At 37.6% G+C, this 144,179-nt stretch overlaps 3 protein-coding genes, 1 long non-coding RNA gene and 1 other non-coding gene across 8 annotated transcripts in view; 1 reads left to right on the top strand and 4 right to left on the bottom strand.

Annotated features, from left to right (window-relative positions):
• LOC115928739 (uncharacterized protein K02A2.6-like) overlaps nucleotides 1–1,485 on the top strand; it is a 2,712-nt gene extending 1,227 nt beyond the window's left edge. Inside the window, exon 1 of the mRNA XM_030996589.1 lies at nucleotides 1–1,485. This exon is cut by the window's left edge and continues 1,227 nt beyond it. Coding sequence (XP_030852449.1) covers nucleotides 1–1,485 — 1,485 coding nt within the window.
• Nucleotides 1,486–16,520: 15,035 nt separating this feature from the next.
• LOC100893178 lies at nucleotides 16,521–33,029 on the bottom strand. Its single transcript, XM_030996615.1, has 13 exons — nucleotides 32,921–33,029; nucleotides 27,476–27,561; nucleotides 26,335–26,613; nucleotides 25,018–25,296; nucleotides 23,973–24,122; nucleotides 23,481–23,524; nucleotides 23,112–23,174; nucleotides 21,859–21,969; nucleotides 20,357–20,557; nucleotides 19,098–19,304; nucleotides 18,412–18,630; nucleotides 17,675–17,830; nucleotides 16,521–17,222 (listed from the first exon to the last, which is right to left on the bottom strand). The coding sequence occupies exons 2-13, from the start codon at nucleotides 27,543–27,545 to the stop codon at nucleotides 17,106–17,108; spliced, it is 1,896 nt and encodes a 631-aa protein (XP_030852475.1). The 5' UTR covers nucleotides 27,546–27,561; nucleotides 32,921–33,029; the 3' UTR covers nucleotides 16,521–17,105.
• Nucleotides 33,030–62,946: 29,917 nt separating this feature from the next.
• LOC105442491 (receptor-type tyrosine-protein phosphatase eta-like) lies at nucleotides 62,947–104,680 on the bottom strand. 4 transcript variants are annotated; one of them, XM_030996142.1, is made up of 9 exons: nucleotides 104,474–104,680; nucleotides 76,347–76,614; nucleotides 75,555–75,803; nucleotides 74,056–74,361; nucleotides 69,118–69,369; nucleotides 68,466–68,714; nucleotides 67,227–67,532; nucleotides 65,285–65,605; nucleotides 62,947–64,719 (listed from the first exon to the last, which is right to left on the bottom strand). In XM_030996142.1, exons 1-9 carry the CDS (start codon nucleotides 104,546–104,548, stop codon nucleotides 64,634–64,636), a joined length of 2,112 nt encoding a protein of 703 aa, XP_030852002.1. In that variant the 5' UTR covers nucleotides 104,549–104,680; the 3' UTR covers nucleotides 62,947–64,633. The 4 variants fall into 4 exon arrangements, with proteins under 4 accessions (XP_030852002.1, XP_030852000.1, XP_030852001.1 ...); XM_030996140.1 differs by lacking the exon at nucleotides 104,474–104,680 and adding an exon at nucleotides 85,468–85,642; XM_030996141.1 differs by lacking the exon at nucleotides 104,474–104,680 and adding an exon at nucleotides 85,468–85,641 and having other exon boundaries at nucleotides 65,294–65,605.
• A 17,838-nt stretch (nucleotides 104,681–122,518) lies between these two features.
• On the bottom strand, nucleotides 122,519–125,906 carry LOC115928474. Its single transcript, XR_004066074.1, has 3 exons — nucleotides 125,813–125,906; nucleotides 124,207–124,298; nucleotides 122,519–123,063 (listed from the first exon to the last, which is right to left on the bottom strand). It is a non-coding gene; the product is annotated as an uncharacterized LOC115928474 (long non-coding RNA).
• A 1,498-nt stretch (nucleotides 125,907–127,404) lies between these two features.
• TRNAV-CAC lies at nucleotides 127,405–127,477 on the bottom strand. The gene has a single exon. It is a non-coding gene; the product is annotated as a tRNA-Val (tRNA).
• Nucleotides 127,478–144,179: the final 16,702 nt, after the last annotated feature.

The raw sequence follows: 144,179 nt of genomic DNA, 5'->3' as shown, positions 1-144,179 counted from the left end.
CTGAGTCAGTATGATGTTAAAATCAAGTACATACCAGGTACCGAGATGTACCTTGCTGATACACTATCGCGAGCGTTCCTGGAGAACAGTGACAGATCAGGCATTGAAGAAGAGGTCGAGCGTATTCACCTTATTGATGCAATTCCCGTATCTCAGAAATCGCAACAAGAGATCCGCGAATCTACCGCGCGCGATACAGCCCTGAAAGCAGTGATGGACTATATTGCGTCAGGATGGCCGAGCACTAGCCAGGCTTGTACGCCGGAGGCAAGACCGTTCTTCAGCGTTCGTCACGAACTAACAAGCGATAACGGTATCGTGTTCAAAGGACTGAGATGTGTCATCCCCGCCGACATGAGAGTCGAAATTCGCAAGAAACTACACGCTAGTCACACAGGCCTCGAGAGCACACTACAAAGAGCAAGGGAGTGTGTCTATTGGCCGAATATGACATCTGACATGAAAGACTACTTATCGCGGTGTGAAGCATGCAACATATATGCTTCATCACAAAGGAAGGAAACCCTCATACACCATGAATTACCAACGCGTCCTTGGCAGAAAATCGGATGTGACATTTTCTCGCTAGATGGCCGTGACTATCTTTGTACAGTGGACTATTTTTCGGATTACTGGGAGATAGACAACTTGACCGGAAAAAAGGATGCGCCAGCTGTAATAAGTCGATTGAAGAGACATTTCGCGAATCACGGCATCCCGGAAACTGTCCAATCCGACAATGGACCCCCGTTCAACTCGCATGATTTCGATCAATTCGCGAGTGTGTACGGTTTCGAGCACACTACAAGTTCGCCAGAATATCCGCAAAGTAACGGAAAGGTGGAAAATGCAGTAAAAATCGCAAAGCAGCTTCTGAAAAAGACTAAGAAAGGAGAGGAAGACTTCTACATGAGCCTACTTGTGTGGAGAAACACACCAACTGTTGGCTTGAACAGTTCACCTGCTCAACGTTTATTCGGTCGCAGACTTCGAAACAATCTACCGATAGCTAGCGTTCTACTTAAACCGAAGCTACAAACAGACACTAATCAACGAAAAGAAAAGAATCGCAAAAAGCAGGCACATTACTACAATCGCGGTGCCAAAGATCTGCCAGAACTTAAAGTCGGAGATACTGTAAGGGTAAAGCCAAAAAAGCATGCCAGGGCTTGGGAAAGTGCCATCGTTCTCGAGAAAGTTGGTATTCGCTCATACTCCATCCGAACTGAGCGCGGAGCAGAGATTCGAAGAAACCGCCGACATCTTCGAAAATCAAATGAACAATTCGATGATAACACTGACTTGGCTGTGGATCAAGAATCCTCAGCAACGGACGATCCTCAAAACACACCTCCAACCCCTACCGAGTCACCACCAAACATGACATCGAGTAGTGACAACTCCGGGCAGAGCTCAGAACAATTCCGCAGAAGTCAGCGGCAGACTAAACAGCCAGTATACCTAAAAGATTACAAACTCAACTGAACTCATGAATAATAAAAACAATAAACAGTTAGTAAGTAAGAATCAAGCAAGTATAATTGCGGTGTTACTGTTTATACTAAGTTTTAAATATATGCTTGTTGAAGTTAGAAGTTTACACCTCAGTGATAATTGGATCACTTATTGTTATGTATACCTCAGTGATAATTGGATCACTTATTATCATTATGTCTAAAATGTGTGAGCTGATTATTATGAAGACACACATGCATATTTACAATACAAAGGTCAGGGTTTGAAAGTTGATGTAACATTCTCAAACGCTTTTAGTACGGTTTAATTCGGAACAACATGGTTTGCGTTATTGTAGTTTACATATAAGGGCATGCTTCTGTAAAGAAGGAAAGGTGTAATGAGATGAGTCAATGTATACTGAAGTCAACAGTGAAATAGCGCCACCTTGTGGTAGACTTGTAACAGTGAAAATACATGTAGTAAATGAAGAGCTTTGATAGCTCTCTCTTATAGCACATAACCATGTTGTAACTATTGTCATTTTATGCCTCCTAACTATAACTAGTATGTAACTCCTGTATTAAGGATATGATACTTACAGATAGCATAATAATTCCGTCGAAATATATATGTATTTACTGATTAGTTCGCCAAATGCTGCAAATCCTGCCTCAGTTTCGATATTTGAAGCCTCAGATTGGCATGCTCCGTTTCGGATCTTGATGGGACGGCAAGCGGCGGGTGTGGTGATGCGACACGTGGCCGCCACGTTGCCCGTCGGGTCCCCGTGCGAAGCTGGGGGCTTGCTCGCTGTAGTCACTCTCGCTCAGTGCGTATTATACACAGAGTACAGCTGTACTAACCGGATTCGCTCTCTAGCGCCATCTAGCGGTCATTCTTAATATTTACATGATCGTATTCTCCAGTAAATTCTCTTTCTTCTCGTATCAAAATTGAATTAAAAGTATGTTTTTCTGATATAGAAAAATTGTTTCAAACTTTTCACTCTGATTTTTCACAATCTTTTTGAAACATACCCCCATCAGTTTTTATATGAAAATAAAGCTTAAGATGTGCTCTTTCCAACCAGTGTATTTTTAAAACTCAAAGACGAATGGCGTTCAAGCGAATTGAGCTAAAACTAGGGATACAAATCGGCCGTCAAAAAAAAATGGCGACAAACGAAGTGAGACCGTACGAATTAGAGGGTAAATCTCAAGCAACTATGTCGTAAGTAATTAATGGATTTTGATGAAAATGACATGACGTGAAAGACAGAATCCTGAGCTTTCGAGAGACATATAATTTTATAATATTTATTTTTTCCATGATATGAAAATCTTCCTTCACAAAGAGAGAATTTACGTGGTTGAGCTCTGTGTGTCCCCACTCAGCTCTTCTGTGATACCTACTGTTATGTTTAGTAAATATTAATATTGTTATGCTTGAGATTTGTTATGTACATATGTGTATTGTGTCAGAACGATTTCAGTAATTATTTTGATGTATCATGTGGGTTGATATGATTATATTGGAAACGAGGATTTAATGTCAAACTGTGTGATGTTTAGCGCTTTGATTTGTTATATGCATTTACATTGTAGTACATGGTTATGTACACTAATAAGTTGAACGCGCGGTACCAAAATTGGGTGTAGTGCGTGCGCGCTAATGTTGTGCCTGGTCCCAGGGCCAGGGCCAGGACCAGGACCAGGACCAGGGTACGCTCTAATTGATGTGATGAGTATAAGTCTTGGTTCAGGAATGAGGTCAGTAAGAACGGTAGGGAGCATAGAAAAGAAGTGCTTATAATAGAAGTTGAGTGTTTAAAAGTATTGCATGTTGTTTGTATTTTGGTTGCTAAGCTAGGGGATATTAATTATGGCACTCCAAACAGTGATGATCGAACTTTGTCTGACTATTTTTGTTTTAAATGATATTTTATTTCCTTCCTCATAATTTCACATAACAAGAAATTCACATAGCAAGAAATTATCAAATTAAGCAATATAAAACAAGATCTTTGATACAAGACACTTCATGAGTTACATCAATCAATGAACATAGAAAAAAAAAGGGGAAAAAATTCTTGCATGTAACAGTGTAGGCCTATAATCAAAATAACAGTAGAGGAAGGTTTAAAGTTACATATTACCATCCTATCACAACACTCTCACACCCCCCCCCCCTCTAGCCCACCCACACCACACCCCCTTACACACATAAACAACCATACAAACACAAACACACACTGCATGGAACCTGTTCCCTCAACTCACACCACACAAACTCTTCACCCCCCCCCCCCCCCCTAGCCCACCCATCTCACACCCCCTTCACGCCGACACACACGCTGCATGCAACCTGTTCCGGTTTGTCCACCTGTACACGAGAGAGAATTAATAATACTAATAATAATAATAATAATACCCACATAATACCCACATCCATTAAGGTAAAAATGCATCGATTTGTTCCCATTTCTGTAAGTGCATCCCCAGTTTCCCCTTTTTGAAGGCTATTTTGTATTCCTCGTCTCTGTAATGTTTAAGCATATGTACTGTTTTCTGTACAGATGGCAAAGTTCCTTCTTTTCTAGAAATAAAAATAATATACTTTACTAAAAATATGATACAACTTATTACAAATATTCTAGTAGTATTGCCGGATATTCCCATAAATATGGGTTTCCAATCATCAATGTCAATTTCGATTAAATGTAACTTTTGAATTACCTCCTGCCATAATCTTTTAACTTTAAGACAATCTAAAAATAAATGTTGGTATGTCTCTACTTCTAGTCTACAGAAGGAACAAAAATGGTCTGACTCAAAACCAAATTTAAAGAGCTCTCTTTTCGTATATACAGCCCCTTGTAATTGTTTGTATTGAAACTCTCTGGCCCGAATTCACAAAGGAGGTTTGTCGACAAACCTTGGTTTTCGTACGTCATATGACGCGTTTTACGCGTTTTTTACAAACCTGGTTTGTAAAGTACAAAAGGAGGTTTGGCGAAACAAAAGGAGGTTTGAGCTCAAACCTTGGTCTGAGCTCAAACCTTGCTTTGTGAATTCGGGCCTCTATGTTTATTACAAAGCATTGCACCTTTCATCCTTGTGAATGTTTCTTTCAACTCCGTCATTCCAAGATCAAATTGACAGTTGCCATCTGTAACATTTAATGTATACTCTTTTTGAAGGTCTTCAATTAAGTAATCAGATAACCGCCTAGATTTTATATCACATAGTTTCTGTAAACGTCCAAATATCATCAATTCTATTTCAAATTTTTTTAGTGTCCACTTCCATAAAATCACTTTGTATCCATTCGTTTCTGATTGCTGAAAAGATCTTTTGAACTTTAAGCAAGCTTTTAGTTGCAAAACCCAACTTTTGAAAAAATGTCTGCATTTATCTAATTCTTGCCATGCCTTCAACATGTCTTTATAAAAAGATGGTATAGGCCTACCCTTCAAGTCCATTTTATTTATATCATAATTACAAAGAAATATAATTCGACCCCCCAGTGATCTGAAAAAGTGGTCAAAGGTTACTTTCCAACCTGAATACTTTTCTCCATAGAGCAACCGTTTGATCCACATTATTCTCTGAGTCTTGATAGATATTTTAAAATTCGTTACTCTGAGTCCCCAGCGCAGTAATCTTGATATAATATTTTCCGTTTTATTCTGTCTCTCCCTCCCCCCAAAAAATTAAAAGAAATCTTTTCGATTTCTTCAAAAATGTTTTGTGGGACTGTCATAAGAGACGAAACATAATTTAGTTTTGAAAATACATATATCTTCAACAATTTAATTTTGCCAAACATCGTTAAATCTCGTTGCTTCCACCAACCGATTAGTCTTTTGATTTTGCTCAAAATTTCCTTATAGTTCAAATCATCTTTTATTTTGGAATGACGTGCGAAATATACCCCTAGGATCTTTATATGTTGTACCCTATGTCCAAAAAAAGGTAAACCCGGCCTATCACTTTCCTCTCCTAACCACATAAAATTTGTCTTATCCATATTTATCTTCAATCCACTTATTTTTTCGAAGTTTTTGAAAACTTTCTTCACTTTATTAATTGAATCCATATCTTTTAAAAACAATGTAATATCATCTGCATACAAAACTTGCTTTGTTTCTTTATTCCCGAATCCTACCCCTTTAATGCTCTCATCTTTCCTAATATAACGAGCTAGTAATTCGATAACTATTACAAATAAATATGGAGATAGGGGGTCGCCTTGTCTTACCCCTCTATTAATTCCAAAATATCCTGTTGAGTGTCCCCCGTTCATCACGCAACTGCTAACATTAGTGTAGAGGGTTTTAACCCAAGAACACAAAACTTTACCAAACCCAAACTGTTCCAAAGCTTTAAATAAAAGTTTATGGGAAATGCAATCGAAAGCCTTTTCAAAATCTACGGCAATTAAAAAGCCTACAGGCTGATACAAGGACTGAAAGCATGTATCATCAATTAACCGAACCGCTTCCCCAATATTCCGATCTTTAACATAGCCCACCTGATCGTAATGAATAATATCCTCCAATACCTCCTTTACCCTTGTAGCTAATACTTTCGACAATATTTTATAATCTACATTTAAGAGAGTAATTGGCCTATAGTTTTTCATGTACAAAGGGTCTTTGCCTTCTTTCTCAATTACTGTAATTACCCCCTGTCTCTGTGAGTTTGATAACATTTTTGTTTCAAAACCTTCATTAAAAGCCTCCACTATTGTTTTCCCTAAAATTGGCCAGAACGTGAAATAAAACTCAGTCGAGAAGCCGTCATTGCCTGGTGATTTGTTCCATTTCATTTCCTTTACTGCCTGATAGCATTCTGCCAGTGTTATTGTGCCTTCACAATACTATTTTCTTTACTTAATTTGGGTAATTCATTTAAGAACATATTTTCAATATCCTCTGTAATTTCACCATTTTTACATGCATATAAATTCTCGTAAAACTCCCTGATAATCTTCAAAATCCCTTTGCCAACCCTCACAGTTTCCTTATTTTCATTATATATCTCCTTAATCACACCTTTCCTTTTATTTGACTTTAGTAGTTGTTTAAAAAACTTTGATTTTTTTTCTCCTTCTTCAGACCATTCTGTCCTTGAACGGACTTTTAACCCTTGACGTGAATAGTCGAAAAGCTTCTCTAATTCCATTTTTTCATGTCAATTTCATCCTGAATACTTTTACGACAATTAATATTGATCGTCAATCGATATTCCAGGTCTTTAATTTCTTTTTCCAATTTTTCCATGTGGACTCTTCTGAGTTTTGCTCTTTCACGGGAGAATTTCATTATATATTCTCTTAATTTCAATTTCATAAAATCCCAAAATTTAATTTTGCTCGTTATTTGATTCCGCCAAGTTTCCTCTTTTTCAGAAATCTTCTTTTTTTACCCCATCTACAAAATCTTTTTCATTACATAGACTACTATTAAACTTCCAATACGATTTCCCATAAACAAAACTATCGACTAAATTGTTAAATTCTATTCTAACTCCAGCATGGTCAGGTGTAATAGAAGGCAAAATTTCAGACTTTCTTATCAACTTGTCTACTTTCGAAGAAATGAAGATATAATCCAATCTACTCTGAACTAATGGCTGCTTCTGTCTGAAAGTGAATTCTTTCTTATTAGGATGACGCTTACGCCACACATCAATTAAATCAAGCTCATCTAGAAAGTCTAATAATGAGTCCCTATAATTATTTGCTTTTCGAAATATTACTTGCACCCATGTAATCCAAATTATGATTCATAATAACATTGAAGTCTCCTCCAATTATCAAGGAATATTCTTGACTAAATACAGAACAAATTATTTCATTTAGATCAGACAGAAAATCACATTGGGCGTTTTCTTTATTCCTTGTGGGAAAGTACACGCTTCCTAATATTAGCTTTTCGCCTTGACATTTGCCTTTAATGATGACGTATCTTCCCCCTTCGTTAATTAAGGTTTTTTCCACCACAAAAGTAATACCTGGTTTAAACATTACAATAACCCCCTACTGTGGTTACTCCCGTGGCTAAAAAAACATTGAGCCTTCCCAATCACCCTTCCAACTGTATTCAATGTCTTCTGTGCTAAAGGTTTCCTGCAAGAATATCATATTTGCCGACATTTTGCACCACTGAAAAATCTTCTTTCTTTTGACTCTATCTCTCAGTCCTCTGACATTAACTGAGAGTAATTTTAAATTAACCGACATCGAGAACTATGAATCTATACCAGTAACAAAGAACCTTTAGAAATGTACATAGTGGTGACAGTTTCACAGTAGATGGGAAGCTTGATGCATTTCCAACTCTAGGAAAAACAAACACTTTCAAGTTAGATTGCAAATTAAACAAGTACAGGCAGACATCGGAACCGGAAAACATACCACACATACCATCACCCAACCCTTCAACACTCTCAACCACATTCATACACATAAGCATAATATATGCTGTCATGTTCGAAACCCCTCCCATCACTTATTCTAAATCATGGCGTGGCAGCCTTTTACACAAAGTATTAATACAGTCTTCTTACTGTGACAAAAAAAAAACCAACACCGAAAATAAAACAGAGCAATTTATCATAACTCCAGACGATATAACTTGACCTCATAATTAACGGATTCAGATAATGTGTAACTAATGACTCTTTCGCCCCAGGCTCAAACGGCTATAATAATATTTTAAAAGAAAAAACGTAATAAACTAACGTAATAAATAAACCCCGTGCATACTTTAAGCTTCAACAGCTTGTACCCCACCAAATGGCTTTTGATATCATTATAAACTTTACAGTATATAAGGAGTTTCTTCCCCTCCCATCTTTTTATTTTATTTTTATTTTAAGAAAACGAATTAATTAACTTCTGAACTATTCCTCTTCTTTTTTTCTTTTTTTTTTACTGTTAACGACCGGCTTAAGGTAATCGTAAAAGAGCATTATTTATTTTCCCCTTTTAATTTCTCTCAAAACAGAGTCTAGATATAAAATGTATAGTTAATTTAAAGACCTCGCTGGTGTCTAAGACCGGCTGGGGACGAGACTTTTCTAAATAAAAGAACAACGTCCCACCCACCTGCCGTCATAGAGTGGCCACAAGCAGCCGGTGACGAGATCTAAAGAGCCACTCTCGTCCTCCAGCTCTCGCAGGTCAATCATAGATGAAAAAGTATCTCACGTGTCCAAATCATTTATGCTTTCCAAAAATATTTCTATTCATCAGCTGTGCTTCACCAGGCATTAACGTTAATCCTCCTGCTAGGATCGTAAGATTACATGGATATTTACTATTAAAGGGGGGGGGGAGAGCAGAAACAAATCGACGATTATGTTGTATATTTCAGGTGCCATTTGTCTCGATCAACTGAAGTGTCTAGGACCAGCTGGGGACGAGACTTGTCTCAAAACACGTCCCGTCCTTCTGCCGTCGCAAAGACCATTCAGCCAATCAGCATGTCCGGCGTTGGTGACCACGAGAAGCCGGTGACGAAAAGAACAAAAGAAACACTTTCGCCCTCCAGCTCTCGCTGACTAATCATAGCTGAGGAAGCCTCTCACGTGTTCATGGCTATTGATTAGTTGGATTACTTTGCTTACCAAATGGAAAAGGAAAGAGAAATGCGATGTACATGTATGTATGTAAGTTATACACACACATGCACACCAAACCACTCCCCCTCTCCATTTGTAAATATCTTTAAAAGGAACCTGTTCTATAATTTGCGTTCTACAGTGTTCACATTCCTCTAATAACACATTTTAAAGATTAAGTAACAAGCTAGACATCTCATGGAATGCAATAAGGCAAACCTATGCCTATATTAGTACAAATTGGCGGGTACTATTTTCTCTTTACATTCATGAGTTTTGACTGGTGCTTTAAATTGCATGGTACTTCCAACCAGATTACATCTCATGGAATGTCGCAAGGCTTACATTCTTGAGTCTTAAAATCTATACCTCCAAGTACGATATGGCGGGGAATTTTTTTTCTTCACTTTACATTCCTGAACTTTCGACGTTTGGAGAATTCGTTAATGCAAAAACAAAAGTTCTCACAACAGTTCTTTTCCAAAATACACATATCCAGGGATGGAACTTTAATATAATATAATTACAGTTTTTGTAAGTATATTTCCAGCTGGAGTAAAATACATCTCTAAACCCACCAAGGTTGCATAGATTTCCACTCAATGATGGAGACTAAGGGGGAGTAATAACCTCTTCCTTCCGTTAACCCTGACTACATTCTCAGATCCATACCTCAATTGTTGATGAGGCATTCCTACTCCCCCTTAGCTTTAAAATGCATACGCAGTTCAAAAAAAGACATTTTCATCTTAGGTTCACAGGTGTGTTCAGATCTTCTTTTCATTATCTGTTACACAACCATTATAATTACCATTTTCTTTCAACGTTCAATGAACACACTTCTCACAACATCAAGGGAATGTTAACGCCCCTTTCTCAATATCAAAGTGAATTTTCCTTCCCAAACGTAGCCCCAGTATTAAAGTTAAAGGCACCACAATATTTTCAACTATGTCAAATATGAATGCGTATTTTTATATATCAAGAAATAAGGAGTACAATCCATCTTCGTAAGGAGTTGATAATCCCTCAAATTGCATGAACTGTTAGACACGGCCTTTTGTCCCTCAAAATGCTGCCCCTGACGTCACTATATGTTATTCATTTATGTGACTGGTGCTTTAAATTACGGTACATGTACTTTCAACCAGATTAAATCTCATGGAATGTCACAATGAAGGCTTGAATTCTTGATTCGTAAAATCTATACATACAAATACGATATGGCGGGAAATGTTTTCACTTTACATTCCTGAATTTTTTACCGTTTGGAAAATGTATTTATGCAAAACAAAAGTTCTCACAACAGCTCTTTTCCAAAATAAACAGGTGTGTTCAAATTCTCATTTTCATTATCTGTTACATAATCCATTATAATTACCATTTTCTTTCAACGTTCAATAAACACACTTCTCACAACATCAAGGGAATGTCAACGCCCCTTTCTCAATAGCAAAGTGAATTTTCCTTCCCAATGGTAGCCCCAGTAAATAATGGTACCACAATATTTTCAACGTTTTCAAATGTGAATGCGTATTTTTATATGAAAAGAAATATGGAATATAATAGATTTTTATGAGAAGTTGACATTCCCTCAAATTGAAGTTACCAAACAAACTATATACCGGCAGATGTAAAAAAAAAAAAATTAAAAAACAAAACAAACAAAAAAAACTTGCTTTTCATTTCCTCCTTTTACCCCATGACACAAGAATTTCCAAGATAAAAAAAAAAAAAAAAAAGAAAGACTCAGAAACATGCTAGTATCAGTTTACCCAGTAAAAACATACTGAGTGCAGAGGAAGGGTCAATACCTTACATGTAAACAAAATAGCATATTTGGCAAAAAAAGGAAAGAAGGATTTCCTCTCCCTCTTTTCTTTCATTTTCCTTCACTCGGCTCCTATGTTTGCAAATTCCACCCTACTGTATAAGCTTCACCTTATGATTTCCCATGAAATTAAAGCAGAGCTAATTGAATAGCTCATTTTTCCTTGTGATTTCCCATGAAATTAAAGCATAGCTTGAATAAACAAAAAACACTTCCTTTAAACATGTTAAACTCATGGCAATACCTCATCGTGTTTTCTCTGTCACTTGTCTCTTTAAAGTTTTATTTTCTTACAGTTCTTTATCATGCTTATTCTTATTTTATTTTTATTTTTTTCTGGTATACATTTACCTCCATCGTTTCTCATCCAGCGGTGTTACTCTTATCGTTTGTAGTATCTGTTCCCTTCTCCTCCTCTTGGTTATTGACGAACCATACAGTCCTCAACAGCTGGAGTTATGTCCCTTCTTTAAAGATTACCGCTCATGATGTTTGCCTCACCTTGTCCCAATCACAGGACTGGATGAAAATCATACACATGGCTCCTATGTTTGCAAATTCAAGCACACTTTATAGAGCTTCACCTTATGATTTCCCACGAAATTAAAGCAGTACTCTCTTTGTCATATCTTCGGATATATACATGGTTGTTCCTTTTAAGTTTTTAGCATGTTGCTGCACTAACACTCTATCCGCGTACCTCACGAAACGGGCTTTGATGGCTCTTGGTCTCCCTCTCGCCCCAGCATTCCCGAAAAGGCGATGTACCCGCTGGTATTCTATCTTGTCGGCAAGTTCGACGGGAATCTGAAGCTGTTCAACATGCAGATCCCGAAGGACCTGCTTAACATTCTCATTCTGCACCTCTGGGATTCCAGTATAAATCAAGTTCTCCCTGGCTACTTAAGCACTTAACTTGTCAATCTCATCTTCAAGTAGTTTTTCCTTTAAACTTAGCTCCTTCTCTACGCGGTCCACTTTTCCCTTCGATTCCTGTACTTCTTTGCTTTGAAATTCAGCAGCTTCCTTTAATCCATTTATCGTTACTTCTAAATTTTTCATCCTCTGTCCAAAAGTTTCTTCCAGAAGGTCCCATCTGCTCTCTATTCTATCCCACTGATCATTAAGAAGTATACGTATGGATGGTATCACGTCGGGGCTGGGCGGCGTTGTCGCCCTAGCCCGTTTCGATGTGGCCTTTCCTCTTTGAGAAGTCATGATGGGAGAGGCCCGAGAAAGCACGTCTTACTTCCTCACGAACATAATCATGGTCAAGTTCTGACTATGTAGCCATTCGAGGGTTTCTAGCGCCCTTTATCATTGTAAACCTTATTTCTCTTTTTGCAGATTGCTATAAAAGAATATTGTTACATGTTAAATTGAGATGGAATAATAGGAGTAAAAGCAATGTTTAGGGTTAGACCAGGATATTATTGGAGTTTGTTTGGAAGTAAGAAAAGTATGGAAGATAAATATTTGAATTGGATTGGTTGATGAAACTTGTATTTGATGCAGATATAAGGAGATTTATAGTTTCCAGGATTTATCAATGTTTCAGGTCTTGAGATATTCTGGTATTTAAAAGCAGAGATATTTTTTCTTTGTTCCATTATTATGATATATTGTTAGTTTCATTATTCATTCTATAATATGTGCTTACTGTGAAAAGGGGGGAACCAGGATAGCCCTATTTAAGTTTATGTTATTAGGATATTTGCATTGTCTTAATATTTAAAGGTATAGTTTATTGAACAAGAATTAAGTAGTGATATTGAGGTCACATGATAAGGTTATTAAACCTAGCTTGATGTGTTGGTTTATCCAAATATGTGAATGTATTGCTTTATATGAGGTTTATATTGACTGTTACTTCTAGTTGTTTAAGTATTTGGGTCAGTTATTTACCTGTGTTAATGTTGAGAGTTTCAGCTACATTGTACTGTGGCAATTGGTTTTTAAAGGGCAAATTTACTCGTTTAATATTTGATAACATGACATGTTTTGGGGAATGCATGATCTCCATGATTATCGGCATTAGTGATATGTAATGTGTCTGTTACTGGTTACTACTAATAAAGACTCTTTGCTTGGCCCTCTCACAGGATCTGTCTGTCATTGATTTCGAGTTCTCGACCACCTCACAATAACATGAAAGGAATGGGTTTGTTTTGAGAAAAAGATACATTTTCTGTTTTATTAAAAATTAGTTCTACGTTGTTGGTACTTGCACTGCCGATTAAGCTGTGTCTTTCACAAACTGATATTCATGAGGAAATCCATAATACGAAAGTTTAAATCCCTTTTGAATCAGTAGTTATTTTAACAAAACAAAAATTCAACTATATGGTTTAGCAAATTGCAATAAGCTTCATATAGGGGAATTAAAATTGAATCACAAACGTAGCTGTGTGATCATGCGATAATGTTGTAGGGCTGTATATTGTACTCCAAATTAACCTTTGAAGTTTACTTTGTTTTCCTAAAAGTTGTAAGTTCAATGGTGGCTATAATTAGCCTCTTTGATTTCTATAGACTCTGTGTCCCTATTCATCACCAAGAATGTTCTTCTTTTCATGTTCACATCCCACCGCTGCCGCACTCAGACATTTACTTTCTTTGTCCACTCTAAAGCAGGGCTCCCACGAGTTGGAACCTCGAGTTGTGGCGAGCTTGCGCGATCTTATGGAAAGCCGTTTTATTATTAATTGATATCAAGAAATCAATTCTTGTTATCAAGAAATAATGTTATGTTTAAAAGCAATGGTAATTCTTGATATCAAGAATTCGATTTCGTGATATCAGGAATTCCATTTCGTGATATCAAGAATTCAATTCTTAATATCACGAAATCGAATTCTTGATATCACGAATTCAATTATTGATATCAGGAATTACCAATGCTTTGAAACGTAAAATTATTTCTTGATATCAAGAAATATTTTTTTAATGATAAAACGGCTTGCCATAAGCTTGCTCCAGCTCGCCACAACTCGAGGCTCCAACTCGGCTAAGTGGGAGCCCTGCTCAACACTCATTTACAAGAAACCCCTCTCCCTCCTCTCCTGTCACCTCACCACTCTTCCAGCCATAACGGTCACATGACACACCACTGTGCACCCTCTCTTTTGCTTGGCCCACTTCCTTTGAATATGTAGTATGTAGTCACATGACTGACTTCCTTTTTAAATATTAATGAGGATGTTACTGCTATACTTAGTTGCTTAGTTCAAACATATGCATGCATGTTGGAAAGAACAGGGAATAAACTTAGAGCTTCTGAGCAAAGAGGCATTCTGAACCAGAGGTACCAAACAGTAAACATCGCCTCCTCGCTTCTTCCTTTCTGTTGTGGAAAAGAACACATGCAGTCGCACACAAAACTGAGCCCCGCAATACTATCAAATTCACCACGATCCCACAACAGATCGAAATTGCTATAAAGTTGTGCAGCCAGGTTAAAGTTACAAAAACATAATTTAATTGTAACACACAAAATTGTAATCATAAAATACAACTCCAATTACACAAGTCATGTGCATTATAATGGTGATTATATGACGATCCCATCACAGACGCTAATATCATATAACACATGTGACATTTTCGAATGTGAAACGCATATGACCTAATTACAAACACCAAGTATGATGGGGAGCCCTATGTCCGCGTGAGCACCGAACATTAGACTTGAAATCGAGAAGAAGAAAAAATCTTCTATATTCCCCTATAGTGCATACTCCCATGCATATTAATACTCTTTTCTTAAGAGTAAGAGTGCCAATAAAATTGAGAAAATTCAAGCATAAACAATGTTATTTTCACAAAAAAGGCGGATGTGTCATTATATGCCCCCTCATTCATTTTACACTGAGGTTTGGGATTTTTGACGTGAAAGATAGCATGTCGATGCTTGTGAATAAAATTACTGAAATAAGACTTTCTAGTTTTTACTCGTTTTTGCACGAATAGGTAAAAACAAAAGGATGTCAAATTTACGTTGCTTGCCTATTTTATGCTATATTAAAAAAAGGCGCAGACATGGACACTCTAACCATATATATTACATAAACTATAATGATCATCATATCTTTCCATATCTAGAAATTACACTGACAGTTGTGCAAAAATAGCCACGGAGGTTGCAAACTAAAGTATTTTTCAATATAGGGTACTAAGGAAGTAAGGTTTTTACTAAATATGCATATCACACGAATATATAAATCGTCTACGAATTCTACAAGACATAATCTATGATAAACAACGAAAAGAAGGGCATGTTTATGTACATCTCACGAGTAGCCTCTATGTCATATCACACCTATACATACATGCAAATAATACTAATTACCAACCCACCCTTATTCCCAAGATATGCATTATAATCCATGCCCCATTATAATAACAACAGACTATATAACATCGTGTTTGGAAGACAGTGTAAATGCCCCTATTTACACTGTCTTCCAAACACGCCAAAAAAATGCCAAACCGGAGCATGACCGCGATGTTACCAAGGGCAACTACGCTTTACCGGCAGAAATGCCAAGCCCGAAACATTCCAAAACAAAGTGTGATCTTTTGGCGTGTTTTTGCGTGTTTGGTAAGTATGAACGCTCGCAGTTGTAACATCGCGATGTTAGGTCACGTGACTTTAGGAGCGGAGCTAGCTGTCGTCCTTGAAGAAGATGATAGAACGATGTAAACAAAGAATATTAAAGAGAAGGTGAAAGAAGGAAGAAACAAAGAATACCATAAGGAAAGACAGAAAGAGAAAGTGATAGAATGATAAAAAACAAAGATTAACATAAGAGAAGGTGATAGAAGGAAGAAAGAAAGAATAACATAAGGAAACACAGAAAGAGGAAGTGATAGAATGATTAAAAGAAAACTAAGAATAACATAAGAGAAGCTGATAGAAGAAATAAATAAAGAATAACAAAAGGAAACACAGAAAGAGGAAGTGATAGAATGATTAAAGGAAAACTAAGAACAACATAAGAGAAGGTGATAGAAGGAATAAATAAAGAATAACATAAGGAAACACAAAAGAGGAAGCGATAGAAGGAAGACACAAAGAATAACATAAGTAAACACAGAAAGAGAAAGTGATAGAAGGAAGTGATAAGGAAAACATAGGAGAAGATGATAGAAGGATAAACAAAGAATAACATAAGGAAAGACAGAAAGAGGACAGTTTTTACATCGGAGTGCCGCGCATGCGCATTACCAAATAAAACACGCCAAAACATCACTGAGCTTTTCAGTCAGTGATGTTTCCGCACAAGTGTAAACGGGTGCGCGAAACATCGCGACTTTTCAAAATGAGGTATTTGACAGTATAAATGCGCCTTAAAGGCGCATTTATACTGTCAAATACCTAGTTCAATACATTTTAGAAAAAGTTTTACATGTATGACCGCGCGAAAATAACAGCATTGTCAATAGAACTTTTTTTTATGTGGTGGTGGTTATTTTACATGACTGCTAAGAAAGCATATATGCTTGTAGTAAGCAACCAGACGGCCTACGGCTTTAGGTCCTCTCCGAGGGACCTGGTAGTGAGGATTAATGCCTTACCAAAGGGCACTAGCGCATCGACTTGGTTTCGAACCCGGGTCACCGGAATACGAGACCACTGCTCTACCAAATTTGCCTTCGCGCCTCCATATCAATTGTGACCTCAGGTTATTTCAAAATCGCAACATTCCTACGTGACGTTTTATTATTTTACTAAAAATGTCTCCTATTCATTTCTGCAGAATTATATAGAGACAAATTTGCGTTCTGATAGATAACAAATAGTAATTATTAAACTTTTTACATTCTACATAAATCAAAGTATAACATTCCAAAAGATTGCTCTTCAAATGCTCTCACATTTAAGATATGACGAGAAACAGCTGAGTTTGGACCAAACTTTCTTGTCAATAATTACCATTCGAGTTTATGTATATACAAAATATGAAAAAAAGCAAACTCCTCAAAATTCAATAGTTATCACTTCATTAATCCTTACCTGTATTCATTAATAATTGATTGCGACTTCAACAATTAATAACTTCCATGTTTATCAGGTTTTGCTCAAACATTGCCCGAACTGTTTCTCGACTTTTTGTGCTTTTATTGAATTTACCAAGATTTTAGGTGGACTTCCCCTTTAATAGTTTGACATGAAATCAGGTGCTAGACTAGTAGTTATTAGAATATCCGCTGTCTCCGCATTTCTCTTCAAGAAGCTTTGCTGTCGGTGGAGTGTCTGGAATCTCGTCCTCTTCTTGCCGAGTTTGTAGAACTGAATCTGAACTCTGTGAAAAGAACAGAAGGAGCCATTATAAAGTTAAAATAGTATTTTAAATGTAATGTTAGTGGGACGGATGCAAATGATGGAATCAAGGATAACATAAAGTACCAAGACAGTACAGTCCTTTCATATTTTAGTAGAAAGTGCTCGAATGTAGGATAAAAGGATTGTTAAATATTTGGTTATATAAATATGTAAAATTGAAATTGAAAGGTGTAATCAATTAAAGAATGATATATATACATATAAATAATGAAGACAAGGCAACCTTAAACAAAGTTTTTAAACGAACATCCTTAATTTTAGAGTGACAATTATCTTGAAGCTATAATTTTTTTTAAACAATTGATGTGATTCAATATTTGATTGAGAATTCCATAACGTGCTTTGTATCTGAAAGTGAAAGAAAACAAATATGGTCATGTTTTTAAAATAAAATAGTATTGGTATGCTTGCCTTGTTGATATTTCTTGGTTTGAGAGGGAATAAATACTTCTTGATGCGATTGTTAACTCTATTGTCTAGCTTGACAGTCTTACTGGTCCAGAAAGCAACAAGTCGGGAAACCTCGTCGTCTACGACGTCATGTGCATACGATGAAACATTAGTACCCTAAGTAAAGATATGAAAACAGAGAAAATAAATCAACCAAATGAATAAGCGAAAAATTTATAAAATGCCTATTTAGATTATGGACAATATTTACTAACATTAGTGCAAGCGTGTTTTCTAAAACTGTCCAATCACTTTATCATGAAAAAAACTATTTCACGTAATCAAAAAATAATAATTAAGTAAAGCTAACCCACTTTCAACCCTAAATTTTCAGATTACGGATTACAGCGACCGGTGAAGTGCTAAAATTTATGCTGTGAAAGTTCCCCTCAAATATCATGATAATCAAAATCATGCCTGGTTTTTAGAATTAAGGTTAGGCAAGATGGAGGGGTGACCTTGTTTTCCTCAAATCCAATAATTACTGTGTATCCGTATGGCACCTTCACTATGCAAAGGGAATCGGGTGTCATACACCCCCCCCCCCCCCCCCCTCTCCCTTCTCACCTTCTACCGAAGCCCCTGTATTCCTTGCCCTAGGCGATGTACGATAAATAAAATGTAGCTTATTTCCGAACTATTTTCACAGACAATATTTAATAAAGTATGTTGCGTTTACAGATTTCATCTCTCCTTACCAGCAGCATAGCAGTACTGCAGTTCAAATTATTGTTGACCTTTGGTCCAGAGTGTCCTGCCTTCAGAAAATCCAGAATGATTTGTGAAATAGCGTTGCGTATCGCAGCTCTCTCGGATGGCTTCTTCACTAGTTCCTTACGTAAGACAGTAGACAAAGGGTTACCTGCCACCATACTGCTGGTCATTGATGACGTCATGTTTGATTGCATGAGAAGAGACTGAGTAAAAGAAACATGAATGTTAAAGAGGGTATATTCCATTTTATCTCGTGATTGGGAAGGTGGGAACAGACGTTTGCTTGCAAAAGAGAATAAAACAACAACAACGGAATTTTTGCAATTGACATCAACAATCAAGTATTACTTGGTCAATTTACCACTGCAACCATATCAAAAATTGTATTTATAAGAAGGAAAAGTCCAAGATCTTTTGTCCTATGTTACCGACCACATGTCATCACTCAAGATTTCAGTATGTGATGACTGCATCGGGGTGATAGCCCTAATTGAGTTTGAATCAGGCAAACAGTACACAATTCCATAATGCGATGTAATAATACGTTGTAATGTGTGGGACCTACAATGAACTTACTGGTACAGATGATAGGTGTATGGTTTACTTTTTACGTTATAGCTTGCTTGTTACTGCGTTGATACCAATATGAACATGATGAAAATATCCTCACCGACTGGATAACTCTATTTCCTTGATAGGCTGGTATTTGAGATTCATCTGTCACTTCCTGGAAGGCAGGCATGGTGATCAGGATCTCACACTCGTCTCTGTCTCTTTCATCAAGAATCCCATTAAGGTCTTGAAGAACCATATATACGAATGGAGCATCGGGATCGCTTAAGCCTTCAGTCGTCATGCTCTTCTGAAAAGTCCCGTTCTAAATACAGATATGAGTAATTATAATGCATGTTATTTTTTGTAAATTGTGCAAGTAGTGTGAACTCCACTTTGCATATTATAACTCAATGTCCTTGTGCCCTCTTGACTATTCACATTAAGAAAATATGGTGCAAGTATGCACATTTAGGGGTACAAACCGATGCAACACTAGCAGCACCTTTAGGGGTTAAATCCTGCACCCTTTAAAGGTGCAATCCTGCACCCTTTAAAAGGATGCCAGATTGAACCTTTTAGGGGACATGTTAGTACCCTTTATGGTTCAATGCTGCTCCATTAGGGGTGCAAACCGATGCAAAGAACAGCACATTTAGGGTTTCAATCCTGGACACTTTAAAAGGTGCAATCCTGCACCAATACTCGAGGAATACTTGTAAAATTTGCTCGTACAATCGTATAATCAATATATATATTGCTAAAACGTGAATGTATGTAACATGATCAGACAAAATATTATATTGGTTAATGATTGCCGAAGGAAAAATACAAATCACAAAATTGATGTGCATTGTCATAATTTGCACGTGTAAAGTATTCATGAATATGCATGCAATATGTAAACTTTTATTTTGCACCCTGTTTTGGTCAATAGGGTTCATTTTTGTTGGAAGGGTGCAAAATCTTATGTTGCACCCTGTTTTGAACCCCTTTTCCTTCAATAGGGTTAATTTTTATGTAAAGGGTGCAAACTCTTATTTTGCACCATTTTTTGCACCTTTTTTCTTAGAGTGTTGAGTGCATGGAAAATCCTTTCATTTCTCAATAAAAACTATTGTATGGTATTAAGAACTTTATGTCTATCATGGTTATATTTGTTCTCGAACTTCTCGTATTTATGTTATCAAATTGTTTATTTTAAGCATGATATTATTCATCTCTTCACTGCAGTCTTGAACCCAATTTTGATATGCAAAAAAGAAGAAGAAATAAATGATTGATTGAATGAATGTATAAATGAATGAATGAATATATAAAAAAAATTAATGAATTGATAAATAGAACAACCCCTTTATGAGCATAATTTCAACTGACCATGTCTATGAATGAAGATTGGATGGTAACATTGGGATCCACGGGTGACTGGTGATTCTTGTAAGGTTCGACACGTTTATCTACCAATGCTACGACGGCAGCCTTAATGGATTCCTTGATTTCTTCTGGCGCGGAGCGTAGATCATCAAGAAGGACTTGTCCTACTCCAATCAATGGAAACTGTTGCTCATCGCCCAGCACCTGAGAAACAAAGCCGGAAAGAAAAACCAGATTAAAACAAGAAATAACTGTACTTTCACGTGAAAAAGATGGATATGATACTCGCATGTCTTATGTACATAAAGGGGTTGTTCTATTTGTCAAATTATTAATTTGTTCATATATTCATTCATTCATTTATACATTCATTCAATCAATAATTTTTTTTTTTTTTTTTGGCATATCAAAAGTGGGTTCAAGACTGCAGTCCGGAGATGAATAATGTCATGCTTAAAATAAACAATTTGTAAGAGTGTCGTAGTCGAGTGGTTTATGCACTTGACTTGAAATTCAAAGGTCCTGGTTCGATCCCCGACACGGCACTAAAGACCTTTGGCAAGGCATTAATCTTCATTTGCCATACTCGACCCAGGTGAGGTAAACGGGTATCTGGCAGGAAACAATTCCTTGAAATGCTAGAGCGCTGTAATGGCAGCTAGGCTAAAGCCGGGGTAATAATTAGTGCGCCTCGGAATAGAATTTCTAGATAGACGGCGCTATAGAAATGCCCATTTTACTAAAGGCGTCTTTAGAGGGACATTTGGAGTGAAAAGAAGGACAAATTTGGTGTCTTCTTAACGTTTTTTACGTTTTATTTCTCATAGAAGGCCCAATTAAAAAAAAAATATATCTCTCTCTCTATATATGTAATGTTACTAAAAGGCGTCGTTAGAGGGACATTTGGAGTGAAAAATGAGTCATTAAGTAGACATTGGGGTTAGGGTTAGGGTTAGGATTTTTATGATGTCCACTTAATGTACCATGTAGGGTTATATATATATATATTATTATTGTTGTTGTTATTATCCCGCACAATTCTGCCAGTGCAAATCACATGACCGTTTCTAGTTTTGTTAGGTGATAACAAGGTAATGTTATTGTGCCCATGCGATTGATAAATGTGAAAGTGTTCAGAATATTTTCTTGGGAGGATGAAAGAGGCTAATTTTAATTCTATGATTCAATAACGACTGGTGTTTGGTGGTGTGGCAACTGACAACTGACAGAGAGTGACTGCTAAAACAAAGTGTTTCAGCAGGACCTCATGCATACTGTAATTTTATTAAGCACATAATACTTAATGACGAGTAAAAAGTAAGTTTATGTTAATAAAATTAGGAGAGTTCTCATTACTTTATTAGATATTATTCGACATCAAATTTATTTCAATAAAATATTTTTTGCTGTTTTGATATAATTGAACTCTTTTCCTTTTACACGGAACTCTTACAAGGGAAAAACAAACACAAAAAAATCGTAGAAAACATTTTGGAAAAACTTACAATGTCTTGATTGCAGGGCTTTGGGGAAACGTCATTATCATCAATTCCACCATCGGTGGATTCAATCACTGGTCGTGATGTATCCAGCCCTCCTACACTGCTTCCTGTGGACTGAAAAAAGATGTACATTATTTTACTACACTGTTACCCGTTAAGTTGGAATATTTGTTCACTTACCTCTTTTCATGAAATGATTGTGTATTTTTTTTATTTTTTATAATTTGAATATTAATATTATTTAATCTTGAAAGACAGAGTTTGTATCTACTCAGAACTTGATCAACCTCTATGACTCTTTAGATTGATTAATAAATTTCTGTGAACATATACACTTTATCTATCAAATATAAATCATATTGTCACAATCATTTCATGAAAATAGGTTTGACAAAATATTCCAACTTAATGTACATGTTTACTCGTGTCCACAATAATGTCATGACCGAGTTAACGAGTTTTGACGGAGTAGAGAGATAGATTTTTCATTCGAGGGATGCCAACTAGAAATATGGAGTTCATATTTTGTATAAAGATTGTTATAAAGTTTGATATTTTTTTTCAAACGCCCCTCACAATGAACACAATGACATCTTTGAGCGAGACTACACACTGCCCAATGGTTATTGTCCTATAAGGAGCTTGTTGACCTTGAGCGAGGCATTTTCTCTCCATTGTTTCTATCAACACAGGTGTTGGATACCAGGTAGGATGTAAATGCCATTGTACTTTGATTAGCATGGGTGTGCTTTCAAACGAGTGACTTGCTGGAATGGAGTGGAGAATGTACACTGTAATGTGTATATTCGTAATTGAATCCAGTGACTGGGGTTACCGTTATACTAATGTAAGTGCTTTGGACGATTTCGTTGTAACTGGTAGGCACTGAACAAAACTTTAGTAGTAGCTGTCGTTTTGGAATGTAGTTTCAGGCGCTATTGTCCTAGGGGCAGTTTTTTGTGTGGGTAGTTTCCGTTCGACATGGGCAATAGTCAAGTGATACATATCCTAGAGTATTTTTGTTATTGTCCATTTTCCCTCGGCATGCTTGGAGAGATGTTTATATTCACAATAAACTAATCATTATATGATTGAATAATGACATTGCGATATTAAACTGTCAATATTGTTAAGCAGTATTTTCAAAAACATATCAGAAATAAAAGTACTTGAATGACTATGAAAAACCATCTGATGTTTTCCCATCTTTAGATAATTGAAAAAATGTATGTATAATGCTAATATGTTCTACTTACATTTTTCCAGCTATCCTTCGAAACAACGACTTTTCCTGCATTATATCCACAGCTGTTCATTACCTATAGGGGCGATTTACACAAGATATTCGGTTTTCGAGTTGCTTTTGGCTACAGTTTAAAATAGTGTAATAAGTGATTATTGATATGCACGTGTTTCATGGCGAATTAATATTATGAATTAACAAAGAGCAATACATTTTTAAGCCTAATCATGGCGTAATTTTAAATGCAAGTACACACTTTATGGCATATTTTCGATCCTTGAATTTCCATTTGTTTAGGTAACTGCGTGTTTTTTATTGTTTGTTCAATATATAACATTGAACATACGGCTATGACGTTATGTATATGGATCAGGATTATTACCGTTGACTTCCACGTGAGATTTGGTGCTAAACAGAAACCTTTCCCTAGGAAACAGGAAAAAACAAAGAGAAAATAGCATTGTTGGTTATAAAAAGAAATTCAGTGCTGATCGTGTAAATGGCTTCTTAATTTTATTTTTTTTTTATGTTATGTAATTTGGTATGATACAAAAATATCATATTTACGGGAGAATCTAATCTCTCCTTTAATAGTATAATTTGAAGAGTAAGATCAAACTTATTTGTTAATGCTTATCATCGGCATGATCAATGATCACTGGTATTGTTACACTAACTTTTCGACGTAGTCACCTCATTCGTTGAGACATTCGCAGGGGAAAGGAAATTTCAAAAAAAAATAGGCGCATATTAAGGCAACACGGTATATCAGATAACTGATACAGGTACAAAAAAAAACATTAAAAAAACTTTATATTCTTGCATGCTCATCAAAATTTATGAATTACTATCAACACAGGTAATATATACTAACTTTTTTTGCGTCTATACGCAGCTACTAAGCAAACTGCTATTAACACGAGGATCAGAATGATGGATAATACTATAATAGCTGCAAAACGTGCTCGATCATTTACAGATGCTGTAGTTGTTTCTACTGGGGGTCTACCAGTCGACGTTGCTTCTGAAAGTAGACAGTAACCATACAAGAATATTCATTTTATTATTAGTAAGGTCTGTAATATGGTAAATATATGTTCAGTTAATTTCTTCTGAATGAAATGAATCACCCTAAACTCTAAAGAAACTGTTATCAGTGGCGGATCCAGGTGGGCCCCAAAGCACCCATAACGGTTTGCGCACATGTTGGCTTCGCCCCCCCCCCCCCCCCTCCCTCCCTTATGAAAAATCCTGGATCCGCCGCTGGTTAGGCAGGTTTTCGTCATGATCGTTAATAGTCAGCTATTATTGCATTTTTTTTCAATGCGGATCATATGGTGTAACTTATGAATAATAAATACGTGTAAAAATAACAAAAATGAAAAATAATTATAGATTCATAATTTAGGAATTTGCTTTTCCCGAATGGGAGAAAAAGAAACGGATAGAAAGAGTAACAAAGGCAGAGAAAGGGAGGGAGAGAGGGAGGGAGGGAGGGAGAGAGAATTACAACGTAGAAAGAAATCATATTTTTAACAGGGAGAAGAAGATTATATAAATGCATACATGTTGCACCATAGGTATAGACTGTTGAAGAGAAGTAGATACAAATTAGAAACAAAACGTATTTGTTTTTCTAATTATCAAAAGGTATGCCATGGAAAATCTAGATGCTCGGTCTAATAATTGATTTAAAAGGTGTGATACGACATACGTTTATGTACTTTTACATTTTATTTCATATTTTCTAATACCTTTCTTGAACCATTTACATGTTATATACCATTCATGATCAAAACAATTAAATAGTTTAAGGCACATGGTTTAAATTAACAAATCTCAAACCTACAAGAGTTGTGCATTTGTATGCATATGTACGAAAGAGAAATACAATAATCAGTTGTAAAAGTTCAACATACCACGCGTATAGTAGACGCATACGGCTTTATTTTCCACGGCACCCTTCAGATTCGTATCCCTTGCCTTGCAGGTGAGAGTGATGTTTTCACTAAACCTTGACAAGTCAACAGATGAGGAGTGGTAGATGACTATATCCTCCTGGACCTCCTCCCAGGTGATAACTGGATGAGGAAAACCTGACGCAGAACACTGCAATGATGTAATGTTTGAACCATTGATGGAACAGCTACAACCATCCACCTCCTGCCCAGTGTCTTTGCAGTGGCTCACAGATACGCCTAAAACAAATTTCAAAGAAGAAAGATAAGAAGACGAAAAATGGGAGGAGAGAATTATGATGGAGAGCACAACACATGTGACTAGGTCTTCGTAGAATATCAGTCTCACACATGACATTTGAAAATGTAATTCAATTCACAAGTCACTTGATCGACACTTTTCCCTTCCCTACATCTGAATTCCAGGGATAATCAGTAGTTCCCGATACGTTTGAGGACTTCCAATAGCAATCTCTCTCAAATTATATTTGTAGTAGAGTGTAAACATACTGTAGGCCTAATGCTTATGTAATAAGTTTAAGTGTACAATAAGAAACGAATAATCAGTCTCACAGTGCAACGAGGAGGCAATAGTCAGCCATAAATTCAGTGTAATGTTCGTTTCACATGAGGCGTGATTATGACTGAAAATGAACAGCTAATGCATGTATGATCGTTGCATTCATCGAACCAGTCGCCTTCACAGAATTCATTAGCACAGGCGATTAAAGTATTGAAATGATAATGACAGTATGACACACCGTGTTATTCGGGTATAATGTTGGAAAGTGATGTTGATGACGTGACGTATAAAGTTTTTTTTCAGGAAGCTGTCGAACCATAATTTGAAGTCCGTGTTAAATGTAGGGTGAGCGCATGAGAATAGATCACCATTAGGACCACATACCCAGACAGTGGCGGATCCAGGGGGGGGGGGGGGCCGGGGGGCCCGGGCCCCCCCCCCCCCCCCCCCTTGAGAAAAAAAATCATGTAAAATCACGTGATTTTTACCTTTTTGGGGGGTTGGGCCCCCCCCCCCCCCCTGGCACCAATATCCTTTGGCAAGATATTAACCTGCACTTGCTACTCTTCACCCAGGTGCCCACCCAGTAGGATTCGACCGTCATTGAGCGTCATGTAACGCCTGGCTGGAATGCTCCCCAGGGAGTCTGTGCGGGCAATGATCGGGATAATAATATATCTGTAAAGCGCTTAGAGACATCAAGCGCCATATACAAGCGGAATTATTATTAATATTATAATTATTGTCCTTTATACCTATCACGTAAAGCTGCATGACATCACTCTCGTCAGTTGCAAAGGACTGCTGAAAAACCACTTTACAGGAATAGTTTCCAGCGTCGCTCTCCGTGACATTAGGTATGACGAGAGACGCAGTGTCAACGACCAGGTACTTCCCATTAGAATTCTCCCCATTGCTTGTTCGGGAATAGATTGTTGTCCCATCTCTCCTCCAGTAAAGAGACTGCAGATCAGAGTCCAGGTTTTCAATCTGACATTGTAGAGTTGCAGTCTTCCCAAAAGACGTCGTTATAACTGGATCAAAATAAACCAGAATATGCATAATGTGCAACACTAAAATAACAGTATATTCAAACATAAACCAGTCGGGATTAAAGATGGTGTTTGGAACGTCAATATTGTTTCTTCTGAGTAATCACATCTAAATTCATCAGACAAATCATTATGGAACATGTTTCAAGAGTATCAGATCCCTTTTCATGTGTACACCTGTTACTGGAATAACCCATTGGTCCATATGTGGTTTAACTTTAAAGACTGGAGTTTACATTCAACACGAATTCAGAAGACAGGACTATCTTCTTCATTAATATTTCAGTTAAAGTGGAAGACATCCTTCTTTCATTCTAAAGACTTACAAAAGTGTGATACTAAACACAGTGATTTAATTAATGTAGGGTTCATGTCAAGGATATTCTTCAAATAAGCATGCACGTAATTTATTTTGTAAATGTTACTAGAAACTATCATTTCCAGATGTATATATGATAAGTGATGAGCAATAAATGGAAACAAATAAAACTGGTTACAAAACAAGCAATGACCGAAACTAATACACCCCCCAAAACAGGAGATGTTGGCCATGGTTGCTCCCAAATCTAACGGTCATTAACTCTTTTTGAATTAGATCATAATACTATGGAATATTCTGTTTCATTAATCTGTATCATTAATATGTATTGCGCCTAGAAGCAAAGTATTAGGCGCATTATATTAATGTGAGCTATTATTAGTATTAATCGTTCATGATGTAATAAAAACAATCATCACGTTAAATTGATGAAAATATTTTAATTTTTTCGTTGCTGTTGACACACTGCATCTTAAATTGTACAGCTTTTGTTAGTCTCTGGTGGTTCAGAGTTTGGCAGATTACCTTGTGATCCGAAAGAGCTAGAAACACTGGCCAAGACAGAGACGATGATCAATATAGAACGATAATCCATCTTAGGAAACAGACACCTGTAAAACAACAAGAAAGGATTGATGTGATTATAAACTTTGATGATACGAAACTCCTTCAAGATAATACCTTATATATAACCCTTCATTTTGTACTAACCGGACATCTACCCCTAACCCTAAATTCAAAACAATATAATCAATTAAACTTTTGACTATAAATGTTTAAACCTTTTGTTTCTTGGGAGGCGTTTAGGTTTCCTCTGCCTGCAAACGTACGTAGAGGGCAGTTAACAGGACACGAACATGTCCTGCCAATGACCATTTCTACTTAATGACTCATTTTTTTAAAACTACATATGTCCTTCTAATGACGTTGTAAGATGTATTGTTTTTATTTTAGAAGGTGAAGGATGAAGTGAAGTATACAGTAATGATGAAGTATAGGACGAATATTCATGAGAGCGCTATTGAAAGTAGCAGTAGAGGTAGTAGGAGAGTAGTAGTCGTAGTAGTAGCAGCAGCAGTAATAGTAGTAGTAGTAGTAGCAGTAGTAGAAGTAGAGGTGTATTAGGAGTAGTAGTAGTAGTAGAGATAGTAGTAGTAACACTAGTAGTAGTAGTAGAAGTAGTAGCAGCAGTAGTTAGTGGTAGTACTATTAGTAATACTAGTGCCAGTAGTACTACTAGTAGTAGTTGTAGTAGTAGTAGTAGTAGTAGTAGTAGTAGTAGTAGTAGTAGTAGTAGTAGTAGTACTAGTAGTAGTACTATCAGTAATATGAGGAGAAGGAGGTATGACAGACACTGATAAATGAATGTAAATGAGATAGATGAATATAGATATACTCAATAGTGAATAATTAAATAAAACATGACATTAGTAGAGTCAAAGTGTGTAGACCCCGCTGATATTTTTCGGGGACAAAGGTTTTTAAGTGTTTTTGAGTTGTTTGGAGGTCAATGATTAAAATTAGCTTGGGTAGTCCCCTCCTAACCCCCGGCAACTCTCGTAGGGGTCAAAATAAGGTCAAAATGGGGTCAATAGGGGGTCAATTTTTTTAAATGCCCTGATTATATTAAAAGACTTGTCAAATTGTTAGTCTCGTCATACTGAACAAAAAAGTGTACATGATCATATACCCCTGACCTCCCGTTAAGAAGTTATGGCCGGAAAAGTCAAAAGGTCAACGAACTTTCATTTGAGGGCAAAATGCACTAAAAGTGTTAGGATCGATCAATTTTCATGTTTTTTGTGTCTATTTATATGTATTTTGATTTAGAAATTTGAATGAGACAATTTCTACTTAAGAAGACCCTGTTCAAAAGATATAAAGGGTCAAAATAAAGTCATTTGGGGTCAAATGAGCTCCTTTGAGATCAAAATACACTAACAGACTTTTGTGTCAAATTATGTGTAAATTGATGAATAATAGTGAATGAATTTTTTTTTTTTTTAAATTTAGAAAACCATATTCAATTGATGTAAGGAGTCATTATAAGGCCAAAATGGGGTCATTTGGGGTCAAAAATGTTTAATTGACCTAAATTGTGCTGTAATGCACTCTCACACTGAATGAGAAAGAGCAGTTTCATTCTAGGGTTAAAATACGATAGGAGTGACAACAAAGCCATGTTCATTTTTTTTAAGTGTCACAATGTAATTTAACTGGTGGCCACAATGTCAAATTAGCTTGATTGTTTTTATCTGCCCATCAGTTACATACACAACCCTGCGCTCTCTTACTAGGTATGGTTAATGTCTTAATTTGTTGCAACATACCTTTAAGGACGGATAGATGTGACAAATCAGAGGTTCTACGCATAGTCGGAATCTTCAGAGACAGAGTCTTGATCATTATCGATATCCGAATCGGAGTGATTTGCAATAAATCTTACCACTTCAAACTGAAGTTGACAGCACTGTATGGTGATACCAGTGATACATCTTAAAAAATAACATGCAATGTGTATTTTCGAAATCGTGGGGCGATTATGCAAACAAGATTTACAACATAGTTGCAGGTCGTCACAGAAAGGCGACCACAATTTTCTTTGTGAATGATCCCAATGACCTAGATGAGAGTATCAAGGATAGTGAACATCAGAGGCGTACAGGCGTTACTTATGTAGGAGGTAGCCGAAATGTATTTATGAGAAGAGATGATCCACTGCCAACATCCAGGCTGTTCAATGATATGTTCAAAAATCCAGGCAACAAAGTTCGGCTCCAACAGTTTCTGAATGCAGAGTTCAAGATCATGTCATTAGAACACCCAGAGACGACTTATATATACTCAGTGAGAGATCGTTGCTCAGATCTGCAGAAGGGCACAGAATTAGAGCAATTCAAATGCCAACACACAGAAGCGGACACCATCCTTCTCTATGTGTATTACCAACTAAGACAGTCAGGTGTGGAAGACACTGTTGTTATCGATGCAGAAGACACAGATGTTATGGTTCTAGCAGCATATGCAGCCCATCAGATTGAAGGACCATTAGGCATCAAGAGGAAGGGCTTCGTCTATGACTGTAAGAAGCTTTGCAGTCCTGAAGTGGTAGATGTCATTGTCCCCTTTCATGTTCATACTGGTGCAGACGCTGTCTCTGGCTTCTATGGCCATGGCAAACCATCCATCTTTGAATCGGCAATGAAGTCAGAGGAAGGAAGGAGTTTGCTCCAAGGACTTGGGAAACAGCTGCCTGTTTCAGAAGACACCCAAATCGACATGGAGCAATTCACAATTAAGTTCATCTACAAAGACAAAACTAGTACAAGTTTAGCAGAGGCAAGAGCAAAGAAGTGGGAGAGTATGAAGAAAAAAGCAACACAGAGAATGCCACCTGATTGCGACTCACATCAGATGAAGGTCAGACGAGCCAACTATCAGGCATACATCTTCCTAAACTTCAGGAGTCCAGATGCTCCTCCATCACCTCTCCACCATGGATGGCACATGAAAGATGGCAACCGCATCCCACTTCGATACACCAAGCCTGCATTGCCTACACGTTTGACCAACCTAATACCAGCAGATGACCAATCTCCACAGTCTGACTCCGATTCGGATATCGATAATGATCAAGACTCTGTCTCTGAAGATTCCAACTATGCGTAGAACCTCTGATTTGTCACATCTATCCGTCCTTAAAGGTATGTTGCAACAAATTAAGACATTTACCATACCTAGTAAGAGAGCGCAGGGTTGTGTATGTAACTGATGGGCAGATAAAAACAATCAAGCTAATTTGACATTGTGGCCACCAGTTAAATTACATGTAAACTGCATTGTGACACTTAAAAAAAATGAACATGGCTTTGTTGTCACTCCTATCGTATTTTAACCCTAGAATGAAACTGCTCTTTCTCATTCAGTGTGAGAGTGCATTACAGCACAATTTAGGTCAATTAAACATTTTTGACCCCAAATGACCCCAATTTGGCCTTATAATGACTCCTTACATCAATTGAATATGGTTTTCTAAATTAAAAACAAAAAAAAAATCATTCACTATTATTCATCAATTTACACATAATTTGACACAAATAACTCCTAAGTCTGTTAGTGTATTTTGATCCCAAAGGAGCTCATTTGACCCCAAATGACCTTATTTTGACCCCTTATATCTTTTGAATACGGTCTTCTCAAGTAGAAATTGTCTCATTCAAAATTCTAAATAAAAATACATATAAACAGACACAAAAAACATGAAAATTGATCGATCCTAACACTTTTAGTGCATTTTGCCCTCAAATGAAAGTTTGTTGACCTTTTGACTTTTCCGGCCATAACTTCTTAACGGGAGGTCAGGGGTATATGATCATGTACACTTTTTTGTTCAGTATGACGAGACAAACAATTTGACATGTCTTTTAACATAATCAGGGCATTTAAAAAAATTGACCCCCTATTGACCCCATTTTGACCTTATTTTGACCCCTACAAGAGTTGCCGGGGGTTAGGAGGGGACTACCCAAGCTAATTTTAATCATTGACCTCCAAACAACTCAAAAACACTTAAAAACCTTTGTCCCCGAAAAATATCAGCGGGGTCTACACACTTTGACTCTACTACATAGGCTGTTTACTTTATAGTAATGACAGAGCTTTAAAATGAGCTCGAAATTGAATTTTTTAGAAATAGAAAATGAAAATAGCTGCGTAACTCTGTATTATAATACAAGAAGGCTTTGGACTTTGGACGGTAAACTCATGTGATACAGGTATAGTATAGCTTAGTTGTGGTTTTCATCTACATATTCAGATATTTTATTTTGTGTTAATACAAACATTCAACAGGAAATACAAAAGGCAACTTTTGCATAGTAGGCAATCCGATTTTAATAGGGGATCTTCCGGTAATCTTTTAAAGGGCATTGACCTGCGTGATGAAAGGTGTTCAAATTATAACGTAGGCGACAGTGTAATATATAGGAAAGGGAGAGGAGGAGTAGACGTAGCAAGATATACGCCTATCTATCACCCCCTTAGATAGATTCGTGGGGGTCGGTGAGTAGGGGTTTATCTAAAGGGTGAAGTTGTCAACGTTAAAGATTTCCGGGGGTAATTGTCCGTTGCTAGCTGTCCGCAGGTGAAATGCCACGTGTTGTATTCATGATATGAAATAAGCTCTTGGCTCGATTAGTAAATTCATCTAAAAATTAAAATTAATATTGTATAAGTTGTATACGGCAGCGAATTCCCCCCCCCCCCCCCCCACTCCCGATCAAGGATTCAAAATCAAATTTTCAAATTCAAATAATACAAAATGGAATTTAAAAAAATGACAAATAAGGATTATCACCAACATAGACAAACAAATAAATAAACTAACTCAATGAAACAAAATAGATAACTATGCATTTCCCTGACGCTTAACCATCTTATCGTAATAAACGTATGGATACATTACTTTATGCTCACCCGCATAATCTTTCCAGTTTCAAAATCAGACAAAGAGAACTACCCCAAATAATGGGGAGAGGGGTCGACAAAACACTTTATTCTGGTAAACATGTTATTTAAACATAAATATACACTAAATATGATATATAAGAATTGTCGCTACCCGAATAGTGGTGGTTTCCTGACTACCGAAGTTTTACTAATCATTAGGGTGCTACATGTATAGTCCCCCCCCCCCACACACACACACACACATATACACACACACACACCCACACTCACACGCATACACACACCACTACCACCAACACATGCACCAGCACCATCAACACCAGCACCACCCTCCCCGCCTACCTATGCCCATCACATTATGTGCCGTAGTCATTACAGTGAGAGAGATTGGTTTCCGTTATGTGCTGTACTCTTTCAGAACCGAAACACATTGCCTGGTATAAGTGCTGCATATAGTTTGTGCAAGATAAAACATGGAGGATAACTTGATACAGAACTAACCTCGTTTGCAGATGTCAGATGTATGGATTATTCCGTTATTACAGTCAAATACACAGTAGCAAGAACCTTGAATAAGTCTAACACATATGACATGTATAACGAAAATCTTAATATCCCCCGCTAAAAAGAAATACGCACACAAACCATCAAAATGGGGATTCCCCATTACACATGAATAGTCTGTGAACACAGACTTTGTACTATGACAAATAATGGCTATTTGTATTGAATTTAGTTCGTCAACCAGAAATAATTAACGATAATAATAATTATTATGGATACAAAACCAGCATAGAAATTTGAGATCAAGCAAAACCTAATTTTGAAAAGTACATTAGGTCGCTGTAGGTTATTGTTGAAAATGTCATCTTACCCAACAGGTTTATTTGCTTGAGCTCCCCCCCCCCCCCCCCCCCCAACTCAGATTTGGTTTGAACGGGGGTGTGCCGTTCAAGTCTCGGAACCCCTACCCATTATTAGTGGTCATTTGGGGGATATTTTTTTTTTCAAAAAAGAGTCAATTTTCGGGTGTTTTTCGGTTGTTTGCCATGCAAACACCCAAACATTTTGCAAATTTGGGAGATTTTGAAAAAAGAGACCCATTTTTAATGGTATTTTTGCTAAAAGGGGGACCCATTTTTAGGGAGTCTTTTTGAAAAAATGACCCATTAGAGCGGCACACTCCGTACGTCTTAATATGTGAGTACCCCTCCCCCTCCCCCCCTCCCCCCCTCCCCCCCTCCCCCCCTTCCCCCTCCTGGGGGGGGGGGGGCTTGAGCCCCTGTACAAAACAAGACTGCTAGACAAATGTGCGCAATGCTATTAAAGAAAATGGAAAGTTAATTAATTTCGGAATAGTCATATTGTATGAAGAAAAACAATTTATATAGCGCATATTGACACGAGTCATGTTGCAAAGACTATCTCATGTTTTAAAAAGAGACGTGGAAAATCCCCGCAACGAAGTGGATTGCGCAATATCACTCGGGTTGTTACTGAGGACGTTCCATAGAGATATATACTACTAACACTAGAGGGCGTACTCGCTCAAATAGCTGTTCCGAGCTGGAGCGTTAACCGCCATTACTAAGGAGGGCAGAAAAACGAACGACCCAACAAGATACTGTGCACAACATACGTGGAAAATTTGAAGAAGCCAGGTTCGTGCGTTGCATTTGGTTGTTCGAACCGAAGAAAGAAAGGGAACTGCATAATATTTCACAAGTAAGTTCTTCTTAATGTTATGTTAATTAAATAAGGAGATTTTAGAGCTAAAAATGTGCTTTATGCGGGTATTGTCTCATGACGAACCACCGCAGTGCAGCGCAGCTAACGTTCCTGCAGTGCTCACAGCGGAGCGCGCCAGTCCACGCCCGACGGCCTAGGGCAGGCATGGGTCAAGGTTCTGGGGACGGTGATGGGGAAAATTCTGCTGCGCTGGAGTCGCAACTCCAAGAGTCAGAGAGTCCAACTCGGAAATATTAACTCCATGAGCTTGATTCTATTAACGAAAAGTTTAGAATATATAATTAACTTTATCTTATCTAATTTCAAGATAAAAATCAAATGTCAACTTCTTTATGTTTTAACTAGATCTAGGGTCTAGACTAGACTCGATCTAGATCTAGATCTAAATACTCTAATTTCTAAAGCCCGAAAGGCAGATATAGGCTAGCCTGCCATATTTCACATCACAGGAGTTATCCAACTAGGCTAGGCTAGCCTAAAAAGCCCACCGCACACTTCACTATTTCTATCAAATTTGCTTATGACTTGCTGACATCATTATTAAATACTGCTTTGTGATTGGCTGGAAGGTGCTTTCAGTTTCAGTCTTAAAAATCATATGAAATAGCATGAATAGTAGAACAATTGTCATTGTATGAGAAAAAGCTCATTATTGTTTCCATTTGCTTTTATTGTAATGCAGAAATACACCCAAGAGAGGAAAAGAATGTTACACACCACTCCTTCCTATGCTGTGCCTACTGTCTTTCCTGGACATCCTCCCTATAAACAGACCCATGGCTCAAGACTCCCAACAAAACCATGTACAACATCCAAAAGTGTTCCCGTGCCTCCAAAGAAACCCTATGACATTACAAAAGAACATGACTATTCTTTTCTGTCTGAGTTGATCAGAAACTGAAGATAACCAGACAGCAACTGCAGGATATGCAAAGAAACAGCTTCAAGTGGTGAACAGAAGGTAAACAGGAGAGATGGAAAAACCATGACTCTCTTGCAGGAAGTCCATGAAAGCAAGCTCATTAAACAGGATCAGCTTGACCTACTTCAACACAACTTTGGAGAGAACACATTTACAGAAAACCCCAATTTTGTCTTATTTCATCAATATTTGTTTTCAAACATATTTGTTTATGAAAACCTACAGAATGTTAAATGGCATCCTATTTCACATTATACAATTTAAGTGAAATTTTGCCATCAAATTTTTGGGGCTCCAAACACTTTAGAGGGGCTTTAATACACATGTTCCAGCATTTTACAAGTTTCAAGTAGTTGTACTTGTAGGACATGACGTCTAAATTCACATCACAGGGATTGTGTCTGGTGTGGATTGGCTACGATGTAAATAGGCTTTCTTGATCTGGAGAATGATACTATAGTGACATCTTGTGTTTTACAATTACAACTGTTCTGTAGTCTATACACTGTTGCAAATGTTGAGGAGACCAGGGCTTAAAGCCCTCCTTGAAGTCAGGAAAACCTGTTTTATCTCTTGTTATAGTGAGCAAAATTCCTCAGTCTATGCAAAAAAGAAAACAGAGAACTTAATTTGTACAAACTACAGAGACAGATCAGTCTTTTATATTTTGCCTCTTGTCTGTATAGCTTATTCACTGGATGATTGACTGTAAAGCCGTTTAAAAATGGAGAGAGCTTTTAATAATCTTCAAGAAAAACAGAACAATCTGAGACTTTTGTTCTGTGTAATGAAATAAAATTCTTGGGACACATTGTGACAGTTGCACAACTTAACCATAATGTTCTGTTCGTTAACTTTACACGAAGGCAAACTAAAGTGGAACTTAGAAGAGTTGATTACATTAGGGGTAAAAAATATGTACTTGAATTTTGAGTTGTTGTGAGGTACACTGTATTTGAATATTTACTCTATAAGCTTCATAATTGTACCTGCTGTATCTGATTCAGTTGCTCTAATTTTTGCAAATTATTTTCACTCTACATGTGCTTTGATTCTGCAGGTTTAGATAACCTGAGATAAACATATAGACCTTTTTTATAACATTTGTTGTCTGGATTGCTCTCAACCAAGTGATTTGCATCATTAACGATGAAAAGCAAGAAATTCACATCAAGTGAGCCACGTTTTCGATATGGTAAACGAGGAGAATTCACAGATGTGTGGCAATTGAAAAGCTTTGTGTAATGCACAGTTGCACACCTTATACACACCCATAGATCTTTTTTGTACGTAGGTTTTAATTTTGGCCCAAAATGGAAAACTGCTTTTGAAGAGATTTGATAACAGAACAATTATGGAATAATGTCACTAGATGTAAACCCATAAAATTGTGCACTATTTTGCTATCTAGTATATTTACTGTGTAAATTTGAGGTTAATCAGTTTCAAAACTATTATTATTCCCTGATGAATAATGATGTCAAAAGACCTTGTTACTGTGAGGTTTCACTGAATGGTGTATTGCAGTATCCTGAGATGAAAGTGTCTCCAATTATAGTTCTTCATAGCAATACAGGTAACTTGGAATATATATGCTCAATTACTATTTCTGGTTTGCATTTATTTATTTTATTATTCGATGAAATGTCTTTGTAATTAGTAAATTTGGGGCTAAAATCTGAGATGTTGTTTTTGCAATGTCTGTCCTTTCAATTGTGATGTATATACGTCCAATAAAATTTCAAAACTTAAATGCCTATCAGGCGCGGATCCAGGATTTTCCAATAGGGGGGGCCGGAAATTCGAAATTCGCGCAGACCGTTATTTAAACTTACCAATACTGACAAGGTCATATTAGAAGCACTGTACTTTAATAGTGTACTGGTACCTACAAACGGGCACCATTATTTTGGAAAGGGGACATGCTCACGTCACATCTCTTGTCCGATATCAACATTCCCCGTTTTCAAGTTATGCTCGCGCGCAATTTTTTTGACATTTCCATCAGTGGGGGCTGAAGCCTCTTGCTCCAATATCTGTTTCCTGGTTTAATAATTTGGCGAGCGAGCGAAGCGAGTGAGCGGAAATTTGAGCTTATGTATATATGTTTTGAAAGTGTTAATCGTCACCAAAATATACGAGATAAGACATAACAAATGCATATTGGTATTTTTTAAATTTTCGGGGAAAGAGAGGCTGCAACCCCATCCCGCATTAAACTGCAGGTGTTTTGAAATCAAATCAGACTCCCCAAAAAAGTATAAACCAAAACGCACGAATCCAGTTTCAAAAATCCAAAAAATGTCAGCTTCAGAGGGGGGCACATCACCCCTCAGACTCCCTCTAAAAGTATTAACCAAATCGCACGAATCCAGGTAAAAAAATTCAGCTTCAGAGCTAGAGAGGACCCCCCCCCCCCCCCTCCCCACACACCATGGGTGTCGATCCTCACGTAATACTTATTCATCAGGGGGGGGGTGAATGAATAGATCATCCCCCCCTGATGAATAGGTATCAGTGACAGATCGACACCCATGCCACACACACACACACATACAGACACCCCCTGTGCGCGCAAGCGCGAAATTAACGCTGGCGCTAATGCGTAAGCAGGGGCGGCGGAGCTATTTCCAAAGTGGAAAGCACCAACAAAAAAGGGCACCTACAAAGCGAAATCTCAAAGCGAAAATATACATTTTTTTAGACATTGGTATATACCCTTTCATTGTGATTCCATTATCAGGGACGATTTCAATATTTGTTTTTCTTTATAAAAAGATATTGCTTAAGCATCACACTTTCGGCTGGGTGTGATTGTCTGAATATTTATTTGCGAGCGAGCAAAGCGAGCGAGAACAAAATGTAAGATCTGTGAGGTCGCAGAGTGAAAAATTACATCTTATAAAGAGGAAAAAAACAAATCATGATGGGGTTATAAGCATCACGGAAGACTGAAAAAACTTTGTTTTAAAGTGACATAAAATTGTATCATCTATAAATGCGAGGGAGCGAGCGAGCTTTAGGGGAAATTACTCTTAGTCGCTTTAAATTAGGTGCAAGACTAATGATGAGCAAGTTAGGGGGCACGTCCCCCCCCCCCGTGCCCCACATGGCTACGTGCCTGATGATGAGAGGTTAAGGGGACACTTATCGAAAGGGATAAAGACACTTATTAGGAAAGAAAAGGAGCATGTGTCAAGGTACAAAGAGTAATTATCAAAGATTCAAACGGGGCACTTCTTACACCTGAAAGGAGGCACTCACCAGAAATGAGATAGGGCACTTATGAGTATGGGAAATGGGCATTTGTCGACGGAAAAGGGGCATCCATCGGAAATTGATTTATCAGAGGTGAAAAGGGGCATTTATGAAAAGGGGATAGGTCCCTTATTAGAAAGGAAAAGGGGAACGATTCAAAATAAAAGGGCAGTTAGCAAAGGTGAAAATGGGCACCCATCATAGATGAAAAGAGTACTTATCAGGAGGGGAAGGGTACTTTTCAAAGTAAAACGAGCATCTCTCAGATTTAAATAGGGGCAATTATCGGAGGTGAAGAGAGCACTGAAGTGAAAAGAATTAACTTCTCATATATGAAAATGGTCATTTACCAGAGATGAAAAGGGACACTTTTTATTTATGAAGGGCCTCATTTTTCTAAATAGCCCTTATCAGATAGGAAAGGGGGCACATGTGTTGATGAAATGTGCGCTTATCCGAGTTAAAAAGGGGAAGGGGCACTTCTTAACAAAGTAAAAGTGGCCCTTTGGGGGGTACTTGAAGAGTGGGGCGAACTTTGCCCCCTACCCCTGCCACCCGCCCCATCATCTGAAAATCCAAAATGATGTTGTAGGGGCCGGGCGCGGCTTTATCATGAGTGTTTTTATGTGAACCTCTTTTAAAAAAATATATTATGCTGGATTCCGACCCAGATTGCACACTCTAAAATGAAAGTATGATCATCCCCAATACGCTTGCAGTTCACGTATGCACCCCTTCCTCCTAATCCATCGTTACCGTCACTGCCATTTACGTATGGCCGGCCGGTGTCGTGGCGTTATGTGTCTTAGCGAATTCACGTCTGTACAGACGCATATCTATGGAAAGCCGTTGGTGACTTTATTCACGTGCCCCAGACGTATGGAACGCGGCACACGTCTGCTAAATTGACCAATCACCGCCTGTTATTTGGCAGGCGCATGCAAGGTGCGATAGCACACGCCTGTTACTTTCCCAGACGGATGCGCAGAACGCTCGTAAATTGACTTTTAAGGCAACCAATCAAGTTCGCTATTACAAAACTGCTCAGTACATGTTGGATGGGGGACACACCCACGGCCAGGCACGGATCCAGGGGAGGGCTGAAGGGGCCTGCCCCCTTCCCCGCCAAAAAGAGAGAGCTAGAGAGAGAAGAAACAGAAGGGAAGGGGAAAGAAGAAAGAAAAGAGGGGGAAAAGAGATTGGCGGGGGGGGGGGGGGGGGGGGGGGGCAACTGAGGGCCTTGCCTCCGAGGCCATTTTATAACGGTCAGATATAAGCATTTAGGGGCACGCCTTAGGGCCCTTGGTGGGGTCAAGAGGGTGAAGCCTCCGAAATTTCATTTAATTACGGTCAGTTGATCATATTTTGAGACTTCATTATTTTGTGACACTGGCAGGTCACAATTTATTTTCTTACTTTCTCCCTACTTCTCTTGAATATACTTTTTTTTAAATAGTGGGGGGACCAATGTCCCCGAGCCCCGCTGTTCCGCGAGCCTTGACATGTAGACTTCTAAATAAGCATACTTCTCGCCTGACTGTAACTTTGGGAATTCGTCATTTTCCAACAAACTCATAAAACAGTATAATTTACTAAACATTATGTCATTTCACAACATTTGTAAATCACCGAAATCGAATTAGAAATAAGCCTCGTTTTATTCTTATTTGGGGAGTACGCCAATAGTGTCCAGTGGCGTATATGGCGCTTGGTCTCGCTTGAGGGGGGGGGGGGGGGGAGCGCAAAAGCATATCTTTTCCCCCTTTTCTTTTCTTCTTCCTCTTTATTTTATTTCACTTTCTTTCCTCTTTCCCTTCCCCGACCTTCCTTCTCTCTCTCTCTCTCTCTCTCTCTCTCTCTCTCTCTCTTTCTGCTGAGGGGGGGGGGGAGGGTAGGCAAGGGCCTTTCGGCCCCGCGATCAACACGTCGTTAGCTGGATTAATTGCAAGTGATCTCCCCTCTTTTTCACCCTTTTCTTTTTCTTCTTCCTCTTTTTTTCTCTCCCTTATAGCTTTCCTCTGTTCCTTTCCCTTCCTCCTCTCTTTTTTTTTTTGGGGGGGGGGGGCGAAGGGGGGCTGGAGGGGAAGGCAAGGCCTTTTCCCCCTCCCCCGATCCCCTTCTTTTTACCTCTTTTCTTATCTTCTTTTTCTTCTTTCTTTCCTTTCTCTCCTCTTTCCCTTATTTCCCTTCATCTCTCTCTTTTTTTTGTCGGGGGAGGGGGGGGGGAAGAATTCACATTTTTCATGATTTAACTGAAAACAATTACTCTATATTAGATTATTAGTGCATCCACACAAAAACATATTATTATCAATATGACTTGGATGCTGGTGTTAAGAGATGAGATTCTCAGGGGAAAGTGAGAAATGTATATTACCAATAGAAAGAAAACAATAAGAGGATAGCGAGTATATTGACGTCAGGCGCGGATCCAGGGGGGGCCGAATGGTCCTTGCCCCCCCCCCCCCCCCCAAAAAAAAAAAAAGAGAGAGAGAGAGAGAAGGAAGGAAAAGGGAAAGAGGAGAGCTAAAAGGGAACAAAAAAGAGGAAGAAGAAAAGAAAAGGGTGAAAAGAAGGGAAGATCAGTTGCTGTTAATCCCGCCAACAGCGTGCGGAGCGGGATGGGGGCCGAAAGGCCCTTGCCCCCCCCCCCCCTCCGGTCAACCTATAAAAGAAAAGGAAGGGAAGGGAAAGGTAAAGAGGAGAGAAAGGGAAAGACAAAAAAAGAGAAAGGAAAAAGGTAGGGGAGATCAGTTGCGATTTTTTCCCGCCAACAAGGTGTAACGGAGGGGGGGGGGGGGGCACTGGTGTACTGATAGGGGGGGCGGGGGCGGCTTGGGGGAAATAACTTTCACACGTGGTTCATTTCTAATTCCATAACGGTGGTTTACAAAATATGCTAAAATGACATCATTTTTCCGAGATTCGTCCTCACTTTTTAGTAAATTACCTATATTTTTGTATGCGTTTGTTGGAAAATGACAAATTCCTAAATTTACAGCCAGGCAAGTAATATGCTTCTTGAGGTGCCTACATGTCAGGGCGCGCGGAACGGCGGGGATCGGGATCCTCGAGCTCCCCCCCCCCCCCCAACACACACTTAACAAAAATTATATTAAAGAGAAATAGAAAGAAAGAGAGCAAGAAAAAAAAATGGTAATGAGGTATCAAAATATGCTCATCTGACCGTGATTAAATGCCTATAAAACCCCTAAGCTTTCGGGGGCTCTGCCCCCTGGATTCCACCTAGGGCCCTAAGGCGGGCCCTCAGATGCTCATCTGACGGTGATTTATTGCCTTAAACCCCTGAGCTTCCGGCGCCAAGGTGGGGCAGTGGGGGCGGTCCTCCCTTAAACGTTGGCCCCCCCCCCCCCCAAAAAAAAAAAAAAAAAAGTAAGAGAGAGGAGAGAAAAGGAAGAAGACTTAGGAAGAAAAAGAAGCAGACAAAGAAGATTTTTGAAGGATTAAAATAAGAGTCGAAAACGGTACAACGAATCGTCTTCTTTCTATAATGATTTAATGAAACGTAAAAATTTCCGCGCTTTGCGCAGAAGGGGGGGGGGGGGCTGAATTTAGACGAGGATTAAGAGACGAGAACGGTACAGCGAATCGTCTTCTTTCTCTAATAATTTATTGAAACGTCAAAGCTTCCGCGCTTCGTGGAGGAGGGAGGGGGAAGCTCGCCCGTCCCTGTACCCACCCCCTATTACGTCACTGCTGGTCACCATTACGTACCAATATTTGGCTTGCATGATTTCAAATTTGGGCCCCCTCCCTAGGAAATCCTGTATCCGCGCCTGAATGACGTCACAGACTCATGAGTGAGTTGCCAATTTGTCTTGTGATTTTCAAAGTTTTTCATGTCATTAAAAATTCCAAACTTTCTTTTTAGTTATCCGATTTTGCAAACTTTTAGTTTGATTGGTTTGTTATTATTTTTTGAAGTGGACTTGCCCTTTAAGTCCATACAACCCCCTCTCTGTCGATTCCTTCCTTTGCTGTGGGTTAGGGGCATGATACACCAGCCCCTAGATGGCAACGCTTTACACCCCACCGCCCCCTCCCCCCCCCCCCCCCCCCCCCCACCGTGAAACACACACAGGCAACGCCATCTATGAACATGGCCCCGAATATTTGTAGAAAACATTTATTGAAAACGTACATTTTTGAACAAATAAAGAAAAAGGCGTGCCTCCATAATGTACGCGACCCATTATCCTGCCCCTGCCCCCAACAAAATAATAATTACGACCACGCTGCGCCATTCGGTCCACCCTCCCCGCAGTATTCCCTTGGTACGAGTAGACAGCGGGGGCTAGGGTACGTCGCCGCCCCCAGAAATAAAAAAAAATCACAAAGAAAATGCAATAAATTATCAATAATTCATTGCATGTGGCCCCGACCCCTAACATAACTAAATTCTCTATGTGGGCATGCCTTGAACCATAATGCAGGGTCCTACAGAGTTCCTATTTAACTAACATCTACGTTATTATAAGAACAGTTTCATTATCAAATCGAATAAACACTTACATACAGATAATGTTATATATGTTTTGTTCTTATACACATCATATTCATACCTAATATGGTGATCAGGGGCGTCGCTAGACCTTTTTCAGTGGGAGGGGGGGGGGTGGGGGTGTAGAGGCCGACGATTACCGACAAAACTAGCCACCAATTACCGACAAAATTAAATTTCCAATATCTACAAATTTAACCCTATAAACCCGGGGCCGAAGGCTAAATTGTTTTTCCTATGGACTATCTATAGTACTTGCGTATGTGCAAATGGTCAATTTCCACGACGACACAAATATACGAATTATTTCGTCAACTTAGTCAGCATTCATAGCTATATATTTTAATGCAGACACAGAGCTAGGATCTTATTTTAGGGAGGCGTGGTGAGTGAGCAAGCGAATCACTCAAAGAGCGCGGGGGTGTGGGTGATAGGCCTCCCGCGCAAAGCGCGGAAGCTTAGACGTTTCCTTAAATTATTAGGAAAAGAAGACGATTTGTTGTACCGTTCTCGACTGTTGATCCTTGTCTGATTCAGTTTCTCCCCCTCCCGCGCAAAGCGCGGAAGCTTTGACGTTTCATTAAATGATGAGAAAAAGCAGACGATTCGGTGGACTGTTCTCGACTCTTAATCCTTATCTGAATTCAGTTCTTCCCCTCCCGCGCGAAGCTCTGAAGATTTGGCGTTTCATTAAATTATTAGAGAAAGTAGACGATTCGTTGAACCGTGCCCGACTCTTAATCCTTGTCTGAATTCGGTTTCCTTCCGCGCGAAGCGCGGAAGCTTTGACGTTTCATTAAGTTATGAGAAAAAGCTGACGATTCGGTGTACTGTTCTCGACTCTTAATCTTTATCTGAATGAAGTTTTCCCCTTCCGCGCGAAGGGCGGATTTTTTGGCGTTCCATCACAATATAGAAAAAAGAAGATGATTCGTCGTACCGTTTTCGACTCTTATTAAGCCCTATTCATCTGAATTCAGTTTCCCCCTCTCGCGCGATGCGCGGAAGCTTTGACGTTTCCTTAAATTATTAGAGAAAGAAGACGATTCGTTGTACCGTTCTCGACCCGGCCGTCTAAATGAAGTTTTCCCCTTCCGCGCGAAGGGCGGAATTTTCGGCGAAAAATCACAATATAGAGAAAGGAAGACGATTCGTCGTACCGTTGTTGACTCTTAAACCTTGTTTGAATTCAGTTTCCTCGAAAATTTCAAACCTCTGATTTCTTTAGCTGATATTATAGGAAAGTGAAACTTCGAGAAAATACAAGTATAGTAGTTGTAGTCACTCTCGAAGTCGTCACAGCGGATAAAAAGTCACAGTTCGTAGGGAAAAAAAACTTGTCGGCCGACCGACAATATACATCTCACCGACTTCAAACTTCTGCATTGATATAGTACACGAGGAACGAGTAAGAATACCGACACAGCAACATTTACCCGTGTCTCTCTTGCTCCCTTGACGAGACGACTCCACCCAACAACCCCCTTCTCTCTTTTACTCCCTCTCCTCCTCTCTCAGGCTCTTACCTCCCCTCTTTCTCCTCTCTTTCATCTCCGTTTCTTTTCTTTCCCTTTTACTCTTTTTTTTTTTTTTTCCTTTTCTTTCTTTTCTTTTCTTTCCTCTCCTCCCTCTTTTTCTTTGTTTCTCCTTTTTTCTTCTCTTTGATTTCCTTTCTTTTCCTTTCTTTCCTTTCAGGTGTCGCACCCCACCCCCTCCCCCCTTGGAGACGCCCCTGATGGTGATTCGTTATACCCTAACTCTAATTAGACCTTCATTGTACCTAGGCAATCTCATCTAAACGCGCTTATCTATTATCCTCTCAGATTTATAAATAATAGTAACATAGAAATATGTTGTATTCCTCCAGCACACAACACATACACAATCTCAGGTGTAAATATCGTTTTAGGAAAACGAGCTTATCAATCAATACTGCAATCTGCATGTGATTCACCTATAAATATTGCACTATTACTATGCTTCGACTACTCATATGACATATAACATAGAAATATAAAGGAATAATCATAAACTATATACAAGACGAGAAATATAGACTAAAGAATATTGATTGTCTCTAAGAAATGTGATAACTTCAACTTATGCAATATACAGCAAAGCATGTTGTATTATAAGCCAATCAACATCCAAACATCAACCCTTAAATACAATTAGGCCTATGGGATAATTATGAGCAGGTTTATTCGATTGAAAACTACCAAATAATAATGGTCAGACAATCCCTTGTGCCAAGCAAATGCAAACTCTTCACATTGTTTCCAACTTCTAATCTGAGCTCTTAAGCAAACATGCCTCCTATCCCCCTCCTTGCCCAATGCAGAGTGTTGCTCAACAACACAACGTGGACGAGAATATTGAAAGTGTGAGAAAGAGAGAGTGTGTGTGTGTGTGTGTGTTCCCTATACCACGAGTGAGGTTGACCTCTGTGCAGAGTGACCCAAGAGAGATAAGGGAGAGATGGAAGAGGGGGAGAGATCTACTCTGTTGTTTCAACACTATTTATCACACTGCCTCATACACATTATCACAATGGCACTGTTGCATAGTATATCACCTAATTTGCAATTAGAGTAGGTTCTGAATGATAGATTGTAAATCTGGAAACTACCATTCATGATATTAGACTTACCTTTTCTTTATCAACCCTTGACTATAGCTTTATAGTATTTACAAACTCCAATACTAGGTGGAGGATAAACGTTCATATAGCAGTTCGGTACCTCGTTTATAATTTGGCATACTTTTCTTTGCATTAGAAAGTTCCAACCTCAATGGAAGTACAATGTATACTTCTTTTCTGACATAGAAATCAAATTCAATACTTTTAAGAACGGTAAGAGTACCACGTGCGTCGATCACCATGTGCCCGGCACATTTTTTGCTTGTCTGCGCTGCATGCACTCACCGTACACACACACACACACACACACACATTAAACTCCATATTAAACAAGGTATCTGATTGGTCGATCAATTCCAGACGCATGCGCAGTAAACAGCATCCGTCTGGAAAAAGGCACACGTGTGCTAATAAAGTAACAGGCGAGTGCTATCGCACCTTGCATGCGCCTGCTAAATAACAGGCGGTGATTGGTCAATTTAGCAGACGTGTGCCGCGTTCCATACGTCTGGGGCACGTGAATTAAGTCACCAACGGCTTTCCATACATATCGCCAGGCGATACGCGTCTTAGAGACGCGTCTCGCCGCATTCCACCGGCGATATGCGTCTCCTAGATGGGCGATATGAGTCTGCGATTGGCGAAAAGTGTCCACTCTATTTGTTAACGTTTATTTTCAGAAAAACCTTAAAACAAAAAGTTTGGCGTATTATTTAGTTGTTTTTATGTTTGAAGTGTTATGTTTTTATAATGGGGCGTTGCAAAAAATGTTGAGTTGCAATCGATTGCAAATAACTCATATTTTGCAACTATATCAAACGAAATATCTACATTAAAACAAAATGGCGATATATTTTCAATAATTAAGTTTAATGTCAGTATAACTTAAATGTCAATATATTTCTAATCATCCTCGGGACAATTATTCACTGCACAGCCATTAATTTAAATCGTGTAACATGTCTACATGCATGTATATTCGGAATACGAGTCTGAATTCTTAGACTGGGCGCGCGGAAATGTACGTACGTACGTACGTCCAGGCCGCGCATATTTTTTTTATTGTTCAGTCAAGTATACTGTGCGAATGACTGGAGACAGAGTCTATTTTTGGATTGCTGGAGCTGTACATACTCGGGCGTGTAGCTAGCAGCGGCTGTGATTAGCCACATTAATTGTAGGCAGGGGCGGCGATCCCAGGGGGACGGGGGACACGTCCCCCCGGAAATCCGAAAAAGTGCAAAAAATGAATAGCAAATACTGACTACAGACTGCAACACACTTATAAGCTCTGGAGGGCCCAAGAGTACAGCGTTTAGACTAATAAAAATGCAAACAAATATTCTCGCTCGTTCGCTATAGCATCCCTTGCATAATATCCTTCAAAACATACAAGTAAATATTGTAGAAAATCTATATATTCCATTGGTATCACGTAAGCACAGTTTACACTGTATATTTACAAGATTAAGAGTTATAGAAATAGATCAGTGCTAGTGTGCTACAAAAATGAATATTCCGCTTGCTCTTTTCAGTAAGGAGTAATACAACATATTAAGTGTATATATTTGCCAGGCTGATAATTTAACATCGGTAGAGCAGTGGTCTTGTAATCCGGTGACCCGGGTTCGAAACCAAGTCAAGGCGCTAGTGCCCTTTTGGAAGGCATTAATCCTCATTACCAGGCCCCTCGGAGAGGACCTAAAGCCGTCAGCCGTCTGGTTGCTTACTAACAAAACAAGCATTTATGCTTTCTTAGCAGTCAGGTAAAATAACCGCAACCAGGCTGATATTTGCCATTTCAACTCCCATAGCGATATCAATATACATGTATATGACAGAGGTCTAGAGTGGGAAATAGAAATCCCATCCATGCCCAAGCTTCCTACTGATACTAAAATTTACCTCCTAAACTGATATTTACAACCCTTCGGACTGCCCACTAGTTACCAGCAAAGTAAAAGAGGTATATTGCTTGGTTTTATAATATAGTTTTGCTAAGGAAAGTAATTTTTTAATACAACAAAACTTCAAAAAACCTGTGAGGGGATAGTCAGTGCCGTCACCTTCGCCCCTCTCGTTCACAATGCTCCCTCGTCCCTCGCACTGGCGTACTGATGGGGGCTTGGGGCAGTTGCCCCCCCCCCCAAAAAAAAAGAAGATTCAAACGTATTTCTCACTTTTTTGTAAATTATACTGTTGTATTCGTTTATGGAAAATTCCCAAATTTACAGTCAGCCAAAACTATGCTTATTTAGAAGCCTACGTGTCAAGGCCCGCGGATCGGGGGGCTCGAGCCCCCCGCCCCCTCACTTTTTTGAAAAAGTGTCGCAATATATGCTCGTCTGACCGTAATTAAATACCTAAAATGTCTGAGCTTGCGGGGATCCACCCCTTGGGTCCTACAATGGACCCTAAGGCGGGCTCCTGGATGCTTATCTGACCGTAATTAAATGCCTAAAACCCCCGAGCTTCCAGGGGCTCTGCCCTTGGACCCCACTAAGGGCCATAAGGAGGGCCCCTATATGCTTATTTGACCGTAATTTAATGCGTAAAACCCCTGAGCTTTAGGGGGCCCCTTGACCCCACGTCAATTAGCGACCTGACAGTGTCACAAATAAGGTATCAAAATATGCTTATCTTACCGTAATTAAACGCCTAAAACCCCTGAGCTTCAGGGGGTCCACCCCTTGACCCCCTTTGGGCTTTTCGCCTGGACCCCAAGCAGTAAAGGCAATATAGTCTCAAACAAATCTACACATTCAAGCTCACTCACACATGATATATTGCTTTCAAAGCTACTTATTATTTCAAGTTCATGTATATACAAACGGCAACAGTTTCAATATAAAATGTAAGTTCTTCTCACTTAAAGGACCCATGACATCGAATTACAAGTGTGTTCCTGTTGGTGTGCAGTCCTGCAAACATCACATATTTTGATATGTAAACTTCTGAATTTGGTTCATAGATTTTTAAATATTTGTTGAAATATTTGTTTTTCAAACTTGCTAAGCTCCACCCCAAAAACCTCCAGATCTCATTCCCCTTGTGACATCATCTGTCAGTCATCAATGAGCTAACTTGAGAAAATGGTATGTATCTTTGCCGAAGTCGACCACCTGTTACAATACGTAATACAATAGCAACATATAAGTTGCTATGTCAGACATGCTGTAGCATCACCAGGAAGACAAAGGCAATGATGATGTATTGTACATTATGTATAGAAGCATGCAATTCTATTATGAACGTGTGCAAAGCTGGGGGAAATAACATACCATTGTCTATTCTAAAATATTAGTTTAATCTGACATGTCTGACATAGCAACTTATATGTTGCTATGGTTTGTGGTATTGTAACAGGTGGTCAACTTTGGCAAAGTTACATGCCACTTTCTCAAGTTAGCACATTGATGACTGACAGATGATGTCACAAGGGGAATGAGATCTGGAGGTTTTTTGGGGTGGAGCTTAGCAAGTTTGAAAAACAAATATTTCAACAAATATTTAAAAATCTATGAAACAAATTCAGAAGTTTACATAATCAAAATAAGAGATGTATGCAGGACTGCACACCAACAGGAATACACTTGTATTTCGATGTCATGGGCCATTTAAATCATTGGTCTGGAAACAATTATTTGCCCATTGTTGCATATTGTATTACATTTTCACTAACGATGAATTTACATTGTAATGCAATTTTCACGTTTCCCAGGTCTATTTAGGAGAATAGAAGATTGATATTGTTAAGTTGTTCGATAACATCACTCAATTCGATTTGATTGGAGATATATCTCAGTAAAGGCTATTATACTCTCAAACAAATCTACACTATTAAACTTCAAGCTCACTCACACATGATATATTGCGACACTTTCAAGGCTACTTATTATTTCAAGTTTATGTATATACAAACGGCAACAGCTCCAATATTAAATGAAGTTCTTCTCACTTAAATCGTCGGTCTGGAAACAATTATTTGCCCATTGTTGTATATTGTATAACATTTTCACTAACGATGAATTTACATTGTAATGCAATTTTCAAGTTTCTTAGATTTATTTAGGAGAATAGAAGATTGATATTGTTTAAGTTGTTCGATAACATCACTAAATTTGATTTGATTGGAGATATATCTCAGTAAAGGCTATATAGTCTCAAACAAATCTACACCATTAAGCCCCAGTCCCATATAAAGCCGGACCAGCACGGACGAGCACGGACCACTCCGGACCATCCCGGACCATGGTCTGGGGTGATCCGGGATGGTCCGGGATGTTTTGTTCAAAAAAGTGTGATGCTTTTAAGCTACAGTCCCATATATGTCCCGGACCGTCCCGGACCATCCCGGACCCCATCCGGGGTGATCCGGGATTCGGTCCGTGTTGACACCGTGTTGGCACCGGGGTGGTCCTGGATGGTCCTGGATGGTCCTGGATGGTCCTGGATGGTCCTGGGCGGTCAATAACTCACTCCCGGACTGCCACGGATCAACACGGACCGCCCCGGCGCCACTACGGATGACCCCGGACCCAGCACGGTGGCTACACGGATCACCCCGGATCAAACTATTGTCCCGGACCGTCCCGGACCACCCCGGCAGTTTTTGACCGTCAAAAACATCCGGGGTCGACTCCCGGACCGCCCAGGACCATCCAGGACCATCCAGGACCATCCAGGACCATCCAGGACCACCCCGGTGCCAACACGGTGTCAACACGGACCGAATCCCGGATCACCCCGGATGGGGTCCGGGATGGTCCGGGACGGTCCGGGACGTATATGGGACTGTAGCTTAAAACTTCAGTTTATGTATATACAAACGGCAACAGCTTCAATATTAAATGAAGTTCTTCTCACTTAAATCATCGGTCTGGAAACAATAATATTTGCCCATTGTTGTATATACTTGTCACTTGTTATATTTGTTATATGATACTAAAGCAAATCGTTACGCTTATCGATAGGATAATGTGAATAACGTGTCGAATAATAACATCATTGCGTGCTATTATTAACCGGACTAGACATGTAAACAAAAATTTAAACATGCATACACTTTTGCCAGCAAGCAAGTTTTTCAACAAAGAATACAAAATGTGAACAACGTTTTACATTTTAGTCAGGACAGATTAGAAGATGCTTTAAAGCATGCCCTATAGTTGAACTGTAACAGTTGTCTTCTAAAGTCTTCCATATATAAATTTAAAGGAGGTCAATAATCATTATGAAGGTTGACACATCAATTATATTGTGTATACATGTAACAATTTGAAAATATTTTTCTTGGGGGGGGGGGGTGAGGGCGTGGGCAATTCAGAAAGGGACCGATATGTGAAAAATTGGGTAGTACTACTAGCCCATGGACTGTGGCCTAAAATGGAGGTTTACTAATATCCTTCAAAATGTACGAGTAAATATTGTAGAAATATGTATTCTGTTGGTATCACTTAAACACAGTTTACATTGTATGTGTATAAGATTAAGAGTTATAGAATAAGATCTGTGGTACAAAAATGAATATTCAGCTTGCTCTTTTAAAAAGTCCCTTCCTGCCTACTTACTAACATTTACCTAATATATATTTACAACCCTTCGGAATGCACACTAGATACCGGCAAAGTAAAATTGAAGTGTGAAAAAAGTATATTGCTTGTAATTTTTATACTATAGTTTTGCTAAAGAATGTAATTTTGTAATACAACAAACCTGTGAGGGGGTAGCATAGAGCTATATAATAAGACTTATCATATGGCTCTATGGGGGTAGTCACTTCCGTCACCTCCTCCCCGTTCACTGGCGTACTGATGGGGGGGGACCAGTACCCCCCCCCCCCCCAATAAAATCAAACATGGTTTATTTCTAATTTGATACCAACAATTTACAAATGTTGCTAAAATGGCATTATATTCCCCTGGAATCCCGGGGCTCTACCCCTGGACCCTTTCCGAGGGCCCTAAGGTGGCCCCTAGATGCTCATCCGTCTGATCATAATTTGATGCCTTAAAACCCTGAGATTCTGGGGGCGCCGCCCCTAGGCCTCACTCCAAATTAGTGACCTGCCAGTATCACAAATAAACCTTATCAAAATGCTCATCTGACCGTAATTAAATGCCTAAAGAACTCCTGAGCTTCATGGGGCTCCGCCCTTGACTCCCGCCGGGGCTTTGCCCCTGGACCCCACGCCAATTTAAGCTTTTTGCTTCGCTCGCTTTGCTCTACCTGATCGTAAACACTTGAGCCCCCCCCCCCCCTACACCCACACACACACACCCCAACGTTTCTGCTCATTACGCCACTGGCCCCTCTTGCTCACTATGTTCCCTCGTCCCTCGCATTTCGTCCGTCCCCCCCCCCCCCCTGGTCATGAAAAGAAATCGCCGCCCCTGATTAAGATTGTAGAAGCCCTAATTGATTGGAGAGCCAGTCAGCTAGCTATTTTTTATTTACACGCTAGCGAGGGGAATTTCTCGATTAATTCCAATGGAACCGCTTAAAATTCCAATGAAACCGCTCGCGAAGAGTCTAGCCTGGATCGGAGAGCTCGCTAGTGCTATACGCTAGTGTGAATTTAAAAGACAATTTCTAAAGACAATTTCTCTCTTGAAAAGGCTCTGCCAGGCCCCTCAAGCTCTTCCATGTTGTATGGATCCATTCGAAAGCAAAATAAGCCCACTCAATAAATAATATATATTAAAACGTCATAGCGATTCATCCAAAAAATAAATCCACGTAAGAGGCATTTTGAAAGTTTTAAGAAAATTCCTTCAAATTCCAGGATATTGGGTGTTATTTTTCAGGAAACTTTATTTAAACGAGTGGAAGCACTGGCGGTTCTGTTTTTTTTTTAAACTGTAACAATTCTCCTTGGATCAGATTAAGACCAAAAACAAGCCTCATTATCTTCAGTATACAAGTGTCATTTCGGACCTTACAGCTTTCATAGAATTCGCTTCTGGACCGTCAAAGAAAAAGTTTGAGAACCCCTGGTCTACGCATTATACACATCAGGACCAACTTGACAACTTGACACAAATTTGAGGGGGGGGGGTTCGACCCCCCCCCCCTTGCGTACGCGCCTGCATGTGCATCCCTTTCCTCCTTATTCCCTTATCCATCGTTACCGTCACTACCATTTGAGTAGGGCTGGCCCCCTCCTTAATAACGACTCCCAAGCCATCAAGAATGACCCCATAATTTATAGATTACCATTCTGCGGTTCTTTGGAGGGGCCGGCCGGCGGGCGCGGCCTTTTCAGAAGTGTTTCTACTCTAACCTTTTCATGCACTACGGCTTAACATAAACAAGCATGGTAAGATTTTTTTTAAAAGAAGCATAATTCCGACTCAGTTTCGCATAACCTAAAAATAAGAATACGGCCAGTCACCCCTCCCCCCCTCCCCTCAATGCATCCGCCTTCACGCACCCCCCCCCCCCCTTCCCCTTGTCTTTCCCTTATTCGTCGTTACTGTCACTAATTTTTAGTGCCATTTCGTTGTCTTTCTTTCTCCCCGGCTCCTCTCTTCTTTTTCTTTCCTCTTTTTTGAACTCTCTCTCTTTTCTTTTCTTTTTTCTTCTCTTTTTTTTTATCTTCTCCTTTTTTCCCCCCTTTTTTTTCTTTCTTTTTTTCTTTCTTTTTTTCTTCCTCTTTTTTTCCATCTCAATTTTTTTGCGCCGCCAATAGGGGGGCCGCGGCCGTTTCGGCCCACCCCTGGATCCGCCACTGCCTATGCTGTAGAATATTCAACACATGTGTGGTAAAAAAGGTTCATTTATTCATTTTTTTTTCTTCAAATCAAATTATCATAAGTATATTCTCTAAAAACTGGTTGATGAAGAAAATAAGGAATATACTGTATCAAGGAGAATATTATTTATGGAGAAAAAAAGTGGTGTGAATAAATAATTATTACATCAATGATCAGCTGTTTTTAAAGAATATTTATTTCTAGTGAACTGTAAAGAATTGAATTATTCTTTCAGACATTATTATAGAGATTTTCTAGAGAATAGGTGAAAGACAGAAGGTTAGAAGGAATTTGATATAAAATGAGTGAGAGAAGAAGAAAAAGAATGTTTGGATGAATGATTGAATGAATGATTGGATGAGTAAATAACATAATTTTTTAAAATAAATGTGTATAATTTTGCTTCCCCCCCCCCCCTCTTCCTATCTTCAGTATCGTCCTATATATGCATTTCCGTTATCTACCTATCCTTCTATATTATATCTATCTATCCATCTTATTATGTGTCTAGCTATCTATGTACCCATCTCTATCCAAAATCTATAGGTATCAATCTGTTTATAATAGCCATAAACATAAAATGAATATATTACCTTTAAAGCGTTTTAAATCAATAAACCCTGGCTCTTATAATAACTGAATTAGAAAGACATTGGCCCTGTAGCATAAAACTTTGTTTAATATTATGACATAAATATCAAATACAAGTCCCAAATGCTTGATTCTGATTGTTTGAAAGCCAAGTAATATTTGATGTCATTATATCACACTTTTATATTGACAAAGAGGAAGAAAAATTGAAGATATACTGAAATATAAATAGCTTTTTGTGTCCCTTTTACCTCACCATAACACCCGTAATTAATCTTGACCTACACTAGATACCATGACTGAGGCATGAGTAGGGTTCATGCATTATGCAAAATACCACAATTATAACGTTTCATACTCGAAAACTGAAAAATCAACCCCAAATATGAAGCTTCATATTGCATATCAGTAGCACAGTTTCGTAGGAACATCCGGGTATTTCTCGAAGTTTTGCCCTCCTTAGTAATGGCGGACCGCGCTCCATGCGCGCACAGAGCTTTGAACGGGCGCGTATGACGAGTCCGCTCTCTAGCCTTATTAAGTATATATCTCTATGGGACGTTCGAATATACACGCCAGCTACGTGCGATATTGTATATAGTTTCAAATAATACAGTCACTACTGTATTAAAGTTTTTCAATTTTTACTGAAGGGCCCTTCCATTTGATTTATTGTGGTGTTATACTGATGCCTAGTCTGGCTTATGTTCTGTCCGTGTTATAAGCTTTTCTTCGCTTTTTCTCTCCCCCCCCCCCCCTTTCTCTCTCTCTCTCTCTAAATTTGTCCCTTCCCCTAAACGCTGCCTACACAGAGATCTATATCTCCACTATTTGCTCGATCCCCAAATTCCACTAAGTTTACGCATACCTTTCGCTTGCATAGCAAAAAGCGAGATTTAGGGGCCGATTTTCGGGTAGCGGTGACGGCGACAGCGACGGCCGCATCGTCAACATCAATAACTTAACCAAGGTTAAGCTTTTATATTTTTAATATATTTTTGAAAGTATAAGTTCTTATTCAATGAAACTTTAATTAAAGGGTTACCCCCAATCATACAAGTATAATTTCAGATCAAAAAGTCCAGGTCAAAGGTCATTTCAATTCAACAAACCTAGATTATGTTGTGGTATCAGCATCAAAAACTTAACCGAAGGTTAATATTTTGAATTTTTAACATAATTTTGAAAGTATGCATTCCTATTCCATGAAACTTTAAACATATGAGTAAAATTTCAGGTTACAAAGTTAAGGACAAATCAGGTCTGCAAACTTGGACTTTCATGTTGCATTAACATCAAGATTTTGAATTTTTAGCATATTTTCAAAAGTGTATCCATGAAACTTGTACCCAAGGGTTATCAAGTATCACAAATCACATCCCACACATTCCAGATCACAAAGTCAAGGTCAAAGGTAGGCCGAAAACTTCAGTCTCTCTAATCATCGGTTGTTCCACTGAGACTACGTCTGGCTCCACTAGACCTCCGATTATATTGGGGAATTTCAACAAATGTCAGTTTTATTAAAGAAATGACCCAAATCAGACGGTTATTTCTGTCTAGGTCAAAGGTCACTTTAGGTCAGTAGACTTGGATTTGTTCTCACAACTTGATATGAGAATTAATAATTAATTGTATGTTATTTGTTCATATGTCATGAAATTTTCAATCCAGTGGCGGATTCGGTTCGGCACAGGGGGAATGTGCCCCCCGGTAAAGAAAAAAGGAGAGGAAGGGGGAAAGAAAATGGGAGAAAAATGTGAAAAAGGGGGGGGGGATAGAAAAAAGAGCGGAACGAAAAGAAAGAAAATGGAAGAGAGAAAAAGAAGAAAAGAGGGAGGAGAGAAAAAGGGGAGAGGAGAAAAAAGAGGGGAAAAGGAAGAAAGGGAAAGAGAGAAAGGAGAGAAAAGGCCGAAAGGAGAATAATGAGAAGGGAAACGAAAGAAAGGAGAATGATATTATAAGAAGGTAGGAAAGGGGCGGGGGCAAGCAATTTCTTGCCAGGCATGTAGCCCTCCCCCCCCCCCCAAAAAAAAGCAGCAGAACATCAAAATAGAGATATGAAAAGAGAGCATTTTTTTTAGTTAAAGGAGAAAGGAAAACAAATGACAAGGAAATTAAACAACGATAGAAGAGAGGTGCGAGAGCATGAGGAATTGCATTTATTTAAAAAAAATAATGGGATAACGCCTGGAGCGTCGCTAAAGGGGGGAGGGTGTGGAGGTGCGACACCCCCCCCCCCCCCCATCTTTGCGCGGGAGGGGTAAACTGAATTCAGACAAGTATTAAGGGTCGAGAACGGTACAACGATTCGTCTTCTTTCTCTAATAATTAAATGAAACGTCATAGCTTCTTCGCTTCGTGCGGGAGGGGTGAAACAAAAAGTAAGGGTCGGGAACGGTACAACGAATCGTCTTCTTTCTCTTATATTTTAATGAAATGTCTAAGCTTCCGCGCTTCACGCGGGAGGGGGAGGGATGAAAATAACTTCATTCCTGGCCCCGGGTTTATAGGGTTACATTGGCATTAATATATTTGTCGGTAATTGGTGGCTAGTTTTGTCGGTAATCGTTGGCCTATACATCCCCCCCCCCCCCACTGAAAACTTTTTAGCGACGCCCCTGATAACAACACAGTTTATACATAATTTTGGCAAGTTCTAATTGTGCAGCAAGCAACGAAGCATATACAACGTCTCGCGATGTGACAGATCACTTTTCTCTAACTGCTTACCAATCAGAAGGCCTTATTTTTTTCCAGGAAGTGCCGGTGGATATATTAGACAAAAATATTGCAAGAGATCCCTACTCTTGGAGGGGGTAGGAGAAAGCAATTTTACGTCATATTACTCCAGGAAGAGCCTGAAAATGCGCCTAATGTGGTTCTAAAATGGCAAATGCTTCCTACTCAGGGCGGGGATTCTGACCTCCTTCCAGACCCACCCCCGCTTGGTCGCTCTGCTCCCTAGCCTCTGTCGCTTCGCCCCATCGTTTTTCATATATTTCACCCCATGCGATTTCGTGCCCCCCCCCCCCCCCCCGGTAAGAAATTCCTGGATCCGCCACTGCAAGTGGTACAAATAATAATAAGTAATTCTTCTGATGATTCTTAGTCAATATTCACTTAAACTACTGATTATATTCAGAGGATTTCATTTGTTGGGGCCTGCTAATGGGCCACCTAGCTGCCTATGAATAATGTCCCAACCTCAATTTTCCATCATATCGAATTGCATAATGTAGGCGAGACCGCAGAGAGCATTTCCCTTGTTTGTAAAGGTTTATCTTGACAACTAAAATGCTTGCCCAGCACCTTACCCGTTTAACAGTGTGGTAAATATAAACCTAAATAATGTGATGGTATATCAATGACAAACAATTCTTTTTGTTATTCCCTGTATTTTAACGCTTGAAAGCAAGCTCTTGTTTTCTGATTTGATTTGATTTAAATGTACATAGAATCAAAATAGAGTGGTACAAATGGCAAGAAAAATAAAGATATAAAACACAAGAAAATAATAAAAATTAAGGTGATAGGATGGCCCATGAAAGCTCGAGAGCTTAATTACAATAAGAGCCTATTTTATCAAAGAATCAGCATTGAACTTGTTGAATATTTGAATTAGTTACAGATATAAAATATTTACAACCTTGATAGCACTTTTTGCACCTTGTATTTATAAGGATTCATAGCTCATTTGCTAACGTAGTAAAATTAAAACAATTGTTCAAATTTATAAATAACTCATTTCATAGTAACAATTATGTAATTTCGAAAATAATATCGCTAATGATATTCGTTTGTCTCGCAATGTGGTCAATAAGGGATCTAAAAGCACCGGTCGATTTCCAATCAGCAGACGGGCCGAGCCAGAGGCCCGTTGATTGGTTGTGCTCGTTACTGCTTCCGCCCAGCAGGCGAATCGAACCAGCGGCCTGCTCATTGGTCGAGCACGGTGTGCGTCGACCAATAGGCCTTTTGCATTAGCCGAACCAGCGACCGAACCAGCGGCTTGCTGATTGGTCGATCACCGTGTGCTTCGGCCAATAGGCCGTGTGCGTTATTGTTCCAATTATCGATCGAATTATTGACCGCTGCGCCGGTCCTCCCGTAGAGTATAAAACCATGGACCTACTACTACAGAAAATAACTACTAACAATTTACTGACATTGTTAATTGCACAACACAACGCCACTAGGCTATCGTCGATCCAACAGTAAAAGTATTAAGAGAGGACCAGTAACTACGCCCTCTCACATTGCCTGGCGGAAATACCAAATCTGCAGTATTAGTCTTTACCAACAAACAAAAGAAAGATATTCTTCTACAAATAAAAGGACATAATCTGCCTATATGCGAGCAGTATAAGTTCCTTGGTGTGAGGTTTGACTCCAATTTAACTTGGTCTGTCCATATAGATTCTATCATTGATAAATGTAAGAAAAGAATAAACTTGCTACGATGTGTCTCCGGCACCCCCTGGGGAAGTAAGTATGAGATTTTGATGATGATTTATAAAGGACTTATCCTATCCATTTTGGACTATGGGAGTGAAATGTATGATTCTGCTTGTATATCTTTAACAAAAAAACTTGACTCTATCCAATACAGAGCCTTAAAAATTATTACAGGCACAATACACAATGTGTCCTTGGAGGCTTTACAAGTTTTGACCGGGGAGCTGCCTCTGAGATATCGTAGAAGGTTGTTAAATGATAACTTTCGAGTTTATTTACTGTCTAGTACTTTAAACCACCCAACAAAAGAAGTATTGGGTGATGACTATGATTTAAATAACTTAGAATGGAAGATAGGAGAAGGACCCTTTAAACTGCGATCCTTTAGAGACGAAGTAGTGGTGGAAGGGCAAACCAACTTATTGCCGAAAATCCCAGAATGGCGGTTAGCACGACCACAAGTGTCTTTCGAACACCATGGCAAAGTGCAAAAAAAGGAAATGCCTCCATTTGAAATAAAATCGATTGTTCTAGATAGCATTGGAAATTCATGGAATGGGTTTTTACATATATATACAGATGGTTCTAAACTCGAGGATGGGAAGACAGGAGCCGCATTTTATGTGTCTCATTATAATGTGGTGAAATTTTTTAGATTATCCCATGTCTGTATTATGAGAGCAGAACTAGTGGCCATACTAATGGCACTAGAGTGGATTAATACATTTATTGAATCCTCTTCGGTGGTAATTTTTAGCGACGCTTTGTCAGCTTTACAAATGATCGATTCATACTTTATTAGATGTGCTATTGTAAATGAAATTTTATCCATAATTAATATTTTGCAGTTTAAGGATGTTTGTGTTGCTTTTGAATGGATTCCGTCACATTGCGATATTAGGGGCAATGAGATCGTAGATCGGGCTGCCAAAAAAGGAGCCATGAAAAGGTGTATAGACATAGTTATACCAAATACAAGAAGTGAATTGGCAGCCTCTCGTTTGATCCATTATAACAAATTATGGCAAGCAGAATGGGACAATGCAGAACACGGTAGATTTTTATATGCTTTGCATAGCGACGTTTCAAAGCCCATACATAGACAAGGCCTATCTCGCAGAGAAGAATGCTTGATACAACAACTAAGAGTAGGTAACTGTAGTTTAAATTATTACCTTTTTCAAATTAACCAACACGATACTGGTCTTTGTGAAGTTTGTCAAGAAGATGAAACAATTAAACATTTTATTTTCTATTGTACAAAATACGACAAAGATAGACGTCTCTTAAAAGAAAGGATTAAATTGAACAACCCCAATCTGAAACAATTATTGATGTCTAACCCAATTTTTACTCGTGAATTATTGGGTTACATATACGATACTAATCGTTTTAGATAGCTTTTAAAGCTATCAGGGATCCCCTTAACTTATGTCGATCCTGTAATAATATATAAAATGAAGTATTTGCGGTTTTTCCATGAACAATTGCAACTAACTCCCATCTCGCCTTTTATGTGCATTTTATGCAATTTTAATATTGCAGCTTTTTTTTTTTTTTTTTTTTTTTTTTTTTTTTTTTTTTTTAAAACAATATCACTATTAATTTCATTTCACCAAGGAAAGTCGCTCGTGGGCTTGATTTCCGAAGCCCACGCCAAAGCTATACACGAAATTGACTGGCGCAAATAATCTTTGAGATTGAAGAGCGCCATCTAAACGAAGAACCAACCGAATGACGATGGAAACGCCATTATTCGCAACAACAACAACAATAAATGACATTTTGTCGTGTTTTTTTTTCTTCATCTATTTTCTCTTTCATTTCATTTTAAGGGGGGGGGGGGGAAGAGAAAAAAAAGAGAAGCCTATATTTAATTTGTAAATTTGATACTCTTATATTATAAAAAAAAGAGAGAGAAAAAAAGAGAAATAAAGAAATTATCATTAAAAAGAAAGGCGTTGGTGATAATAGTCAGGTCTTGACTGATTGCCATTATAACAAAAAACAACAACAACAACAACGAAACACGCTTGCTTACATTATTTTTTATCACCTGACGAAGTGTTGCAGCAGCGCACGAAACATAGCGAGACAAACGAATATCACTAGCGATATTATTTTTGATACTACATCCGCAATGAGTAATATATTTAGCATTAATAATGTAATTATTCGTTAATATACTTAGTACATCGACAATGTCTCTATGCACGTTACATACTTACCACATTCTTTATGCTCCAAAATTTATTTGAATGAAAACGTATGCATTGTCTTGGAAATTCAGACTACACTTTGTACATTGGTAAACCAAAAACAAATTTTATACGAGTGGGTAGCATTTATGCCAGTACCAAATTAAATCAATTGCCATGTCTTTCAGGTGCTGAGCAAGATTCCCCCAAAAAATTGTTACAGCAGTTCAAGAATATTACGGAAGAAATCATTAATATGCCATTACAAAAAATATTTTTAATGTTTGTAATGCATTTTACCCAAAATAATTATGTATTGAAAATGTTGTTATTTTTTCTTTCTATCTTTGACTTTCTCTTCTGTTGCCTCTTCCTTATTTTACTTCTCTTCACTTTGACTGGTAGCCTAGTCATATCTATCTCTCTTTTCTTCTGCTACATGCAAAACTCGATATAATTAATCATTCATTCATATATAAGGCCTTATGATTTGAGAGTTTGTATTGAATTTTGTCCGGTGTATGGTAATTTTGTTGTCTAAGTCATTTGTATAATGCCTTTTTGGCTGAAAGTGTGATTTACCGTGTCTAAACAAAATCATCAACAGCAACTTTTTTCTCCGGTCATCTAGGCCCCGTCTTTAAGTTTGCAGTCTCCCCTCCCTTATGTATACAAGCCTGCGAGTGATATCAATCGCAAATAAGCTGCAATTAATATCAACTCTTTATAAAAATGGGCCCTGGTCATTAGATTAAGGCTTGCCCGCAAACAATGTATGCATATTCCTCACTCCAGGGGATGTATTCCAACCAGGCGCTATTTTATAGATACGATCAATGCTGAACAAACTACAATGAATTTCGCATCCGTGCCGGGATCAATAATTGTTTCAACCACTCGACTATGACACCTCTAAATAAATTGGTTGATAAATCAACATAAAGGCGTATCCGTGGTCAGTTTTAAGTCAAAAAGTAGCGGGCTGGGATTTGAACCCTGAGCCCTTGGATTGAGGGTCAAGTGAATAAAAAATTATATAATAGCACAAATCGTCACTATGACTGCTTTCTGATCCCAATTGTGAATACTATAAACATAAACGAAAATATGATACGCACGTTCACCCAAAGTCAACTTCAGTATACGCAAGCAAAGGATCGGGAAGAGAAGGTAAAAGGTATACTCTTCTAAAATGTATTTATTATTTCATTGACTGTAATTTAATTGACATGACTTGCTTTAATAAAGGTCTCATTATGTATCATTCGCAGAGTAGTAACAGTAATAATAACAACAATAATGATAATAATGATAATGATATAAACAAATAGAAGAAAAAAATAGTATAAAATAGCCATACTAAAAATAACTATAATGACAATAACAATGATGATGATAATAATGATTATAACAAGAAGAAGAACAAGAAGAAGAAAGACATTCTGTGTTATATATTTAAACCTCATACAGACATATTCTACAGACACATCGTTGGAAGCACATTTTATCGATATATATATAAATTGCAATTATTATCCCATGATACACACTATCTATAACTCTTATACAATAACTAGTTTTCATAGAAACCCTTGGCATTCTAAAACATATACAAATACAGCTTTCATATCATATCGTTTAAATGATATCAATTCTTTTCATATTTCATTCATATCATTATATCAATATTGCATAATTGACAAACATGAACATTTTTTCTTATAATTATAGCGCAAAATCAATTGAATAATTTCTCAGTACACTATGAATTGACAAAAATAAGATGCTTAGCATTTTTAAATGTGTAGCCCCATCCATTTGTATTATGTTCTTTCCAAATTCATATGGCACAGCTTATCGTGAGTTCCAGTTCCGGAAACAAATTCTTGAAAGCAGTGGGTCACATATTCACTGAAAAGCACACAGCTTTAAAGGTGGGTTGTCTCTTGTGCAGACCTAAAACTCTGAAGTGCCGTTAATCCAGTGGTATATTGAAGAGGTATATTATTAGGAAACTCCCAGCGAATGAAACAAAAATAGAAAATAACTTTAGACTAATAAGTCTTGAATGTTTAATTCCAAATATTCATGTTCTGAATTTGAACAAATTTTGGTACGTATTTCAAAATTATGTCGACTGTTATTACGATGAAAAACTGTGCTAGATTTTCATTTCTTACAAAGAACCTATGACTGATGAAATTCTCACATAATATCTGAAAGATATATTTTAAACAAGTTAAACAAGTGTGCAAAAGGGACTAACTGCCATTAATATGTCTTTCCCTCTGAGTGAATTCTGAGTAAATTTACATTTTCCAAAAGCCAATAATTCCCACGGGTCAAGTAAAAAAATATTCCTAAAACAATCCGATTTTATTTAAACAAGGAGAAGGGATTCATTTTTCCTTAATATACAAATGCCATGGGGTCGATTTCGCACACATTTTTGTTCCTTCATTCTCGTTTGTTTGTTGCACTAATGTACGCAGGAACAAAAAAGGGAAAATCTTATCTTCTTCAGAATCTCGTTGTCTAGATATCACATTCTTATTCATTTTATTTCAAATTCCTTATCAAATAATAAGAAAAATAGTAATAACAGACTGGTGCGGACCTAACGAGGGAAGGCTGGAGAGACGAGAAACTAGAAATTAATGTTATTTGGCCCAGCCTTACCCTAAACCGCCCTTCCCCCAAATCCTCTTAATTTGTGTTGTGCCAAACTACCACAAAATAACATATATAGTTGACAGGCAAACATATGGGTATGAGTTAAGCAGGACGGTGTGTAAGGATTGTATGCTAATATTTTCTGTGCATTTCAATTTGTATCACGAAAAATATTAGCATACAATCCTTATACACCGTCCTGTTTAAACTCATATGACCTTTCATACCAATTCACTTCCGGTATGATATCATTTATGACAAGTTAGACTATATATGAATAAAAACTATGGTGCACTGTAGTGGAACCATGAACTTCAAGAGAATATACTGCATGAAAGTTTGAGGTAGACCTGGCATAGAATTAACAAGAATCAAAACATGAATAGTACAAATGGGTAAATTATAAAAATTATTTTGAAATCTCGCCAATGAGCAACTCGGCCATTTAAGCCTTTAGATAACGTACATAATGTAAATCTACAAATAACATTAGCGCCGTGGCTAGGATTCGGATTTTGGACCTTAATGATCTATAGTCCGGTAACTTGTCCACAAGACCACAATAATTCCTAACAAGAACACTAGAGTCGCATAATCACTGATGATTAGACTTCATGATGACAACTAATGTTACATAACGTTTGCTTAAATTCCCTAATAAATTGGAAATGACAAGTAGCGATTCCACATAAGTCCATCATACGCAATAACACTATGATATTTTGATTAAAAACAAATGGTCAAAGACTTTAAAGAAATTCAAGAATTAACGCCCTTGTGACTCGAAACAGACGTCATGCTAAACGTGTCCGTTAATATATTTTCACGTATTCCATCATGAATGATATGAAGTATTAGTCCTGTATTGTTAATAATAAAATATGACCTTGTCTTTTCCCTTATCTACTTTTTTTTTTTTTAAATGTAATTTATACACAATTTTCTATACTCATATTTCCTTTGTTAATAATCGTGCTTGTTAATATTGAAACAAGTAACATATCCTAATATCAACTAGTCTTCTGTGATTGTTAATCAATGTTAATACAGGGCATCTTGGTCAAGCTGTTTGTTTAGCATTACAATTAGATTTAATTTTGAATTACAAAAACGTACTATGACACATCCAAAATTATTGACCTACTATGTGATATTTTCGCTATCTAAGTCTAAACTTGTGTGTAGCAGACTAAAGTTTGCTGCCAGTTCTTCGATCGCCAAAAATTACGTTTTGGCGATAGCCAATGGGTAGGCCTATGCATGCCCCCTGGTACCTCATTACAGTCTGCAAGTAATCGTCTGAGAAAGGTGTCTGGACATAAACACCGACACTGTCAACAACAACAACAAAATCGGATGTGACATAAAATCATTTCTAATTATCTACACCATCTCCATTAAATTTTTCAGCGAAAGCGTGGGGTAAACAGATAACAGTCACATTGACTTCACACCAGAAAGACAGCCAGGAGTGCAGGGATGATAAGCAGAGTGTAATGCAGAGTAGGTGAGACGGCATTCCCTGTACCGTCATCTACAAAACGGAGAGAAAAAAATATATAAGAACTCGTGTGAGTATTTGTCATATACTTGAAGTAAAATAATAACACATATTTTTTAAGTCAAAGATATGATAATAATAAGACATTATAATGCAAACATTGTGTTGGAAAATGAACCTAAATGATTCTCATGTCATTAGTCATTCCATGAGTATTTGCAATCCCTTTATGAAATACATTTGAGAGATTTGAATTGTATTTTGCTTGGAAATGATTTCAAATTCAAGTTCATTCATTCATTCATTACTTGAAATAAACTTACTTTTACAGATTCAACTTAAACCGACCATGGGTACTCTTATATTTTGTTTCATTGACCAATGTTTGTAGAGGTGTCATAGACGAGTGGTTTAAACACTTGACGAGAAGTGATATTTGAAGTTCATAGTTTGGATACAGCATAGCAACACAACAACCCTTACATCAAGAGCAAAACAGGTTTTGATGATAGATAACTATTCTTATAATTTTCATCATTTGTGTTAGTATTTGCAGTAGAAATAGCAGTAGTAGTTGGAGTAGGAGTAGTTATATTACAGAAGTTACCCGTTTGGGGCTCCTTTTGGAACGTCCACGATAGATTATCTTCACTCTTCTGCATCGGAAAGGGGCCCTCCGCGTTGAGAAACGTTCCAACCTCTAAAGTGAAGACGTTAAAAGGTGATAACCCAGACTCCGTCCAGATGTAAGTCATGTCGTCTTCTCTCTGTATGGTCGTGATACGTGGTGAATCAGTGGTGGGTGGATTGAAGAGGAAGCGCTCGTATCCATTATGGCGGCTTCTTGGGGGTGTCAGCATTACCGTGACAGAATCGTCGCTGACAGCGATTAACTCGATCCTCTGCAGAGCCTCTGGTCCTATAGGTATGGGGAAAATATGGACCATTAGATTACCATTAAGCCTCGTTCTCTGGTAAACGGCCATTTTGTTGTGTTGTTGTTGTTTTTTGTTTGTTTTTTTATGACGTAAGTGTAACACTCTTGATATTCCTTTATCTTAAAGGTAAAGACCAGTTTTGGAAACGCCCCCTCTCAAAAAATGAAATGGAAGCTCTTATCACCAATCATGTGGAAGAACATGTTTTGACTAATACATGATGATACAAATTTTGCCGGGAAACCGCCTACTAATTGATATATTTGGTAAATTATTATATCTGTTAGGACCAAATAGATATCGCGCACGTGTCAAGCACGGGTCGCGTAGTCCTATATACATCTTTCTGCGTACAGTGCTGTAACTTTACCAAGACTGGGCCAAATTTCTTATTATTTTGATGATTCCAGAACCTTGGAGTACACACTTATACTTATAATGCTAGATGATCAACCTTTTCTGATCGATTCCACGATGTTTCTTTCACAGTGCAATCGCATGACCAGAACTGATCTTTACCTTTAAATTATAGCGATAAGTGTATACACGTGGTAACCTTGTTGCGCATACTTGCCATTAATGTACACATTTGTATTTTAAAACCATCGCGGTTTGACGTGGCATATCTGAATGATCAACCCTTTTTGAACGATATAGAGAGAGATGTGTGTTTACTTCAGTGGCTACAGATAAAACCCACAAAATCTTTCCATCACACTTTTGTTAATTTCCCTTAATAAACAACTCTATCTTTCCCAATCAACACGATAAACTAAAATAGGAAAGACGTACACATATTCTTTTCCTGGACAATTTTACCTGCAAACGGACCAACGGACAATTATTGTACGTGTGTGCACAAACCAATTAGGGGTACAATATGTAAAAAGAGTTCCACCCTCAACTTGGGGGTATCTTCAATTTTTAATGCCATTTTTAAATTTACATGTCAGTTTTGTTATTGTTATTATTTCTATTATTGTTGTGTTTTCTTTGTATCCTTAAATGTATATATTGTTTATGCTGCTGTCAGTGGCGTAATGAGCAAATCTGCACCCCCCCCACTCTTAATTGCAGGCCCCGCTGAACGTTTTTCAAAGTGGGGACAGGGGGCGGAGCCCCCGAAGCTCAAGGTGCATTTTCAGCAACAGATGGCAGTATACGTAAATCTGAAGTATTGTCAGGGGCGGCGATCCCGGGAAAATCAGTCTATTAGTACTTACTGGCTCTATAGCTCTTAAGTCGATTCGACAACTAATAAACGTTATTTTCCCACTTTAAGACATTTTCAAGCCGCCCTTTTTTTAGGGAAGTTCTAAATTAGTATTATCTTTGAAATGCCGTTGGAATTTGACCTTTTCATTTTTGTTGGCCTACAAATAGGACATAGTACCTTTAAAGCTAATTTTAAGAGGAGGTTCATTATGCAACTGACAAGCCGAAAGTGACATCACAACTCTGAATAGTGGGAGAGTCAACGTTTTTAAAAGCTCCTTAAATTATATAGGTAGGATGCATTTTCACTAAAATGAGAATACATCTCTGGTGCGGTTCGCTCGAAATTTCATTAATTCGTGTAGGTCAATTTTCAAATTTGCTTACCAGTTCGACCGTACACTGTCGGGTTATCATCTTGACCACTCCTCTGCAATTCGAAGGAATCCGTGGCGTTCAATACAGATCCAACTCCAAATGAATAGATGGTAGCAGGAGAGAGACCAGTCAACGTCACCTCGTTTTCACTGACGTCATCACGCTGTTTATTTGGAATTAGTAATCTCTCATTGGTTGAATTATTGATGACGTAGAACTCGTATGCGTCATGTGGGCTGGTTGGAGGGGTCCATGAGAGGGTCGCTTCAGTCGTACCAGTTTGTTTAAGAGAAACGCTAACTGGACTCTCGGGTGCTACAAAACGATAATAAAATCAATTGAAAATCGTAGAGTGACATTTGCTTCGGTCGTATTCTTTAATTTAAAGTTGGGGTGAAATCCAAATATAAAGTTGACTTCTGTTGATGTGCAGGGCTGCATTATAACTCATATTTTGTTATTCAAACATCTAAATATATTTCATAGAGACGTTGGAATGAAGCTTCGCCAGTGCTGACCACCTTTTTACAATAGACCATACAATACCAAAATAGGAGTTGCTATGTCAGACGTGATGTAGCATCACCAGGAAAAAAAAGATAAGGTGGAGGTATTATATGAAATAATGCAATTCCTTTGTGAGCTTGTGCTAGGCTGGGGAAAGTTCCATACCATTGTCTCATGTTAGCTCACTCATGATTGACAGATGATGTCACAAGAGGAATTTGATCTGGAGCATTTTTTTTTAGGATGGAGCTTAGCAGGACTGAGAAAATTATTTTCTATGAAATATATTTAGATGTTTGAATAACAAAATATGAGTTGTATGCAGCCCTGCACATCAACAGGACCAAATTTATATTTGGATTTCACCCGACCATTAAGCATAATACTCACTGGACTCACGGGTGTTGAACCAAAATAAAATTATTTTTTTGTAATGAGATAACGGGTGGTGGCCTGTGGGTAACCATACAATTTGACGAGTAATGTTACTTATAATACGACATAAAATGGTTTTGTTCAAAACTGCGGATGAGAATGAGGATGGACAATTCTAAACAATTGATAAATGATTTGAAAGGAAATGATAAATACTATATGTAAAAAAGAATTGTTGGCAATTCTCATATATCTAGAAGAAAAAAAGTTTAACCCGGCGTTTATGTTCCAACTCACTTTTAAAAATTGATTTTATAATTGAATGTTAATGTTAAGATAAAAATGTGTCAAGTTATTGTCGTTTACCGCTTCTTATTTGCGTTGATGCCAGGTCCATGACTGGTCTACCACCTCTTAAAGTCACGGTAAACACTGTTCCTGGAAGTAGAATGGTCAGTCCGACCTCAGCTTCAAAGATACCCCCTGTACCCTCAATGGCATCACTTGGTTCAGCCTCCATGTCATAGAAGGAAAGTCCAGCGACAGGTTTCCATTGGATAAAAGCCGATGATGACGTAACATCAGACACCAATATCTCTCCTTCAGCAATGGCCTCTGGAAAATAACCAAGGATATACAGCATGTATACTAACTGACTATCTTTTTTACATACTGTACATATATCTAACATTTTGCTGCTACACACTGTGTGTTCGGATAAGATTGTAAACATTTCACTACGAACATGACGAATGGCAGAAGGGGAAAAATACGAAGGACATTGAAATGAAGAAATAAAAACAACAGGATTCTTATCAAATTATGAAGTAAATATATATTTATACATACATATATATATATATATATATATATATATATATATATATATATATATATATATATATATATATGGTTTTGGGTCTTTGTGCGGGGTTGGGGTTTCCTTTGGAGGGACCGGGTCCCGGGACCGGGTGTTTTCTTCAAAATTACTTGCTTCAATAATGCACAATTGCGTTACCTGTAGTAACGGTTTTAATCAATGAATTTCCAGCGCCCTCAGTAGTCCATGGTGTGACAACTATTTTGTATTTTTCTTCAGGTTTGAGTCCGGTTATCAGATGTGTCGTGTCGGTGGTGTTGGTTGGATATCCATTCACGCTTTGTTGGGATGATTTGAGAACATCCACGGTGTAGTAGTCCCATGATGACCCTTCTGCTGTCGCCCAAGAAATGTTGATGTAGGACGGACTATTCTGAACAGTGATAGATTCTATTTGAAGAAAGGTATTGAATTAAGTGAAAGTTTGACAAAATCAAGTGATGATCCGAAAATTATAGTTGGCGGTCGGAAATATAAGTTTCCTTGTGGGAACTGTGAAAAACCAGTTAAATATAATCAACACGGCCTTCTGTGTTCTAATTGTAAAAAATGGTTTCACACTAATTGTCAAGCTATCAGTTTTTCAGAGTACCGCAGGTTATATTATGAATGCCCTGATGAGAAGTGGAATTGTTTAACATGTTGTCTGTCATCTTTTTGTGACTCATTATTTACTGACGATTGTCTAGAAAAAGAAAGCCAAAGTGAGGATAGACTAAAAGAAAACTATTTTAAGGTAACGCGCGTTACACCTGAAAAGCAAGCGATAGCAAGAATAATTCAGCCAAACCTCAGAGATGAAAACACTTCTCTTTATCAAGAATTTGAAGAAAAGTTTAAAGTTAAAGGTCTTCCTTTTTTACACCTTAATGTGAGGTCTATCCTAAACAAGACATCGGAACTTAGAATTCTTTTTTAAAAGAAAAATGCTGTCTATTATTGCTTTCACTGAAACATGGTTAAACAATTCCATAAATGATGAAGAAATTGAAATAGACGGATATAAAATCATACGCCATGATCGATCCTCTGGCTCTGGAGGTGGTGTATGTTTCTATATCAGAAATTATATTGCATTTAATATTATGGATGCTATAAGTACTGGAGATACAGAATCCCTGTGGATAAATTTTCTAATACCAAGATCAAAACCAATTGTTGTTGGCGTTCTGTATCGACCTCCGAAAAACAACTTGTTTATCGAGAAATTGTCCAATATTCTTGATACATTAAAGAAGGATGAAGAAATAATTCGTTTAGGAGATACGAATATTTGTCTTCTTCACAAATCGCCACTGGCTAAAAAATATATTGACTTGTTGAGTCTTCACGGGTTTAGTCAACTCATTAAAGAGGCAACACGCGTTACACCTACATGTTCTTCTCTACTGGATCATGTTGGTTGTACCAAAGAAAACAAAATAAGTCAAAGTGGTGTCATTGATCTAGGTATTAGCGACCATTCTTTTACTTTCTGTACACGGAAAAATATTAGACTGGCTATAGGTCATCACAGGACTAATGATATCAGATCCATGAAAAAATATACAGAAGAGTCTTTCAATCTTCAACTATCTGTTGTTGATTGGTCAGGAATAACTGACTGTACAGATGTAAATGAGGCATGGTCAGTATTTCAACATGTTTTTATCTCAAATTTGAATATGATAGCGCCACTGAAACGGATTAGAATAAAACAAAGATCAAAAACTTGGGTGACTAAGAACATTCTTTCCCTAATTCAAGAGCGAAATATAGTATACAAAAAATTGAAGAAAAGAGCAAAAGATGAGACGCTTTATAAAGATACAGAGTATTAAGAAATATGGTCCAAAGAGAGGTGAAAAAGGCTTAACTCGATTACTTACAAAACAAGAAAAAAGAAAATAAACAAGATTCGAAAAGGCTTTGGCAGAATCTAAAAAGCTTAGGGTTAAAAAAATAAGAAGCGAAAAGAACAAGAATCTGTCATTAAAATTGATGGGGAATTATGTCATAATAAGATGGCCTTCGCTGATGAATTCAATTCTCATTTCATAAATGTGGCTGCCAAATTAGTAGACGACCCCCCCCCCCCCGCCTTCCAAAGACTTTTTCAGCGCAGACAATGATTGTATTCGTGATTTTTACGAAAGGAAAGGTTTACGTGAAAACAGCTTCGAGTTATTACCAATCAGTGAACAATTTGTTTTCAAAGAGTTACGTAAGTTGAATGTTTCCAAAAGTACTGGGTTAGACACAGGGGCGGCGATTTCTTTTCATGACCGGGGAGACGAAATGTGAGGGACGAGTGGCGAAATGAGCAAAAAAAAAAAAAATTGGCGGGGGGGGGGGGGGTGGAGCCCCATGAAGCTCAGGGGTTTTAGGCATTTATTAAGGTCAGGTGAGCACCCAGGGGCGGAGCCCCTGGAACCTCAAGGGTTTTAGGCATATATTTACGGTCAGATGAGCATATCTTGATACCTTATTTGTGACACTGGCACGCATGTCACTAATTGGAGTGCGGTCCAGGGGGCAGAGCCCCCGGAAGCTCAGGCGTTTTAGGCATTTATTTACGGTCAGATGAGCAACAAGGCGACCCGCCTTCGGGTCCTTGGTGGGGTCCAGGGGGCAAAGCCCCCGGAAGCTCAGGGAATTATCATGCCATTTCAGCAACATTATGTAAATCACTGGTATCGAATTAGAAATAAACCACGTTTGAATTTCATTTGGGGGGAACTGCCTCCAAAGCCCCCCGCAAGTGCGAGGGAGCAATAGTGAATGAGAGGGGTGACGTAACGGAAGTAACTACCCCCTCACAGGTTTTTGAAGTTTTGTTGTATTACAAAATTACAATCTTAGCAAAACTATTGTTAAAAACAAGCAATAGGCCTATACTTTGTTCACACTCCCCTTTTTCGGTATTTACTTGTACATTTTGAAGGATATTATGCGAAGGAGCGTAGCTCCCGAGTGAGAAGATTTTTGCATTTTTATTTGTCTAAACACTGCACTCTTGGGCCTTCCAGAGCCCAAATGTGAGTTGCAGTATTTAGTCAGTATTTGCTATACATTTTTTTTGCGCTTTTCAAATTTTGAGGGGGGGGGGGCGATCCCCCCTAAACAAAATTGAGGGGGGACGTGTCCCCCTTCCTCTCCCCCCCCCCCCCGGGATTGCCGCCCCTGGACTTAGACATGATTCCAGCTAAATTCCTAAAAGATTGTGCGAAGGTTTTATTTAAGCCTCTAAGTTACTTAAAGAACCTATCTATCTTGACGAGTACTTTTCCAGAGGATATGAAAATAGCAAAAGTGACTCCACTTTATAAAAAGAAAGATAAAACTGATGTTAGCAACTATAGACCTATTAGTGTTTTAAGCGTAGCATCAAAGATTCTAGAAAAATCGGTCTGTGTTCAAATTGAAAGATACTTCAAAGAAAATGATATAATTTATGAATTTCAATCTGGTTTTCGACATGATTATTCGACTGAAACATGTCTAATTCATTTGACTGATTATTTAAGGACAGAAACTTCCCAAGAGCGCTTTGTTGGTATGGTGCTCCTTGATCTGCAAAAAGCTTTTGATACAGTTAATCATTGCGTCTTATTGAAGAAGTTACAACTAATGGGTTTTAATAAGGCAAGTTTAGATTGGTTCAGATCCTACTTATCTAATCGACACCAAGTAGTGGCCATTCATGATATTCGTTCCAAACTAATGCCTATAACATGCGGTGTTCCTCAGGGAAGCATTGTAGGCCCAATTCTATTTTCAAGTTATATAAATGATATGTGTATTTGTATAAAAGACTTTAAACTATTACTGTACGCAGATGACAGCGTACTACTCTATTCAAATCCTGATCCTAAATATATTGAGGAAAAGCTCAGTGAACAGCTGTCTACGTGTGTCGATTGGATGACTGATAATAAGCTTTCTTTACACTTGGGGAAAAACAGAAAGCATTTTGTTTTGTTCTAAAAGTAGTTCTAAAAAGTCATTTGAATTCAAAGTGACACACAATAATCAAGTAATCAAGAGAAAAGATTCTGTGAAGTATTTAGGCATTGAGTTGGCTAGCGCAATTTCATTTTCATCTTTAGTAGAATCAGTTGTAAAAAAAAGCAAATTCTCGTCTGAAATGTTAGTACAGGTATCAAAGTTGTATGGATTTAAAAGCAAGACGTACACTCTGTTTTGCTCTTATTCAATGTTTATTTGACTATGCTAACCCTGCATAGTATAGTAACATAAACAAGTCAGATCAAAAGAAGTAGAAGATTATACAGAACAAAATGGTGAGATTTATCAACTATTCTGGTCCAAGAACTCATGTTGGCTACAGCGAACTTTCTAAAGCTGGTTTTCTTGAAGACGACCAAAGATCAAAACAACTCGTATTGCATCACGTGCATAAAATATATCATACTAGGTCGAATTATTATATTCGATCCAACTTTGATCTTGTTACTGACTTACATTATTATAATACAAGAAATAGCCGATTCAACTTTAACTTACCAGAAAGAGAAGGTAGTATTGGAAATTCGTTTTATTACAATGCCATAAAACATTGGAATTCCCTTCTCAATGGTGTAAAGGAAATAGAAAACTATGCTCATTTTAAGAGGAAATTAAAGGAATACCTATGCTTGACAGTCAGATAAGAGAAGTAAATGACATGTTATATGATTGAAATTTGTCTTCTTCTGCCGGTTCATACTTTTTCATTTTATACTTATGTTTTCGTACGTTATAGAAATAAGATAAGACATTTTCAAGCCGCCCTTTTTTTAGGGAAATTCTAAATTAGTATTATCTTTGAAATGCCGTTGGAATTTCACCTTTTCATTTGTGTTGGCCTACAAATAGGACATAGTACCTTTAAAGCTAATTTTAAGAGGAGGTTCCTTATGCAACTGACAAGCCAGGAGTGACATTACCACTCTGAATAGCGGGAGAATCAACGTTTTTAAAAGCTCCTTAAATTATATAGGTGGGATGCATTTTCACTAAAATGAGAATACATCTCTGGTGCGGTTCGATCGAAACCTCGTTAATTACTGTAGGTCAATTTTCAAATTTGCTTACCAGTTCGACCGTACACTGTCGGGTTATCATCTTGACCACTCCTCTGCAATCCGAAGGAATCCATGGCGTTCAATACAGATCCAACTCCAAATGAATAGATGGTAGCAGGAGAGAGACCAGTCAACGTCACCTCGTTATCACTGACGTCACCACGCTGTTTAGTTGTAGTGGGTGATCTCTCATTGGTTGAATTATTAATGACGTAGAACTCGTATGCGTCATGTGGGCTGGTCGGAGGGGTCCAGGAGAGGGTCGCTTCAGTCGTACCAATTTCTTTAAGAGAAACGTTAACTGGACTCTCGGGTGCTACAAAACGAAAATAAATTCATTTGAAAATCGTAGAGTGAGATTTGCTTCGGTCGTATTCGTTACTTTAAAGTTGGGGTGAAATCCAAATAGGAAGTTGATTTCTGTTGATGTGCAGGGCTGTATTACAACTCATATTTTGTTATTCAAACATTGAAATATATTTCATAGATACGTTGGAATGAAGCTTCGCCCCCCCCCCCCACCCCCCACTCAGTGTTATTTAGGGTACGCATAATGCATGTGTCCCTCCTTTTGAAAACACCCCCAAAGTCCGGTGTGTAAAGTCAATACGGGCCGGGTTTTGTGTACTACGAGCCGGACTTTGGTGCGTGAAAAGTACCCCTTTACCGGACATTGTAACACGCAAGGAAATCCCTCCGTTCACGGAGTAGGTGGGGGGGGGGGGGGGGGGGGGGGGTCGGGAAGCTTCACCAGAGCTGACCACATGTTTACAATAGGCCATACAATACCAACATAGGAGTTGCTATGTCAGACGTGCTGTAGCATCACCAAGAAAAGAAAGGTTATTGGGAGGTATATGAAAGAATGCAATTCCTTTGTGAGCTTGTGCTGAGCTGGGGAAAGTTACATAGCATTGTTCCGTGTTAGTTAACTAATGATGGACAGATGATTTCACAAGATGAATGAGACCTGGAGCATTTTTGTTAGGGTGGAGCTTAACAGGTCTGAGAAAATTATTTTAACAAACATTACAAAATCTATGAAATATACTAAAATGTTTGAATAACAAAATATGAGTTGTATGCAGCCCTGCACATCAACAGGAATCAATTTACATTTGGATTTCACCCGACCATTAAGAATAACACTCATTGGACTCACGGGTGTTGAACCAAAATAAAATTATTTTTAGAATCCGACGTTTGTAATGAGATAACGGCTGGTGCGTAACCATACAATTTGACGAGTAATGTTACTTACAATACGACATAAAATGGTTCTGTTCAAAACTGCGGATGAGAATGAGGATGGACAATTCTAAACAATTGATAAATGCTTTGAAAGGAAATGATGAATACTATATGTAAAAAAGAATTGTTGGCAATTCTCATATATCTAGAAGAAAAAAAGTTTAACCCGGCGTTTATGTTTCAACTCACTTTTAAAAATTGATTTTATAATTGAATGTTAATGTTAAGATAATAACGTGTCAAGTTATTGTCGTTTACCGCTTCTTATTTGCGTTGATGCCAGGTCCATGACTGGACTACCACCTCTTAAAGTCACGGTAAACACTGTTCCTGGAAGTAGAATGGTCAGTCCGACCTCAGCTTCAAAGATACCCCCTGTATCCTCAATGGCATCACTTGGTTCAGCCTCCATGCCATAGAAGAAGAGTCCAGCGACAGGTTTCCATTGGATAAAAGCCGATGATGACGTAACATCAGACACCAATATCTCTCCTTCAGCAATTGCCTCTAGAAAATAACCAATGATATACAGCATGTATACTAACTGACTATCTTTTTACATACTGTACATATATCTAACATTTTGCTGCTACACACTGTGGCCCGAATTCACAAAGGAGGTTTGTCGACAAACCTTGGTTTTCGTACGTCATATGACGCGTTTTACGCGTTTTTTACAAACCTGGTTTGAAAAGAACAAAAGGAGGTTTGGCGAAACAAAAGGAGGTTTGAGCTCAAACCTTGGTCTGAGCTCAAACCTTGCTTTGTGAATTCGGGCTTATGTGTTCGATTAAGAACATGACGAATGGCAGAAGGGGAAAAATACGAAGGACATTGAAATGAAGAAATAAAAACGACAGGAATCTTATCAAATTATGAAGTAAATATATATTTATGCATATATATATATATATATATATATATATTAATGTTTTTGTTTTAGTTTTTTGTTTGGTTTTGGGTCTTTGTGCGGGGTTTGGGACTTTCCTTCGGGGGAACCGGATGTTATCTATTAAAATTACTTCCTTCAAAAGTGCACAATTGCGTTACCTGTAGTAACGGTTATATTCAATGAACGTCCAGCGCCCTCAGTAGTCCATGGTGTGACAACTATTGTGCATTGTTCTTCAGGTTTGAGTCCGGTTATCAGATGTGTCGTGTCGATGGTGTTGGTTGGATATCCACCCACGCTTCTTTGGGATGATTTGATAACATCCACAGTGTAGTAGTCCCATGATGACCCTGCTGCTGTCGCCCAAGAAATGTTGATGTAGGACGGACTATTCTGAACAGTGATAGATTCTATTCCTGATCCATGCTGTGAAATAATAATAGTACATTTACGATAATCATTTGAAGAAAAGAAAATTAATTACATTAATAAACAGTGGCGTATACACAGGAAGCACGGGGTGCGTCCCCCACCCCTTCAAATGATGAAAGAATGAAAAAGAAAGAAAAGCTTGAAGAAAAAAAAGAAAATGCATTGAAAAAGTAAAAATGAGGACAACTTGGACATTTTGGACCAGCTTCCCCACCTCCTAACCAGTAGCCTTCGCATTTATATTACCTGTTTGTTTTTCACTGGTATATAAATCAACAAATCGAATACCCCCCTCCCCCTCCCCCCCCCAAAAAAAAAAAAAATAATAATAATAATAATAAATAATAATAATAATAATAAAAATAAAAATCATAGACATTACAGTCATGGTCGAAGGCTATAATGAAAACCAGAGTCATAGCTTTTAGTGGGGATGGTATACACCGTGCAAAAGTTTATACGACTAGGATCAATAGAGTAGTAGAGGAGGTTCAAAGGTGGGCAGAGGAGTTGGGTAAAGCAGGGAAGAAACCATATAAAGAAAGCTAAATGATCCCCCATCTCTTTCTCTCCCTCTTTCATTTCATTCCTGTTATCTAATAATTTAAAGCTTATATCTGCCGTAGTTTACAGGAGGGATTAGACTGCCCTGCAAGGTCACTGGACAGGTGGTTATCTCATGAACTCTGCTCTCAGTTAACATAAGAAAAAGAGGATTATGGGGGACCAATGGTCACCGATTAGGCATTGTTTGTTATATAGAGGGCGCACGTAGCTGCAAGTAGTGCAGTGGGCCTTTAATAGGCGATTTATAAACGTTGCATATCATAAAAACTCTCTAAATCAACAAGAGTGGACATCCATATTTTAGGATCCATATAATGTATCATTTCATGTCGATTGGATATCAACGCTCAAACATGAACATAGTAGGGATATCCTCTCAAAATAGTAATACAGATAACTCGTTTAGAATGATTTCACTATAATTTAGAATGGATTCCACTCTAAAACAAATGGATCCGGTCCTAATAGAGTGGATTTCTACTATTCTACATTTAGGTACTCGTTTTCAAAGTAGATGGTTTGGCAAATATAACTTAGTTTTGCTGGAAATTAAGAGTAAGTCTGGGGTTTTTCTGTGTACTTTTACTTTCCATTAGCTAGAACTGAAAGCATGTAACCTATATTCAAATTAAAGTTTTATCTTCGTTTGCTGTCCAACATGGCTACCTCAAATAAACACAGGCCAACTAGTCCCCGACAGTGTAAAACAAATAATTGATGTACAATGAACTAACAAAATGGCCATTACAGTCAGCAACTTAATTATTCATACCTCTTATACATTTCGTGTCTTTCTTGAATACTTGAATGTAAGCTTTAATATGTCACATTCTCAATAAACAAAATCGAGAAAACTCTATTTTTCACACGCTTTGAAAATAACAAACTTGGTAAGGGTGTGTAATATAGTTAATTTTATCCCCCGGCAGTACTTTGGATTCAGCAGCGTCCGCCACTTCATATTCTTGTGTGCGCTCTAACTGCCACATTCCTTCACGGATTTCTTTCAAATTTGTATGGAGGTGTATCTTGGTGATGCCGCCCACATAGTCCGGGAGCCAGGGGTCAACCTAGCTGGAAAGGAAACCAATTTTCATGTGCACGGATGTAAAGATCGCATAGCCCCATATAACAAATTGACATTTCCACCAATAATGAGATTTGAGAGAAATATATTAACACATTTAGTAATTAGAACGGAGAATATTCAAGGTAAAATTTCTGTAATATCATAATATCATCTCTTCTTTCATTCGAATCATTATCATTATCATCATCATCATCATCATCTTCATCATCTTCATCATCATCCGCATCTGCATTGTCAATATCATCGTCATTAAAATTCGTATATTCAATTATCTATCCGTTCTGCTTAATAAAAGTGTTAATCTGTTTCATGACTTTTGTCTCGGGCTGTCGTATTATCAAGCAATCTGCTTAAAATGAAAGTCCTTCTTCCGCAAATAGTGATATAATGTTTGAGGAAATTTAGCAGTCATGACAGTTTATTATATCATTTTTGATAATAACAATAATATTGTTATATATATTTGCTTATTTATCATTCGTTGTCAGAAAAATACTAGTGGCGATCTATACGTCATCATTTTGTTTCCACCTTCGAACATAAGGATGACACAAAAATCGCTGCCACTGCATGCCGGGGGATACGTTCGCATTGCACGGCAATGCATATTGCGATATTTCTAGTTTAATGTATTTTCACCGGCCAACTTGGGGTAATTTTCAAGTTCAAGTTTATTTTACAAAACAGAACTTCCCATAAATGACAACATTAGAACATAATATGAAATATACTCAAAGTATGATATTATATAATCAAGTCTCTGTAGAGACGTCGAAATTAATCGTATTAAAGTCACACTGTAGTAGTTATAGCAGTGAGTTCCGGGACGGCCATAGGTTTTGTACACGAATATTTTCGTACTATTTCTAATTGACTCGTGTACATTAACTTTGACATTAACCTACAACAAGCAACCATCGACCAAACCTCCCCGCTCTCATTTAAAAATGCAGTTACTAAAGAACTTTTTTTCCAAAATGTAATCGTCCACCCTCCCCCACCTCCAGGCAAAACTCTTCTTCGGAATATTTAGGAGGAAAATAATCCAAGATCCAAGATCCAAGATCCAAGTAGCTACAAGTAGGACAGTGAGTAGTTATAGCAGTGAGTTCCGGGACGGCCATAGGTTTTGTTCACGAATTTGTTCGTACTTATACTATTTCTAATTGACTCGTGTACATTAACTTTGACATTTTTTCGAGAAAAAAATGACTTATAACACGCGTGTCTATGGGGTTTTGACGAGGTCTTGACTTTTCGAATTTAATTAGGGATTTCTCATTTTGGACTTGGATAAAAACTGACTTATAACACGCGTGTCATTGTGATTGTGACTTTATGAATTTTACTTAGGGATTTTTTTTTTATTTTGGACTTAGTTTTTTTTCGAGCAAAATGTATCTTACAAAACGTGTTTCTATGTGAATTTTGACATTTTGAATTTTAATTAAAGATTTTTAGGAATTATTGACGTTTTGAAAAGTGCATGATAGGTATTTTATTTGTGGAACTGACTTTTAACACGAGTGTCTATGGAATTTTGACTTTTTGACTTTCTTTCTACCGGTATACTTTGTGTTTGACTTGCTAAGGAACGTTTACAACGCCGTTGTAGGTTGGATCAATATCTATTGTTCGATCTTACTGTGATCCTCGCATGGCAACGCGGGGAAGCATATTGTAGCCTATATGTGTAAAGGGTATTGATTTTGTATACCGGTAGGCCTAGTGTCTTTTGTATTTGAATTACCTCTTTTCAGCAATAGAACCGTTGTTTCTAATTGATCGTGTATTGAGTTAATGAACCTCTCAACAGACTTTCGACAAATGTAGCTTGTTTTACTCCGACCTGTTCATACCGCCGAGTTCTTTGGACTTTCACACAACACTTTGATATATAGTTCAAGCCTATGTTTGGACTCTCTCAAAACATCATCAAACAAGATTTGAATACAAAGATAAGAACTGTAATTTAGTCATGCAACTAGTGAACAGAGATAAAATATACAAAACATTTTTAACTAGAGAAATAGAACCCAAGTCACATTATTTTATGGCACACGTTCTTTTTTTTTTGCATCTCCCCTGTATACCCCTTCCTCCTTCTCCTCCGAGAAGAAAAAAGAAAACTTCGAGAATAATTATGTAACAGAGATTTTACGGTATTACATGTGAGTAGATAATTATGTCTTTATTCCTGTTGCTATAAAGCAAATGTGACTTACTACTTCTTCTTTTCCATTCTTTCCTTCAGCATGATCAGTTAGTTTAACCGTGCATTTAACCTATCGAGTTGACTTTGTTGAATGGTACAAATTAATTTGTACCTTTGAGATTCCCAAATATTGTCATACGTCCTTATTTGAACCACAAGTTCATTGTCCATAGTTTGTGTTATCACCATAAAGTCATCATTTTGAAGATGAAAAAGTTCACTAACTGGATCGCATTCTTCTTGCATGTAATACCGTAAAATCTCTGTTACATAATTATTCTCGAAGTTTTTTTTTTCTTCTCGAAGGAGAAGGAGGAAGGGGTATACAGGGGAGATGCAACAAAAGAACGTGTGCCATATGAGCAATAGACTGGATGTTCTAAAAAAGACGTTGATTGATCATGAAGCTGAGATGAATAATAGTTAATAATAGAATGTTAGACCTCAAATAGAGAGTGGGTGCTCTAGAAAAGTTGGTGATGAAGCATAAAGCTGAATGATCCGTCAAATGCGTTGTGTATAATACGATACGGCGTTGTGGCGTTACATTGCGGCGTTACGGAATGTTACGGCGCTAGACTGCGGATTTACGGCGTTACATTACGGATTTACGACGTTATCTACGGCGTTACGTATCAAATAACAAAATATATCAAATGACAAACTATAATTATAAAGATTCAATTTCCTTTGAATCAAATCCGATTTAAACATCAACGAGTCAACACGAACACTTTCGATATGTCCAAGCGTTACGCTTGCTATAGTCGCAAGTTCGACATGAAGAGGCACGGACAGAATGTACATCCTGATATGAAAGATCATGGGTACGAGACTAAAGATTCCAACGCTGGTGAAGAAACTAGTGAAGATGATATCTCCGAACCACCCTCTAAAAAGCAAAGAGTTGTAGAATCTAGTGATGAATCTGAAACAAGGGATTCAGAAAGAGAAGGAGAGGATGAATCGTCAAAGTCAGAGACACCTGACATGAAAGAACCTGAGGACAACCCTGCTTATCAAGAATGGTTAGAACAGGCCATGACAAACACCGAGGACCTCAGGGACAAAAAATATCAAAAATACATCTCCGATGGTATGATGAAGAAGAAGCTATTAGAAAAGGCTCACGTGAAAGTTCTATGGGCTGTCAAACGCAGCTTTTTCGATCTTTACTCCAACTTCTTGCAGCAGAATGTGTACCTTGGAAGAGCTAACATCAATCATGAAATTATGTCTGACCTCACTGAAATAGTAGAAAACGGCATGAATCTTCGGAAAGCCGTGAAAAGAGTCTTAGCGAGACACGGTTCACAATTCGAGGGCTTATTCCAGTATCAGGATGAGAATGACGATGATAGTGAAGAAGAGACGGAGGGTTCGGATGGAAGCGAAAACTAAGACTTGACATCACCTTGACAAAGAACACTTCGTCGACAACCCTTATAAGAGATGGCAAATTTACTCCACTTCAACATGTACATCGATCGATCTTTCTGCGTTTAAACGTGCATACTTGTACGGGTCCCCCCTAAAAGAGAGAAAACTTTCTTTTATGTTTTAAAGATAGTTATACCTATACACTATGGCCCGAATTCACAAAGCAGGTTTGTCGACAAACCTTGGTTTTCGTACGTCATATGACACGTTTTACGCGTTTTTTACAAACCTGGTTTGTAAAGAACAAAAGGAGGTTTGGCGAAACAAAAGGAGGTTTGAGCTCAAACCTTGGTCTGAGCTCAAACCTTGCTTTGTGAATTCGGGCCTATATGTTTACTGTACAATTATGTTAACAGTTTTTACATATTTACGATGAAATAATACAATAATGTGACTTGGGTTCTATTATTTTTCTCTAGTTAATTTTTTTTTGTATATTCTATCTTTGCTTCCTGGTAACATGACTACATTGCAATTCTTATCTTTGTATTCAACTCCGTTTTGCATAAATTTGTCCACATTGAAACGGAAACAAATAAAGTAAAATAAAGTGAAATATCTGTACTACATATTGTTTTATTTCATGGATGTGTGTATTCTACGTCACAATAGTCGTACAACATACACAGTATGTCCAGAATGAATAGAGTCGAGATGGTGAAAGTATGAAATAAAGTCGAGATGGTGAAAGTATGAAATAGAGTCGATATGGTAAAAGTATGAAATAGAGTCGAGATGGTGAAAGTATGAAATAGAGTCGAGATTGGTGAAAGTATGAAATAGAGTCGAGATTGGTGAAAGTGTGGAAATAGAGTCGAGATTGGTGAAAGTGTGGAAATAGAGTCGAGATTGATGAAAGTGTGGAAATAGAGTCGAGATTGGTGAAAGTATGGAAATAGAGTCGAGATTGATGAAAGTGTGGAAATAGAGTCGAGATTGGTGAAAGTATGAAATAGAGTCGAGATTGGTGAAAGTGTGGAAATAGAGTCAAGATTGGTGAAAGTGTGGAAATAGAGTCGAGATTGGTGAAAGTGTGGAAATAGAGTCGAGATTGGTGAAAGTGTGGAAATAGAGTCGAGATTGATGAAAGTATGGAAATAGAGTCGAGATTGATGAAAGTGTGGAAATAGAGTCGAGATTGGTGAAAGTATGAAATAGAGTCGATATGGTAAAAGTATGAAATAGAGTCGAGATGGTGAAAGTGTGGAAATAGAGTCGAGATTGGTGAAAGTATGAAATAGAGTCGAGATTGGTGAAAGTGTGGAAATAGAGTCGAGATTGGTGAAAGTGTGGAAATAGAGTCGAGATTGATGAAAGTGTGGAAATAGAGTCGAGATTGGTGAAAGTATGGAAATAGAGTCGAGATTGATGAAAGTGTGGAAATAGAGTCGAGATTGGTGAAAGTATGAAATAGAGTCGAGATTGGTGAAAGTGTGGAAATAGAGTCAAGATTGGTGAAAGTGTGGAAATAGAGTCGAGATTGGTGAAAGTGTGGAAATAGAGTCGAGATTGGTGAAAGTGTGGAAATAGAGTCGAGATTGATGAAAGTATGGAAATAGAGTCGAGATTGATGAAAGTGTGGAAATAGAGTCGAGATTGGTGAAAGTGTGGAAATAGAGTCGAGATTGGTGAAAGTGTGGAAATAGAGTCGAGATTGGTGAAAGTGTGGAAATAGAGTCGAGATTGATGAAAGTATGGAAATAGAGTCGAGATTGATGAAAGTGTGGAAATAGAGTCAAGATTGGTGAAAGTATGGAAATAGAGTCGAGATTAATGAAAAGTCTCTATGTCAAATTCATAAAGTCACAATCCCATTGATACGCGTGTTATAAGTCAGTTTTTATCGAAAAAAAAGTCCAAAATGAGAAATCCCTAATTAAATTCAAAAAGTCAAGACCTCGTCAAAACCCCATAGACACGCGTGTTATAAGTCCGTTTTTTCTCGAAAAATGTCAAAGTTAACGTACACGAGTCAATTAGAAATAGTATAAGTACGAAAAAATTCGTGTACAAAACCTATGGCCGTCCCGGAACTCACTGCTATAACTACTCACTGTCCTACTTGTAGCTACTTGGATCTTGGATCTTGGATCTTGGATTATTTTCCTCCTAAATACTCCGAAGAAGAGTTTTGCCTGGAGGTGGGGGAGGGTGGACGATTACATTTTGGAAAAAAGTTCTTTAGTAACTGCATTTTTAAATGAGAGCGGGGAGGTTTGGTCGATGGTTGCTTGTTGTAGGTTGTTCCATGTCTTTACAGTCCTTGGGAAATATGAGTTGGCATAGACGTCCGAGTTGGTGTGGCGAATTTCAAATTGGTTGGAGTGTCCTCGTCTACGTCTGTCTGGCTTAGGGTTAGTGTGAGATTGGTAGTCGATGTCGAGTTGTCCCTGATCATTTTGAAGAGGCAGGTAAGACTGTGTGCTTCCCTTCTGTCTTTCAGAGATCCACAGTTGAGTTGGTTGAGTAGCTTGGTAACGCTGGTGTCCCATCCATAATTATTGGTGACAAAACGTGCAGCCTGAACTTTCTCGACAGCATAGGTGTTTTGGGCTGTATAAGGGTCCCATGCTGCAGTGGCGTAGTCAAGGTGTGGACGTACAAGAGTAAGATACAACTTTTCTTTAACATTAGATGAGCAGTGATGGAAGTTGCGTCTTAGGAAGTTAAGGACCCTTGAGGCTTTGCCGGTTGCATAATGAGTCTGGCTATTCCAGCGTAGGTCTTTCTGGATATTGATGCCAAGGTATCGGGTCTGGTTCGTTTCCTCCAGGGTAACATCAAGGATTTTGTAGGAGTTAGTACCCGGTGTTCTCTTTCTTGAAACACGCATGTTTTTGCATTTAGAGGGATTGAAATGCATGCCCCAAGTCTTGGACCACTGGACCATAGTATCTTGCTCCCTCTATAAAACAAAAATCCCAAATCGGTGACCATTGGTCCTCCATGATCCTCTTTGTCTTATGTTCATTGAGAGCTGAGTTGATAAAGTAACCACCTGTCCAGTGACCTTGCAGTGTAGTCTTATCCCTCATATAAACTAGTACAGATATGCTTTAAATGGTAGGTTATACAGGGTGGAATTTGAGAAACCTATTAAAGACCGTCAATACTACTGGGCCAGAGGGGATAAGACCACATAGCGAAGTCACTGACAGGTGGCTATCTCATTAACTCAGCTCTCAACTAACTATAAGAAAAAGAGGATCATGGGGGACCAACAGGCACCAATTGGGGAGGTTTTCTATATAGAGGGAGCAAGTAGCTACAAGTAGGACAGTGGGGCTTTTAAAAGCTTAGCTTGCAGATTATAGGATCCCCTTAATAAAAACCAGTATTTGATTGAAGTTATTAATTAGGATAAACTTCATGTGTTTTCTTTGTAAACAATATAATTATGTCTTTCTTATGTACGTATTATTCAACTAATAAGTGATGGGGAAAGAATAAAAACAGAAGAAAAAAAACTATGTGAAAATGTAAAAAAAAAAAAAAAAAAAAAAAAAAACTTTTTAATAATTGTTGTCGTACTTACCGAGGGAGAACAGAAGATGAGAAGCGAAGTAATGACACTAATTATGTAACGAAGATTTATAACTTTCGAAATCAAAGCCATGGCAAATAGTAGCATTCATGAAGCCTTTACTCCTCGGTACCAAAATGTCAAAGTGGGTGTTTTCTTTATTACTGGTCCTAGTTATTGAATTCTACAACCAATCAAAATTGCGCAAGAAAAATACTCATCTGGCGATAGCATCAACCGTAAACAAACTCGGGTATGATTAATACATTGATATCAATGTACGTTTGGTATCATGTTAGGTACGGTTAAAGGTAATACAAAGTTTTGGTATGGGGTCATGAATTTGGTTAAAATTAACATATTGGAAGCATATGCGATCTGACAATATTCAGTGATCGTTGTCGCGGTTAAAATATAGTCTCAAGTTATGAAATTGTAAATAATAAACTTGTTATGTTGTATAGCTCCCTCTCAAGGTCAAGATATAAATTAAGCTATAAAACAATGGTTCATGACTAAAATCGACCGATCAGCTATTCCCGTTTGGAAATTATATATCACAACTACATATTCTGAGATTTTCATGGTCGCAGCTACCATCGTACGGCCGTAGTCGCTATTTGAAATTTATCAAAATTTACCGGGAGCACCGGTATATTTTTATATTCAATTTTTCTCGAAAGCAGAAGTATTTCAGGGGCAAAATTTTCTAATGTTTATAATACATCCACAGGGGCATCCAAATATGTCAAAATTGTGAAGAATCACTATCCACCCAATTTTCAAAATTTCCCAAAACTTTGTATTACCTTTAAGTAAGTCTGAGTTCAAAGTACGAATTATAACCGCTGGCAATTGAGTTGCCGCATGTGTAAGTTTATGCAAAGGAATGTATTTCCGGGCAATAAAGTGATAAATCTTTGACAATGAGACAATGAGTTACGTTGCGGGCTACTCTAAATAGTCCGGCAGCCAAACCCGGATTTGGGGCCTAACCTTGTTTTGGTGAAATAAGTTTTTTTTTTAATGGATTCTGATTGTCTAGGTATCCACTGTGAACAAGCAAAAAACTGGAGCTCTGTCAGCCTTGAGCAATTTGAGATATAAGCAAAAACAAAATGGCCGCCAAAATGGCGTTTTCTGCTCTAAAAATATGTGAAAATGTATACTTTGTCATGTTTTATTTCTACATTTAGAACCCTTTTCTGATTTCTTTTACCAGATATGATATATATGATCCATATTTTGATAATTCTAAACGTGGTTTTAGATGGCAGAGCAATTTATACATTTATACAGGGTGATTCATAAAAAAGTGTAAAAGAGATTGGCTGTTTGCGATTTCTACTTCGATAACAAGCAATCAATGTATACACACTCTGGCAACATATTTGTGATGTATATAATCTGCATTTTAATTGAAGCTAATTGATGTCGCCTATCATCATATCGCCTTTAGCAATTTGTGATTATAAGCAAAAACAAAATGGCCGCCAAAATGACGTTTTCTGCTTTAAGAATATGTGAAAATGTATACTTTGTCATGTTTTATTGCTGCATTAAGAACGCTTTTCTGATTCTATTTAACCAGATATGATATATATGATATATATTTTGATAATTCTAAACGTGGTTTTAGATGGCAGAGCAATTTATACATTTATACAGGGTGATTCATAAAAAAGTGTACAAGAGATTGGCTGTTTGCGATTTTTACTTCGATAACAAGCAATCAATGTATTGTATACACATATACGCTGCATTTTAATTAAATCTAATTGATGTAGCCTATCATCTCAAAGCAAATGTATTTGTAGAGATACCCTGTTGAACATACACACACACATCTATGATGAACTGCTACGATTCAAGAAGTGTGCAGCTGTAGAGGCAGGGAAAAACACTGAACTGACAGCAATATCAAGTGCTGAAGATGGTCTTGTTCAGATCATAGTTGACAACTTCCCGTGCAGTTCTCATGACCCAGCCAGATACAAGCATGTACCATGATGATCAGCAAGAGATTTCACAACTGAAGAAGACTGAGATGTCTAGAGATATTGACTACAAGCTTGACATCATGAGATACAATAGTCCAAGAAAACCAGATATGCCACCTGTCAAGAACCAAGTTCCACCACTTAGTGTTCTCGCTCATATGGTTTCTAGACAGAGACCTAATGAATGTGACCGCAGGTTCTTGACAGATGTTGTGCAGCGTGATAACTGTCCTGAATTCAATGGATATAATACGCATTTATGTCGCAATCAAGGGGAAGCCACACAACCGAAAAATAAAGCAGCGTATCTATCGTTGATTGATATGCCACCAGCACATCCAGACACAATAATGACAGCCATGAGCAAATCACAGCAGTTAAACAGAGAAAACTGGTCAATGTTTCACTGTCTTCACTGCAGATCAACAACTGTACAGGGTTGCAGTAGAGGTACAACCTGATCAAACCAGTACTGATAATGATGCTCTATGTACGGGCTGAACGAGAACTAAAGTGATTGGCCTCTACACCTGGAGGCAGTGAGGCTTATGATGCTTTGCGTCGGGACATGTAAACTACGCGCGATATCGGTTATTCTACCTTCGACGCATGGAAGCCCTACCAGGAGATGCACTCCAGTATTCCATGAAAAAGGTCTCATGTGATGAGACACACTCAAGGCTTATGGAATGGCATATGGAGCGACATGTACGATACAACTCTCCATTGGTAAGCAAGGCATGTCTGTTCAACTGTGTGTTGTATATGATTGTTGATGTATCTTCTTTATACCTTTGGATCAAGAGCAACAGTGGAATGCAGAACTATCTAAGATTGTATGGTCCATTTTCCATAGTTAAAGGAGAATCCTATGAGTAGCTCGAGGGAGAATGCCAGGCAAGTTTTGACTGAGTTCTAAGCTTAAATTTTGTGTGTGCCCATCTACCAAGATTTGTGTTGTTTTATTACTCGTGAAACATTCCTCACAATATGACCAGAGGCAGAGGAAAGCCCAACTCTTCTCCTGGCAAATTCCTGCCTACTTCACAAAAAGGTCAAGGTCAGGCCATGCCATCACCAAAACAGCCTTTTATTCCCCACAAGGGAATAGATCGCACAGTTAAAGCGAAACAAGGAATGTTGGACTCTTCCATAACCAAAGAAGGTGTCTTCATCGACGTGCAAAGTGTTCATGACCAGCTGGGGAATATTGGAGTAGCTCAAGATGATCTGGCCATTATCATCGGGAATGCTGTTGAGACAGCTGTCAAGGCAGCAATACCTGCAATTGTGAGGGCAGTGAGAGAAGCCTGTGTTGCCTCTGTGAAGGAGGATATCAACCCACACCTACTTCGCAGCCAATTTGAGAGGGATGAAGTTGACCAGCAGATGCGGAGGGAAAACCTTCGTATCATAGGACTCACAGAAGGGCAGGTAGGACAAGCGGAGACAGAAGAAAATGCAGGTGAATCAGAAGAGGCCTTGATGGGCAAAGTTTGTCAGCTGGCAGAAGAGGTCGGAGTGAACATCACTCCAGATGACATTTCTACATGCTATCGGGTTGGAAAGCCAAGAGTGGGAGGAGGAGGAGCTCGCCAAACGATCGTTCGGCTCATATCTCGGCGAAAGAGGGACGAAATATACAATCGGAAATATGCTTTGAAGGGAAAAACTTCCTACAAGGGCGTTTTTGTTAACGATGATCTTACCCCCCTGCGATACTCTGTGCTGAGAAGCGCAAAAAACTCTCCACTTGTTAAAAATATTTCCACAAAAAATGGAAATATCGTTTGCAAAATGCAGGATGACACTTTCAAAGTCATCAAAACACCGGATGACCTGTTTGATGTTGGGCTAACCGACATCAAATACGAAGATTTTAAACTCTCCATAATGTAAATGACTTATAAATATGATGAGCAACAAATGTTTTATTATTTAAATGGAACAAAATGAGACATCTGTAATTCAATCACATAATGTTAGCCCTCATTTATTTGATAATACATTATCAGAGCAAATGTTACATTCATTCTGTATTTCACATGTTAATATCAGATCTCTTAATAAGAACTTTGATAATCTAAATTTGTTATATGAAGATACATTAAAAACAAAATTTGATATAATTGCCTTATCAGAAGTGTGGAATGTTTCAAACAAAGGTATTTTAGGTTTAAATGATTATGTCCTTGAGGTAAAGTGTAGAACAGGTGGCACAAGGGGTGGAGGAGTTGGAGCTTACATTCACTCTTCATTAAAATATGTTATTCTTGACCATGAAGTCACTCACACAGAAAGTCTCTGGTTAGAAACTGACCTGAATGGTAGGAAAATTACTGTAGGTATTATTTATCGTAAGCCCAATACTGATATTGATCAATTTCAAAACTCCTTGCTTGTAACATTAGAAAGATTGAAAATTGATAAAGCAAATGTAGTTTTACTTGGAGATTTTAACATTAATGTACTACACAAGGAAGGAATAGATATGAAAGCAGAACAATTTTTAACTTCTTTACAATGTTTGGGTATGCAGCAACTAATCACTTCACCAACAAGAGTAACTAAAACAACTTCCTCTCTTATTGACCATGTGTACACTAATGTAACAATTTCTTCTATTCATGCTGGAGTTATAGAAACTGATATATCAGATCATTTCCCTACCTTTGTTGGATTTGAGCATCTTAGAAAGGCAAGTAAAACAAGCCACAAAAAGTCTGTGTTTCGTACCTTCAGAAATTATGATATTAATAAATTCCATGATGATCTAGGTAAAGTTGATTGGAACAATGTAAGTGGTTGTACAAAATTAAATGAGTCGTACTCTGTATTTTACGACTTGTTTACGCAAGTCTGTGACAAGCATGCACCAATTATATCATCAACTTCGAAGAACCTAAAAAAGGGGGAAAATGCTGGGAGAAAACCATGGATGACTAATGCTATTTTAAAATCAGTCAAGAAGAAGCACAAGTTGTATTTGAAACTAAAGGCATCAAATTTCCAACAGAAAGACGAGGAAGAATACAAGAGGTATAGAAATGTTCTAACTACAGTTCTACGAAATGCAAAGAGACAATATTATAGTAACCTCTTCTTCATTAATAAGAATGATAGTCGTAAAACGTGGAGAACAATTAACGAGTTGTTGAGTGGTGGAAATGTCAAATATAAAGTGACCAATGTAGAGAAATTATTAAGCTCAGGTGATGGAGAAAATAGAGTGATAACTTCTGACAATGAAATAGCTAACGAATTTAACAACTTTTTTGTAAACATAGGTCCAAAGCTGGCAAAGGAAATACCACCAGTGAATTCTGACTTTACAGAATATTTAGGATATAGAACAGAAAAATCACTATTTTTAAAACCAATAACAGAGAATGAATTGAAATGCCACTTACAGACTTTAGATACAAAAAAAGCATGTGGCTATGATAATTTGCCGGCAAGATTGTTGAGGGATGCTGCCCTATACATTTCAAGCTCATTAACATATATTTTCAATCTTTCCATAGAAAGAGGTAAATTTCCAGACGCACTGAAAGTAGCAAAAGTGACACCTATTTATAAAAAGGGGCGAAAAGATCTAGCTGGTAATTACAGACCTATTTCAGTTTTACCTATACTGGGTAAAATCTTTGAGAAAATAATAAATAATCGTGTAATTGACTATTTGGAAGCAAATAATATTTTGTTTCAACACCAGTACGGTTTCCGTAAGAAACATAGCACTAAGTTATCTTTGATTAATCTTACAAATACACTATTGAAATACATTGATGAAGGTAGAACAACAGTTGGCATCTTTATTGACTTTCAAAAGGCATTTGATACTATAAACCACAGCATTCTCCTCAAAAAATGTCACACTATGGAATACGTGGGTTAGCCTTGCAATGGTTTGAAGATTATTTGTGTAAACGATCACAGTTTATACAATATAAAGACAAAATGTCTTTGAAATTGAATATAACATGTGGTGTCCCTCAAGGCTCCGTTCTTGGACCAACATTATTTTTACTATATATAAATGACTTACCTAACTCCACAAAATTTTTCAATTTCAGATTATTTGCTGATGACTCAAATCTTTTTCATACTTTTAATCCTAGACAAAAAGAAATTGATTTAGAAATTGTAAGTGAAAATTTAATGAAGGTGCAGGAATGGTGTAATGCAAATGAAGTCACCATTAACTTACAGAAAACAAACTATATGATTATGAAATCCAAAGCTAGATCAGTAGACAAAAAGGGATCTGTGAGAATATCAAGATCAAATATTAAAGAGGTATCTGTTGCATCATTTGTAGGAATTGAAATTGATTGTCACCTTTCATGGAAAGAACACATTCAGACGATAAACAAATGCATAAGAAAGAAAGTAGGTATTCTGTTTAAACTGAGACATTTTGTTCCCAAGAATATACTTGTGTTATTATATAAGGCTTTTATACAGCCTCACCTCTCTTATGGAGTAGAAGTATGGGGGAGCACTTACAAAAGTAATCTAAATTGTATATATTTAAGTCAAAAAATGGCAATGAGAGCAATTACATTCAGTCTACTTAGAACAGACTCCAAAGCTCTTTTCCAAAGTCTAAACATTTTAAATATTTTTCAACTTCATGAACTTCTTGTATCAACATTTATGTACGATTTGGTAAAAGGTTTTTTACCACACTCTTTAGTGGATTATTGTCAGATGATACAGCATAGATATGCAACTAGGAGAAAAGAAAGTGGCTTACTTTATCAGCCAAAATGTAAGACAACGCAAGGGCAATTTTGTATTTCGTTTGTAGGAACAAAGCTGTGGAATGATCTGCCAGATGAAATTAGATTAAAAACATCAAGGTTATCTTTTCGGAGACATCTTTCCACCTACCTTCTATGTAAATGACATGGGCTCAATCCCACCCCTTCCTTTTATATTACTTGTCTTCCTTTTATATATGTATACACTTATATCGGCCTTAAGCTTTTACAGGATTTGTGCATGTACGTACATGAGTATGATTATTTTTATTAATACATCCTTTTCATTTTTATGAACACATTGATGATTTTATTTCTTCAAAGATTTGTTTTCTTTCATTATAATGCTTTACGCTTAAGCTTTGTTATTTTTTATTTGTTCATTTTAGTAAAGAAAAAAAGTTACATGATATTGTATTATTTTGCTGTATATATGTAAATACAAAACAAACAAGTTTTACATTCATATGTAAAAACAAATTAACAGAAAAAAAACTTGCCAAAGAATGGAACTAGGCTCGACTAGCACTTGTGCTAACTTCTAGTTCCAATTAACAACTTCACCTTAACATAGTAATATGCATATTTAAGTATATATCTTTTGTACATTTAATAGTATGCAGATGTATGTCTACAAAATATTGTTTTAGAACCATTACTGTTCAATCGACATTACTCTTATGTTATGTATACATGTATCAGTATTATTATTATTATCTGTCATTATTGTGATGTGTTGTTGTTAATAAATTCAAATTCAAATTCAAATTCAACATGGGCATGGTATCGCTGGTGTGATTGGCATCCCTCTAAATCCAGAAACTCTCAAGACCAGCATGGGCCCTTAGCTTGCACATATGTATCAGACTTGTGGAAGACGTTCCAACTCTGACAGACAAGTCGGCTAGTTCTAAAACAGTGCACAAAGAAGAGGCTCCAGCAAGGATATCTGCAGACCATGGTGACAGAGACTGGTTGTGCAGAAAACTGGATGTGAGCATCGATCCAATGGACCCAAAGAAGCACCCAGCGAACATTGTCAATGTGGTCAATGGACAGATCGCTCCTGAATCAGTGAATGTTGACAGAGTAGTTGAAACTGGTGCTCAGTAAATGGGTGAATTTGAACGGAAATTGCCTGGAGGTTTCTACGACACAATTTCAAAGAAAGTTCAAACCATGGCTGTCATGAAGAAATCAATTGTCAGAATTGACGTAGGCGATTCCAAGGTATACGATACCAAGTTGATATACTCTCGCGTGATAGGTCTACAAGCAAGTTCCAGAGATGTTGAATTTCATGATGTAATGTCATGCGAGCTGTCGCCAGTTCCTACAGCTCTGTTTGATGAGTCTGGAGATATGGATATCTCGAAGTCCAAGGCCGCTTTGAAGAACCAGAGACAAAGGTTGAAATATCAGCTAGACACGCGACACTTGAAGAAACGTGTAGAGTGATCGATGGATGTGCTCTCCTTTGGATTCCTAATTGGCCTTCATCATCACCAACACGACAACCAACAGTGATGGACTTTGTATCGAAATTCAAAGGCAAGATTGAAGAGAGACTAAAATCCGGTGATGTGTACTTGGTATTTGACAGGTCAATGATTACAGTACCAAGTGTACAACCAGGATATCGAGAGGCAATGATGGTTGCAGAGTTTTCCAACTGAGTCCAACTTCACCCCTTCCGTCTCAGAAACTGACTCTGACAGTCACAGAGAACAAGAAACAGTTGATTAACATCATTTGTCAACATCTGAAAGGTGATGTAGGTTTCATCATAAAACACAAGCTTGTGATCACCAGCCAAGATGGCACTCCTGTTCAACTAGGTCCAGGTGGTGTTCCGCGATATGGCCACATCTCATGAGGAGGCTGATGTGATTATTGTGCAGCAGGCTATCATGCTTGCAGATGAACGACGATCCATCAGGGTGCTTGCAGACGACACAGATGTCTATGTTCTTCTGCTTCATATTTCTACCAAAAGCAAGGCCTTCAGTCACCCTTGATAATGGAGTCGCCCATCAGAGACAGATCTGTAATCGATATACATGCCACAGTGGACAGACACAGAAACATCATCCCTTTTATGTTAGCAGGTCACCCATTGACAGGTTGTGATACTGTTGGTGCACATTTTGGAGTTGGCAAAGGAACTTTGCTAAAAGTGCTGAGGCAGAAAAATGGGTTCCCATCGCCATCGATTGGCGACATACATGCAGATATGGCCGACGTGATGAAAGATGCAACAGCGCTCATAACATCATGATATGGACAACCCAAGGCTACGGCACTGTCAGATGCCCGACTGAATGTGTGGACTACACGGGTCGGGAAAGCAGGAGCTATCACACTCCAAATCTTGCTGCAATGCCACCAACAACTGAAGCTTTCAAAGATAATGTTAAGCGTGCCCATCTTCAAACATGGATTTGGAAGAGTGCTCCGGAATTGAATCCATGGACATTGGATCCCACTGCATTTGGTTACATGAAAGACGAAGCAACAAAGTCACTCATCCCGGTAACTATTCCACCAAATGTGAAACTTGCACCTGCAAACATACTAAGACTTATACGTTGCAATTGTGCAAGTGACAACCCATGCAAATCATCAGGATGTGGATGCAACAAAGCCAAATTAGCTTGCACAATGTTCTGTGCGTGCCATGCATCCGTGCGATGTCTAAATGATCAGACTCTGGCAGCAAAAAAATGTAAATCAAAATGACAGTGATGCGTGAGCTCAGTTCAGCAAAGGAAGAAAAGGCGTATCCTTAAAAGAATTGCGTACAAGATGAATTGTGAAGGTAAAATTCCTAATATCGCTATAAAATGGTAACACATTCATGAAAGAAGAGTGATCAAATTATTATTATTTTTCCTCAAATGGTATCTTAGGAATTCAAACCTATTGTGAAAACAAATATGTATTACTATAGACTATTGATAGATATTGTGTGATAAACTAACATTGCCGCCATTTTTAATATGTAAATGAGCAAACGTACAACAGCCTAAAGTCAAATATCCAAATCAATTCATCTCTGATTCATGAAGTACCAGTACTCTACTCTGCCAATTTCCGTAATGTATAATACTTATGGCAAATGTTGCTTAGAATTTATCATTTTGGTGGCCATTTTGTTTTTTCCCATTATCTAAATTAGTAATTATTGACAAATGAGTATGACATAAGTATTTGGTACACTTAATTATTCTAAGAATTAAAAACATAAGATAGAAGGAAATGAGTATAATACTATTTTATTGTGATTCTAAACTTAACAGCTGGCATTTATCCGCCATTTTGAACATGCAAATTAGCAACAATTACAATGGAAAATATGCTAATTAGGTCATCTATGGTCATCTATGTTCACGTATGGTCATCAGGAATGTGTTGACAATGGTCTTCATGAATTATAAGCACACCATTCTGCCAATATTCTGTAATGTATTATGAAATAATTCAAATTTGACTGAAAATAGGCTATTTTGGCGGCCATTTTGTTTTTGGCCATATCTTAAATTGCTCAACACTGACAAACCTCCAGTTTTCTGTTTGGTCATCTGCAATGCCTACGGAAACAGAATCCATCAAGAAAAAAACTTATTTCAACAAAACGAGGTGTAGCTCAGTGGCTGCCGGACTAAAACCTCAGGAATCCAATTTAAAAATAGCACTACGACAATAACATATTTCTTCCATGCAAATACCAAAGGAAATCAGAGCGGAGATACATGTGTTTATGTTGTGTGATGCCATGGCAATAACGAAAACACTATTTGACGGTACAATACCACATTGCTCATAATAATAGTCCTACAAAAGAAAATAAGAGGTTTTAATCGACCATCAATGACCATGAACTCTGAGGTATAACCACTGGCAATAGAGTTACAGCATTTGAAAACATTAAGGATTTCTTTTTATATTCCATGACATTAGAGTTGAAATCTTCGATAATGAGACAATGAGTCATATCACGGAGTACTTCAGACTTCATACACTGTAATTTCAATCTAAAATGGCGGCCTTAATTTACATAAATTCCTCTGATTGAATCACTTCATTATTATCAAACTTCCTTAATTTTCCTTGAAGAAAATCAACATTGACAAACAAGAAGAAACGAAATAGAAAAGAAATATTGAAGATCGAATGAAGTACTCATGAGTCGACAATACTTGGTGTCAGGTTATTATGATGGGGAATGTGTATTGTTGACTATTACCCTCTTCTTTTAGGAAAAGATCATGAATGAGATTTTCAGAGTTCAAATTTTAGTAACAACAAAAAATTATGAATAATAAACTACGTCTGCCACTTATTAGTTGAGTATAAAACGCATTCCATAGGACCAGACTCACAACGAAAGTACCCATCGATTTATAGCCTGGGAAGAAACATAAAGTTGTTCCATTTATTTCCTTAAAGTTCGATTCAATATTTAGTCGTGTATTTTTTGATGAGCGAGTTCCGTTTCGATGTTTATCAATTTTCACTGGTTCGATTGAACTATGATACGAGATATAAACGGGAAGCAGCAATACAAAAATTGAAATTATCAACAATGTCGCATGTATAAAAGTTGTTTAAATTTCAAACTAACAAGATAGAAACTTTTAAAAGACACGATGAACAAAAACGGAATGGTTACAAATGCGACCCAAACAAGCCAAGCGAACTTTCTGACATGCTAGCTGCAATGCGATTCTTATTTACACAACAATGTAAATGGTATGAACAAAAATTGGGACAATCTACCAACAATGTTATAATTATAGTCATTTCATTGATTCGGATAGAAAGATCTTGACAGATACTAACTATATATTACTTACATAAAATCTTATTGCAGCAATTCATCCAAGAAGTTGTTTCATAGGAGACATTAAAATATTAATCAAGATTCTCCTTTCATCAAACGATAATAAAATTAACGTTTGATTGAATAGATTATCGCAAAAACATATATAATACATTGGTTTGTTATGATACTTTCTTTGTATCTGACCGCATATTTCACGCCTCATTGTCTGTACCCCTATTATCTTGATATAACAAGATATGCGTCTAGTTCCTGATTACGATTGAATTCAAGATCAATCACCACGATATTTAGCGTTCAATGAGGCAAAGAATAAGGTATATTGCCACAAATTACACAGGCAACTTTCAGAAAGCTATAAAGCTCAGGAGGTATACTGTCTAACATAGGCGTCATCTATATATAAATCTCCTTCAGGTAATTCCTACAAATTATGGTTAGAATCCAACCATGGGTTTTCAAGAAGAAGAAGAGAATGTGCAATTACTGCCACTCATGAACTTTAGGGATACGGACCCCATTTGATCAACTTCAGATCTCCCTTGTCTATAAGGATGATTCAGACCTTGTAGCTTATGGACCCCTCAGATAATAATAATAATAATAATAATAATACATATGATTTATAAAGCGCCAAATCCACTTGATAGTCAAATGCTCAAGGCGCAGCTTGTGCAAAAGATGAAATACATACATGATACATTGGTGCCAGGTAAAAATGTCAGAGGAAAAAATGTCAGAGGAAAAAATGTCAGAGGAAAAAATGTCAGAGGTAAAAATGTCAGAGGAGAAAATGTCAGAGGTAAAAATGTCAGAGGTAAAAATGTCAGAGGTAAAAATGTCAGAGGTAAAAATGTCAGAGGAAAAAATGTCAGAGGTAAAAATGTCAGAGGAAAAAATGTCAGAGGTAAAAATGTCAGAGGAAAAAATGTCAGAGGTAAAAATGTCAGAGGTAAAAATGTCAGAGGTAAAAATGTCAGAGGTAAAAATGTCAGAGGTACAAGCAAAAAAAAATGAGTGCCGTCATCATGTCTCAGCACTTTTATTACACAGAATGTCGAGACGTACTGCTACTGCATGGGCTAGTCTATTATATTCCTTTCTTCCATAATGTAAATTTTATAAATGGCTGTGTGTTGTATTTCGTACATGTCCTGAGGATAATACAATGTGGAAAATAGATTTTGAAATTTATTTTGTTGTGATCAGGCTTGCATATATGTATGAATGTCTAACATTTGTTGATATTTTGAATCGGTTGATGTGTTAATGTTTGTGAAACGGACCGGTTTGGCCGGTGGCAGCCTGCAACCTATCCGCGTGTAACGTTCCGGAGACGAACAAAGTCCAAACGAAGAAATGAAAGTTCTCGACAAAAGTCAAGTGTTAAAGTGAGTAGTGCATTTAGTACAAATAGTTACATATAATCACGAGGAATCACGAAAAGTTATTTATAATGGTTGGGCGCCCCGAACTCTGCTAAAGCTTTAGCACCTCATGGCGGCAAAAGAAGTGGAGTAAGAATAAGAAAATCAAGAAGTCGCTCCGAAAAGTAAAAACTCGCTCCGAAAACTAAAAACCCGCTCCAAAAAGTAAAAGACCGTCTCGATTCAGAAGCTCATCCCAATTTTAAACTCTCCGACAATTATAAATAACGATGTAATTTAAACCGAACCTCTGCAAAGCGCGCGCTTCTCTGGAATGTGATGGTGCGGTTGGCATTTAAAGATAAAGTTGAGTTCTGGTCTTGCGATTGCATTGTGAAAGAAACGGTGTGGAAGCAGTCAGAAAAGGTTGATCATCTAGCATAAACATCTAAGTATTGGTATGTAGTGCAAGGTTTTGGAGTCATCAAAATGATAAAATCGTTGGCCCTTTCTTGGTAAAGTAACAAGCACTGTACACAGAAAGATATTGATATGGGACTACACAAACATATGGCATACAAATCGGGCCTCATTTTAAAGCTGTTACTTGTCATATCTGGGATATGAAGTCATTTGAAATAGATTTTCAGGGAATAACTTTTTTCTTTGATGTTCTTCCACACTTGCATAATAAGAATGATAACAAACGCTCACACATTATTGTTCACCTTTCCCCAGAACTCAACCTTCTCTTTAATTGATGTAACATCGGCGGCTTTCTGCTTTGTATCGGAGTAACAAAGCTGCTTATTGATTTTTCCCCAGACTATTTTATACCGCAATAGTAATCTTTTATTGCAACGCGCGCACTTCGGGAATGTGATGGGTTTAGCATTGATAACATGGCTTTCTGCTTTGTTTCAGAGTATCAAAATACCAGCCCACAAGAAAGTGGAATTGTCGGAAATATGCATTTATTGGAAATTACATATAATAGTAGTCATTGCCACGCAGTTAAAATGTCCAACAATCTTCAAAAGTGAAGGAGAAGTGGGGGGGGGGAGGTTCATAGATATCTGATCCTATTTTTGGGGCTGTACTGACTTTTCTTTTTATTTAATAATTACACCATGCATGGAGCGACAACTCAGCCTATAAAACATGGCCAAACTTCTCGATTTTAGAAATCTTTTTCCCCAGAAGTTTGCTCAGTGTACCAGTACCATGCGCGGCTTCTACAAAAGCATAATATACCGGTATATAAATATTGAATAAGGCAGACTAATGGGACATGCATGGTTGCTACTCCGAGTTTCACGCCTTGCAAGCGATCATCAGACAAGATAGCATTCTTACATGATTCCTCTGTAACCTTGGTAAACACGCTCAAAATAAGACTTAACTAATACAATACCTGAATACAATATAATAAGAATTACTCATGAGTAATTCTAATTGTATTTTATTAGTTAAGTCTTATTTTAGGGGTATTTGTACCAAGGTTGTAGGATAATCATGTTTAAGAATGCTATCAATTGCCTGATGATTGCTTGCAAGGCGCGAAACTCGGAGTATAAACCATGTCCCATTAGTCTGCCTGCTCTCCCTCGGCATTGACCACTGTTCGGAAGGATTTATTAGCAAAGCATTATATAAGAGGAAGGAGGGAGCAGCCGGGTCACCGTGCCCCAGAAGAAGAATACCCCCCCCCCCCCTCGTCTTCCTTCGGCAATAATCGGGCAAAAAGTCACCATTTGGGGCCGAAAGGTAAATAAATTTAACTGGGAAAGTGGAAAATAAAGCAGCGGTGAAATAACAACTGCAGAATATCCCTCGCTGTTCTTTTTCGATAGGCCTAATATATAACCCGGGTGTAACCATAACAAACTTGCCACATGATTTTGTTTTTAATTTATACCTCTAACATTTATACCTCTGACATTTTTTCCTCTGACCTTTTTTCCTCTGACATTTTTTCCTCTGACATTTTTCCCTCTGACATTTTTTCCCTCTGACATTTTTACCTCTGACATTTTTACCTCTGACATTTTTTCCTCTGACATTTTTACCTCTGACATTTTTACCTCTGACATTTTTACCTCTGACATTTTTTCCTCTGACATTTTTACCTCTGACATTTTTTCCTCTGACATTTTTACCTCTGACATTGTTTCCTCTGACATTTTTACCTCTGACATTTTTTCCTCTGACATTTTTACCTCTGACATTTTTTCCTCTGACATTTTTACCTCTGACATTTTTACCTCTGACATTTTTACCTCTGACATTTTTTCCTCTGACATTTTACCTCTGACATTTTTTCCTCTGACATTTTTACCTCTGACATTGTTTCCTCTGACATTTTTACCTCTGACATTTTTTCCTCTGACATTTTTACCTCTGACATTTTTACCTCTGACATTTTTACCTCTGACATTTTTTCCTCTGACATTTTTACACCGAGCCGATACATTAACCGTTAACATTGTTTTCATCTAATTTCAAGATATATCCCTTACCTTTTTATTTAAATTGATAACCAATTTATCTCATGTTTGTGCCAAAATATTGAATAATAAATGATTTGGATTCATTTCAGTTCTGTATGTCAAACTATAAATCAGTGCAATTCGCTTCAATTCAATTCAGATTCTAGTACATTGTAAGTATTATTGTCGCAATGGAATAACTGGACTGAGAAATTACCTAGTGATTAAATACGGATCTAGATACAAATTTTTGATAAATATTAATCCACGGCGGCTAAAGCTCAGACGCATGGGTAACTTATTTATTTTAAACCTGACAGAATCAATTAACCCACTGGCATTCAAATATCCACGTTTCACTCAATTAACGAGCAATTTTCTTTTCTTTTCTTTTCAGTCAAGAAAAAGCCAGATTTTAAAAGGAAATCAGAAAAGAGTTAAAATAATTTTATTAAATCTGCGTTTTCATGAAAAGAAAATTAAATGCCAGACATTCAACCAACCATTTGACAATGATAAACTGAGTTTCTTATTCATGGTTTTAAATCTATCAGTGCGCAACATTATTTCAGTTCACGGTTAAGTGGTTTAAAAGAGGGATATCGCCAATGGATGCCTTGTTTTCGTTCAAGTACACCCCTTTATTTCTCTAGATGTTCTGTTCCTCATACCTGGGAGTCCCTCTTCACAGGATACATTGCATCGGATTCCGTATCCCGAGCTATTTGTGACCTGTTATGGCAAACCTAACACTTTAAGGGGTAATGGAAAACCAAAGTTTTATTATCACTGGATAAAGTAAGAAATCACCTTCAGTATGATACCTCATACAAAGGAAGTGATTGCAATTATTGCGTTTTTCGTGCTTTTAATCACCGACAGTTAATTACGAGGTATTAAAGTTTAAAGTTAAGAATTCGGTTCCATTTTCACACCAAAACCCATGTACACGTTCACTACATTTTTATTTAAGACCGCCATATATAGCCATATTTGACATCTTCGTGCTTTTCTCTTTTTTTCGGTACCAATACCAAATATGCCAGGGATCAACAAATAATTGGTAAAATTAAGCGGGAAAACAAAAGGAAACTTTATTTCTTTTTGACCGCATTATTTCAACTAATTTCGTCCAACGAGGGGATGTATTCATAGATTTAAATTATGAGACCATTAATAAATCTTATGTTGGTCCCTGAAGTAAGAAATCCCTGTTCGGAGACTCCTACAGCACAATGATTTTTGCAGTAGCGGATCACAATAGGGACTTTAAGATTTGCACGTCGACATAGTGGACTGCTACGTATGACGTCCTTATACGGCAGTCCCTTTTAGTGTACATCGTGAAACCATTATCGTTTCATCTAGCTTGGGGTTGCCAGTCATGCCAGTTGCCAGGAGTCATGAGCAAACAAAAGCAAGACAATATTTCGCCCCCAAAATTTAACAAAAGATCTGGAGACCTAGACAACGATCAAGTAAATAAACATAGCTGTGACTAGTAGGATCATCATTTTGTGCTGCATTTCTCAAAAGAATTATGACGAATGATATACAAAAGATATCACGCATGATAAACATGTATAACAATAGGCATTCAAATCGAGATAAAAAAAAATGTTTGTACAAGAATTCCGCAATATACCCACTGATTTCACGTGCACGTAGAACACACAGAAATATGCATTATTCTTTTTACCTCAAGGCTTCCCGTGCAGTGAAGATTTGTTTTCTTCTATGTATAGTGAAAGCATCGATTTGTTAAATGTATGCTTATAAATTATTAACAACCTCACAATAATCGCGGGCGCAAGATGGACGCCCCTTCCCTTTCCCCTCCGGAACTATTGGCTACTAGCTCGCGGTTTCATGTCATGTTTTTTGGGGACTTTACCCATCTTTTAACATCCAAAAATGATTTGCGGCATTTTATGTCACATGACCCTTTGTGACATTTTTCTTCCTGAAAAAGTAGAATTAGTGAATTTTACGGAATATATCATTGTAGTTTCTGCCTAGATCAATTGCATACGTAAGGAATACGAAAATGATTTCAGTCTTAGTATCCAAAAAGTAAAAGTTTCGTGCGCCGCTGCAACACTTCGTCAGGTGATAAAATATATTGTAAGCAAGCGTGTTTTATACGGGCTACGGGCGGACCGTCGGTCAAACTTATTCGATCAATAATTAAAACAATGACGGACGAGGTCTATTGTATATAAAACACGCTTGCTTACAATATATTTTATCACCTGATGCAGTGTAGCAGCGGCGCTCGAAACGTCGTTATGTTTAAGATCCCTTGTTGACCAAACATTGCGAGACAAACGAATATCACTAGCGATATTATTTTCGACACTACATTCGCAATGAGTATTTAGCATTAACATATATTTCTTCCAAATCCTGTAATTGAAACAAAAACAATTTATGCTAACTTCTTCATTCCAGTTTTGCAAATCAATGTCATTTAATCTACGATCCATATATGATTTCACCCACTCTATGTTTAACGGGGTATTTATACCCATAAATTTGAGATTCCGCTCACGTCTAAGATACATTTAATTTTGTAGTCCAATTCGATTCAAAATCACAATTATCGTATAGTTTGCGTAACAAATTGTAAATAATACACGAGAGTTTAGATTTCTTAGATTAACGAACTGTGCATACAATGTGTGCGGGTAGGCCTGAATCCGATGACCGGGGTAATAATATATATATAAATATATCTGTAAAGCGCTTTGAGAGGGCCTTCGGTCCTGAAAAGCGCTATATAAGAACTATCTATTATTATTATGAGTATCTCTTGCCCAAACATGTATCATACGTCTCTCCACTTTACTAGCCAAAGCAAATCTACCAACTTCGCCATATACCTATACAACTTGCAGTACCACGGTTCAATTTAAGCACGTCAATTCAGTCGTCGAAACCCCCACAATTCATACCCATAAAATAAAATTGAAACAACTATTATTGATCGAAGAGTTCATATTGAATCTCAATTGGTAACCACAATTTCTTAGCTTTACAAGAAAGATTAAACGTGGCTCTCCTGGCTTGAGTAAAACCTGCCTATGTATAGCCTTACAAAAGGAACCATTATAGTTAAAGGTTGGACCAAGATAAGTATGTTCATCAACAATATCAATCTTACTATCACGAAAAGGAGATTCAGGGTATTAACTAACTTTCCCTCGACATAAAATAACAAATTTAGTCTACCTTGCATTAAGAAATAATTTCCAAAGCTCACAGTATTGATATGCAGCAGATAAGGCAGACCGCAACTCTTCAGCAGATTCAGTTATTATCATGATGTCATCAGCATAAAGTAACACATAGGATCGGAGAAACACTTCAATATCATCGTCACTTATCTCATAGTAATATGTCAGTAAAAGCATCTCCTAAAAACTATACTACCTGGCTCTTATTCCTTGACATATGTTTTCCTAAGAATGACCATCATTATAATCCTTGTCATACGCACAAACTGAAGAATGGTATAAGCATTGTTTCCCGACAATGGTGGAGTTGTACTTACCGATATAGCAGCATAGAGTATCAACACTGTTGCCAAAGGGCAAAGGAAGAGACGGCTGATAGTCGAACAAAACATGATGTCCTAGAAGAATCGCCTGTATAATATGACTGCAGTAGAGTATGAAGAACACGCTGTATAAAGCAGATGTGCAGTGATATTGCCTTTTCGGTATCAAACTTGTATAGGGACTTTTAGATTTGCGTGGACTGATACGTGTGACTTCCATTCAAGGCAGTGCATTGAAAGGACGTCGATCGTAGCAATCCCCATTATCTTCGTGCGAATCTAAACGTCCCTATTGTTATTGGTATGGTGCGGCCTTGAACGTTATGAAGACCGGTTGGACGGTTAGCATACATCCCCTATCGAATTCCATACAGAGCGTGAACTTGAGGAATGCACATGTGAGGGCAGTGGCGTAATGAGCAAAAACGTTTGGGGGGGCTGACAAAAAAAAATCCGCAGCACACCACTCTAACATGCAGGCCCTGCTGAACGTTTCGCAAAGTGGGGTCTAGGGGCAAAGCCCCGGCGGGGGTCAAGGGGCGGAGCCACCGAAGCTCAAGGGGTATGGGCTTCAGTGGCGGATCCTGGAATTTCTTACCGGGGGGGGGGGCACAAAATGGCATGGGGTTAAATATATGTAAAACGATGAAGCGACAGAACGAGGCTTCAGCGGCGAGGGAGTGGGGCGACCAAACGGGGGTGGGTCTGGGAAGGGGTTATGGCCCCCTTCCAGAGTAAGAAGCATTTGCAATTTTAGAACCAAATTAGACGCATTTTCAGGCTTTTCCTGGAGTAATATGACGTAAATTGCTTTCTCTTACCCCTTCCAAGAGTAGTGATTTGAAACTTTGACACTTCATTAAATTATTAGAGAAAGAAGACGATCCGTTGTACCGTTCTCGACTCTTAATTCTTGTTTGGATCCAGTTCCCCCCCCCCCCCCCTCTCCCGCGCGAAGCGCGGCAGTTTTGACGTTTCAATAAATTATTACTCTTATTCCTTGGCCACCGATTACCAACAAAACGAGCAACCACTTACCGACAAATATATTAATGTCAATGTCCAAATGTTTATAAATTTAACCTTATAAACCAGGGGCCAGGAACTGAGTTATTTTTCAGTCTCCCCCCCCCCCCCCCCCGCGCGAAGCGCGGAAACTTTGACACTTCATTTAATTATTAAAGAAAGAAGACGATCCGTTGTACCGTTCTCAAATCTTATTTCTTGTTTGGATCCAGTTCCCCCCACCTCCCGCAAAGCGCGGCAGTTTTGACGTTTCAATAAATTATTACTCTTAATCTTTGTCTGAATTCATCTTAGCCCATCCCCCGCGAAGCGCGGAAGCTTTGACGATTCATTAAATTATTACTCTTAATCTTAGTCTGAATTCATTTTCGCCCATCTCGCGCGAAGCGAGGAAGCTTTGACGTTTCAATAAATCATTACTTTTATTCCTTGTCTGAATTCATTTTTGCCCATCCCGCGCGAAGCGCGGATGCTTTGACGTTTTATTAAATTATTACTCTTAATCTTTGAATTCATTTTCGCCCATCTCGTGCGAAGCGAAGAAGCTTTGACGTTTCAATAAATCATTACTTTTATTCCTTGTCTGAATTCATTTTTGCCCATCCCGCGCGAAGCGCGGATGCTTTGACGTTTTATTAAATTATTACTCTTAATCTTTGTCTGAATTCATTTTCGCCCATCCCGCGCGAAGCGCGGAAGCTTTGACACTTCATTAAATTTTTAGAGAAAGAAGACGATTCATTGTACTGGTTCCGACTCTTAATCCTTGTCTGAATTCATCTTCGCCTATCTCGCGCGAAGCGCGGAAGCTTTGACGTTTCAATAAATTATTACCCTTAATCCTTGTCTGAACTCAGTTCTCCCCTCCCGCGCTAAGCGCGGAAGCCTTGACATTTTATTAAATTATTAGTGAAAGAAGACAATTCATTGTACAGAACCGGTTCTGACTCATAATCCTTGTCTGAATACATTTTCGCCCATCTCGCGCGAAGCGCAGAAACTCTGACATTTCATTAAAATATTACTCTTAATCCTTGTCTGAATTAATATTCTCCCAGCCCGCGCGAAGCGCGGAAGCTTTCAGATTTCATTACATTATCAGAGAAAAAAGACGATTCGTTGTTTCGTGTTCTTGTATGAATTCAGTTCCCCCCCCCCCCCCCCCCCACCCGCGCAAAGTGCGGAAGCTTTGACACTCCATTAAATTATTAGAGAAAGAGGACGATTCATTGTACCGGTTCCGACTCTTAATCCTTGTCTGAATTCATTTTCGCCTATCTCGCGCGAAGCGCAGAAGCTTTGACGTTTCAATAAATTATTACCCTTAATCCTTGTCTGAACCCAGTTCCCCCCCCCCCCCTCCCGCGTGAAGCGCGGAAGCTTTGACACTTCATTAAATTATTAGTGAAAGAAGACAATTCATTGTACAGTACCGGTTCTGACTCATAATCCTTGTCTGAATACATTTTCGCCCATTTTGCGCGAAGCGCGGAAACTCTGACATTTTATTAAAATATTACTCTTAATCCTTGTCTGAATTAATATTCTCCCAGCCCGCGCGAAGCGCGGAAGCTTTCACGTTTCATTACATTATCAGAGAAAAAAGACGATTCGTTGTTTCGTGTTCTTGTATGAATTCAGTTCCAACCCCCCCCCCTCCCGCGCAAAGTGCGGAAGCTTTGACACTCCATTAAATTATTAAAGAAGGAAGACGATTTGTCGAACCGTTCTCGACTCTTAATCCTAATCTGAATTCAGTTGCCCCCCCCCCCCCCGAAGCGCGGAAGCTTTGCCGTTTCATTAAATTATTAGAGAAAGAAGACGATTCGTTGTACCGTTCACTACTGTTAATTTTGTCTGAATTCAATTCCCCACTGGGCCCCTCAACGGTACATGTGCAGTGTTACATGATGTAAGTATGGAACGCCTGGCAGTGCCTGCCACAGTTGCTTCTGGAAAGAATTTCTTTTACTAGTGTTACTGTTAGTGGCCACGGCCCCTTAGTGACTATAAAAAAATCATGTGCTCTTCCTGGCCATTTGGGAATGTTTCAGTTTGCAACAGAAATGGAGAAACGCGCACTTTGTTGAAAATCATGTGATATCACGAACATTTATACATCACTTTTATATGGAATTGAAAATAAGTCATGATTCAATTTTATTTGGGGGGGGGGCTGGCGCCCCCCCCCCCCACCAGTACGCCAGTGTGTGAGGGTATGTTTAGGTAGACAACATTATGTACGACATGTGAATGCCTGTATGGTGCCCTGTCTGTATTACACGGCTGTTACACATAATAATAAACGGTGCGCTTACCACCGTAGTCTCTAAGCGCTATAACAAGGAAAATACAATGATCAACAATTAAAAAACTTCGCTATATACATATATAACTTGCAGTACCACAGTTCAATTTAAGCAGGGTTTGAGAAACTTCCTAAAAAACACTTCAATACAGTCTTCGAACCCCCACAATTCACACCCATAACATAAAATTGGAACAACTATTATTGATCGAAGAGCTCATATTGAATGTCAATTGGTAACCACAATTTCTTAGCTTTACAAGAAAGATGAAACATGGCTCTCCTGGCTTGAGTAAAACCTACTTATTTATAGCATTTCAAAAGGTACCATTATAGTTAAAGGTAGTACCAAGATAAGTATATTCATCAACACAATCAATCTTATAACTATCACCAAAGTAGATGCAGGGTATTAGCGAACTTTCCCTCGCGAGAAAATTTTAAAAAATGTAGTCTTACTGGCATTAATAAACAATTTCCAAAGCTCACAGTACTAATATGCAGCAGATAAGGCAGACTGCAACTCTTCAGCAGATCCAGCCATTATTATGATGCAATCAGCATAAAGTAACACATGGGGTCGGAGAAACACTTCAATATCATCGTCACTTATCTCTTAATATTATGTCAGTAAAAGCATCTCCTAAAAACTATACTACCTGGCTCTTATTCCTTGACATATGTTTTCCTAAGAATGACCATCATTATAATCCTTGTCATACGCACAAACTGAAGAATGGTATACGCATTGTTTCCCGACAATGGTGGAGTTGTACTTACCGATATAGCAGCATAGAGTGTTAACACTGTTGCCAAATGGCAAAGGAAGAGACGGCTGATAGTCGAACAAAACATGATGTCCTAGAAGAATCGCCTGTATAATATGACTGCAGTAGAGTATGAAGAACACGCTATATAAAGCAGATGTGCAGTGATACTGCCTTTCCGGTATCTAACATGAATGTTATTGGTATGGTTCGGCCTAGAACGTTATGAAGACTGGGTTGGGCGGTTAGCATACTTCCTCTATTGAATTCCATACAGAGCGTGAACTTGAGACACGCATATGTGAGGGTATGTTTAGGTAGACAATTATTGTGTACGACATGTGAATGCCTGTATGGTGCCCTGCCTGTATTACACGGCTGTTACACATAATAATAATAATAATAATAATAATAAAAACGGTGCTTATAAAGCTCTTACCACCGTAGTCTCTAAGCGCTATAACAAAGAAAATACAATGATCAACAATGATCAACAATACATATTAAACAAAACAAAAATTACAAATAAACCTACAAGTTACAATATATATGAAATATTACAATACATATGAACTATACATCAATGTGAACAGAGTATTAAGTTAATCATCAAAAGTAATTTTGAAGTTTTGAAAGGTTCAAATAATTTTCTAATTACGCGAAAAGTAAAAAGTATTTAGGAGCAAACCGCCCGTTTATCATTTTATTCAAAATCTACCCTCTTTCTTCTAAATAATTTGAGAGGTTTCAAAATGCACACCGACAATTCTGTATCTAAAATACTGTACACGAGCATCGTGGATCTAGAAATGAAAATGCACACCATATCGCCGATCTACTACACCAAAATATCCCTCTGTCTTTCTTTTCTTCCACTCATTCTTTCTTTTGATTGCTGATATTGTAACAAGAACACCCCTACAAAACACCGGTACCGAATTTCGCAGTTTGCGTGATATATTATCTGACTTCACTAGACCATTTTAAATGTTAATAATAATAATAATAATCCGTTTTTTGATATAGCGCTCAATACACCGATCCAACGACGTGCCTAAGCTGACAATCACAAGGGGAAAATATATATTTTATCTATACATGTATAAGATATTTATGTTACAGCTCTTAATTGAAGAAATTTGACGACATAGAATTTCATACGAGGGTTCACATCATACACCTCCCCCCCCCCCCCCCCTTCAAGCGATCCCTTGTTTTAATAGGTGTTGTGGTCCAGTGAATGAGTCTCCGGAATGTGAAACACAAGGTACTATCGCAGTAATTGACAGGATATTGATCTACAGTTGCCCCACTCCACCCAGGTGAGGTAAACGGGTACCTTCCAGGATTTAAATACTTAAAATGCTCAAGTGCTGTAAAGGCAGTCGTGCTAAAGCCATGACAATGGAGCGCCAGGAGTGGCAATGTGCAAACACTAGCGCCATACAAGACTTTATTACTATTATTATTATTATTATTATTATTATTATTATTATTTGTTATTATGAGTATTTTTATTACTATCATTACAGGATGGTGGTTCATATTATTTTCAATCAAAGAGGGAAAGATATAGGAATGGCATGACCCAGTGGATGTCGATGAAAAAGGCATATATTAGATAGCTTAGACAGAAACCGAGACGTGATTGGTCCAAAGCTCGTCACGTGATATCAATTGCGTAATTGTTATATTTTCCTGGCCGGTCACTTTCCAGTGTGATATTAACCAGCTGGTAAAATGAATATATTTTTAATCAGTGCATGTTGCCCTCTCTAGGACTAATTACGCAAATTACACCAATACCGAGAGTCAATAATTTGTTTCGAATTTTTTGTTTTCCCCTAGTCTTTATTTTTTCAATTTTTTTTTCCCCGAAAAATGCTTTTTTTTTTTCTAAGAATTTGTTTTTTTCCCTTGAAATCTTTTTTTCCAATTTTATTTTCCCCCCAATTTTTTTTTTTTTAATAATTTTCTTTTTTAAAGATATTATTTTTTCCTGAATTATCTCGAAGAATTTTTTTCCTGGATGTGATACAGTTGTTGCCCATTAATTTGGAATAATTTGTTTTTCTTTTCATGAAATAATCCTGAAAATATGATTTATTTGTCGTAGATAAAGTTGATATCTTCCCAGAGCTATATTGGTCAATCTCTATGACTCTTTAGATTGATCTACAAGGTTCCGAAATGATATAAGCTATGTCTGTCAAGAATGTATCATATTGTCTCAATCGTTTAATGAAAAGAGGTAAAGACAAATTATTCTAACTCCATGGGCAACAGTGTACAGTCATTCTGAATACAATTGTACACTACCCTCCTTTCTTTCACAAGTATCTGTTCATTGTGTACACAGTACAGCAGCCTTTCATAGTCTTCACCGTGAGTCACATGAATGTACTATGAATGTACTATGAAGGTGGGTTCATGGTGTACAAAGTACAAAACCTATCTCTTTAAAATGAGTCACAGGAGTGCAGCATAGATGTCTTGCCAAGCATGGCTGGTGCTCATTCTCTATAACACCCCAAAAAGAAAAAAAAAGAATAAAGTATCATGGAATGCCACATTTATGACGTTAATAGTTGTATGACTGGTTCCCACGAAGCTCAGAGAGACTTGTGAATTGTATGCAAGATTGTAAAAGATTTTATTTCTATTTCTATTCTTTTGACAGGGTAGCCCATTCACCAACAAGTAGTGGTCTTCCATGGGGCCCTGAATGAACATATTTACATCGTTTATAACATTTATACAGAACAGTTACAAAAATAATACTCGTTTGCAAAATAAACATATATCATTAACCTAGTAAACAGTAATGTCAATAGGAAAATATTAATTAAGTCGCAGTTATGTGAATAAGTCATGTTAATATTACAGAACATGCACGTAGTGTATGTTCGGCTGAGCCATTCACAAATTACAACTTTAAAGATCTGGAGACCTAGACAACGATCAAGTAAATAAATATAGCTGTGACCAGGGCGTACGCAGGGGGAGGGAGTTTTGGGGGTTCAAACCCCCCCCCCCCCCCCTTTGGTATTTTTTTTTTTTTTTTTTTTTTTTATTATTTAAAAAAAAAAAAAAAAAAAAAAAAAATTATACCCACGGCTAACCTAATAAGGTGACCTTACCCCCCCCCCAACGAAAAAAAATGTCAAATTTTGAAATTTTGAGACCAAAAAAAAAAAAGTGTCCGCTTACCCCCCCCCCCCCCCCCCCCCCCCCCCCCCCCCCCCCCCCCCCCCCCCCACTGAGTTATCTCGAAGAATTTTTTTCCTGGATGTGATACAGTTGTTGCCCATTAATTTGGAATAATTTGTTTTTCTTTTCATGAAATAATCCTGAAAATATGATTTATTTGTCGTAGATAAAGTTGATATCTTCCCAGAGCTATATTGGTCAATCTCTATGACTCTTTAGATTGATCTACAAGGTTCCGAAATGATATAAGCTATGTCTGTCAAGAATGTATCATATTGTCTCAATCGTTTAATGAAAAGAGGTAAAGACAAATTATTCTAACTCCATGGGCAACAGTGTACAGTCATTCTGAATACAATTGTACACTACCCTCCTTTCTTTCACAAGTATCTGTTCATTGTGTACACAGTACAGCAGCCTTTCATAGTCTTCACCGTGAGTCACATGAATGTACTATGAATGTACTATGAAGTGGGTTCATGGTGTACAAAGTACAAAACCTATCTCTTTAAAATGAGTCACAGGAGTGCAGCATAGATGTCTTGCCAAGCATGGCTGGTGCTCATTCTCTATAACACCCCAAAAAGAAAAAAAAAGAATAAAGTATCATGGAATGCCACATTTATGACGTTAATAGTTGTATGACTGGTTCCCACGAAGCTCAGAGAGACTTGTGAATTGTATGCAAGATTGTAAAAGATTTTATTTCTATTTCTATTCTTTTGACAGGGTAGCCCATTCACCAACAAGTAGTGGTCTTCCATGGGGCCCTGAATGAACATATTTACATCGTTTATAACATTTATACAGAACAGTTACAAAAATAATACTCGTTTGCAAAATAAACATATATCATTAACCTAGTAAACAGTAATGTCAATAGGAAAATATTAATTAAGTCGCAGTTATGTGAATAAGTCATGTTAATATTACAGAACATGCACGTAGTGTATGTTCGGCTGAGCCATTCACAAATTACAACTTTAAAGATCTGGAGACCTAGACAACGATCAAGTAAATAAATATAGCTGTGACCAGGGGCGTACGCAGGGGGGGGGAGTTTTGGGGGTTCAAACCCCCCCCCCCCCCCCCCCCCTTTGGTATTTTTTTTTTTTTTTTTTTTTTTTTTATTATTTAAAAAAAAAAAAAAAAAAAAAAAAAAATTATACCCACGGCTAACCTAAATAAGGTGACCTTACCCCCCCCCCAACGAAAAAAAATGTCAAATTTTGAAATTTTGAGACCAAAAAAAAAAAGTGTCCGCTTACCCCCCCCCCCCCCCCCCCCCCCCCCCCCCCCCCCCCCCCCCCACTGAGCGACTTTTCGGCCGGCGCGATTTTCAAATTTTCGGGAGCAAAATATTTTAAAAACCCCCCCCTTGAAAAAATCCTGCGTACGCCCCTGTGTGGCATTATTATGTCACATGACCTTTCGTGAAATATTTTGTCTTTCTGAAAATGGAAAATTTGTGGATTTTACGGAATAGATAATTGTAGTTTCTGCCTAGATCATTTGCATACAGTACGTAAGGAATACGAACATTATTTTAGTCTAAGTATCAAAAAAAGTAAATTATGAGATGTTTGTCAAAAAGCTGGTCTCCATTTGTTTTCTTTCTTCTTTCTTTAAGAAATATGTTAAATTTTTCATTGCGATCTACATTTTTTTACCATTTTGACATTATGAATTTGTTGCCTATCTAAGTCGCCAGAATTCCGTATATTACTGAATGAATGAACATAGGGGCAACGTACTATAGGCATGATAGGGGAATATTTTGCTAGCTCTCAATACGGTTGACAGGTTAAACAAGTTTGAAAGGTTTTTTTTATTTCGTAAACGACCCAACCTGGGGCATTGAAGAAATACAGATAAATGGTACAAAGATCTTTTACAATTCAGACACTTAAAAAAACAAAAAGCATATATGTATCTTACTAAAGAGGGGTTCTTTGGTAGCAAACTAAACACATAATAAAGTGAAGGCAAGATTTCAACGAATGAACAACGACCCCCAAAAATAGACTTGTAAAACTATAAACCTTATATTACAAATATTGTCAGCACGTATACTAATGCTAAAACAAATTTAAAATGTATACAATCTATTATATATATATATATATATATAGATGTATACATGTGCATGTAGAAACCGAGGGTCACTAATGCTTTGGGGATTTTTTTTTTTTTTTTTTTAATTCTAAAATTCGACGTATTGATTTTACAAGAATGTAGAAAGATTCTTTAACTGTTTAACACAAGTTATATTGAACAACTGGTGAAATTTGATGTTAGGTCTACTGTGATAATATTTCTTAACATACATGTACTACTTATTACGAATGTTATCAAAAGCTGGATAAAAGATAAAATAACGACATTGAGTGACGGGCAGCTTACTATTACCACATCGATATTTACTAAAAGAGATGTTCTATCACTAAAATCCAACTTTAACAGATATTGTTCCATACCGAATTCCTGTTTCAAAATCCCGTAATTGAAACATAAACATTTTATACTAACTTCTTCATTCCAGTTTAGCAAATCAGTGTCATTTAATCTACGATCCATAGATGATTTCACCCATTCTATGTTTAAGGGGGTATTTCTACCAATAAATTTGAGATTCCGCTCATGTCTAAGATACTTTTCATTTTGTAATCCAATTCGATTCAAAATAACAATTATCAGATATTTTGCGTAACAAATTGTAAATAGTACACGACAGTTTAAATTTCTTTCAATGAGTAACTTTTGCCCAAAAATTTATCATACGCCTCTCCACTTTACTAGCTAAAACAAATCTATCAACTTCGCCATATACATATATAACTTGCAGTACCACGGTTCAATTTAAGCAGGGTTTGAGAAACTTCCTAAAAAACACTTCAGTATAGTCTTCGAACCCCCACAATTCACACCCATAAAATAAAATTGGAACAACTATTATTGATAGAAGAGCTCATATTGAATCTCAATTGGTAACCACAATTTCTTAGCTTTACAAGAAAGATGAAACATGGCTCTCCTGGCTTGAGTAAAACCTACTTATTTATAGCATTACAAAAGGTACCATTATAGTTAAAGGTAGTACCAAGATAAGTATATTCATCAACACAATCAATCTTATAACTATCACCAAAGTAGATGCAGGGTATTAATGAACTTTCCCTCGCGAGAAAATTTTAAAAAATGTAGTCTTACTGGCATTAACAAACAATTTCCAAATCTCCCAGTACTAATATGCAGCAGATACCCCCAAAATGCCCCTTTTTCTATAGGAAAAGTGCCCCTTTTACATAGGAAAGGTGCCCCTTTTACTTTGACAAGTGCCCCTATTACTTAGTAAAAGTGCCCCTTTCCCCTTTTCCTTCGACATGTTCCCATTTTCCTTTGCAATAAATGTTCATTTTCCATTCTCATGAATCTTGAAATTATCTTGAATAAGTGCCCTTTTTAATCTCTAGTAAGTGCCTCTTTTCAGGTACGAGAAGTGCCCCTTTTCATTTTTAATAAGTGCCCCCTTCACCTCTGATGATTGCCCTATTCAAAACTGAGAGGTGCTCTTTTTACTTTGACAACTTCCCCTTTTTTTCCTTTGTAAGAAGTGCCCCTTCTCCTTTTAATAACTACCCCTTTTTTAAACTCGGATGTGCGCACCTTTCATTTTAACATGTGCCCCTCTTATTTTCTAATAAGTGCCCCTTTTCCTTATGATAAGTGCCCCCATTAAAAACAGAGAGCTCCTTCCCCTTCTCATAACTTCCTCTTTCCTTTTCTAATAAGTGCCCCTTTTCCTTATGATAAGTGCCCCCATTAAAAGAGAGAGCTCCTTCCCCTTCTCATAACTTCCCCTTTCCTGTTCTAATAAGTGCCCCTTTTCCTTATGATAAGTGCCCCCATTAAAAAGAGAGAGCTCCTTCCCCTTCTCATAACTTCCCCTTCCCCTTCTCATAACTGCCCCTTTTAAACATCTGAACGGTGCCCCCTTTTCATTCAACAAATGCACATTTTCCTTTATTATAAGTGCCCCTTTTACATTTTCATAAGTGCCCCTTTTCATATCTGGTCAGTGCCCCTTTGCAATTCTGATAATTCCCCTTTTAATAATGATACGTGCCCCTTTTCCTTTCTAATAAGGGACCTATCCCCTTTTCACCTCTTATAAATGACCCTATTAAAATCTGATGGGTGCCCCTTTTCCGTCAACAAATGCCTATTTCCCATTTTCGTAAACGCCTCCTTTTCATCACTGGTGAGTGCCTCTTTTCAAGTGAAAAATGCCTCATTTTCACCTCTTATAATTATCCTTTGTACTTATACACGTGCTCCTTTTCTTTTCTAAAAAGTGTCTTATCCCTTTCGATAATTGTCCCCTTTTCATGTAATCATTAAACGTGCCCCTTATTTAAAGCGACTAAGAGCAGTTTCCCCCAAAGTTCGCTCGCTGCGCTCGCTCGCATTTAAAGATTATACAATTGTGTTACTTATCAAAGGTCTTTTCAGTCTTCCGTTATGAAAATGTGCTTATAACCCCATCACGATTGGCTTTTTTCCTCTTTATAAGATGTAATTTTTCGCACTGCGACCTCACAGATCTTTCAAAATTGTCTCGCTCGCTTCGCTCGCTCGTAAATGTATATTCAGACATCACACCCAGCTGTAAAGTTTGATGCTTAAGCGATATCTTGTATGATGTATGAAGAGGAACAAATATTGAAATCATCCCTGATAATGTAATCACAATGTAGGGGTATATACCAATGTCTAAAAATTGTATATTTTCGCTTTGAGATGTCCCACTGTAGGTGCCCTTTTTTCCAGAAAGTGCCCTTTTTTGTTGGTGCCCCCCACTTTGAAAGTCGCTCGGCCGCCCCTGTGCAGCAGATAAGGCAGACTGCTACTCTTCAGCAGATCCAGCCATTATTATGATGCAATCAGCATAAAGTAACACATGGGGTCGGAGAAACACTTCAATATCATCGTCACTTATCTCTTAATATTATGTCAGTAAAAGCATATCCTCAAAACGATACTACACTGTCGCTCATAAAGGTGGAATATTTTAGTTTTACCCCAATTCATGGAATTATTTTAAAAATTATTTAAAAATAATAGATCTAGATAATAGTATACATTCTCAGATTTTATTTAATAATAATATGCAAATGTGTGTTTTTGCGGGACTGCTAAAGCATGTGTATGCTACTATGCTTATTAATTAGGGGACCTACGCCCTCAAGTCATAAATGACAGTAATGAGGCTTAATACCCCCACAAAAGGGCACTAATATAGCACATCGACACGGTTTTGATCCTGGGGCCTCACAGTTACGGGGGCATTGTTTTGTCACTGAACCATGACTGTACGCAGCGGGGGCTAGGGTAGGGGGCAGTTTACATAAATTTAAAAAAAACAGAAAATGCAATAAATTTTCAATAATTTATTGCATTTTACCCCGGTCCCCAAAATCAAAAAATCTTCTCGACGGCGATGCATTATGGCTCAAGGCATGGGCACACAGAAGATTTTTTATGTTGGGAACCGGGGGTAAAATGCAATAAATTATTAAAAATTTATTGCATTTTCTGTTGTTTTTTTTATTTTACCCCCCCCCCCCGCTTATTCAGCGGCTGGCTGAGTTGTTGCGAAATATTCGGCCCGATTTATAAATGTTACCCCCCCCCCCCCTTGAAAAAAATCCTGCGTACGCGCCTGGTATCAACACTGTTATTGGTATGGTGCGGCCTTGAACGTTATGAAGACTGGGTTGGGCGGTTAGCATACTTCCCCTATTGAATTCCATACAGAGCGTGAACTTGAGACATGCATAATTATGTGAGGGTATGTTTAGGTAGACAACATTATGTACGACATGTGAATGCCTGTATGGTGCCCTGTCTGTATTACACGGTTGTTACACATAATAATAATAATAAAAACGGTGCTTATAAAGCGCTTACCACCGAAGTATCTAAGCGCTATAACAAGGAAAATACAATGATCAACAAATAAAAAACAAAAAATTACAAATAAACCTACAAGTTACAATATATATGAAATATTACAATACATATGAAATATAAATCAATGTGAACAGAGTGAGTTAATCATCAAAAGAAATTTTGAATAAATGTGTCTGCAGACAAGTTATGTATGGTTCCAAGATTTTAACGAGGTACCTATTTAGCAGAAAATGTTCAAATAAGTCCCTTACTAAGGCGAAAAAGTTAAAATGTATTTAGAGTGAAACGCCCCTCTTTTACCATTTTATTCAAAACCTACCCTCTCTTCTAAAAAGTATGAGAGGTTTCGAAATGCCAACCGATAATTTTGTATCTCAAATACTATACACGAGTATCTTGGATCTAGAAATGAAAATGCACACCACATCGCCAATCTACTACACTAAAATATCCTTCTGTCTTTTCTTTTTCCTCCTTCTTTCTTTTGTTTGCTGATAGTGTACCAAGATCACCCTTTAAAAACACCCGCACGGAGTTTTGCAGTTTGCACGATATACTTTCTGACGTCCCTATACAATATTCTAAATTGTAGGTGTCGGGTTATATTTGCTGACAATCACAAGGGGAAAAAATATGATATTATTTATATGTACACATGTATTAAATATGTATGTTAAAGCTCTAAAATGAAGAAATTTGTCGACATAAAATTTCGTACGGGGTTTCTACATCAATCATCCCCCAACCCCCTTCAAGCGACCCCTTGTTTAAAGAGGTGTCGTGGTCCAGTAAATAAGTATCCGGACTTTGAACCACAAAGTGGTGGGTTCGAATCCCTATCGCAGTACTTTGGCAAGATATTAATCTACAGTTGCCATCCTCCACTCAGGTGTGGTAAACGGGTACCTTCCAGGAATGAATTACTTTAAATGCTCGAATGCTTTTAATAAAGGCAGCCGTGCTAAAGCCATGATAATAATAATGGAGCGCCGGGAGTGGCAATGTGCAAATGCTATCGCTATTATTATTACTATTTGTTTATTATGATTATTTTTATTACTATCATTACAGGATGGTGGTTCATATTATTTTCATTCAAAGAGGGAAAGATAGAGGAATGGCAAGACCCAGTAGAGGTCGATGAAAAAGATACATATTAACTTTGGTACATAGGCTGACCAACATGTGGAGAAAAAAGGTTGGTAGTCTCCCCCCCCCCCCCCCCCTAAACAAAAACACAGCACAAACACAATAACAACAGCCAAGCCCCCACGGGGAATCATGAACTTTCGCGGATTCCAGCTGTTCACCAGACCCCACCGGGCTATTCCATTTCTTACGTAGGGATCATGTTGGTTATAGACTGATCCTAAAATGGAGTCATTTGGTATATCTGGAGCTTGGCATCTTCTCTCTCTCTCTCTCTCTCTCTCTCTCTCTCTCTCCATCAGTCTCTCTCTCTCTCTCTCTAACCCTCTCTTTCCATCTCTCTCTCTCCATCAGTCCCTCTCTCTCCTTCTCTCCCTCTCTCTATCTCTCTCTCTCTCGCTCTCTCTCTCTCGCTCTCTCTCTCTCTTTCTCTCTATCCATCTCCCTCTCTCTTTCACATAAGACCCATTCCTCTCTCAAATAAACAGCACAGTTCATCAGTTCCATTCAGTTCAGCTCTGTCACTTTGAACAAACAACTCGATAACACAAAATGTTGTTAGAATAAATTTGCGTTAAAGTTATAATAATTTGTGTTTAAGTATACAATATTGTACAAGTGTTTTCGTAGGTGATTTTCCGAAACCAGAAGTTATACCTTACACCTAATTAGGATGTTACAAGTTAATAAACCTGAAAGGAAAAGATAATGGTCTCACCGCCACTGCGAAGGCAAGGTAGGGCTCGCAGAGGTTTTGAGGGATATAACAATTATGGAGAAAAGAATCTGAAACCCTTTCTTGTTTTCATATTATAAACTTTTGTTTTCTTACTTCAGGGGACCAGCTTCGATCATCAAATGATTTTTCGTTAATATAAAATTACTGTCGGGTCGCCCTTCCCCCTCACATGACAATCCATAGTCCGCCCCAACTATGTCGATATGCGTCTTTCCCAAATTGTCTGCTTTTATTGAAAACGCCTTGATATGAGAGTGGGCTTCCCCTTCAAAATTAGTTTCTAAACATGTTCTGATGACGTTAACAATTTGGAATACATAAATAAAACGGCGGTACAAAATTGTTCGCATAGACTTCCTCATTTCACCTTTACAGAATGATGTGAAAAGTCTAAGCTTTATAAACTTTTCTATTCAATTCTTTTCAAAAAAAATTGACAATCGTCTCATAACAGAATGTTGGGGCCATGGGTTCAAGGATAAGACCTAAGCTAATATTGACATATTGATAGGTCCCTGGATGTGATACAGTTGTTGCCCATTACGTTGGAATAATTTGTTCATGTCTCTGTTTTTTTGCCAAATATGGCTGGTGATCTGTCTCTATAACATCCCAAAGAAAAAAAAAAGGAAAACAACTAATAAAGTATCATGGAGTGCCAAATTTATGACGTTGATAGTCTAGCCGGTTCCAACGAAGCTCAGAGAGACTTGTGAATTGTATGCTCCCACGAATGTAGCTGTTACTTTTACATATATAATATAGACAATTACAGTACACTCACATTAAAAGGGTAATGCAAAAATGATTGTAATAGGACTGGTTTATTGATTAAAATACATCTTTAATAGCAGCCACAGAGCAGAAACAAATTGCCATAATTTTTCGAAAATGTCCACTATCCCTGTAATCTATCTTGTTCTCTATCCCCTCTCTCTCTCTCTCTCTCTCTCTTTCTTTCTCTCTCTCTCTCTCTCACTCTCTTTCCCCCACTCTCTCTTCCTCCCTCCCTCTCTCTCTCTCCCTCTTCTTTCTTATCCAGATGCTGTTGTTTTTTTCTCGCCAGTACGATTGCGGGCAAATGATCCCTTACATGTTGGGTGAAAATGTTGCAATAGTTCCCGTCATAATTATATGGAAAGACCCCTCTCTCGATGACGATGATTATGTAATTATAACACTAGTTGGCGCCATATACTTTTATGATGATAGCTGAATTGCATTAGTTGAGTGGTACTTAGCTTACGTACGATATTAAAGAATAGATTCCGAAAAAAAGTTGCTTAAATTGACAGATTAGATCCATTTCTTTATTCAGCTAAACTAGAACAAAATATATAAAGTTGACCATTTACCTGGTAGCAGGCGCGTACGCAGGATTTTTTCAGGGGGGGGGGGGGTTAACATTTTTAAATCGGGCCGAAATTTTCGAAACGACTCAGCCAGCCGTTGAATAAGCGGGGGGGGGGGGGGGGGGGGGGGTAAGAGGACACTTTTTTTTTGGGGGGGGGGTCTCGAAATTTGAAAAATTGACATTTTGCTCCGTTGGGGAGGGGGAGGTCAACTTTTTTTAGGTCAGCCATTTGTATAATTTTTTATTTAAAAAAAAACCCCAAAGGGGGGATTTCCTCCAAAATACACACATAACAAATACCAAAGGGGAGGGGGCTCTACCCCAATACCCCCCCCCCCCCTTGCGTACGCGCCTGCCTGGTAGGATCCATGATTAAACTATATAAGGAGTTAACTTATAACTCCTTGTTTAATCTTAGTACACTACCATCTCACCATCTAACACGGTAAAACACAGATACGTAAATGTCGTGGTGAGTTTTTTATACCAGTGCATTACAGCTCATGTTTAGTTATGACTTTAGAATTCTTAGGTATAGGCAGAAAGAAGTAGCATTATATAATTGCCTGATTGTTTTACGCCTCTTATTACAATCACCAAATGGTAACTCATTGGCTTTTAAGTAATCTTGGCTGCATATGAATCGATAAGTAACTGAGCATAATCACAACTCAGAATAGATACTGCATTGTATAAATGCAGAGCTTATTACAAATAATAAGTTCCGCCATAGACATCGACAGGAGTTATGGTCAAACAAAGTTGCATTTTCAACCACACTATTATTACAACTCACTTACTAGTACATCTATTACTACATTTATTACAACTACTTCTTTATAACACATGCATTGTAAAATTTTAGCATGGTGGTCAAATAGCCAAAATTTCTTAGCAAGCCGCTCCTTTAGTATGCCTTGCCAAACAGGTGAAGAAAGTAAAATGATGTACTTATATAATCCTTACAATATCATTTGGCTACTTTTGAGGAAGTAATATAATTTCAAAATTTGTTAATAACCCAAAGAATTATTCGACACCACATTTCGCCTCTGCAAGAAACTTAAAAATACAAGACTACACTTTGATTAAACTGATAATTGAACTGAACTAAGTCAAACATTTTTCAGTTGTGTGATTAATGTTTTAATGTGAAAATGATTCTTCTCTAAATCTCGAGGATTTTAGGGCTGAAAAGCTCGGGCAAAAGGCTTTGGTGTTCGTTTGTCTGTCTGTCTGTTTCCAAGGAAGTGTCAAATTAGTTTTGGATGAACTGGAGTGACCCTTTGAAGACTAGCTCCTGGCCAGTCTATAATGATTGATTCTTGCTCATACATTGTAGACAAATAATCTTTAAGAACTAATGCTTCCTCCAGTCAAGACGTTCCCTTGGTTTTTTACTCACTCGCATGAAAAGATTCTGGGAGAAATACCTAGGCTTTCTCGATACAATAGTGATTGCTTTATAAAGTGTCATGTATAAGTCCTTTACTACATACGACGCAAATCTGTACAGTTTTCTGGTTATACATGTGTATGTATATGAAAACAATCGTACTACTTCAAAATCCCCTATAGCGCCATCTCAGTTAAGTTGCAGCAGTATTATGAGCCCGTAATTCGCTGCTTCCCTAGCTACACTGTTTTCGCGTCGAGTCATGTGTCTGCGAATGGGAAATTAGGTATTGGGTTTCGCACTGTTGGCAAGTTGATCATGAGATGACGCTGTGCAATGAACAGTAACAGAGCCATCTATATACAAAGTTTAGCCAACTTGGTTTCCCTGGGTCACAACATGGCGTATATTCTTTTGTTTTGTGCTTGCCCAATAAAGCAGTAGTCGCCATATTGTGTACAACTCGAACCGGGTTGGCCAAACTCTGTGTATAGATGGGTCTGAACAGTATGCTAGGGCAGAAAGTTCATCACTTCAGTCAAGTTCAGTGTCGCTTTAAGACGATCTTCCCTTGTGTATAGAATAACCAATGATGTCGAGAACCTCGCAGAGGGTAAGAATACTCCCTCCTATCCACATACCAAGAGAGCCACCGATGTCACCTAATTAGGGTCAGGTAAGGGATGGAAAGGGGGGCAAACAAAGATTTGGTAATCAAGCAAAAATAAAAGTGGAACAATTCAAACAAAGTTTGAAGGCATAACTATTTGATAGCATACGCAACCACTGAACTCAGATTGAAAGTCGCTGCTCACGGTAACTTGAAAATCTTTTTACTCAAAGCTTGACTTGATTAGGAATGACATCTAAAATGCTTTTTATCTGATGGAGGGTTTAAAAAGCTTTAAAAAAGTGAGACAGCGACCCTTATTCCAGAGGTAGTAACAGTAAAGCACTATTTTTCATGGATGTATGTACTTGCACCTTACTCAGGAAGCAACGTTTGAGAAGTTTGTGTATAATTCATGCAGTCCTGAGTGAAATGAATATGTCCTTAATATATTATATCAAATGAAATTCAATATAATAGTGCAATTGATGCATTGATTACAGTATTTTCATTGTGAAATATACGTTTTGATTTAACCTATATCAAGTTTAAAGGGGCCAAAATCTTCATACTCAGTTACTTTTATTGTCAAGTTTAAGATATTTGAATAAAAATCAGTGAAAATTGAACAAAATCGGGCAAGGAATAAGGAAGGTTAAAGCTTTTTGAAATGACTAGTCACTAAGAGGGCGATATTCAACTTGATGACATCATTTGTGGACAACTCTCCATGCCTTTTGTACATCAAATTTCACAATTCCTTCGTTTTCTTCGTATTTATTTGTGTTCTTGATCCGACTTCATAACATGTGAAGTGGAATATCATTTTGCATTCTATACCTTGCTTTTAGGGGAGTAGATTATCTCAATCACAAGAAAGAAGTAAAACATGAAATTTGAAGTACAAAAGGCATGGAGAGTTGTCCACAAAATGATGTCATCAAATTGAATATCGCCCTCTAGTGACTACTGACTAGTCATTTCAAAATGCTTTAACTTCCTTATTCCTTGCCCAATTTTGTTCAAATTTTCAATGATTTTATTCAAATATCTTAAACTTTATAATAAAAGTAACTTAATATGAAGGTTTTGGTTCCCTTTAATAGCAGAATTTATTATAAAAATAATAATAAACAAATCAAACAACCTGATTATATCTTTAAAAGCTATTTTAAGCTGAGTGTTACAGACTAACAAAGAAGACTATAAAACCCATAAGCTTCTTGTTGAGTGTTTGTTTGCCGACTCAGTTCATTAAAGAATATGTTGATGAGACACATACTGTTGCTGTAATAAAGAATAGAGGTAATACAAAACGGAAAGATTTTAATTCGTAATAATAAAAACAAACGGTTATTGTATAGTGCATTACCTTTCAGTCGCGATGCACTATGGAGAATAAGGAAGAGGTAGAATTAGGCAATAATTTCAAGATACCATTCAAATGAGATACCAACTAAATTTAGATCTAAGGAAAACTGCTGGTGAACGGATGAGTCATCAGTCTTATTCAGTCTGTATTTGAATTGATCAACTGTGACTGCCTCACCACAATACCAGGTATTCTGTTCCATAATTCAGCTGCTGCTACCTAGAATGAACGAGCTCCATATTACTTAAACATATAAGGCCATGTAAAAAAATATTCATGTTTGGCGTCCCCGCCCGCTTCCTTTTTTGGGGGTCGCCTTCTTTTTTTTCTTCTTTTTTAAGAAAAAAAACATGACCTGCTCAAATGATCTATTTCTGATTTTTTTTTAAAAAATGCCGGCGGCCATCTTGAAAAATAGCCAACTGTCAGGGAAAATGTACCGAGCGGCCATTTTGAGAAAAAAAAGGGCCTCCTCCTTCCTATTTTTTAAAAAGGCAGGACGCTAAACATTTTTTTTTTAATTATAACTCTGAGCGTAGATTTCTGGTTGGGGTAAACTTTGTATGCTCGATTTCCGGAAGAGGCCGAGTTTCGTAAACAATTGCTAGATACAAATGTTTTTTCTAGTAGTCATTAGTCTGCCGGTTGGGGTAAGAGGATAAAATGTTACGTTAGAATAGAAGAATACATTTAAAAACATGATTATAGACCTATATATTTGTTATCAAACTATTAATGGATCTCCTTCCTATAGGACTTCATTGTTTGGATAAATATTAAGAATAAAGATAGAAATAAAGATATTCATAATAATAATAATAATACCAACAATTATAATAATAATAATAATTACAATAAGTATAACAAATTATTGTTATAGTAACAATAATAATAATAATAATGCTACTAAAAGTAGCAGTAGTGGTAGTAGTAGTAGCAGTAGAAGTGATATATGAATGTTTTTATAACAACAATGCGAAATTTATGGGCTTCATGGCAGTTAACGTAAGGTTCTCGAGAGAAGAAAAGTGTGAACAAATTAGATAAAACACATTTTCCTGAATCTTCAAAATATGTCAAAACTTCGGTCCAGTGGGCATTTCCTCAACTAGGACGTCTGGAATAGACCATTTTCGTAATGTAACCTAATACATACGTCTGTGTGAAGCGCCTCGATAGGAATCATTTCATTCACCTGTTACGAATAACTGCATTTCAATAGTCAACATGCGAACTGCTTACTTTAGTTGGTGCCAGGTAGGTGCCAGGAGGCACCTCACAAAGACATATGCATTGAAATACGAAAACGGTCTATTGGATATCGATCTTCTTTTTTGTTTGTTACATTATTTTGTGTGTTTCACAGACGAAAAATTGGTCCTATAAGTACTGACTCCGGTCTCAAACTACAAGCAGTAGCAATCCTTACCTGAAATAGGCAGCATTAAGAGATCTATTCCGCCGTTCAGTCAGTGTTTCTGCAAGAAATTTACTGTAAAAGTCTGACGGAAACTTGGCTTGTGATACCGTGGTAACATACGTAACAACGTCACATGGTCGGGGGCATGGGCAAGCAGCAGTGGCCTTCGAATTGAAGTCCTCTATAGCACAGAAACAAAAATGACAGGTTTTGGAGAAAGAATGAGCTGTGAATAGAATATGGTTTCTTTCAGGTCATTACGTCATCAATGCTCATTTAGATGATCTTCATATTTCGTTCTGTCCTCTGCACCCCAACAGTGGAATGATCCTGTCACGACATTTTCGTCATTCTTCTTCATTGGGTGCCTTTGATCTCAAAGTGTTCTTTAAACAAATCTTTGTTTTTGTCTTCTTTGAAATGCTTTCAAAATTCTTCTTAGATCATTGATTGTTATGCCTATAATAACACTATAATAACACTAATAATATGCTAATTAGTTTGAACACTTCAAAGTACTGTGAGACCTTACATGTAAAAGGGCTTTACAAAATAATGATTATATTATAAATAAGTGTATTTATATAAATGGATATGCTTAATATTTTTTTTTTCTTAATCTCCTCTTGGTTTGGGTCTGGGTTTTTTCCGTATAAAAATATATAATTACATACAAAACGTGTATGATCATAAACACTTATGATAGTTACTTGAACAATAGCATGGATTGATCGCTCTATTCAGATATTCAGAGCCATTGAATAGGTGAGGGGTGGTCATTTCATCCCATCATAATATTTCCCGGGGACTATTTCGAGATCATGCAACAGTCATGCATTACATCTTCGATATACAGAATATACATCCGGGGTTTTATTTTTTTTTTAAATTGCCGCCATCACATCCCCAGCATAGGCATGAAGAATTCGGTTTATAAAGAATGGCTCATTTACTATAATTTCAAAATAACGTTTGTATAGTATAAGAATATTCAAGTAAAGCTTCGTGGCTGAATCGCAAATTTATTTCATTAAACACAGCTAGTGGTCAGACCACTGTCTTTAAGGAAATACATTTGCTTTTTTTATTGGAACTTGTAAGATATCCGTTACTATATTTTCTGCAATTTTCAGCATTTGTATACCTGGATCCTCTTTTTATAGATCGTTATTAATTACATGGCAATTAAGCATGTTGAGCAACCTGTTCATAATTATGATGATACCCTTTAAAAAAAATCACCATTACAGCTCGGTGGGAGGAGGGAAGTTGAACACGCCAGGATGTACTTACCCATTGCATTATTCATGCACACTATCTCTAGTGGATTGCATTCTCTGTCAGGACCTGGGTAATATTCAAATAGATTACAGCTGTTATTTCTATGTATGCTAATGCCATAAGTTGTCTTCATAAACAAAGCTTTTTATACTATAAACTGTATATATATTGTGTAACTTAATCAAGCATTCTTAATTCCGTCGTCAATACGTTATATGATTATGATAACCTTTGACATTCGTACCGTGTCCCAAGGGGCGGATTCAGCCGACGACAAGAGGGGGAATATTACTACCCTCCTCCAATCTTTGTATTTGGTATGACTCGGCCGGGGTTCGAACCCACGACCTCCCGTTCGTGAGACGGGCGCTCTAACCACTGAGTCACCACACCCGCTACTGGGTTCTTTTACAACGGTTCTAACCCCCAATTGACAATAGCGCATCATAAGTAGAAGGACAAATGATTTTTTATTAAGCCTTTACACAAGTAATAAGCCCCAAAGCTGAACAATAATACGAGTATGTATTCACTGTTGTTGTACCATCAGTTATATAGGGTTCAGAAAATTTCATACATCCCATAATGTGTTCAGTTCCTCACTTGTTCAGTACTTGTATAAGCAAGCGTAGCCGGACACCTACCCCCTGATCATTCAACCTCCCGGATAACCCCTAGTCAACTATCCCCTAGGACAACTACCCCTAGGACAACCACCATCTAAGACGACTACCCCCAGGACAACCCCCGGGACAACTATCCCCCAGACAACTATACCCCGGACAACTACCCACCAGACAACTACCCCATAGGATAGTTGTCCGGGTGTATTTGTCCTAAAGGATCGTCGGGGTAGTTGACTAGGGGTGGTTATCCGGGGGTGGACGTCCAGGGGTTAGGTGTCCTAGAATCATCAGCAAGGTACTATACATCTTTGTTTACAATCGGATTGTGCGATGACTATCGGTACCAGACAAATCCGTACCAGGGGATTAGTAGTCCTGTGCAATATCCATTAGAATCTAGACTAAATACCACTCTTCTGTACATAATGTATATAGAAACGTCGCATCGGATGATTATCCATTCAGTTTGTATACCTCTGTCCAATCCCTCTTGAACATGTTCAATAATATCGTAAAAGATGACGATGTATCACGTAGAACCATAACATTTGGTGTTTTTGTTATTAAACTCAAAACGTTTAAATAAACTAAAGGCTTCATCTCTGGTGATGATTTTCATGTCTTTTCATGAAATTCGAATCAATTTTGGTCCGCTTTTATAAAGAAAAGCTACCTGTAAGCATTGTAGTTGGAGATCACGACTGATGGAAGTCTAGCAGATCAACATATTCCACATCCAAAAGGGTGTTAACAGGTTTCTTTGAATACCTGACGCATTGGTTTCCTATTTGAGATACCATCACAAAAAATATATGGCACGTAAAAAGCATGTATGAAGATACACAGTAAATAATTTAAATCAACACTGTAATAAATATCAAACATCTGTTTATCATCAATTTCATTTTTAAATCGTTTCATCGACATATTTTTAGTTAGGATTCTTCTGATGGAAAAGATATTTTCCATTTGATAAAGTGGGTACGTGCTTTACCAGTATTACAGGATACCATGAACATACATGAATAACAATAATAATGAAAATATAAATCAATAATAATGATATAGATGATGATAATTATGACAGTAATAATGATAATGATAATAATAATAACATTAATAATAATAATAATAATAATAATGATATTAAAAATGATAACAATAATAATATTAATAATAATGATAATGATAATAATAAATAAAACAATAAATGAAAAATATATCTGAATTCAAACACGAAACTTCTGTATTCATTTCAAAATCTAAACTAATAATGATCATGGATAGTATCCCTTAGCATAAATTAGAATTCATGTTTTTTCGACTTGTCATTTGCATCTAAGTTTGGACATGTGTCCTTTATTGACTAAACTATAGCAACATTATACTGCATTCTTCTAGGTACTAGTTCAAAAATGTTGGGGTACCCCCTACCTCATTCCTAGTTCCGTGTAAATCACACCACACTTTTAATGTGAGAACAATGCCTTTAGTTATTTGAGGACTGTTTAGGGGGATTATATGTTAAATAATTGTTACAAGGTCTAAATTAGTGCGACTTACCTCCTTATTTTTATTTTATCGCCATTGAATATAAACTTGATCCCTGCCACCCCTATGGCATGATGTAACGATGAAGATAGCAGGTACCATCTGGACTTCTTGATCTCAGGTGATTCCACCTGGTGAGCATTCTCAGCCAATGAAGCACCTGCCAAGCCAAAATCAACTGACTGCGCAACCGATGCGCCGATGTTCGGTGGAAACGGTTTATTTAATCCTTCCGCCATCACCTTTGAAGATCGAGTTCATTTAAATATGGCAATACTATTTTTGGCGTTTGGCTCTTGCTCTTTACGTTTTTATATGCATTCTATCCAATCCAATCCAAAAGATATTTGATGTAGCGCCTTTTCCTTGCAGTTACAAAGCGCTGCTTACACGCTCCACAATAGTTGGGCCACTTAAAAAAAACAAAAGTTAGACACTTCGCAGAGATCAGTCAAGTATATATAGGCTGGTAATAAAGTAATTTTTATCAACCTGAATTTCCCAGTTTCACTTTTCGAAGGCTTTCCGATGCTCTTTGAGTTCATATACGTGAATAAAGAGGAAGAGTAACTCCTATGTAGATGCGTATTATCGGAAAAGAGTTATGTGACACCTTCAAAATTATTTACCTATGTGACAGTTTCGATGTCTAAATCTAGACACCTCTCTCAGATGTGTTCATTAATTTGAATGAAACATACGTAGATTCTAACAAAAATTCCATAGATTTGAAAACTAGAAAAGGGAATATAAACCAGAGATATACCTGACTGCACTAAAACCGTCGAATTTGAACGCAAGACAAATTAATTTGAATGTCAAACTCGCGAATTTGGCCGGGAAATCCTATAATTTTATTAAATCTGCGTTTTCATGAAAAGAAAATTAAATGCCAGACATTCAACCAACCATTTGACAATGATAAACTGAGTTTCTTATTCATGGTTTTAAATCTATCAGTGCGCGACATTTTTTCAGTTCACGGTTAAGTGGTTTAAAAGAGGGATATCGCCAATGGATGCCTTGTTTTCGTTCAAGTACACCCCTTTATTTCTCTAGATGTTCTGTTCCTCATACCTGGGAGTCCCTCTTCACAGGATACATTGCATCGGATTCCGTATCCCGAGCTATTTGGGACCTGCTATGGCAAACCTAACACTTTAAGGGGTAATGGAAAACCAAAGTTTTATTATCACTGGATAAAGTAAGAAATCACCTTCAGTATGATACCTTATAGAAAGGAAGTGATTGCAATTATTGCGTTTTTCGTGCTTTTAATCACCGACAGTTAATTACGAGGTATTAAAGTTTAAAGTTAAGAATTCGGTTTCATTTTCACACCAAAACCCATGTACACGTTCACTACATTTTTATTTAAGACCGCCATATATAGCCATATTTGACATCTTCGTGCTTTTCTCTTTTTTTCGGTACCAATACCAAATATGCCAGGGATCAACAAATAATTGGTAAAATTAAGCGGGAAAACAAAAGGAAACTTTATTTCTTTTTGACCGCATTATTTCAACTAATTTCGTCCAACGAGGGGGTGTATTCATAGATTTAAATTATGAGACCATTAATAAATCTTATGTTGGTCCCTGAAGTAAAAAAATCCCTGTTCGGAGACTCCTACAGCACAATGATTTTTGCAGTAGCGGATCACAATAGGGACTTTTAGATTTGCACGTCGACATAGTGGACTGCTACGTATGACGTCCTTATACGGCAGTCCCTTTTAGTGTACATCGTGAAACCATTATCGTTTCATCTAGCTTGGGGTTGCCAGTCATGCCAGTTGCCAGGAGTCATGAGCAAACGAAAGCAAGAAAATATTTCCCCCCCCCCCAAAAAAAAAAAAAAAAAAAAAAAAAAATTGACAAAAGATCTGGAGACCTAGACAACGATCAAGTAAATAAACATAGCTGTGACTAGCAGGATTATCAGTTTGTGCTCCATTTCTCAAAAGAATTATGATGAATGATATACAAAAGATATCACGCATGATAAACATGTATAACAATAGGCATTAAAATCGAGATTTTAAAGAAATTATTTGTACAAGAATTCCGCAATATACCCACTGATTTCACGGGCACGTAGGACACGCAGTAATATGCATTATTCTGTTTACCTTAAGGCTTCCCGTGCAGTGAAGATTTTTTTCTTCTTCTATGTATAGTGAAAGCATCGATTTGTTAAATGTACGCTTATAAATTATTAACAACCTCACAATAATCGCGGGCGCAAGATGGACGCCCCTTCCCTTTCTCCTCCGGGAACTATTGGCTACTAGCTCGCGGTTGCATGTCATTTTTTCGCGACTTTACCCATCTTTTAACATCCAAAAATGATTTGTGGCATTTTATGTCACATGACCCTTTATGACATTTGTCTTCCTGAAAAAGTAGAATTAGTGGATTTTACGGAATATATATAGTTTCTGCCTAGATCAATTGCATACGTAAGGAATACGAAAATGATTTCAGTCGTAGTATCCAAAAAGTAACTTACGAGATTTTTGCCCCAAAACTGCTTTTCATTCGTTTCCTTTCTTCTATCTCTTAGAAATATGTTATATTTTCCATTGCGATCTACATTTTTTACCATTTTGACATTAAATCCGAATTTGTTGCATATTAGTCGCCAGAATGCCGTATATGCTGAATGAATGAACATACATTACACAAGTACAACTTACTATAGGCATGATAGGGAATCTTTTGCCATAGCTCTGATTACGGTTGAAAGGTTGAACATTTTGAAAGGTTGACAAAGTTTAAAGGTTTATTTTATCTCGTAAACGGCCCAACATGGGGCATAGAAGTTATACAGATAAACTATACGAGAATATTTTACAACTGAGACAGGGAAGAAAAACAAAAACATATATGTCTCTTACTAAAGAGAGGTTCTTTGGTAGCAAACTAAACGCATAATAAATTGAAGGCAAGGTTTCAACGAATGAACAACGACCCCAAAAATAGACTTAAGTAAAACTATAAACCTTATATAACACATATTGTCAGCGCTAACAGCACGTATACTAATGCTATAACAAATTTAAAATATATACAACCTATTATATATATATATATATAGAGAGAGAGAGAGAGAGAGAGAGAGAGAGAGAGAGAGAAAGAGATATACATGTGCATATAGAAACCAAGGGTCTAATGCTTTGGATTTTTTTTTTTTTTTAATTCTAAAATTCGACGTATTGATTTTACAAGAATTTAAAAAGATTCTTTAACTGTTTAACACAAGTTATATTGAACAACTGGTGAAATTTGATGTTAGGTCTACTGTGATAATATTTCTTAACATAAATGTACTACTTATTACGAATGTTATCAAATGCTGGATAAAAGAGAAAATAATGGAATTCATCACCTTATACGTAACTTCGGGATCACATAAGGAACACAATTCTAGAGGCTGACTGACTAGGCAAATAACGACATTGAGTGATGGGCAGCTTACTATTACAACATCGATTTTTACAAAAATAGATGTTCTATCACTAAACTCCAACTTTAACAGATATTTTTCCATACCAAATTCCTGTTTAAAAATCCTGTAACTGAAACATAAACATTTTATACTAACTTCTTCATTCCTGTTTTGCAAATCAATGTCATTTAATCTACGATCCATAGATGATTTAACACACTCTATGTTTAAGGAGGTATTTCTACCCATAAATTAGAGATTCTGCTCACTTTTAATTTTATAATTCGATTCAAAATCACAATTATCGTATAGTTTGCGTAACAAATTGTAAATAGTACACGAGAGTTTAGATTTTCCATGAGTAACTCGTGCCGAAAGATTTATCATACGCCTCTCCACTTTATAAGCCAAAGCAAATCTATCAACTTCGTCATATACATATACAACTTTCAGTGCCACGGCTCAATTTATGAAGGGTTTTGAGCAATTTCCTACAAAATACTTCAATACCGTTTACAGAAAGTAATTTCCAAAGCTCATAGTTCTGATGATATGCAGCAGCTAAGGCAAACTACAACTCTTCAGCGGATTCAGCCATTATCATGATGTCATCAGCGGTCAGTGACACATAGGGCCTGAGCAGGCGCGGATACAGGATTTCTTAGGGGAGGGGGCCCAACTTTTTTTTTTTTTTGCTCCCGAAAATTAGAAAATCGTGCCGGCCAAAAAGTCGCTCTGTGGGGGTGGGGGGGGGTGGGGTAGTGAGCACAATAAAAAAAAATTAGTCCTCGAAAATTTATAAATTTGCCCCACTTGAGCGCCAGGGGGGGGGGGGGGGGGCAACCCCCCGAAAAAGGTTAAGTTCACGTGTTTTTACATGATTTTTTTTTCTCAAGGGGGGGGGGGGCCGGGCCCCCGGCCCCCCGGCCCCCCCCCCCCCCCCCCCCCCCCCCTGGATCCGCCACTGGGTCAGAGAAACACTTCAATATCATCGTCACTTATCTCATAATATGTCATTAAAAAGCATTTCCTATAAACGATACTTTCAGGCTCTTATTCCTTGACAGTTTTTGTGTTTTCCTTAGAATGACCATCATTACATTCCCTGCCATACTTTTTCTTTCATAACAAAAGCCAATAATTCCCATGGGCTAATTAAATTGATTCCTACGACAATCCGATGTTTGTTTTAATAAGGAGGAGGGATTCATTTTTCCTTTACATACACATGTCGTTGGGCCGATTTTGCACACATTTTGTTCCTTCATTCTCATTTTCTTTTGCACTAATGTACGCAGGAACAAAACAAGGTAAAATTGCAATTTATACATATATCTTTTTTTCTTCAGAATCTCATTGTCTAGGTATCAGATTCTTAATCATTTCATTTCAAATTCCATATCAAATTCCATATCAAATAATAAGAAAAATAGTAATAATAGATTGATGCGGACCGAACGAGGGGAGGCTGGAGAGACGAGAAACTAGAAATTAAGTTGATTTGGCCTAGCCTTACCCTAAACCCCCATCCCTCACATTGCCATATGTTGTACCAAACTTCCAAACTTCCACAAATAACATATATATATATATATAATGGACACCTAGAACAGTCAAACACGCATGCCCAACATGCCTTGCATGGGAAGTATATTATTGATACAAATTGAAATGCACGAAAATATTAGCATACAATGCTTATACACCGTCCTGCTTAACTCATACCCATATGACCTTTCAAACCAATATACTTCCGGTTTGCTATCATTTATGACAAGTTACACTATATATGAATAAAAACTATGGTTGACTGTAGTGGAACCATGAACTTTAGGAGAATGTACTGAATGAGAAATAACAAGAATTAAAACATAATGAATAGTACAAATGGGTAATCATATTTGAAATCTCCCCAATTAGCAATTCGGCCATATAGGCCTTTAAGTAACCTACATAATTTATGTCTGCAAATATAGCGCCGTGGCTAGGATTCGGATTTTAGACCTTAATTATCCTAGCCGGTAACTTTTCCACAAGACCACGATACTTTCTAACAAGAACAGTCGCATGATCACTGATGATTAGACTTCAAGAGGACACAAAATGTTACATAACGTTTGCTTAAATTCCCCAATAAATTGGAAATGGCAAGTAGCGATTCCACATAGCCTTTCAAACGCAATACTATAATATTTTGACAAAAAACAAGTTGTCAAAGACTTTGGAGAAATCATCTCAAAGGTAATTTCGATACGTTTTCTTTTTTTCCAATGAATTACATGGTGGGAATATGTAATTCGTAGTTGTAATGTTTGTGCATTGTGATAGGTGATGGGCAAGGCTTTTGAAATCACTTAATTTTGTTTTCTCGAAAGTCTTTGCTATCGTGTTTTACTAAGATTCTTGTATACATGAAATAATTGTTTAGTGATACAAAGATAAAATGGATTAGTCGATGGTCATATATAAAATTATGACTCTTCCCATGGAGGAAATAGATTGAAAACATGCTCATGTCATATCGGACATATTTCTTTTGATAATAGTGTTCGCATGGTTATAATATGGTAAATATTCATTGTCTGATTTACCTTATTTTCCTTCTTTAATATTCTTTTTTTCTTTCTTTGTATCCCTTTCTTACCTTTTCTCCCTTTCTTCTTTCAAACCTTGTATTTGTGTTTGTTTTTCATTTTGTTTGACTATAATTTTTTCAATTTCGCGTTAATTGTATGTATACATCTTCTATTTGGAGCGGCAAAGGCGCGACATGGAACTAATGCCCTTGTGACCCGAAACAGACGTCATGCTAAACGTGTTCGTTAATATATTTTCACGTATTCCATCATGAATAATATGAAGTATTAGCCCTGTATTGTTAATAATAAAACATGACCTTGTATTTCCACTAATCTACTTTTATATACTTATTTGTAATTAATACACAATTTCCTATACTCCTATTTCCTTTATTAATAATCGTGATTGTTAATAAAGTTATATTGAAACTAGTTTTCTGTGATTGTTGATCAATGTTGATACAGGGCATCTTGGTCGAGCTGTTTGTTTAGCCTTACAATTAGATTTAATTTTGAATAACAAAAACGTACTATGGCACATACAAAATTATCGACCTGTGTGATAGTTTCGCTGTCTAAGTCTAAAGTTGTGTGTAGCTGACTAAAGTTTGCAGCCAGTTCTTCGATCGCCAAAAATGACGTTTTGGCGATAGCCAATGGGTAGGCCTATCATAATATGCATGCCCCCTGGTAGCTTATTACAGTCTACAAGTACTCGTGTGAGAAAGGTGTCTGAACTTAAACATCGAAATTGTCAAACAAATAGATAATTTCGGATGTGACATAAGATCATTTCTAAACCATCCCCATTAATATTTGCAGAAAAAACGTGGGGTAAACAGATAACAGTCACAGTGACTTCACACCAGAAAGACAGCCAGGATTGCAGGGATGAGAAGCAGAGTGTAATGAAGAGTAGCTGAGACGGCATGCCCTGTATAGTCACCTACAAAACGGAGATAAAAATATATAATAACTCGTGTGAGTATTTTTTATATACTTCAGGTAAATAACACATATTTTTTAAGTCAAAGATATGATAATAATAAGACATTATAATGCAAACATTGTATTGGAAAATGAACCTAAATTTACATGTCAGTTTTGTTATTATTATTATTTGTTATTATTGTTGTGTTTTCTTTGCATCCTTGAATGTATATATTGTTTATGCTGCTTGTCAGTGGCGTAATGAGCAAATCTGCATCCACCACTCTTACATGCAGGCCCCGCTGAACGTTTTTCAAAGTGGGGACAGGGGGCGGAGCCCCCGAAGCTCAAGGTGCATTTTCAGCAACAGATGGCAGTATACGTAAATCTGAAGTATCGTCAGGGGCGGCGATCCCGGAAAAATCAGTCTATTGGTACTTACTGGCTCTATAGCTCTTAAGTCAATTCGACAACTAATAAACGTTATTTTCCCACTTTAAGACATTTTCAAGCCGCCCTTTTTTTAGGGAAGTTCTAAATTAGTATTATCTTTGAAATGCCGTTGGAATTTGACCTTTTCATTTTTGTTGGCCTACAAATAGGACATAGTACCTTTAAAGCTAATTTTAAGAGGAGGTTCCTTATGCAACTGACAAGCCGGGAGTGACATCACCACTCTGAATAGTGGGAGAATCAACGTTTTTAAAAGCTCCTTAAATTATATAGGTGGGATGCATTTTCACTAAAATAAGAATACATCTCTGGTGCGGTTCGCTCGAAACCTCGTTAATTCGTGTAGGTCAATTTTCAAATTTGCTTACCAGTTCGACCGTACACTGTCGGGTTATCATCTTGACCACTCCTCTGCAATCCGAAGGAATCCATGGCGTTCATTACAGATCCAACTCCAAATGAATAGTTGGTAGCAGGAGAGAGACCAGTCAACGTCACCTCGTTATCACTGACGTCACCACGCTGTTTAGTTGTAGTGGGTAATCTCTCATTGGTTGAATTATTAATGACGTAGAACTCGTATGCGTCATGTGGGCTGGTCGGAGGGGTCCAGGAGAGGGTCGCTTCAGTCGTACCAGTTTGTTTAAGAGAAACGTTAACTGGACTCTCGGGTGCTACAAAACGAAAATAAATTCATTTGAAAATCGTAGAGTGAGATTTGCTTCGGTCGTATTCGTTACTTTAAAGTTGGGGTGAAATCCAAATAGAAAAATGATTTCTGTTGATGTGCAGGGCTGTATTACAACTCATATTTTGTTATTCAAACATTTAAATATATTTCATAGAGACGTTGGAACGTAGCTTCGCCCCCCCCCCCCCGACCCCACTCAGTGTTATTCAGGGTACGCATAATGCATGTGTCCCTCCTTTTGAAAACGGAGCTTAGCAGGTCTGAGAAAATTATTTTCTATGAAATATATTTAGATGTTTGAATAACAAAATATGAGTTGTATGCAGCCCTGCACATCAACAGGAACCAATTTATATTTGGATTTCACCCGACCATTAAGCATAATACTCACTGGACTCACGGGTGTTGAACCAAAATAAAATTATTTTTTTGTAATGAGATAACGGGTGGTGGCCTGTGGGTAACCATACAATTTGACGAGTAATGTTACTTATAATACGACATAAAATGGTTTTGTTCAAAACTGCGGATGAGAATGAGGATGGACAATTCTAAACAATTGATAAATGCTTTGAAAGGAAATGATAAATACTATATGTAAAAAAGAATTGTTGGCAATTCTCATATATCTAGGAGAAAAAAAGTTTAACCCGGCGTTTATGTTTCAACTCACTTTTAAAAATTGATTTTATAATTGAATGTTAATGTTAAGATAAAAACGTGTCAAGTTATTGTCGTTTACCGCTTCTTATTTGCGTTGATGCCACGTCCATGACTGGACTACCACCTCTAATAGTCACATTAAACACTGTTCCTGGAAGTAGAATGGTCAGTCCGACCTCAGCTTTAAAGATACCCCCTGTATCCTCAATGGCATCACTTGGTTCAGCCTCGATGTCATAGAAGAAGACTCCAGCGACAGGTTTCCATCGGATAAAAGCCGATGATGACGTAACATCTGACACAAATATGTCTCCTTCAGCAATGGCCTCTGGGGAGTAACCAAGAATATACAGCATGTATACTAACTGACTATCTTTTTACATACTGTACATATATCTAACATTTTGCTGCTACACACTGTGTGTTCGGATAAGATTGTAAACACGATTTCACTACGAACATGATGAATGTCAGAAGGGGAAAAATACGAAGGACATTGACATGAAGAAATAAAAACAACAGGATTCTTATCAAATTATGAAGTAAATATATATAAATATTTATTAAAGGTAAAGACCAGTATTGGAAACGCCCCAATTTCAAAAAATGAAATGGAAGCTCTCATTACCAATCATGTGAAAGAATATGTTTTGACTAATACATGATGATAACAAATTTGCCGGGAAACCGCCTACTAATTCATATATTTGGTAAATTTATTTCTCTCGTGGTCTGTGAGAGATATAGGGTAGTCCCATATACATCTTTCTGTGTATAGTGCTTGTAACTTTACGAAGAATGGGCCAAATTTCTTATCATTTTGATGATTCCAGAACCTTGCAGATGCTAGATGCTAGATGATCAACCTTTTCTGATCGATTCCACAACGTTTCTTTCACAATGCAATCGCATGACCATAACTGGTCTTTACCTTTAATGTTTTAGTTTTAGTGTTTTTTTGTTTGGTTTCGGGTCTTTGTGCGGGGTTTGGGACTTTCCTTCGGGGGGACCGGATGTTATCTTATTAAAATTACTTGCTTCAAAAGTGCACAATTGTGTTACCTGTAGTAACGGTTTTATTCAATGAACGGCCAGCGCCCTCAGTAGTCCATGGTGTGACAACTATTGTGTATTGTTCTTCAGGTCTGAGTCCGGTTATCAGATGTGTCGTGTCGATGGTGTTGGTTGGATATCCACCCACGCTTCTTTGGGATGATTTGATAACATCCACGGTGTAGTAGTCCCATGATGACCCTGCTGCTGTCGCCCAAGAAATGTTGATGTAGGACGGACTATTCTGAACAGTGATAGATTCTATTCCTGATCCATGCTGTGAAATTATGATAATCAGTTGAAGAAAAGAAAATTAATTACATTAATACCCCCCCCCCCACTCAGTGTTATTTAGGGTACGCATATGTGTGTTCCCTCCTCATAATTATAACGTATCATTTTTCCATGTCGAATGGATATCCACGCTCAAACATGAACATCGTAAGGATATCCTCTCAAAATAGTAATACAGATAACTCGTTTAGAATGATTTCACTATAATTTAAAATGAATTCCACTCCAAAACATTTGGATCCGCTCCTAAGAGAGTGGATTTCCACTATTCTACATTAGGAAAGTGCTCGTTTTCAAAGTAGATGGTTTGGCAAATAAAACTTAGTTTTGCTGGAAATTAAGAGTAAGTCTGGGTTTTTCTGTGTACTTTTACTTTCCATTAGCTAGAACTGAAAGCATGTAACCTATATTCAAATTAAAGTTTTATCTTCGTTTGCTGTCCAACATGGCTGCCTTAGATAAAGACAGGCCAATTAGTCCCCGACAGTGTAAAACAATTATTGATGTACAATAAATTAACAAATGGGCATTACAGTCAGCAACTTAATTATTCATACCTCTTATACATTTCTTTTTTATGTGTGTGTGTGTTTCGTAACTTAGGAATGAAAGGTGGGCTAGTTAAATTAGGGTTTTTCTTGAATACTTGAATGTAAGCTTTTATATGTCACATTCTCAAGAAACAAAATCAAGAAAACTCTATTTTTCACACGCTTTAAAAATAACAAACTTGGTAAGGGTGTGAAGTGAATTTTATCCCCTGGCAGTACTTTGGATTCAGCAGCGTCCGCCGCTTCATATTCTTGTGTGCGCTCTAACTGCCACATTCCTTCACGGATTTCTTTCAAATTTGTATGGAGGTGTATCTTGGTATAATTTTCACATCTTTAACTTTTGGTGATGCCGCCCCCATAGTCCGGGAGCCAGGGGGGTCAACCTAGCTGGAAAGGAAACCAATTTTCATGTGCACGGATGTAAAGATCGCATAGCCCCATAACGAATTGACCGTATGGCATGTCCTAAATGGTGGGTGTGGCCAGGGGGAGGCCCCAAAGGGAGCAAAAAACCTTACCTGACGTAAGTGTATCAAATTAGTTTGGCGAGTATGAATTGAAGAATTAAAAACAAAGATATCGCTATTAAAATGTATAATAATAATAATAATAATAATAATAATAATAGCTAGTTCTTATATAGCGCTTTTCAGGACCGAAGGTCCTCTCAAAGCGCCTTACAGATATTATTACCCCGGTCATCGGATTCAGGCTTACCCGCACACAATGTAGGCACATTCTCCACTCCCTGGGGAGCATTCCAGTCAGGCGTCATTTTTGCAAGCGCATACTTGCTAATCTAAGCAAGGGAACTCAAGGTTATCAAGTCCTTTAATGGTAATATATGTGACTGTGAAAATAGAGGATTTGCATGACTATTGAAGGGAGCATTAAAGATAATTCATATTGCTTGTCAAATGCATGATTTATCTAAATGAGTTTTAAAGGTGTAACGCCAAAAATATTACAGTAATTGAAATGGGGGAGTATAATGCTATTGTAGATAGTGGTCAGAGTGGACTGTGGTACAAAACCTCTTAATTTGGAGAGAACAACAATAGATCTTGATATGTTTGATGTGGCTTCCAAGAAAGATACTCATTCAAAATTATACCTAAAAACTGCATATTATCACCCTTTGCTATGACATTTCCACCAACAATGAGATTTGAGAGAAATATATTAACACATTTAGTAATTAGATAGTAATAGTGATACAATGTTTGAGGAAATTTAGCAGTCATGACAGTTTATTATATCATTTTTGAAAATAACAATTGTTATATATATTTGCTTATTTATGATTCGTTGTCAGAAAAATACTAGTGGCGATCTATACGTCATCATTTTGTTTCAGGGAGGGAAGAGGGCATCTCTATCCCTCATTCGAACATAAGGATGATCCAAAAATCGCTGCCACTGCCGGGGGATACGTTCGCATTGCACGGCAATTCATATTGCGATATTTCTAGTTTAATGTATATTCACCGGCCAACTTGGGGTAATTTTCAAGTTCAAGTTTATTTGTTTCACATTTTACAAAACAGAATTTCACATAAATGCCAAAATTAGAACATAATATGAAATATACTCAAAGTATGACATTATATAATCAAGTCTCTGTAAAGACGTCGAAATTAATCGTATTAAAGTCACATTGTCCTACTTGTAGCTACTTGCTCCCTCTATATAACAAAAATCCCTAATCGGTGACCATTGGTCCTCCATGATCCTCTTTGTCTTGTTCATTGAGAGCTGAGTTGATAAAGTAACCATCTGTCCAGTGACCTTGCAGTGTAGTCTTATCCCTCATATAAACTAGTACAGATATGCTTTAAATGGTAGGTTATACAGGGTGAAATTTGAGAAACCTATTAAAGACCGTCAATACTACTGGGCAAGAGGGGATACGACCACACAGCGAGGTCACTGACAGGTGGCTATCTCATTAACTCAGCTCTCAACTAACATAAGAAAAAGAGGATCATGGGGGACCAACAGGCACCGATTGGGGAGGCTTTCTATATAGAGGGAGCAAGTAGCTACAACTAGGACAGTGGGGCTTTAAAAAGCTTAGCTTGCAGATTATAGGATCCCCTTAATAAAAACTAATATTTGATTGAAGTTGTTAATTAGGATAAAATTCATGTGTTTTCTTTGTAAACAGTATAATTATGTTTTTCTTATGTACGTATTATTCAATTAATAAGTGATGGGGAAAGAATAAAAACAGAAGAAAAAAACTATGTGAAAATGTTTTAAAAAAAAAAAAAAAAAAAAAAAAAAAAAAAAACCTTTTTAATAATTGTTGTCGTACTTACCGAGGGAGAACAGAAGATGAGAAGCGAAGTAATGACACTAATTATGTAACGAAGATTTATAATTTTCGAAATCAAAGCCATGGCAAATAGTAGCATTCATGAAGCCTTTACTCCTCGGTACCAAAATGTCAAAGTGGGTGTTTTCTTTATTACTGGTCCTAGTTATTGAATTCTACAACCAATCAAAATTGCGCAAGAAAAATACTCATCTGGCGGAAGCATCAACCGTAAACAAACTCGGGTATGATTAATACATTGATATCAATGTACGTTTGGTATCATATTAGGTACGGTTAAGTAAGTCTGAGTTCAAAGTACGAATAATAACCGCTGGCAATTGAGTTGCCGCATGTGTAAGTTTATGCAAAGGAATGTATTTCCGGGCAATAAAGTGATAAATCTTTGACAATGAGACAATGAGTTACATTGCGGGGCACTCTAAACCTCAGGAATCCAATTTAAAAATAGTACTACGACAATAACATCAGAGCGGAGATACATGTGCTTATGTTGTGTGATGCCATGGCAATAACGAAAACACTTTTTGACGGTACGATACCACATTGCTCATAATAATAGTCCTACAAAAGAAAATAAGAGGTTTTAATCGACCATCAATGACCATGAACTCTGAGGTATAACCACTGGCAATAGAGTTACGGCATTTGAAAACGTTAAGGATTTCTTTTTTATATTTCCTGACATTAGAGTTGAAATCTTTGTTAATGAGACAATTAGTCATATTACGGAGTACTTCAGACCTCATAATATCAATTTAAAATAGCGGCCTTAATTTTCATATATTCCTCTGATTGAATCACTTCATTATTATCAAACTTCCTTAATTTTCCTTAAAGGAGAGATTAAAGAAAATCAACATCGACAAACAAGAAGAAACAAAATAGAAAAGAAATATTGAAGATCGAATGAAGTACTGATGAGTCGACAATACTTGGTGTCAGGTTATTATGACGGGGAATGTGTATTGTTGACTATTACCCTCTTCTTTTAGGAAAAGATCATGAATGAGATTTCCAGTGTTCAAATTTTAGTAACAACAAAAAATTATGAATAATAAACTACGTCTGCCACTTATTAGTTGAGTATAAAACGCATTCCATAGGACCAGACTCACAACGAAAGTACCCATCGATTTATAGCCTGGGAAGAAACATAAAGTTGTTCCATTTATTTCCTTAAAGTTCGATTCAATATTTAGTCGTGTATTTTTTGATGAGCGAGTTCCGTTTCGATGTTTATCAATTTTCACTGGTTCGATTGAACTATGGTACGAGATATAAACGGGAAGCAGCAATACAAAAATTGAAATTATCAACAATGTCGCATTCATAAAACTTGTTTACATTTCAAACTAACAAGATAGAAACTATTAAAAGACACGATGAACAAAAACGGAATTGTTACAAATGCGACCCAAACAATGGAGGGATCCACTAAAAAGCAGACCTTCTAGCTTGTGAACCCCTCAGATAATAATAATTGAGAAAAGGTAAACGTTAACATTATTTTCATCTAATTTCAATTTTTTCAGTTTCACGGTCAAGTGGTTTAAAACGGATATAAAAGACAGCATTTATTTATTTCTTATTTTTGACCGCATTGTTTATATGTTCACCTCTTTATTTCAGAAATAAAGGGAATCTCTTATGCTTCCCATGCCTAGGAGCCCCTCCTCTCAGGCTACATTGCATTGGCTTCCGTATCCCGAGCTATTTGTGACCTGCTATGGCAAACCAAGCATTTCAAGGGGTAATGGAAAGCCACTGTTGTATTATCACTGGATAGAGTGAGAATTACCTTCAGTATGAAACCTCATACAAAGGAAGTGATTGCAATTATTGCGTTTTTCGTGCTTCTAATCACCGAAATTTAATTTTGAGGTATTGAAGTTTAAAGTTAAGAACTC

This window comes from Strongylocentrotus purpuratus, unplaced genomic scaffold (assembly GCF_000002235.5).
Source record: "Strongylocentrotus purpuratus isolate Spur 01 unplaced genomic scaffold, Spur_5.0 spur5_scaffold_3, whole genome shotgun sequence".
NCBI classification, from domain to species: domain Eukaryota; kingdom Metazoa; phylum Echinodermata; class Echinoidea; order Camarodonta; family Strongylocentrotidae; genus Strongylocentrotus; species Strongylocentrotus purpuratus.
Note: the sequence above shows the minus strand (reverse complement) of the source record. Positions and strands in the feature narration are given on the sequence as shown.

What these genes read in the sequence shown, in the direction of transcription:
- LOC105442491 (XM_030996140.1), bottom strand. Translation starts at nt 85,563, where the DNA reads ATGCTACTATTTGCCATGGCTTTGATTTCGAAAGTTATAAATCTTCGT. An exon ending in GAATATAACCGTTACTACAG is followed by an intron (nt 75,804 to 76,346) that starts GTAACGCAATTG and finishes GTTATTTTCTAG; the next exon opens with AGGCAATTGCTGAAGGAGAG. An exon ending in GATTAAAACCGTTACTACAG is followed by an intron (nt 68,715 to 69,117) that starts GTAACGCAATTG and finishes GTTATTTTCCAG; the next exon opens with AGGCCATTGCTGAAGGAGAG.
- LOC100893178 (XM_030996615.1), bottom strand. Translation starts at nt 27,545, where the DNA reads ATGGATTATCGTTCTATATTGATCATCGTCTCTGTCTTGGCCAGTGTT. An exon ending in TGCGTATAGACGCAAAAAAA is followed by an intron (nt 23,525 to 23,972) that starts GTTAGTATATAT and finishes CCTGTTTCCTAG; the next exon opens with GGAAAGGTTTCTGTTTAGCA. An exon ending in AATCTTCATTCATAGACATG is followed by an intron (nt 19,305 to 20,356) that starts GTCAGTTGAAAT and finishes ATCTGTATTTAG; the next exon opens with AACGGGACTTTTCAGAAGAG.